Source organism: Poecilia mexicana, unplaced genomic scaffold, assembly GCF_051168715.1.
Source record: "Poecilia mexicana isolate PSO_F unplaced genomic scaffold, ASM5116871v1 scaffold_17, whole genome shotgun sequence".
Classification (NCBI taxonomy): domain Eukaryota; kingdom Metazoa; phylum Chordata; class Actinopteri; order Cyprinodontiformes; family Poeciliidae; genus Poecilia; species Poecilia mexicana.
The window spans coordinates 21,319,952-21,461,028 of NW_028263386.1; the positions used below are offsets into that span (position 1 = coordinate 21,319,952).

General features: G+C 39.9%; 10 protein-coding genes across 13 annotated transcripts in view; 3 read left to right on the plus strand and 7 right to left on the minus strand.

The window, feature by feature from the left end:
* Positions 1 to 705: 705 nt before the first annotated feature.
* LOC106932362 (uncharacterized) lies at positions 706 to 6,945 on the minus strand. Its single transcript, XM_015011025.2, has 7 exons — positions 6,758 to 6,945; positions 5,763 to 5,965; positions 5,588 to 5,680; positions 5,091 to 5,186; positions 4,521 to 4,631; positions 4,316 to 4,445; positions 706 to 4,232 (listed from the first exon to the last, which is right to left on the minus strand). Exons 1-7 carry the CDS (start codon positions 6,768 to 6,770, stop codon positions 2,356 to 2,358), a joined length of 2,523 nt encoding a protein of 840 aa, XP_014866511.1. The 5' UTR covers positions 6,771 to 6,945; the 3' UTR covers positions 706 to 2,355.
* Positions 6,946 to 12,909: 5,964 nt separating this feature from the next.
* On the minus strand, positions 12,910 to 52,735 carry LOC106932363 (sodium channel protein type 2 subunit alpha-like). The gene is made up of 26 exons (XM_088014701.1): positions 46,897 to 52,735; positions 44,398 to 44,516; positions 43,835 to 43,924; positions 42,119 to 42,247; positions 41,470 to 41,561; positions 40,408 to 40,650; positions 39,148 to 39,211; positions 35,854 to 35,995; positions 35,256 to 35,453; positions 34,693 to 34,878; positions 34,234 to 34,605; positions 33,178 to 33,307; positions 32,827 to 33,065; positions 31,669 to 31,842; positions 31,206 to 31,562; positions 27,425 to 27,832; positions 25,166 to 25,283; positions 23,823 to 23,977; positions 23,557 to 23,730; positions 19,143 to 19,265; positions 17,923 to 18,195; positions 17,583 to 17,636; positions 17,358 to 17,499; positions 16,280 to 16,380; positions 15,895 to 16,165; positions 12,910 to 15,097 (listed from the first exon to the last, which is right to left on the minus strand). The coding sequence occupies exons 1-26, from the start codon at positions 47,161 to 47,163 to the stop codon at positions 13,863 to 13,865; spliced, it is 5,856 nt and encodes a 1,951-aa protein (XP_087870827.1). The 5' UTR covers positions 47,164 to 52,735; the 3' UTR covers positions 12,910 to 13,862.
* A 3,495-nt stretch (positions 52,736 to 56,230) lies between these two features.
* On the plus strand, positions 56,231 to 66,052 carry LOC106926950 (WD repeat-containing protein 48). 2 transcript variants are annotated; one of them, XM_015002173.2, is made up of 18 exons: positions 56,231 to 56,337; positions 56,989 to 57,129; positions 57,229 to 57,307; positions 57,399 to 57,611; positions 59,535 to 59,623; positions 59,763 to 59,864; positions 59,980 to 60,204; positions 60,855 to 60,929; positions 61,059 to 61,161; positions 61,241 to 61,338; positions 61,809 to 61,916; positions 62,065 to 62,161; positions 63,042 to 63,137; positions 63,238 to 63,343; positions 63,422 to 63,509; positions 64,121 to 64,197; positions 64,277 to 64,469; positions 64,572 to 66,052. In XM_015002173.2, exons 1-18 carry the CDS (start codon positions 56,290 to 56,292, stop codon positions 64,665 to 64,667), a joined length of 2,034 nt encoding a protein of 677 aa, XP_014857659.1. In that variant the 5' UTR covers positions 56,231 to 56,289; the 3' UTR covers positions 64,668 to 66,052. The 2 variants fall into 2 exon arrangements, with proteins under 2 accessions (XP_014857659.1, XP_014857660.1); XM_015002174.2 differs by having other exon boundaries at positions 57,232 to 57,307.
* An 81-nt stretch (positions 66,053 to 66,133) lies between these two features.
* On the minus strand, positions 66,134 to 74,257 carry gorasp1a (golgi reassembly stacking protein 1a). Its single transcript, XM_015002175.2, has 9 exons — positions 72,996 to 74,257; positions 71,942 to 72,022; positions 71,431 to 71,634; positions 71,220 to 71,306; positions 70,966 to 71,096; positions 70,742 to 70,874; positions 70,026 to 70,134; positions 69,779 to 69,922; positions 66,134 to 69,703 (listed from the first exon to the last, which is right to left on the minus strand). The coding sequence occupies exons 1-9, from the start codon at positions 73,056 to 73,058 to the stop codon at positions 69,273 to 69,275; spliced, it is 1,383 nt and encodes a 460-aa protein (XP_014857661.1). The 5' UTR covers positions 73,059 to 74,257; the 3' UTR covers positions 66,134 to 69,272.
* Positions 74,258 to 74,397: 140 nt separating this feature from the next.
* Positions 74,398 to 84,423, minus strand: LOC106926973 (cysteine/serine-rich nuclear protein 1). The gene is made up of 5 exons (XM_015002208.2): positions 84,296 to 84,423; positions 80,555 to 80,805; positions 78,557 to 78,819; positions 78,171 to 78,473; positions 74,398 to 77,159 (listed from the first exon to the last, which is right to left on the minus strand). The coding sequence occupies exons 2-5, from the start codon at positions 80,775 to 80,777 to the stop codon at positions 76,272 to 76,274; spliced, it is 1,677 nt and encodes a 558-aa protein (XP_014857694.2). The 5' UTR covers positions 80,778 to 80,805; positions 84,296 to 84,423; the 3' UTR covers positions 74,398 to 76,271.
* An 8,108-nt stretch (positions 84,424 to 92,531) lies between these two features.
* On the plus strand, positions 92,532 to 114,107 carry xirp1 (xin actin binding repeat containing 1). Of its 3 annotated transcripts, XM_015002209.2 has the most exons (8): positions 92,532 to 93,050; positions 93,537 to 93,681; positions 93,764 to 93,818; positions 94,518 to 94,808; positions 98,679 to 98,757; positions 104,703 to 104,854; positions 105,006 to 105,050; positions 106,878 to 114,107. In XM_015002209.2, the coding sequence occupies exons 1-8, from the start codon at positions 92,924 to 92,926 to the stop codon at positions 113,745 to 113,747; spliced, it is 7,764 nt and encodes a 2,587-aa protein (XP_014857695.2). In that variant the 5' UTR covers positions 92,532 to 92,923; the 3' UTR covers positions 113,748 to 114,107. The 3 variants fall into 3 exon arrangements, with proteins under 3 accessions (XP_014857695.2, XP_014857696.2, XP_087870732.1); XM_015002210.2 differs by lacking the exon at positions 92,532 to 93,050 and having other exon boundaries at positions 93,557 to 93,681; positions 105,009 to 105,050; XM_088014606.1 differs by lacking the exons at positions 92,532 to 93,050; positions 93,537 to 93,681; positions 93,764 to 93,818; positions 94,518 to 94,808; positions 98,679 to 98,757 and having other exon boundaries at positions 104,708 to 104,854; positions 105,009 to 105,050.
* On the plus strand, positions 114,107 to 119,285 carry LOC148154813 (uncharacterized). The gene is made up of 3 exons (XM_088014830.1): positions 114,107 to 114,115; positions 114,846 to 114,976; positions 115,097 to 119,285. The coding sequence occupies exons 1-3, from the start codon at positions 114,107 to 114,109 to the stop codon at positions 118,929 to 118,931; spliced, it is 3,975 nt and encodes a 1,324-aa protein (XP_087870956.1). The 3' UTR covers positions 118,932 to 119,285.
* Positions 119,286 to 120,060: 775 nt separating this feature from the next.
* Positions 120,061 to 124,177, minus strand: LOC106926954 (solute carrier family 22 member 13-like). The gene is made up of 10 exons (XM_088014686.1): positions 123,653 to 124,177; positions 123,467 to 123,570; positions 123,099 to 123,253; positions 122,822 to 122,990; positions 122,632 to 122,752; positions 121,748 to 121,842; positions 121,358 to 121,572; positions 121,168 to 121,276; positions 120,881 to 121,087; positions 120,061 to 120,794 (listed from the first exon to the last, which is right to left on the minus strand). Exons 1-10 carry the CDS (start codon positions 124,022 to 124,024, stop codon positions 120,746 to 120,748), a joined length of 1,596 nt encoding a protein of 531 aa, XP_087870812.1. The 5' UTR covers positions 124,025 to 124,177; the 3' UTR covers positions 120,061 to 120,745.
* A 2,257-nt stretch (positions 124,178 to 126,434) lies between these two features.
* On the minus strand, positions 126,435 to 135,032 carry LOC106926953 (solute carrier family 22 member 13-like). Its single transcript, XM_015002177.2, has 10 exons — positions 134,635 to 135,032; positions 134,446 to 134,549; positions 133,541 to 133,695; positions 131,490 to 131,658; positions 130,307 to 130,427; positions 129,828 to 129,922; positions 129,519 to 129,733; positions 128,764 to 128,872; positions 127,813 to 128,019; positions 126,435 to 127,063 (listed from the first exon to the last, which is right to left on the minus strand). Exons 1-10 carry the CDS (start codon positions 135,004 to 135,006, stop codon positions 126,994 to 126,996), a joined length of 1,617 nt encoding a protein of 538 aa, XP_014857663.2. The 5' UTR covers positions 135,007 to 135,032; the 3' UTR covers positions 126,435 to 126,993.
* Positions 135,033 to 136,012: 980 nt separating this feature from the next.
* Positions 136,013 to 141,077, minus strand: part of LOC106926952 (solute carrier family 22 member 13-like) — a 5,765-nt gene continuing 700 nt past the window's right edge. Inside the window, exons 1-10 of the mRNA XM_015002176.2 lie at positions 140,202 to 141,077; positions 140,022 to 140,125; positions 139,757 to 139,911; positions 138,734 to 138,902; positions 138,478 to 138,598; positions 137,954 to 138,048; positions 137,665 to 137,879; positions 137,471 to 137,579; positions 137,177 to 137,383; positions 136,013 to 136,316 (exon numbers count right to left, since the gene is read on the minus strand). The exon at positions 140,202 to 141,077 is cut by the window's right edge and continues 700 nt beyond it. Coding sequence (XP_014857662.2) covers positions 136,241 to 136,316; positions 137,177 to 137,383; positions 137,471 to 137,579; positions 137,665 to 137,879; positions 137,954 to 138,048; positions 138,478 to 138,598; positions 138,734 to 138,902; positions 139,757 to 139,911; positions 140,022 to 140,125; positions 140,202 to 140,576 — 1,626 coding nt within the window. The 5' untranslated portion in view covers positions 140,577 to 141,077 and the 3' untranslated portion in view covers positions 136,013 to 136,240. The remainder of the gene's footprint in view (positions 136,317 to 137,176; positions 137,384 to 137,470; positions 137,580 to 137,664; positions 137,880 to 137,953; positions 138,049 to 138,477; positions 138,599 to 138,733; positions 138,903 to 139,756; positions 139,912 to 140,021; positions 140,126 to 140,201) is intronic.

A 141,077-nucleotide genomic window follows, 5' to 3' on the forward strand; every position in this document is an offset into this window, starting at 1 on the left:
CAGGCTCTCGTAGTAAATCTGCAGGATTTCTAGCAGCTGTGGTTCTCTTTATATGCAGTAACATATGCATTATGAAATGTCTCAATAAAGGCTTTCATCATGAGACCGTTATTCCATAAAAATCCAAAGGAATGCACAAAGCCTCTGAGCCAGTTTTTTCCCCCCCCCTTTTCCCTGTTTTCAGCAGTTCCTTGTAGGAATATTTCCCCATTTTTGCATTCCCTGTCTTTTAACTAATCCACAACAGATGATCTCTAAATTTAAATATACCACAAATGCAAAAGAAACCAATATCTTGTAAAGTGTCCCTAACCTTTTCGGTGGACCCTCATCTTCTGACAAGATTTGCAATGCTTCCACGTCAGGGAAAAGGTATGCAGTTTGGGGCAGCCAGCGTCTCCAGTCTGCACATATAAACATCTTGCAGTACTTAGCGCACACCGCCACATTCATCGTCTGCAGATGCACTTCCCTGTGAATCCCGTGGAGATTGGTACTGCCAAAGGGAAGTGACTCAAAATGTTGCCCTCCAGGAGTGATCACAGATGGAACTAAGCACAAGCTTGCACAGAGAATCTAAACTGCAAAACATGAAAGATTATTATTAACACCTACTAGCACAGAGTTGGAAACTGTAAGTAAAACAAACAAAAACAGACAATCACAGGAAATTGGCCAGAATAATTTCCACAAAAGAAAAAAAAACTCATTATAGTTATTTTAATGTGCAGGAAAGTAAACGTAGAGGACATAGGTCAACCAAATGCTTTTTGGCAACATACTGCCATCTACTGATGGCATTCAGTAAGTAAACCTCATACAGTGCCTTGCAAAAGTATTTACACCCCTGCACTCTTGTTCTAGTTTATCAGAAGATATCAAAAACCGGTTTCCTTTTTCAAAAAGTCTGAACATTAGTGGCTCCAAACAAGTTTTATTTAGCTCATCTGAAAGTAAAAAAAAAGTCTGTTTGGATTTTAAAAGTTGCAGGATAAAAAGCACAATACGTAAAAGAAAGTGACGAATGTCACTGGAAAAAAACCCCAAAAAAAACATCTGGAGGTAGCAGCATCCTGCTATGGGAATGTGCTTGCATAGCAAAGGCAAATTGGTCAGTTTATGAGATGCAACCCTAAAATGCCTTAAATCAAAGTATATTGATGTATTAGAATGGTCTAGTCAAAGTTCAAAATCTGTGAAAAGACCTAAACTTTCCAATCTTACAGAGTTTGAGCTACTTTGCAAAAGAATTTGCATCTCCAGATGTGCAAACTTTGTAGAGTTATACCCGACCAGACTACCAGCTGTACTACAGCAAAAGTTTTTGACTCATTTTTGTTGGTAAAACTATAAAAAAAAAAATAAAAGAATCCATTACTATTTCCATTACTGTATGTTGGTCTATTATGTAATAAAACACACTCAGTTTTTAAGTTGTAAACATTTGGGGGTAGGAATACCTCTGGAAGGAGCTGTATCAAGCAGGATACAGTGATTCTCAAGCTTTTATCTTTTCTTGAAAAGTAGAGTGGAAAAGAAAAAACAAGCATAAAACAATTAAACTAATTTAATATGGAAGTCAAAAACAACCAAAGAAATACAAAAAGCTCCACAGCAAACAGATAAAGCATAGTTGTCAAAAGAAAGCTAGCATTTTTACATTATGCCCTCAGTATTAATGATCTAACATAACTACAAATGGACAACTTTCATCTATCTCACAAGCCTTTTCCCCAAAAGGAAAAAAAACAAAAAACACTCCTGCCAATATTACAACTTCGGCACATATACATCAGCCAAAGTATGGTGGCTGGATGGTCCACACACTGCAATGTCTATAAAATAATCTGGCAGTATCACGACAGATGACGACTCATTGGATGCATGCAAAACTATCACTCTGTTGGCTGGTTACCTAGCTACACAGGTTATCGTACAGCCTCATGCTCGTCTGAAAACCTACATTTGGAGTTATTGGGACTCCTATAGTTACAAATAAGAATTGTGCGGTAATACAGATCAGGTTTCTCTTTACAAATCAGACACTGAAGTAGTTTAGAAAAGTATCTCTCCCCTCCCCTCCTTAGTTCTGGCAGAGCTCAGGGAAATGTACAGACAAAAGAAAAAGCTTATAAGATGTGAAGACATTTGTTTGTGCTGGTTGTAATAGTCTGTGCTTACATTTACATGGCAACAAAGACAAAAATGACATTTGCACTTCAATCTCAAAAACCATAAAGTCTCAAACGTTCATTTGTATTGCTGGCTCAGTTAGTCACAAACTTGCGTACCGTTTTTTCCAACAAGTGTAGAAATGTAATGTCAAGTTCAGCATTGTTGGCCTTCACACCGGCCTCAGTTCATGCTTGAGTGACTCTTCAGGTGCCTCCTCAGGTGGTTCAGACACGTGTAGGTCTTGGGGCAGATCTGGCAGTGGTACGGTCTGACTCCCGAGTGGTTCAACATGTGCTGCTTCAATACGCTGCCGTCCGAAAACGCTTTGCCGCACTGTGAGCATACGTACGGCCGCTCCCCCGTGTGCACCCGCATGTGGACCGTCACCTTGTGAGCCATCGTGAAGCCCTTGCCACAAATGCTGCACTTGAAAGGCCTCTCCCCGGTATGAGTGAGTCTGTGTGTGCGCATCGCCCCCATCTGGGAGAAGGCCTTCCCGCAGTCGGGGCACACATGTGGCTTCTCTCCTGTGTGGACCCTGGTGTGACTGCGCAGTCCCCCTGCCGTGGAGAAGCACTGGGAGCAGTGGGTGCACTGGTAGGGTCGCTCTCCCGTGTGTGTGCGCATGTGCTGCTTCAGGTCATAGCGGTTCCTGAAGCCGCGGCCGCACACCAGGCAGCTCTCTGGCCTGTCGTCGTTGTGCCGCAGCTCGTGATTGGCCAGGCACTTCTCGGACAGGAAGCACTTGCCGCATTCCTGGCACTGGTAGGGTTTCTCATGGTCCACCCTCTGGTGGTACTTGAGCTCGCTGATGCCGGGAAAGGTTTCGTCACAGTACCGGCACCTGAAGCGGTGGTTGGGGCTGTAGGGGAGCTGGTGCTCGCTCATCTGATGGTTCCTGAGGAGGTGGGCCATCTTGAAGGTCTTGCCGCAATGGGAGCACTCGTATTTGGTCAACAGCTGCACGCACTGGTGTCGGACGCGTTCGTGCAGGGATCTGAATTGACAGCCGCATTTGGTGCAGATGTGGGCAGCGTTTTTACACTTCCTCTTCCGGTGGCCAGACAGATGCGCTTCAGTCCGGAAGGCTTTCCCGCACTGGGAGCACTTGTAAGGCTTCACTGCTGTGTGAAACCGCTGATGTTCCAGAAACTCAAAGCGGTACTTAAAGCTCCGCCCACACAGCGGGCAATTATGGGTGACCCTTCCCCCGCCGTAGATGGCTTTAACAGACAGCTTCCTGTAGGAAAGAGACACAGACGAAGTCCGGTGACCAGGGACAATTTTGCTATGTTTACCTCCACCCATTAATTTCACCGTTTCCATGTCACCACCTTCTTCATGCCGCTGCTGGTGCTTGGTTAAAGACTTGGACGAGATAAAGCTCTTTCCACACTGTTTGCAGTGATAAGGTTTATCGTGATCCACCTGCTGGTGATATTTCAGGTCACCGATTCCTGAGAAGCCGGCGCCGCAATGGCTGCACTTGAAAAGTCGGTTTTGTACGTGAGTCAGAAGGTGTTCTTTCAGGCCGCTAGACTTTGGAAAGCTCTTTCCACATTGCACGCAGTCGTGGTTGCGCCTTCGTTTTGGGCAGTGGTGTCGGAACTTTTCCAGGGAAGTGGGAAAGCTGTTGCCGCATTTAATGCAAAGGTACGCAGCATTTTTACACTTCCGCAGCCGGTGACCAGCCAGCAGCGTGGCTGTTCGGAACGCCCTCCCGCACTCGGAGCAGTTGTACGGCTGCAGGCCGCTGTGGAGCCTCTGGTGCTCGATGAGGACAGAGTGATGCTTGAAGCATTTGTCACACTCAGGACATTTGTGGACTCCTGTCTGATGCCTCCGGCGAGGAGATGAAGCGCCATCGGCCCTTTTAGGCGATTCAGAAAAGTCTGTGGAAGTGGAAGGGTTTGTGGAAAGTTCTTCATCGAACATGACGATCTGTTGGACGTCTGTGTTTTCTTCATCACAAGCACTTGGGTGGGAAGCGATGGCCACCTCCAGAGATGGAGGGAGAGACAGTGAAGGAATCAGGAGATCTTCTGACTGAAAAGGAGCTGAAAAATGAATAAAAACTTTTAATTTACTATGTACTGATGACATACATAACACCTTATATGTAGAAAACATGAAGTCTCACCAACAGTGGTCTTTGCCAACTTTCCATGGCACTGTTTGCTCTGGAGTAAAAATTTAAGATCATCTCCATTTGAAACGCACTGCATGTATTCTTCTATGACAGCAGGGGCGGCACTGATCCAAGTCGCAGTCTGGAAATAGAAATTATAAGTTTATGGTGCATTTATTTATTTATTTGCTCTGTCAACTTCTAAAGAGTCTTTTACCTGTTTAAAATCTGGTATTGGTAGAAGCTCCTCTAGTCTTGTGAAGAACTCACAAACAAGAGTCTCTAGTGCTGTGTCAAAGTCTGGGCCATATTCCACAGGAAACACATTCTGTTCCAAAGAAAGTAAAGGACATTCCCATTTTAATGTACAGACAATACTGACAGCGCTAATACTGCTTTAACTTTTAAACATTTGTTACATGGCCACAAACTTTAATGCAAGCCATAGGGACATAACGTGATGGACCAACACAAAGTAGTTCATCATTGTACAGCCAAAGAAAACAAGGATATGTAGTTGAAAACAAAATTTATAAATCTGAAAAGTAAGTCAGGCTCATGGATTAAATCCCTATAATTTAATGCTTTGCAGAGGTCTTGTTGTTGCCCTGAATGAAAATAAGTTTAAATCAAAATTTCCCAGGGGTACAAAGAATTTTGATCTAATATATTGGTTGCAATATGACAAAAAGGGGAATGAAATGTCCTGTGAGTGTTTCATACTTATTTCAAATGTTTTAAATCTTGTAACAATTTTAGTTCAACACACAAATCACTGTACTTTTACCTTGAGAAAATGTTCCCTGCCATCAGTGTCTTCAATAAGGCCTTGGACAAGCTTCATGAAGTTGGCTTCTGGTGCTTCAATTACAGGATCATTCGTCTGGAGGACAAAATAGATCATCAGACACATCATAGATCAGCTATAAAAACTAGTAATGCACAAAATATTGGCATTAACATCGGAATCAGACGAAATGTAGTTATTGTTTAACATATGTGTGTTGGTCCGACACATAAACTTAACAACCGATATCTGTTGTCACGTATGTGTTTTGACTAAAATAAAATTTTTCCATCTTGCCAAATTATCCTACGGTTGATTTGTAAGGAAATGGTCAATAATCTTCATTATAATAACAAAAAATATATATCAAGACAATATCTGCATGACTGAAATACTAAGAGGAAGGAATTATACCTTAAAGCTAAATACAAGTTACCATTTGTGCAAAACTAATAGACAAGTCAACTAATAAGAAGAAATTTATGGGCATTCCTTACCTCTTCCAAGCAAGAGGATCGGATTCGGTTAAGATGAGTCTCTACTGCCTTGAGATCTTCAGGATGTTCAGAACGCAGCAGCTCAAGAGTTGTCTAAAGTAAATGCAGTTTGTCAGATGCCTGTTGGAGTATTCGTCGATATATATTGCAAGGTGCAGCCTAACATTTCACTTACCCTTGCTCTGAGGCCCAAGGACAACAGTCTCCCCTCTCGTTTGCTCATGAGTTCAGGGACAGCATCCGTAACCATGGAAACAAATTCCTCCAGTTTGCCATAGTGTTTTATGTTTCGCTGCCGGACAACTTCCCACATCACTGCTGACATCAGACGGAGCGGTGGGACCAGGAGTGCCAGCGAGGACAGGGGGACACTAAATTCTTCAAGGAGAAAAGTAGATTCAAACTTAAAAGCAGGATTCAGATGTATAGTTCACCAAGTTGCATCTTTTAATCCTGAAATGGGTTTGGGTGTCTGCTTGGAAACTTTCACCCAATTCAACAGAGATAGCAGCTTATGCTACAGCTTTAAAAAAAAAAAAGATGGGTCTTTGAAGGAGGTCAGATGGTCATGTGCTGACTGAAGGTTAAAGTGTGAATCAACACTGTTTTTTTTTTTCTATCGCTCAACCCAAATTTAAGCTTTTCTAGAATAGTGACTTTATTCTGAGGTTTCCGTGCAAATTTCCTATCTAATTTAATGCAAACTTTCAAAGGCAATAAACACTCCGATTTTGCATCGACAAAATTGCAGTTTAAACTCGGTGTTCTATAATTGCATATCTGTTTCCCAGCTGTTTCAAGTGCGATTTGCACACCGCTAACTGGTTCATAAAACGTTTGTCAATGCCACTGAAATTAACAAATTATTTCAAAGGGTCGCTGAAGTACTAAAGTTGTGCAGAGCTTCATAAGCGACAAAAAAACATTTAAGTCTGTTAAGCAGTGTGGTGGTTTGTGCCCAGAATGACGCATTAGCTAATGCTAACATGCTAGCTTCAAGGCCGCGAGCGCTCTAATCAAACCGGATCATTGTAGAGCAAAACAATTTTTGTTCCAGAGATTAGTCGAGGCCTGCTAAACCTCGCCTTATCCTGCGATTTAGCTAACTCAGCTATACACAACGGAGACAAAAACAGCTAATATTGCTAAATTGCAAACGGTTATACATACCCATATCATTCATTTTGTATTTATTTCGTTACACCAAAGAGAAAAATCAACACAAGAGATTATCTATCATAGTTGCGGTTAGCGTGCTAGCTACCCGACTACGCAGCGTCAGGCGCCAACTTCTTCCTGAAACACGCAGTTCATCAAAGAGAGCGTTGGCTGGCGGAGTGGCGCTTGTTTTGCTTTATAGGGCAGTCCGGCTGAGAACACTGTCACGGTCAAAATGATAGACACAGCTTTCCGGGACAACCGAAAGAGAACACCGAGCGACATAGGATGAAATGTTTTATTCATGTATGCTAAATGTTTGGAATTGATATAAATGAAAATTGTCATTATTTAAATAGTACAGTGTAGGCATTTTAGAAAATATGATCAGAGTACAATCTTCTAGATAAAATGTTAATAATTTCAAGGTACATTTTGTTGTGGCATATTTCATTTAGGATTTACATGTTAATGAATCCACAAAATATTGCCAAGGGTTTTGCTTTAACTTATTCAGTGCTTAAAATTTAATTTTAAACACAAATTTCAGTAGCGTGAGCAAGCAATTTGTAACAAACAGATATTTTAAAATACACATTATGTATAGTTTCTCACCCACAAAACATGTCATGATCAGTTTTTCTATTTGCTTTGCTTGAAATGTTATTGAATCAAGCTAAAATATACCCTGCAGAAAACAAGCTGTGCATGAACCTATGTTTGTGTTTCGTGGCACAATAATGGCTGTACAGGTTGGACAGTCTTGGCCTTTTCCTCACAGAGGAGTTTTAGATTTAAATAAAAAGATGAACTGTGGTAACTGGTGCAGACCTGCTTTACAACCGCGGCAAAACACATACATTTTGAATATTTCAGAAACAGTGATAGTTGTTTCATTTATTTTTGAAATTTTGACTTTTAGGCCTTTTTGGCTTTTAGGTCACCAGGTTCATGTACATGAACCTGGTGACATCAGAGTTCATTTGGGGACTTGATTTGTAGTTTTTTGTTGCTGTTTTTCTCCTTGTTTTCATGTTTTAATTCTTATTCCTTCTTCAAAGGGTCTTCACTGGCACTATACTTTAAAATGTGCTGCTGTATATGAACAGCTTGCATGGCCTTTCTCTGGGCTGAGAAATCCATAAAAGCTGGCTAAGATTAATGCTAGAACTACAACTTTTGTGTACACTCAAATTGGCTGAAACGGATAAACATTTCCACAGTACACTGAAACCGTTCTCTCGCCTTTGTGACTACACTTGTGGAGGCTTTGCTGCAATACGCACCAACCTGTGTCTTCTGTTGCCTGTGGCGCAACTCAGGAGCTTTCAGTTGTAGCTGAGCTGAATAATTTGCCACACTGCTTGCACTGGTTGGAAAGTTCAAGAGGATGAATCTTCTGAGGGGATCTCAGGTACACTCCGAATGCTAAGATGCAACTCTGTCTGTGCATCTTTTTAAAGCTTTTCCCCACACAAACGGTGAAACCTTTGACCCTTGTGAACACACCGGTATTAAAACTTTTCCCTTACAAACCAGAAGCTGCTGCCACATTTGATGAAACCGTGATTTGCTTTTGTGCAGCGTATCTCAGGACAGATCGGACCTCTGTCCTGAAGGATTTAACAGAAGGAAATCATTGGTAAGAACTCGTCACGTTCCACAAACAGCACACTGTGTGCAACCGTCCGAGAGTGTAAACAAGAACTGGATGATGCAGGCTTTGAGAAAATGATGAAAACAGTCACTGCTCCAATGGAGAGATTAATGTTAGAAGAGGAGAGTTTTGGGGGAAAAAACCCCCACAAAGATCTGCATTTTACAGTTTTGTCGTCTTTTTAATTGGCTACAATTTGCAGGGACTTGTATTTATATCCTTTGAACTTGCGAGCCACAAACTAAGGTAATTTACTGAAACGGCCAGACGGATAAATTAGACTTTTAGACGACGATGTAGGTCTGTTCTCGTTCACGCTTGAATTCTGCCTTCTGTATTTTCCATCTTGCGCAGGAAGCCTGTAAAAATGTCTATTTTTCAGACTGATCTGTAGCTGCAATCTGTGGAGTGTCCACGTGGTGGCAGTGTAGGAACTGAAAATGCTGTGGCTCAGAGAGCACTTATCCTTAACAGAGGATTCGTAGGACAAGTAATTAGATAGTGCATCATCAGGCCATCTGGGCACTGTTAGCCACCATGACTAAGTAAATCCCTGCGCTGCACGCTGATAGACAGGAGAACGACTGTATCTAAAAGGCTCTGTCTTTTTTTTTTTTTCTTCGTCATTAAATTCTCAGGCTTTTATGGGTTCAGCCTCCTAACTTCATCTATTATCTGTTTTATGATTTAATGTTAACCCTTTTTTTAGACACTGAAATTTGTTCTGCAATTGAGAGTAAATTACCTGATCCAAAAAAATTCTCTCAATCTGGAAAAGACCGGAAGGCCATTCCAGACTATTTTGACAAAGGTCATTTACTGGTGAAAAATACACAAGTGATTATTCATGGTATTTTATGAACATATTGCAAACGTATAACCTCAGACTCTACAAACTTTACATAAAGATTTGTATGATAAATATTTGACTGCGCAATTGGGTAATAGCTAGTGACATTTACTCCGTTACTTGAGTAATGTTTTGTCAGTACTTATGTACTATTATTTTTCAAGTATTGCTACTCTTACTTGAGTAAAATTCCTAGATACTCAATCCACTGTGAGTAGCTTCACTGAATAAAAAACAAACATGTTTTAACCAAAAATTCACTAGACACAGACACACACCTGCAGTTTTTGTTAAAGTTTCATAAGTTTTATTTTGAAAGAAAGTGATTTTGAAAAAGAAAAAAAATCCCTGATTTTGTTATTTTGTAATTATGTTATTTATGTGAATTATTTTTCATTTTAGCCCTTAAAATACCAAAATTTGCAAATAACTATATTTTGGTCCATCTGATGATGTAATTGTTAGATATTATGTGAATGATGTTTTGATCAGTTCCTTAGTACTTCAGGAGACTTTTTACTAAATAAAATGGCTACTTTTTTTTACTTATATTTGAGTAAAAATATGTTAACGTAATGCTACTTTTACTTGAGTACAATTTTTGGCTACTCTACCCACATCTATGCTGTTACAAAAGGGCTGATCTGTTTTGAAGGGTTACCAGAAAAGGAAACACAGCATCTGGTTAGAAGAATTGCTCCCATATAAAACCTGTCCAATCTTCTCTATCGATGTCATCCTCTCTGTCAACGTCAATTCTTTTGGTGGAGGCAGTGTGATGCTGTGGGGTAGTGTCTTCCTCACTGCTGCTCAAGCCAAAAATGGATTTTTCTCACAGGATTTAACAGGTTAACACACGGGCTATCCAGAGGTTTCATTCATACTGTCAGGAAACAATGTTACAACAAAAGAAATGACGAACCCAAACTCTAATTTCCTCACTTTTTGGTTTATGAGAGATAAACCGAGACTTGTTATTGTTAAGGTTCACACTCAAATAATTCCTAATAATAAAAAATAAATAAATACTCACAAGCTATCCACTGAACCGTGTCACACATGGCATTTCAAATTAAGCAGCATGAGTAGCAGTTTGCTGAAAGTCATTCATATTGGCCTGCTCAGCATGTACACGGTTGATTTGCAAACTCATTACAGTGACATTGCTGTGTTTCACTGCATGCTGTTCCATTTTGTAATTAGACATAGTGCCTTTCTAATCTTTAAAAAAAAAAAAAAATCCCATACCGACGAAGCTTTAATCTCCTCCACATGTACAAACGCTTAAAAAAAAAAAAAAAAATAAAATCTGATCAATTACCGAGGCACAGTCGGTCAGTTTATGCACGGATCCGAATTAAATTTTGCGTAATCATGAGGACGGCTTGCAAAGAGTACATGTGATTTGTTTATGCATACGATTGCACACGGAGACTGTACGTATAAGTGTGTGTGTGTGAGAGAGAGAGGATGGGAGAAAAAGGCAGTCTCTGTGTTTGTGGGTGTGTAATTAAAACAAGTGATTTTTTTTAACATACAGATTATCCTCCTATCCCAGCTGGTCAGAGTTGGATTTGACCACCCTGACAACCAGAGAGAGGAAATCTCTCCAGGGCTAAATCCAAATTGGCAACCTTGTTGAAATTTTCCTTCTTTTTTTTTAACTAAAAACCTGAGAGCCCTAAAAACTTAAATGTATTTTTTTATTTTAAATCAGCGGATGAAGTCCTAAAGAGAGAAAAAGGAGAATGAAATAAATGCGACGAGGTCACCTAACCAGCTTCTCCTGCAACATTTACTCACAGGCCGCAGATATGAGAAAAGAGTTTTATTACAACCGATTAAAACAATCCATGAATAACTTCTCATAAATGCGATACAAACAATCATCTTCTGAAGGATAAAATATTGCATACAAAAAAAATGAGCCTAGATTTTTAAATTTATTTATTTATTTTACGTCATCTGATTGTACCTAGCTATGGTCATAATGAACCACTGTTTTTTTTTAAATTTTTTATTAGAAACACTTTACAAAAAGAAAAAAAACAAACAAAAAGCTAGAAATTAGCCTTAAACCTCTTCACAAGCTTATAAAAATTAGCTTTCAGTGCATTCACTTCACTCCAAAAATCCACACCCATCTGATCAAATTAAGCAGTCAGAGGAGTGAGCGGGCAACGATCAACATCAGGCACATGAATTAGGGGTTGTCAGCACACGCGACGCTGCCGAACAACAGACACTCGATTTATCGATGTGGTAAATATCACTTAATCCACCCTGTTCTCTGAAGTAAGCATGATGACTACACAGCAAGGTTTGTGCTTTTTTTTCCAGTCCTAAGAAAAAAAAAATCATTTATTTGTATATTTTTGAAGTAAACGATATAACCCAAATATAGAATATTTCTTAGAGTTGAAAACAAAAGGTCAACTGGATATGTCAAATCTGACGTTCTAAAAAAATAATTTCATTTATTGATAAACATCCATCTGTTTAGCCTTAACATAAATTATTAAACTTTGCCAAGGAACAAATATTTGATTTGGTTAAAATGATACCATTAAGTCGACATTTGCCAACTCTAAATATTGGCTGTAATCAGATAATAATACCAGATAATATTTAAAGACTTTTGCCTTTGTACTATATTAAAAACAGCATATTAGAAACAATTTGAACAATCTTCAAGTTACTGTTTGGATTAAAACAATGTGCTTTAAGGTAGATTTGACATTGATGGTGTTGTGTTGTATAGATTAATAAATACTGGCCTTTTTTTTTCATTTCACAGAAATAGCTCTCTTTGGGGTTTTACAGTAAATTTCTTAATCTGGGACCTGAGTCCAAATTTCATTAACAAAACAAGCAAGGTGGTATAACAATAACATTTTTAAAAAAAAATCCTCGAATCCTTACACCACTTCATTCTGTTCCTGCTCCTCTTATAAAACTTTTTTGGACTTTTGATGTCCAGAGTATACATTTGGGTTTTCAAGATGAAGTACAGGCAGCAGCCATAACTTGAAGTCAGATTTGGCCAGGCTGGAGCGACACAACAATCGTCTACAGAGCCGCTCAAAAGTATTCATGCCTCATGAACCGGCCGCAGCCAAATGAAAGTATATTTGATCTGGTTTTATGTGATTGAGCAACAGAAAGTAGCTCAGGAAAATCAGATCTGTCCTTCTTTTCTGACAGGCGAAGCTAAATGATGTTTGAACGCAGGATGGAAACCTGGTAGACGTGAGGAAGACATGAAGCTGTCATCAGATAAGTCAACAAATGTTAAATTTAAGGATCTGAATGAAAAGAAACGTGGAAACCAACATCTCTTTTCTTTCTCTTTACAATTAGATGCTACACTGTGTTATTCTGTTGCAGAAAAGTCAGAGGTGTAGGTTTAACGCTTTAATTTGTTTTTAGAGGGTTTGAATACTCTTGCACTACAGGCACTGTCTCTGTATGTGGAAGCGGCCATTGGTCTAGACTGGTTTGAAAATGTTGGATATTGTCAATAATGGCTACATAATACATGCAGTTTTCATAACCTGGTCTCAGCTCTGTGGAAAAATTGGTACAAACTATGAGCCAAATCATTTTTCTTGTCATTTTCTTTGTAATTATTTTAAAAAAAGTTTAAAGACCTTTGACTTTTCTTTTTTTTTTTTTTTGCACAGTTTCTGTGACCAGATCCTGAATAAAATTAATTCATAAATAAGTAAATTAAACTCGCCATACAAAAATATTTTCAGTAGACTTAAAGGGAGTTCCTAGATAATTTTACAGCTCTTGTCTCTTTTTATGTAAAATCTTCTGCTCAAAACTAGACCTACATTCTATAGATGCACAGAGACGTGAGAAATCTGAGAAAAATGTTCAAAATGCAAATATGAAGTTGATGATTATGCAGTTTCTTTTTTTTTGACAAAGCATTTACGTTTGGTTGATACAGATGTGCTTGAAAGTTTGAACGTTCTACATTTTTGCATTTCACACGAGTCACAGCAACCAAGGAGAAGGCAACCTAACAATGGAGATCTGAACAAAATGGAGAAATGCATCGTAAAGCACTTTGCATCTCCTTCACCAGCATCATCCCTTTACATTGAAAATGCTCCAATATCGCAGATCTACGAGCGCCAAATGAATGGGAAACTTTAGAGGACTATTAATTAAAGAACTTACTTTTTAATACAATCAACAAAATTACCATCCAGTGTTTTGGTTAAAGTGCAGATAAGTTGAGTATAAAACAATGAGACTGCCTGTAACCTACAAGCACCCTTGCATGTAAAAACTGCACATGGAGTGGTTCACTGCTCTGATGTAGTTTGGAATTTAAATGCTGACCTTCATATCACCGTAAGATTGACCAAAAACATCCCTACAACTTTCCCAGAGGCGTTTTGAAAATATTAACTATAGAACCTATTGTCGATGTGAAGGTTACATTTACTCAGGATCGTCTTTCTACTAAAATAGAGGCTGTGAGCTACTGTACTTTTAAAAAATTGCATATATCCTCTGCGTCTTATAAAACCATTAAAAAAAATCAGTTTAACATGAATTATTGCTCAATCGATTCAATCCGTCTCGATGCAGTCTCAAAGAAATGTTTCCTCGTAGTTTTCGGTCGGGTCCCCGACTTCGGGGCCTCGAGATGCGGTTCTGACTGTAGCAGAGGGGCTTACGCCGGCCCCCCGAGTCACGCTGTCGTAAGATGGCGGTGAGGACAGCAGCGAGTCTTTCGCTGTCTGCTCGACTTGTATCGCTACGGGAACGAAGTGCTGTATCATGGACGCTATGAGCCCCTCCGTCTCTGGAGCGTTGTCCACATCCACCGCCGTCTCGTAGTTGATTTGTCTGTAGAGGTAAGACGCCTGCTTCATTTGCCGCCGCACCAGATGCCTCCTGTAGCACCTTTGGATGATGACCGCAGACACCTCCTCCATTTTGCGGCGCAGCGTCGAAGTGATGGGCTCGTGGGAGACCTTAGACGGGTTGGTCATCATGAACTTCTCCTCCATCTGCTGCTTGAGGGTGTCCATGTCACCCGACTCCCCCAGTACGCGTTTTGTGAACGCAAACAGGATGTCCAGGCAGTGGATCTTGTCCCCGCTCACCATGGGAAGGTCCATGGAGATCAGTTGGATCTTGTTGGGCTTCGCGATCCGCAGCGGCTCCGACAGCGCGTCGGCAAACCTCTCCAGCATTGAGAACTCTATGAACTGAGTGGCCTCGGAGTCGAACTTCTCCCAGACCTCGTAGAACATTTCAAAGTCATCCTCGCTCAGAGGTTCTGTGCTCTCCTCGGTGGCAACGCTGAAGTTCTCCAGGATGATGGCTATGTACATGTTCACCACGATGAGAAAAGAGATGATGATGTAGCTCACGAAGAAAGCGATGCCCACCGATGGGTTCCCGCAGTTTCCGCGGGCGTTGGTGCCGGTGTTGACGAAGTTGATGTCGCACTCCTCCGGGGGGCTGGACATGATGGGGCTCAGGAGGTTGTCCCAGCCTGCTGAGGTGCTGATCTGAAAAAGGCAGATGATGCTGTTCCCGAAGGTCTCAAAGTTGAACATGTCATCGATCCCGTCTTGCTTCTTCACGTAGGCAAAGTTCGCCATGCCAAAGATGGCGTAGATGAACATTACGAGAAAAAGCAGGAGGCCGATGTTGAACAGTGCTGGCATGGACATCATTAAGGCAAACAGTAAAGTCCTTATTCCTTTGGCTGCACGGATAAGTCGAAGTACACGTCCTATCCTGGCCAGTCTGATGACTCGGAACAGCGTTGGAGATACAAAGTACTTCTCAATGATGTCAGCGAGGACAATCCCTGAATTGAGAGGAAAACCAAGGGAGAACAGATCTGATAAGTTGTGTGATTTTTTTTCCAACAATGAATTAATAAGAGACATACAAACATCTGATCGGTGATCAACTAGTCAGAAACTAGTAATCGGATCTTTTTTAAACACTTGGGTGTTTACTGATCGAACAGGTTGTACTAACCCAACATTATTTGGTGTGGGCGTTGTTGATAACGAAAAGCTGGCTGCATGTATTACAGTAAAGTCTTTCTTTCTCATACTTTGAAAGGCTCAGCCCTATTTTCCAGAGAACAGACTGGACTATAAAGTATATTTCAAAATTTTACAATTAAGATAAAGATAATAACTCCACATACACAAAGACTGACAGTTAGTAGCCAACAGTGCTAATTATGCTTATCATGATAAAGGTTAAAAAGATGCTAAGATGCTTTGCATCTTAGCATCTTTGTTTTAAAACCTTGCTAAACTGTAGAGCTATGCAATGTCAATCTTTGGGGAAAGATTTAATGTATTTGTGTGATGTATCGTCCTCCTTCATTTTGAGGTTGGGACAGTTTGGACAAAATTAAGGTTTCAGTAACTACAAAAACATTCTTGTTAAGACAGACCTTTTTAATATAACAGAAATTGGAAAAAAATATTTGTCGTTCATCAAAAATAAAGTTGCTATCTGCAGGTCAGAGCCTTATTGAGTTGACCATGGAAAGATATCGCCACACCAAATAACGTCTGTCTACTAAAAGCCTCCGCCCTGTTGAAGTTCCTTTCAATACGATGGGCGTAAGAAGATGATCCTTACCAATAATAGAGAGAATGATGACCACAAAGTCAAAAATGTTCCATGCAACAGTGAAGAAGTAACATCGGAGAGCAAAGAGCTTAATCAGGCATTCGGTTGTGAAGATAACGATGAAGACCAGGTTGATGATGTTGAGGACAGACTCCATCCGCTCCGACTGCTCGTCGGTTTCCACCATCATGGTCACCATGTTGACGATGATGAGCATCATGATCATGATGTCGAAGGCTTGCTTGGACACCAGATCGAAGAAGAAGGCTTGGAGGATGTTCTGGAATTGGAGAACGTAAACGCTCAGTCCATAAAAGCCATAATCTTACATCAGAGGAGCAATTCACAAGTATAAAAAAGGGAGGGGTTGACACTGCGACATGTTCTGTGTTACCGCAGGCCTTGGGATTGGCTTTTGAGGTTTCTTAGATCCCAACTTTTTCATTGCGTTGTAGTACTTCTTTTGTTCCTCAGTCATGAAAATATCCTGTCCACCTAAGTATAAAACCAAAACATCACATTACGAGTACATTCGCCTCATTTTTAAATACAAAACTTTTTTTTATTGATTTATTCATTGTCTGTTAGTAGATATGGAAACTTTTTTCAGGCAGATCCAGAGTTGAGGCAGCTTAGAGTCATGGGAAAGTAGCAGAAGTAACTTGAAGGAACCATTTCCTGTCTTTTCAGTCTCTGACATAGCTGTGGAGGAATCGCGATCAAATTTTTTTCACAACGTTGCCTCGGGTCATGGAGGCTTCCAGGCACAGTGCAGAGCTATCTTAAAGTAGCACCACAGTTTGACTAAGACTTACAACAAAGTCATTGTGTTGTTGAGTTGCTGCTATGCTTTTGATCGTTGCTCTTTTCTTGACCCAGTAGAAGTCAAGCTCTAGCTTTTAAACACATTTAATGAGAGTACAGAAGAGATTTCTCCTTAGAACATCGTTTTCCATTAACTTTTTTTTTTGAGTTTTCCAATTGAAATCATCGTGTGATTTGACCTTGTAACTAATCTGCGTTGGACTCCTTAGTAAGGCCGCACAATATCTCGGTAATAATAATCACAGTACGAGTGTTTCCATTATTAAAATCTGTCACTAGAATAGATTACATCACCCAAGAGGCTAAATGTCACAAAGTGTACAGTAAAAAATTAGCGTAATGATTACCAATAGTGTCGCCATCACCTTATTTTCTAAAATCATGCAGTTCTATTTCTGCATTTTTGTTTTTCACTCATAAATGAGCAAGAACTGGTTTGAAAATGGAGAAGTAATCAGCAATTTACTTCTCTAAGGCAGGTGCTGATGTCTTCCCACCCTGGCATCGTGCTAAAACACACAACTGGTTGCTACTTTGCTTCAACTGTCCAAAGGAAGCAGCTAAAATGTGCTGAGCTTTGTATGTTTCATTTATGGGTCAAAGAAAAACGACTCATCCAAACTCGACAACAGCAGTGCTTTAAATACTTATCTTTCTCTTTTGCTGATTGAAATTGTCAATGATGACCCCGATGAAGAGGTTGAGGGTAAAAAAAGAGCCGAATATGATGAAGACAACAAAGTAGAGGTACATGTAGAGGTTGATTTCTCTGCTCGGTTGCTCCTCCACCTGCAAATGGTTTCGTCAGTGAACTGTTTGCTGGGGAAAAATAAAACAATATTCAGACGCTGAACAGAGTGGCAAACACTTACTCCTCTTGAGTCAACGGCAGCATTCATGATTTCCATCCATCCTTTAAACGTTGCCTAAAAACAGAACACATCACTGTATGATCGGAGCAATTTGTTAATCGTTAAATTGTTCATCATCGAAATGTTTGTCTGAGCTGCATTGCTGACAGGACTATTTGAAACCTATAGATAAATCCGTATAAGTTGATCTAAAGCTACATTAGTAGACACCAAGATGTTTAATGTGTTACCGTGTGAGAAACTGTTTTTAAGTGTAACTCCTGTCAGCAATGAACCTAATTAATAAATTTTAACATGAAGGGAAAAAAAAACAACATTCTGACAGCAGAGAGAAACTCACCACTTGCAGAAGGGAAAGGTAGCCGAGTCCAACATTGTCGAAGTTGACCTTCACCTTTGTCCAGTAGAACTGCGTGTCGTTCATGGCGAGGCAATCAGACTTATTGTTGACCACCGAGACGCTGTGGATAAAGCCCGTTCTGTTCACGCACTTCCCAAACTTGCCAGCGAACAGGTTGACTCCCATGATGCTGAAGATGAGCCAGAAGATGAGACACACGAGAAGCACGTTCATAATGGAGGGAATGGCTCCGATCAGGGCATTCACCACCACCTGTAGGGTAAAGAGGCGAGAAGAGTTAGTACATATTCATCCAAACTATTTCCTCTCTAGCTCCATACTGGAGCTACTATACTTCTGAAAGTAATGTGGAGAACCAACGTGTAGTTTTATCAGAACAGGAATCCAGAGAAACCCCTACAAGTTTATAAATGATGGACTATTTATTCTTCTTAAAACATGGGGAGCCAACATGTAGTTTTATACTTTTACCCCTACTAGTTTATAAGTTGTGGAGTACTTCTTTGTTTTTCTCTTGCTTTCTTTTGTTATCTTGTTTGTATTTCCTCTAATTCACATAAAGCACTTTGAGTTGCCTTGTTGCTGAAAACGTGCTATATAAATAAAATGACCTTTCATCCCAGAGTTACTATTTAAATGCGAGATGTGAAGGTATGTTGTCAAGTCAATTCAACTCAATTGGATCCAGTTCAACTCAACTTAACATTTACGTTTCACGTAATCTAAGGTGAAATTAAATGCTGACTCATATCACGCCAGCATCATCAAGGAGTCAGTGTGAATGCTGATGCTGAGGGCAGGAAGGATCTCTAGTAGCAGTCAGTCTTGCAACAAGTCTGAAGAAGCATCTGACTGAAGCCTGTTGTTGTATGACAGTCTCATGAATGTCATGGCATCACCAATTTTGGCAAACTCTGCTAATCCGCCTCGTTTGCTATCACCACTGCTCTGCAAACCTCTGACTGGCTGACTGTACGGTTAGAAAGCGGAAATATGATCTTTCCCCATGGACCAGATAGTTTGCATTCCTCCTTCTTTCTTCGCTTTTTGCATCTGTGAAGCGTCATAGTTCAGGTTGCATTTCAGCTCTTGAGATTAAACTGAACTTGGTCTGCAGTTGAGGGTAAAAGTCAGTACATTCAACAGCATTTTCTTTGCAAAGGCATCAACAGTGGGAGACATGCACATTAGTCTCTTACCCTCATGCCCTCAAATCTGGACAGTGCTCTGAGAGGCCTCAAGGCCCGCAGGGTTCGCAGTGACTTGATGGCGGAGAAGTCCGAGTATCCCAGTGAATTTGCAACCAGGCTTATCAGAGACACCTAAACACAAACCAAAACCCACAAACCAATTTTACAGACAAAATCATTTTTTTAAAAAGTCAGTATTATGTAAAACCCAATGAAAAGAAGCTGAAAAATCATAAAAACCAAAGGAATATATAACAAAAATCAAAGAAGACTTGCCAAAACGTTTATGGAGCCAAATTTGGTGGTTTTTTTGGTGTTTTTTTGTGTGTGTGTGTGTAGCTTTGGGACATTCCACAGTCAGGAAAACACCTATTAAAAATTTGGTTTAGATTTGGTTCGTCTTTTAGTTGTAGCTAATTTAAACTTCCACTCTATTCTATATCCAGAACAGACAAAACAAAATGGTATTCCTCTGTTGAATGGCCCATGGATGGCAGCTATAAATGAAAATGGCATGACAAAAATGACAGACAGAGGAAGCTCATGTCATGACGAAACACAGACAAGTATGCACACATGGCCATGGGGAGTCCATGCATGCATACTCAGCTATATATGCATATAAATATGGATATATATCAAATAGAGGGAGTTTTATAAAGAACTTCTAAATCTTTGTCAAATTGTTTCCGAATTTGTGTTAAGCTGATCACATCTAGGAATCAAAACCAATTTAAGGCTTAGAGGCACCAATGTCCTGAATTTCTTTATAAAAGTCTATTAAGAGATGTGTTGGGCCAATATATCTAAAGAAGATACTCAATTGTTATTTTCTGGGCAACTTTGGCTCCAAAAGAGTGTAAGTCAAAAAAAAAAAAAAAAAAGAAAACTGAATAATAAAATTATAATAAAGTGGCATAATTACAGTCAGACCAAAAATTAAAGAAATTAAATAAATAAATAAATAAATGTTTTGTTCCACTGTAGTTAAAACAGAGCAGGCGTTAATTCAACCGATAAATTTACACAAATAAAAATTACAGTAATAAAAAAGCACAGTGCCTTGCAATAGTATCCATAACTTTTAAACTTTTCCACATTTTCTTAAATTACAACCACGAACTTCAAGGCTTCAACAGACTAACGCAATGCAACGCATAACAAACTGGTGGAAGGAAAGTGATACTAATACAACATTTTTTGTACTACTAAACATCTGAAATAAAGCATCACATGCGTTTGGATCTCTGATTTGCATCTGAGTCGATACAGTCACAGCGATTGAAACGCCTTTTGCTGCAGCCACATTGCAGGTGTTTGGGGGGATTTGCGTCTTTTCTGATTAAGGATTTGCTCATTCCTCTTTTCAGAATCACTCAAACTCAATCAGATTGGATGTAAAATGTCTGTGAACGTCAATTTTCAGGTCTCAGCAAAGATGATCAATTGGATTTAGGCCTAGACTTTGACTGGGCCTTTCTAAGTTTTACATCACAGAGTGATTGCATGTTTTAAACCTTCCATGTGAAACAGCCTCAGACATGAGGTTGCATGTGGCAAAGTTGAAAGAGTATGAATATTGTTGCAAGGTCCTGTTATGATCAGGCACATTTCATAACTTTATTGTCCTTCACGGCATGAACAAGATCTTCTGTAGATAGTCCTCGGAGCACATGGCGCTGCATTTGTTTTTGATATAAAAGCCAAGCATGTTTTGTTCTCTTCGCATTTCATACCCAATCGATTCGCTTGGAGACAAGACGGAGGCCTTAATATCACAACAAAGCAGCAGATGCAAGTGAAGAAGAAACACACGGGCTGAGTGTGATCCCAGATCCCACACTCACCTTTGACCTGCTAGCTACAACTTACCCTAACAATAGTGCGGTCTGTGGCAATCTGTGTAACAGCAGGTGAAATCAGAAGAGGTCAAGTCAGGCCTGTGGCTGCACGCCTCGACCACTTTGGATGTGTGCACCACAAAGCCACACTGATTTACAGTAAGTGAAACGTAACCCTTTCATGCATAGTGATCACTACAGTGGACAGCCGTCTAAAAGCCATTTTCTTGTGCGTCTTGTGGATTTTTATGTTATAAATGCACACAGTCCACCGAAGTGGACACTAATGCCTCATAAAATACACCATCAACTACTGGCCATCAGCTGCAAATGCAAGAAATTATTTTTGTTAAATCCAATATGGCTGACAGAAAACAAAGCACGCTGACTGACCCGGTCCCTCCTTCTACTGTAGACGACTCTTGTAGGTAAAAAAGAAATTGTGACATCAGATAACCCCTAAAGAACAATACTACTGATGTATTTTTCAAATAATAACTTTGTATTTGGAGAAAATTACAATTTATCACCTACATAAAATAAAATAAAATAAAAATCTTTTTTTACAACAAAATTTTTTTTCCTACCTTCTTTTAATGCCTTAAGAAAATAACAAAAAAATTGGGAAAAAATCCTGACACAAAGGATCATAATTCATGTATGATTGTTCCAGTGTGGGATTTCGGAAACTCCACTTTTCAAAGTCGGGGCCTCAGAAAGTTGGAGGGAAGTTGAGAAAATAAAAAAGCAAAACTAAAAATGTTTTTAAATCACCACTATTTTAGATTTAAAAATTTTAATGTAATGTTTTTCAATCATTATTCTAAATTATAAGTTAAAATAATTTATTGAAATGTGATTTGCAGTGCTAGTCGTTCTGATTGCCTGCCAGTCAAATGTATCGAGCCGCTTTGCTCCTGAAGCTAACTTAGCAAATGAGAAATGGAAAATGTCTGTCAAGAAAAAGATGTAAGTAGCTGTACAGGTCACTGCTGCAAAAACGTCTGTGGAAATTACATCAAATTTGCTGTAATACATATAAAATATTACATATTTTCTTATAATCAATAGAATTGTGGTGAAATTTTATTATCAGGAAAATTTTCCACCACAATTCCTGGTCATGCACAAGAAACCTCATATTAGGAGATATGAGGCAGCATTTAAACAAATGTAATGACCAATATATAGTGAATTAAAGCAAGAAAAACATTCTAAAAGTTGATTTTTCTCCACATATTTTGTAGAATTGTCTGTGGACTTGCAAAAGGCGTCTCCAGCTAGAAGCCAACGCCGTTCGTGGGTACATGGCAAAGAAAAGTTTGGTAAGCTGTGCTCTAGTTAGCTTCTTCAGTAACAGAAAAATAGTTAAAGGGTTGGTAAAGACAGGGGTTGAACATTTTATGGACTTAGACTTGTTAGAAATAAACAGTCAAACCCTTTTTCTGATAATACAGTGCACTGCAAAATTATGCATAACCCATGAACCTTTTAACATTATGTCACATTACAACCACAAGCTTCTGTGTGTCAAGCGGAAGCTAATGGATGGATGGATGGATGGATGCCTGGATGGATGGATGGATGGATGGATGGATGGATGGATGGATGGATGGATGGATGGATGGATGGATGGATGGATGGAGGGATGATATATCGACACAAATAAGGAAGTAAGTCAATGAAACGTTTTCAGATTAAAAAGAAGTGTGCAGTGGTGCATTTGCAGACACCCTGTGAACCAGCTGCCTGTCAGACCGACATAAAATCTAATCTAAACATTCAGCTGTTCAGTGAAAGATCTCCAGTGCATTAATGAACAAACAATATTATTTAGACCAAGGAACACAGCAAACTGTTAAGTTATGAAAAAGTTTGGTTACAAAATAATATCTCAAGTTTCTAAGCAGCCAAGAGGCCAATTTTACCTCTGGAGGAGCTGCAGAGATGCATGACTCAGACATAACTACAAATTTAACTGTTATTGGAAAAGTGGCAAAATAAGAGCCGATCTGATCTGAATCCAGATGGGAATATTTAGAAAGAAAACTGACTCCACAGTGACTAAACTGGAGATACTTTGTTAACCTTAATTCAACCAAAATTTCAGTTTATAGATCTGCAAAGTTGGAAGAAAAATTTCCCCCCAAAAATCTGCAGATGCAACTGCAGTGAAAAGTTGTTCTACAAGCTATTGATGCAGGATGTGAAAACTGAAAGCATTTGGCTGCAATGAGATTTTTTCAGAGTATAAAGGTAAGGTAAGGAAAATATACGTCTGCAACACTTTTCTGATTTTCATATGTAAAAAAAAAAAAAAAAGTGAAAATCATGGACTTGTTTCGTACCATCACATGAAATTTCATAGAAATAAATTCATGTTTGTGATTGTAATGTGACAAAAAGAGTTATGAATACTTATGCAACGCACTGAAATGAAGCACCAACCCGACAGAAAATGCAGCTATATTGAAATGAATCATGACTCAACCTGAAATACCAAAGTGTTTAAAAAAACAAAACAGGAACCTTTCATAAAAAGATTAAATAATCACACTAACGATAGCCAGACATTCACTCACGTCCACAATGAGGAAGTCGAGCCAGCACCAGTAGTTGGTGAAATATTTCTTGAAGCCATATGCTATCCACTTGAGGAACATTTCCAGGACGAAGATGTAGGAAAAGACTTTGTCGGCGTACTCCAACATCACTTTAATGACTTTCCTCCTCTCGATGTAGATGTCTTCAAACGCCTGCCGGAAAAGAGGACAACCGGCCAATCAGATCGCTGGAGCATGAAAACATTTCAAAGCTGGTGCTATCCGCCGATCAGGACAGACTTTACCAGAGCCCCACTGCTGAGCAGGATCATGAAGATGATGAAGGTCTCAAACCAGCTGTGTTCTACGATCTGATAGCAGGTCTTCCTCAGCCTCCACCAGGCTTGGCCCAGGCCGCGGCTGGTGTCGATGTCGCAGCACGGACAGTGCCTCAGACACACTGACGCAACATCGAAGACGCAGGTTAGACAAAAGTGGCTTTGAACAAAAATTTTCATTTGACTGATGCAGTAATTTCAAACATATTCAAACATTCTTGTAGCAAGAGACCACCGTCATCTTTTAGTTCCCCCTCGGGTTTTGTTCAGACTGATAGTTTCCAATTACAACTTGTGGTTGATCTTTTGCTGAACCTGCACAAACACAGCTTAGGCCAAGAGTGTCAAACATAACGTCTGTCTGAATAGGTCAGGGTATCTGCAGGTTTCAGGACGTAATACTGAAGACTTTTAAAGACCTTTTAAATGCCACCTTGAATTAATCTTTAAGACCAAAAAAAATATAGAAATATAAAGTATGGTTTGGGGCTCCTGCAGTATTACAGCATAGCATAAATTATGACATTTCTGAAGTTTGTTTGTGGCTCTGTGCGTCTTAGTGCATCTCTACAGCCATAGGGTCAAGCTTAAATGTATTTTTTGGATCAGACTGCAGGCTAGAAGTGAGGGAAGTGAGCCAGTGGCAAAAACAAACTGGCAATAAATTTGCACTTACCTATAATAGTCGCAAAAAAGCAGGGTATCTAGCTTTTTTGCTAGCTGGTTTACAACAGTATATTAGCAGCTAGATGGCGGTAGCCTCAACTGCCTCAAGTCACAAAACAAAGTGAAGATGTCCTTGAGTGATTCAAACTTTTGTGTGACAGAAAACTACATACAAAGTCCTGCCAAGACAAAATTTAAGACCTGTGATCCACGTATTTATGTCCAACTTACATTTTTATGAATTTAAGACTTTTTAAGGCTTTAATTTTAGATGCATAAATTTAAGACATTCTAAGGACGGGCAGACATCATGCAGATTGTGTATGCAGACTTGCTGCATTGTCTGTATCACAGAAATAGCATTCTTCATCAAGTTGTTTAGCTTTTTTAAGTCCCATTTTTTGATGCTGCTACCCCAACAGGTAATGGCAGAAGAGATGTCCACTATGGACTTACAGAAGATATACAGCAGCTAGCTGCAAACAGTGGAGAACCTCAGCTTCCTAAAGAGCACCGTCTGCTCTGTCCCTTATCTTAGACAGCTTTACTGTTGCATCTCCAGGGCAGGCCGTTCTCCAGGTGAACACCATAATGTTATTTCTAAATATGACAGTTCTTCAGAAAGTTGTACGAAGCTTACTCACAGTATGGGAAGCAATCCTCCGGCTCCATACTGTCATCGTCCAGCTCCGATAGGTCGTCTTCCTCCTCTCCAGGCTTCCTCATGTCCACGGTGCTGCCCTCTGAAAGGCTGATCTTCTCCTGGAGAAGAAGGTTAGCCAAAGTTACCGCACCATTCTATGCAAAACGGTGCGGAAACCGCAGTACCGGGATGCTGTTCAGAGTCAATTTTGATGAGATTTTCCTGTTTAGTAAGGGCAACATATTTCCAATGATTTTTTCAGGAAGGAGGTGCAGACTCAATCCAATAAAAAGGGTACGAAGAAGTTTAATCCAGGAATAATCACAGGACCTAGGGACCAGATTACCAGCATGACAATTTTTTTGGTTTTCTAACGGCGCAGAAACAACAGTGGTGTGACAACATCAAGACAAGCAACAACAATATCTCCAAAACTGAATTACTAGCGTGTAAGACGTGTTTTTTTTTTTTGTTTTTTTTACAACTAACCAATTACCAGCCGTATTCCTGTCAACGGTGCGTGCGTTTGACGCTCTACACAAGCAGAACTCCTTGTTTTGAACTGTGAGCAGCTGCTGATGCTCCGCTAAGCCGATGGAGGTTTGAAGGAGGGCGGTGTGACGTGGAGCGTAGACAGCAGGCTGTTCGGCTCAGCCTGGCCTCGTCTGGCTCTCCTCAGCTGTGGGAGCTTAATCTGTTCTACAAAGCCCGGCTTCACATCTGGCCCACTCCTGTCCGCCCGCCAGACAGACAGACAGAGAGAGAGGCAGGCAGACAGATAACCTCCACCTCAACACACGCCTCGCGCTCCGGATACCGCTTTCCAACACACTTTTAAGCTAGCTGGAAAGCGATGGCGGAATGGGGATGCAGGGCTTAACTTGTTAGATTTTTTTTAAAGGAATAAACAAAAACATATAATTACTGTGGGAATTACAGTTTTCTTAATAACTAAACTGTGGCCTGCGAGTCCATTCCACAAAGATGCAGCTTTTTTTTTTATTTGTGCAGCTAAGCTAACTGCTAAAGCTAGCTGGCTCACAGTGCAGAAAACCACACATTGCCCATGTAGCGACAAAACAATCTACAAACCTTTCTTACAATGTTAGATTTTGTGATGTAAAAGAAAAAAAATTGGTAATGATGAATCATAAAAAAACAAACATTTCCCCTTTAATGTCATTTATCTCCTGTTCAATTCAACTGGAAAACAAATAATTGCGCTACTAATAGTCATAGTTGTACTCAAAGTAGTTACAGTTCCTTGCAAACATATTTTTACAAAAAAAAATGTTAAATTTGTTATGCATTTGTATTCAGCCTCGAGGTTGTTTTTTTAATCCCTGGTGTGTTTCTTGATCTACATGATTCTGTTTGTTCAGTTATTTTTTAAGAAAATTTAAGATCTTCAAAGAGCTAATTGGGTGACAGCTGAGGGCTATTGGTTCTACTTTAAATTTATTTATTGAATAAAATTGTGATAAAGCACAAAGTTTTTGACAAAACATAAAAAGCTAAAAGAGGATGATTGTACACATGTTTGCGTGTGAGTTCACCAACTTTGCTTTACACCGAGTGGTACACAGCTCTGTTAAAATTCCAGAAAATTGTTCCACACCTTTAGAAAAAAATTGCTAAAAACAAACAATTCTTTAAAGTGCCCATCCTTAAACTAAAGCAGCTTTCCAGGATCTCACCAGAACAATTTTGTACAACGAGACCCTTCTGATCCTTTGTAACCCCTCAGCAAACTATTGATTCAGACAAAAGAAGCAAAATGTGGGAAAATTGGGAAAATCCACCAAAGGATATCTGGACTTATTTCAGTTCAGTCACAGTCAGTATAATTTCTGGCAGAAGCGAATGTAAGAAAATGAATTAGGAGAAGCTTCAACTAAGTTTTAGCTTTAAAGCGTGAAGACTAACAATTGTGTGAGGTGACAAAACGCTTGAATGAAATTTTCTTCGGGTGCTTAGAGTTAAGATGAAAGCGGAGAGGATTCGCAGCAGGTTACAGGTTATGTTGGAGTTTGTTTAGCAGTTTGTAAGCGAGTCAGAAGCAACATTGTCGTAACATTGCAGGAGCCTTGTTGTGCAGAATAATGCAACGCAAAACACAAACAAAATCAAACACAAACAATAGATACTGTTTTATAGAATTCAAGCCAATTAGCAAAGGGAATCAGAGTTTTTAAAGTCCTATTTTCTTGAAAAATTATTTTTAGAACAAAATATAAAATGCCAGAGAATCTGAGTTTACCGGCTTGTTGTCCTCATCCTCTGATGACTCTGAATTTTCCTCCTCCAGAAACTCCACATCGGACTCTCCAGGAGCGATGGGAACCACGACGGTCAGGTTGGGGTTGGTCATGTAACTATCCTCTTCAGGCAGGATGTACTTTTCTCCATAGCTTCCGATTATCCCCCCGTTGCTCTCTATGTGATTTCCGACCATCTGCTCAGCCTGACCGGCCTCCTTGGCCTTCTGCTTTTGACTCCTGAAGCCGTGGCTGAAGAGGTCAACGACGCTCCCGCAGAGCCACGACACGCCGGCGTGGATGCGGCCGATGGCGACTTGGATGTTGTTCAGGTCGCCGTCTTCTTCAGGAGCGGACAGGTTGTCGGAGCTGAAGGAGCTGAGCAGCAGGGCAAGAAACAGATTCAGCACCTGGGGATGGAAAAACATGTTATTTTACACAAGGGTTAGACAAATTCTGTTAAGAATACAGATTTTCAATTAAAACCCCATTCAAAAAGCATCGGTGCATCCTGAAGCTTTCCAAATTTGATTACTTTAAATCCGCAAACTTAGAGATATCTTGTGGGATTTTATGTGAAACACGAAGCTACTTACAACATCACTCTGAACAGAACATGACATATGTATGCCTGTTGCAATAAATTATGCAATTAATCAATTAATCGCACGGTAAGCAGAAAAACAGAGGTCCTCAAATCAAGGCTAAAAGCCGCTTGTTTAGAACGGCCTTTGATTAGTAGAAACTGAAATATTGATCAACATATTTGATTTTAATTATGGTATCTGACAGAATGTAATGTTTATTGCTTGTTTTATAGTTGATGCAGGTTTTATCCCAGTGTATCATCAGCCTGGCGGGCCACCAGGCTTTACTTGCGCCAGACTTGCATTTCTTTTTATGTTTTGTAAGTCTTTTTAAAATGTTTTTTTTTAAGACTTTCTAGTTGGTTTTCAGGTGTTAATCTTCCAATATTTTAATAACACATAATTATCAAGTGATATTTTCAAATTTCCTGTCAACTTTAAAACATCTTTAACTCAAAAACACGACAGACTGCTGGATTAGCGCCCAACCACCGGGCTTAGTGATTTTTCTGGGGGAAACCTTGTGATGTCTGCATGATGTTTTTATGGTGTAAAGCGCTTTGATCTGCCTTGCTGCTGAAATGCACTACAGAAATAAACTTAACTTGATCAATTAAAATGAGCTCGATAATTTCCATTCTAATGCTTAGTATTTTTTGAAGGACAGTTTTGTTTATAATCCACTTTATTCACGGTTTCATTTCCATTTTTTTTTATAGTTGTTGGGTTTTATTTTGGATATTTGAAATATCTTCCAGTTCCAGTGACAAGTGTTCCTTATAAAATCAGAGTTTATTGGTTGTGGAGACTTACCATTACGTTATCAATACTTTGCTTGAAAAGCTCTCTCAAAACAACAAATGTTGTCGTTTATCACAATAACTCCCGGGAGAATTTATGGTTCAGGCAGAAGCACATGGTAGTGGCAGCATCATACTGAGGGGAGGCTTTTCTTGAGCAGGGACAGGGAAACTGGCTGTGGTTCATTGAACGATTGAACGGGGAATGAAAACTTGTCAGAAGCTGATAAGTAGAGCAAGAATGGAGTTATTGAGATTAAATCATATTCATATCTTCACTGTGCAATTGTGCTGTAAAAGCACAATGTGAAACAGGCTTTGCACATAAAGGAGTGAGTAAAAGTAATACCGGATGTGTCTCACGTATTTGTCAACATCGCTAAATCCTGCTTGGTAGTTCAGGAGGTTATTCAACAATATATGATCACATATGGAATCAGCTGTTGCATCCCCCTTTAAGTCAAGGCTCAAAGGACACGACATAAAAGTAATCTGTCAGCTGGCTTGGTGTGTGTGGGCTGTATGCGCGCACACACACACACACACACAAGAACAGGAAGTGTGTGTGCGTGTGTGTGACACGCACAGTTGGTAAGGATCATCTTTAGCTGCTGAGCCACGCAGTTATGGGATGATTTGCGATAAACGGCCTCTTCTCGCCCCCCCAAGCACCCTGGATTAACCTTTAGATAGTCTGCTTCCTCACGATTATCATCTACAGAAGGTTTCTGTGCAGTGAAATCCAATAAGAGAACAGTTTTAAGTGGATTTTTGACCTAGCATGGCAGCCGACAGGCACTAATGAGATCTGCACGTAAAACAATGCAACAGAAACCGCTACATGCCGACCGGCCGCTCTCTTGCTTTTCCACCAGCTAGAAGAAGCAGTAGTGCGTCTTAAATACAAGTCTGTCTCTTATATGTGAGGTATTAAGAGTTTAATGTGACTGACTAAGATAAACCCTGACCATTTTTAATAAGAGAGAAAAAAAAGACACATAATCCAAGAGTTTTCCATTCCCTACCCAAAATATTTACAGTTTATCCCATAATTATTCACCCCGCTGGCAGATTTGAAGCAATATTTTAATGTTGCCAACATATTTCTTCTGATTGGAAGGAATATTAGTATTTTGTGGAGGCCCAGAAAGAGTCCTAACTTGAATCTGATAGAGAATCAGTGGCAGGAGTTGAAGATTAGGGTGATGACGAGGAGGCTTTCCAACCTCAAAGATTTGGAATTCATAACCAAAGATAAATAATGAAAATGGAAATGGAAACATCTAAAACTTAGTCAACTCTCAAAAGACAGGTTTAGTTGTAAGGTCACTTATTGCAGGGTATAAAAAATAACATTGGTATTCAAATGTAAATAAAAACATTTCTAGTTAGCACTGGGAGAAGGCGGAAGAGATCGATTTTTTCACATATTGTCTGTCTGACACCAAACTGTCACAATATGGTGACAAGTTCAACAAACATAAAAATCAGTATTTTTTATAAAACGTACCCGCTGCAGATTTAAGTTATATTTGATGTTTAAACTATTAAAACAATCAGACATAAGTGTTTCCAGAGGTAATCTCAAGTATTTACAGATTTGATCTAATTGTGGCTCCTAACCCGCCCAGGTCCACTGTACATGAAAGTACCATGCTTCCATCAAAGTGCTCTAGTATCACCTGAAATTCATAATCTATGGATGAAAGTCATCTTTCGCTTGAGAACAAACTCTAAAAATGTCTGCCATGGATTACTATCGACACGTCTGAGACGTCAGGATTAAAACCAGGAAATGGTGAGTTAAGAATAAATAAATAGACATTTTTATTTGTGTAATTGAATGTAACTAAATTGACTGAGGTGTTCTGCTCTGCTCCTAAATTGAAGAGTACAGTGTAGTTTTATGGTGAAATAAGGATTTAATGAAAAAAAAAAAAAAGATGCGTCTCTTGGCTTCGTTTCTAAACTGACAACATCAGACGTGACGTAGGTGCACAAAATGGTTCACTATGAAAAGTGAACTTTCTTGGGAGTAGGACCCTTGAAACACTGTTTCAAGGAGAATTATCATCTCTCCATGCTGAGTTCTTGATGTATGAGGTTGAAGAAGAGTCAGTGAGTTGAATTTCATTACCAAAATACAGCTGGTCCATTTCTCATGCTACCTTTAGGAGCTAGCAGGACAAAATGGCATTAAACAAAACTTTGTCATTCTTTTTGTTAGCCTCTATCTAAGCTAGTGTGTCAGATCCGTTAACTTTAGCTTTGAGGACATTTCTTAGCATGTCATTTCCTTTAGTTTCAGCTTTGCAACTAGCTAAAACAGAATTATTTACTCTCAACAGGTGTGAGACTATAGGTCAAAGTGAACAAAGTAATTGTTTGTGACTTACCACCAGGTTCCCTATGACCATGACCAACATGAACACCAGGATGCAGAGAGGCTGGCCGGCCACTTCCATGCAGTCCCACATGGTCTCGATCCACTCGCCGCACAACACCCGGAACACGATCAGGAAGGAGTGGAAGAAGTCCTTCATGTGCCAGCGGGGCAGCTGGCAGTCAAAGGCGATCTTACACACGCAGTCCTGGTAGTTCTTGCCAAACAGCTGCATGCCCACCACAGCGAAGATGAAAACAATGATGGCCAGCACCAGCGTCAGGTTCCCCAGGGCGCCCACAGAGTTCCCAATGATCTTGATGAGAGTGTTGAGAGTAGGCCAGGACTTTGCCAGCTTAAACACTCTTAGCTGATGGATAAAGAACAGATAAACATGGGTTTGTTTGTTATTAGCTATCTGAACAATGCAAAGCGGAACAATGCAACACAATCCGAGAGCGGAAGGTTTCTTGTACCAGTCTGAAAGAGCGCAGGACAGACAGTCCCTCCACTGTGGAAAGGCCCAGCTCCATCAGACTGAGGCAGACGATGACGCCGTCGAAGATGTTCCAGCCCTGCTGGAAGTAGTAATATGGGTCCAGGGCAACGAGCTTCAACACCATCTCAGCTGTAAAGATCCCTGTGAAAACCTGGAAAGAATTTGCTCTATATTTTATCAGCATTATAGTTCTTTAAAATACACAGAGGAACATTGTTGGATTAGAAACCCTTTAATCGCATCTACCTCTAAAAATACAACAGTTTCCTCATCAATTACTGCAAAATGTCTACTTTTTAGGCTTTAAGGCCCAATCAATCGTGCAATTTTAAAACGTTGCATACAATGAAAAAAAAGGGTTAAGTTACTGCCCTGAACAAAATAAACAGGAAAGGAACAGTTCAAAATTTCTGAAGTTATGAGGATCAATAACCCAGACCTCCATTTCCTGTGTAAACAAACATTGGCTTGTGTGTGCTTCGTCCAAAAATAAAGACGTTTTAAAGTTTATAAAATAGACAACTGTGACGTTTACAATGCTTGAGTCGTTTTAACAAATGATGGATGTTAGTCCCTCATTGATTATCCTTTGGCTTGTGTTTCTGGGGTTGTCATACAAGTAATAAAATGGTTCTCAAGGTCACTTTTATCTTTATCAGAATATTGCCACAAAATATCCTGATAAAACTCTAATTTTACAGTAAAAAAAAAAATACTGTGAAATTCTGGTAGCCACAAAATACCTACTTTTACCTAAGTAGGGATTAGGTAAAATACTTACTTTACTTTACCATAAAGTAGAGTCTTTTTTTTTTTACAGTGGACATCACCCCTACTTGAGGGGATAATAATAGTGTTATTAACTTTTACTATACAAATACACTAAATCTGCCCACCATTTCCTGATGAAACATTGCTTCTCACCAGGCAAATGTCTCAACAACAGGACCTTTGACCCATCGTCCTAGAAGCTAAAAAAAAACCCATCCTTCTCGTCGATTGTTGAAATACAATATCAGTTTTGAAAACCATTTTCCTCTTCAGCCGGCTCGTATCTGCTAACCTGACAGCACTTGAGGGAAAGTGGGCTGAATGCAGGAAATGTTCCAGCTCCTATCGCTGAAGAGTCTCTTACCAGGTTGCCCACTGACAGCATGGTGTTGAACTCATCAGTCATGGGGTAATGCTCCAGAGCCATGAACAGGGTGTTCAGCACAATGCATATGGTGATCCCCAGGTCCAGGAAGGGATCCATCACCATGAACTTCACACACTCCTTTAACTTCAGCCACCAGGGGCAGCAGTCCCATATCAAATACTTCTTGGCGAAGGCGTACCAGCAAGGGGGGCACTTCTGCCTCGATTCCTCCAGCTCTGCAAGGAGAAACCCAAATCAGGTGGAAAAGTAAAAATAATAATAATAATAATAATAATAATTTTTTCGATTAGTTTCCTGGATATTATTGGAGGAGTGAAATGGACCCACCCTCCATGGCGTCGCTGAAGAAGCTGAAGGAACTGTGAGCTCGTTTCCTGCGCACAGAGCAGCGCTCCGTGACGCTGGGCGAAGGCTGCAGCAGAGGCCTGGGAGCCGGATCCACTCCGCTGCATGGCTTCTGGCAGACAAGGAATAAATAAATGTCCTCCGATATATTGCTTTGGTCGATACTTGTTTTCTTTTAGGGCTCTAGCTAACAATTGATTTCGTAATTGATTTTTCTCCTAATTATCCAACTGAATAATCGGATAAAAAACTGGCACATTTTGCAGATTTTTTTAATTAACCTCTTATGACTTTTTTAATGTGATGTTAAAATACATTAAAAGATGCAAATAAATTATTAAATTTCTTTTTAAATAAAAAAATAAACTTTTTTTTGCTTAAAATGCAATACAATAGGATTCATTTGGTGAATTTGAACCAGGTGAAGCTAAAACTTGAAGAGTTTTGGGTGCAATATATTTATAGATCCAGGTGTTTTTATCTTAATTATAAAATGTATATATATTTTGCAGTTATTCTTCCAAATATGTTGTTTATTCAGAAGATAACCTTTTGTGGAGTCTGTGTACTCCTGCTAACAATTCAGGGTTTCCCCTAGTGTATTGTAAGCCTGGCGGGCCACCAGGCTTTACTTGTGCCCCCCACCAGGCTAAGCATTGCTTATTTATTTAAGTCTTTTTAAAATGTTTGCATTTTTTAAGATTCTATAGTTGGTGTTTCAGGTATTAATCTTCCAATCTTTCAATAATACATAACTATAAAGTGATATTTTCAAATTTCCTGTCAACTTTAAACATTTTTTAACTCAAAAATTCAACAGGTCGCTGGATGAATGACCACCGTAGCGCCCAACCACCGGGCTTAGCAGGTTTTCTGGGGGAAACCTTGCAATTAATCAATTTCTAATCAGCCAAGTTGATGATTAGTCCAATAATCAATTAATCTTCATTCACCGTGATTAAGGCGATTAACCGTTTTAACCTTATTTTCTCCCATTTAATGTGAAACACCTGGGTATTTTGTCTGTTCTGTTCTTACTGTTTCTTCCTTCAACTTCTCCATGCTGTGAGCCGGCACGCAGGTCGGGGTGAGCAGACCCATGGCGGCGATGCCGTTCTGGTCCAGCAAGACGTTGAGTCGTCCATTGATGTTGAGGCTGGGGGTCAACACCTGGGAGCAGTGGCTTCTGACGCTGCCCGTCCTCTTCTTCCAGGGCGTTGCGGTCGAACTGGCGCGACTCCTGAAGACGTCCCCGTGGACGCTGTACTCGTCGTCCGCGAAGTCAGCCTCCGAGTTGTTGCGAGGGCGGAAGGAGCTGAAGATGCTGTTCTGGCTGGCTCTCCTGGTGCTGAGGGGGTGAGAGGAGAGCGTGGCCAGCAGAGGGTGGACTGGCAGAGGGGACAGAGGAGGCTACAGAGAGAGAAAGACAAACGGGAGGAAGTCATTAGCTAATGTAGGGTACAACCTCAACAACTGGGTGAAACTTGTTTGTTGTACCACAATTTCATCCACTGGCTCCAGCCTCTCCTCAGCAGCTTCAGCTGCTGTCTCCTCTGAAAGAGTCCTGTGAGATCTTCTTCTTCTACTGCTGCTGCGGCGAATACTTCCTGCTTTCAGACAGAACGGCGATAACTCCGGCGACACAATGGAGTCTGTCTCCTGTGCTTGTCTTTTGGCTGCCAACTTCAAACAGACAGAAATTATGCGACAGAGTAATTTATAATCGAAAGCTGAAAGCACACACACACACACACACACACACATCTTTGTATATGTACAGCTCTGAAGATTGTACTTCTATGCAAAATGAAGGCTTTGTATTGACTTCTATTCCTTTTAGTAGCTGCATTTATGCCTAATCATTACTAGTTTATTCCTAATCCTAACCTTAACCAAATCTTACTCATACCATCCAAACTTTACCCTTAACCCAAGTACAACACCTCTTCTTATGGGGCTTTGGCTTTGGGCCCCATATGGAACAGTCCTCACAGTACAGTATTGGAAAAATGGTCCTTACATCGTATCACACACACACCCAAGGAGAATCTTGCACCTACTCTTTGCTCTCGTCTGAGATGCTCCATGGCCAGCTGGAACTCCCTTTCTTTCTGCCAGGCCTCAGCGATGGTCGCCTGGTTCTGCTCCTCGTAGGCCATGGCCACCACGGCCAGGATCAGGTTCACCAGGTAGAAGGAGCCGAGGAAGATCACCAGCACAAAGAAAACCATGTAGGTTTTCCCTGCTGAGCGCAGAGTCTGAGGAAAATTCACACAGTAAAGTTATGTACAGAGGATAAGAGATAATCTCTACTTTTACCGACAATAAATGCTGCACAATTTTATTGTTTTTTTTTTTTTTCCCAAATAAAGATTGTGGCATTTGGACCCTATGAGTCAATATGTTGGGGAACCATCTTGTGCCTTTTAGGATATGTCTCTACCAGTTTTGCGAGAATAGTTTGTGACAGTCTTCTTGACAACACATTCAAGCTCAGTGAAATTGGACAATGTATTGTCGAGTACTTTCAGATTTTCAATTTGATTTACCTCCTGATATTGGTGTTCTAAAGCACCAATATCCTTTGATCGAATCCATTCCCAAAAATGACCAGTAAACTTTCGATATGATTTATGTATGAATTAAAATCTGCTGTACCTGGTGAAAGAGCTCCTCCCAATAGTCTTGGGTCATGAGTCGGAAGAGTGCCAGAAAAGCCCAACCGAAGGTATCAAAACTGGTGTAGTCGTAGTTTGGATTTCTTCCCACTTTGAGGCAATCGAATCCATCCGGGCACTTCCTGTGACGGATGTAAAATTAAGAAGAAGAAGACAGATTATTAAATGACATGATTGATACATTAGAAGCAGGCAGGATAGATGCAGTTCTGTTGGCACTCAGGTTAAAAAGACCGCTCATATCTACATGTTTTTATTCATCTTTGATACAGTAAGTGGATGCAGCTCCATTAGCACCATTCCCCCACCCCCTAACTGAATACGGCACTTGAAACCTGTTTCAGGCCGAAGCTCTAAAATAAACCCGAGTTAAAGAGATTACACTCAGCCAGATGGATATCAAATAACAGCTTCAAAAAATGTTTGGCTCCGTGCCTCCATCCCTGATCTTCATTGTTAGCGCAGTGGCGTTACAGCAGATATTTAAGTCCTGCAGCTGAGAACAAGCTGCACTTCCATGTCAATGTGAGAGGGGAATAATTTCATAATGGCTGGCCAACATCTGGGCGGCGTAGCACGGCTGTGAGAACAGCTGCAGGTCTCACCAGGCTGCTAAGCGGAAATTCTGACTAACGTCAAGGGCGGCGATGTCTGTGTGAGGCTGGAAATGTCTTCCTGTACCGGATCCTGTTTATTCCAATAGTCATATTCGATAAATTGGAATATATTTTGGCTGGTGTCAAATGAGTGAATTTTGCAACACTGCAATGGAAACACTTTTTTCAAATCACACAAGTCGTGTCATAATCAGATGTTACTACTGGTGGAAATGACAAAGACGCTACGAAGAAGTGGGTGGATGATGGAGCGGCGGTGGGTTTTTATAATGACGTAGCCCGTCATCGTGCGATTTTAATATAAGCACCGCAATTGTGAAATTGTGTTTTTCTTGTGTGTGCGCGCGCATTCGTAATGCTCACGTTAGGTTAAACGTCCACTCATGCACAAGAAGACGACTTGTGCATGAATGGATGTTACAGGTAACAAATGTTGGTTCACAGTGTCAAATGTTCGCTTGGCACTGCATTGTGTCAGACGAACCAAACTACTGAAAAACCAGTTCACTCCTCCGCCTGTGGTGGCGCTGCTGCAAGAACTGCTAAAGGAGACAAAATAAAAACCTCAGAAGAAGACATGAGGGCATTTTTTTTTTCAGTTTGCATTTCAAAATAACAAAATAAACTCTAATGATCTTTGGTGAGGCTGCTGTACATGTTTTTCAGTTTTTACTCCAGGAGATCAACTCAGAATCTTACAGTTCATATAATTTAATGAATAGCAGAAGAAAATTTGTCGGGTTTCCACGCGAGGCAAAGGGCAAAAGTTAAACATGTCAGTTCAGTCAGTAACAATCCTGACTTCCCAGTGGGCATCGAGATGCAAGAGGTTAAGAACAGGCCTAACCATAATACCAGGACTGATGAACAACGTCCTCAACTCTAAAGGCAAACAATATACAACAAACTTTAGTGACCAGGTTGAAAGTAGAATTTGAATTAGCACAAGTCCTGTGTTTCTGACCGCTCAGCGGTGCCTGCTTCTGCGCATGTGTGTGACAGCGTGTGTCATCATAACGTATCCAGAGCTTTAATTTGGAAATCTACTCAGGGATTACTTGTTGGAATACACTCAAAAGATTAAGCATCCTCTGTGTTTTACGTCCTCCGTCCTGACCTGCTTAGTATCTTGCCTGTCTCCACAGTCCGCCGCACAAAGTTCCACCATAAACGCCGCATAAGTTAAAAGCCTGCCACGTAATTTGCAAACAAACACATAAGCTACCTTGCAGCCCTTTTGACCTATAATCTGTCATCCATGTTGTGATTCTGTGTCATCTCATTTTGAAGCCGTGTAATGGCAAGGAAATACAAAAAAAAACACTACACACAACATCACTTTTGATGATAAGGCAACGGTAAAATCAAAGTGAGATAACAAAACTAGTTGACAAAAAGGTATAAAGTCACCATGACTGGTAAAAAAAAAACCCCAAAACATCCAGCTGTTTAGCTTGAATGTCTAGTTTGAGCTCATTAACCTACTATTTAAAAGGCTTAATGACATCACTTCTACCCCAAGTTCCCTCCTCTCTTTTCACTCTGACTTCAGCAGAAATTACTGGATCAGATTTTCCTCCTCGAGGAGATTAAGTTCCTGTGTTTTTTGGGAGGTTGCCGTCCAAGTGGGATTAAAAACGGCAGGGTGGCTGCTCTCTGATGCAGGATAATTATGCGACTAACTACCTCCACCGTGTCCGTGGCAACACAGCTCTCGCTGCGACGCTCCGCTTGACCGTCTTAATAAAACTTTACTCAAATCAGATATGGCTTTTTTAGCGTACAACCACAATGGACAGAGGGACAAAAAAGAAAGTGAGGAAAGTGGGAGAGAAGAATAGAAGAAAGGAAAATGGATGAAGACTGCAACAACAACACCAAACCTCACCAAATAATTTTTTGTCTAGTTTTTAGTGCAAACATCTTTGTATGCTTGAAATAAGACAAAACTAACTTAGAAGTAACTTTTCAGCAAGATATAGGAGAATGTTTTCAGTCAACATTTGAAAACAGATTAGTTCCCCTGCTAGATTATTTCACTTATAGCAAAACATCGAGTGAACACACGACCAAACCTTCGACTGGGAACGGTCGTCCGCTCAAAAGGAAAATAAATTCTTGATTTGCATTTTGATTAATTAAATTAACTTGGACTACAGGGTAAGAAATAACTGAAATCCACTATGTAACGTAAAAGGCTGTTTTCAGATTTTAATCAGTAGTAGTACTGAATACAGGATCTTCTCTAAACATTAACAAAACATCACTTTAAAGTGCTGTGATAAATTCCAGTGAACCTAATTATATTTATTTGGCTTTCTGGGGGACAAAATCTGTGATGACAGCTCTTCTCCAGCTGTCAACTCAGAGTTTCTTTGTAAAGGCAGCGCTGACGTGATTAAGCAGCTTCTCTCATGGCGCGCCCATCCCTCTGATGAGATCACAGCCCTGTGCATTAAGCCCCACAGTGACTGTAATGTTAGAGCCAACAGGAAATCAACCCCTGCTGTGTTTTCATGCCAACATGAAAACTGCCTCCGAGCTTCCGTGTCCTATTGTACAGAGCGGCATGCAGGGGATCAGAAGCCATTACGGCGGTAAACATTTCAACATTACGTAACAACCCGCAGATTATTAATAAGCGCAGATTCACTTACCCTGCATCGCTTCCATATCCACATATTAAAGCATCCTTCTGCCCTTCAACTTTGTAGAAATTATCTAAGGGAGGAAGAGTGACAGTTCGGTGAAAGCAGAGCAGTGTGCATGTGTGAAGTGCTTGTAGACAGCAGGCAATAGCTGCATTTCCATTAACCATAGAATTGCACAAATTGAAATTACAAAAAAATACATTTGTTTAGTGGAAACATGTCGATTTTGAAGTTTCGCCAAAAAATTTTCTTGAGGTGGTTTTTCGGCCATATCGAAACAGGTGTATTCACAAAACTGCAATGAAAACAATTTTTTCCTTTCACTAATGTGACTTGAAAATAGCTGGATTATCAACAGTCTGTTGTTACTACTGGCAAAAACCACCAAGAAGACAACAGGAAGTAGTAGGAGGATGATGGTTTGTTTTCGGGAGTGGGGGTGAGGGGGGGTTCAGATAATGTGCAGCTGGATCCACCAGAACTCACACAGCAGCGCACAGTTCATAAAACGTTGTGCGTCTTTCCAAAGTGTTGAATCTATAACTTTTCTGTAAAATCGTCAATTGCATTTTCCCCAAAACACCACATACGTGGCCACTTCCAAGGAGACGCCGATGCCTCCCTCTGATGGCCGATATGTTACTATGGAACGCCACAGGTGTCATAAGCGTGTGTTACTTTGACACATATACAACACGCAAACACTGTGTAAAGTATTTGATGTTTACGCGTCAAACACACGTGAACATGTCACACATAGTTAACGTGTAAACAATGTCTGCAGTGCATGTTAGTGGTTTGGCCGAGGATCAGAAACAGCCAATGAGAAGAAACTCGACTCAGACTGCCAGAACGTGATGTTGTGTGGAAGAGACATAAAAAGGCTTAGTTTACACATTTTTGATGTGATGTCAACGTTGTTTATCCACTAATTACGAGTGACATTTTAACGCGTAAACATCAAGTACTTTAACATTGTTTGCCTGTTGTACATGCGTCAAAGTAAAGGGAAATGTTCATACATTTATGACCTCTGTGGTGTTCCATATGACTACATCTCTTGTAACTGTTTACATCCATCGTTGCCAAGATTTTTTAACAGCTTATCATGTGAACAAGCTTATTCGCCTGTGATTTTAATTTCAGTTCTTATTTAATAAAAACAAATGTGAAATTGTGTTTTTTTTTCTTTTGACATTAGCAGATTATCTGAAAGATTTGTGCACATTTGTAATAGAAATGTAGCTACAGTCATTTAACGCTGACCCTCGTTGGTGAGAAAGTCGTCCGGCGAACTCCAGGTCCGGTTGTTGCAGATGAAGGTGGTGTTGGGGGTGTACGATGAGTTGATGCAGTGGTCGAGGTTCCGGACGCACTTTTGTCGCAGGAGACCCATGAAGAGCTGCAGGCCGATGAGGGCGAACACGCTGAGGCAGAAGACGGTCAGGATCATCACGTCGGCCAGCTTCCTCACAGACTGGATCAGAGCGCCCACAATCGTCTTCAGACCTGGACGGAGGAGGAAACACAGCAAAAAAAAGACGAGCAATGCTGATTTTTATATGGTGTGGGACATTTTTTAAAATAGGACTGAGAAGAGATGGGGTGGCGTTTGTAAATTTACACGATAAAAAATCAACAGCAGAATTTTATAGTTTATTTAGCCTGTCATAGTGAAATAAATGTGTTCTTTTTTCAGTCTTATTTTCATGCTATTCATACATTTATACATGCCAGAGATCCAAACTAAGCTTTGACATCTACTCATTTAAAAGCTAAATATTTACTGTTTAGTTATTTTAAATTAAACATTTAGTTGGGAGCTAAATATTTAGTTTTCAATCTAGATATTGAAAACTATCTTAGCTTGTGAACTAAATAAATATTTAGTTCACAAGCTAAATACTTAGTTCCAAACTAAATGTTAAAGTAAGTCTTAAATTTAAACCAAATATTTATCTTCCTAAATATTTAATTAATAAATTAAATATTTAGTTCAGAAACTAAATATTTAACTCCCAACTAAATATTTAACTTACAAGCTAAATATTTATTTCTGTACTAAATATTTAAGACTGAGGTAAATATTTAGTTTCCAAACTAAAAAGTTAGTTTGAAATCTAAACACTTAGCTTTCAAATATTAGTAATATTAGTTTGGAACTCTGACATTTATGAATGTGTGAATAACATGATGAAAATATGACTTTAAAACATGAACACTGTCATTTATTTCTCTATAATTTGTTAAATAAGCCAAAATCTTGCTGCTCATTTTTTACTGTGTAACTTTACATAGGAAGAAGCCGGGAGGTGACGGCTGCCTCACCTGGGATGACTGAGATGGTTTTCAGAGCTCTCAGTACTCTGAAGGTTCTTAACGCAGAGACATTCCCAAGGTCGACAAATTCAGTGACGTAGCTGGAATTTGGTGCAAAGACAGGAGGGGAGGGAAAGTTTAGATCATAAAGGATTATCACAACACAAACTGACGGGTGCAACTTTAAGATGGAGCGCATTATGAGTTTATTATTTCTCTTGTTGCCTCAGTTTGTCTAAGTGTGGCTCAAAAATTATTAAAATTAATTGTTACCAGTTTAGTGATGTAAAGTAAGGGTTTGTCCACTTTTCCCACAGTAAAATTCAAGCACTTTTCAAGCATCTTCAAGGTAACATTTCAAACTTTTGGAAACGATAGAAAAGACAAGGAATAGGACAAGAAGTAAGGTAGTTGGAGCATGATGGTGCGACATGGTTTTAATGATTTATCACGTGAACAAACTTATGTTTCTTTAGTTGAAACACCGCTATTGCAAATTGTGCTTTTTCAACATTGGCGAAATGTCATCACATTTGTAATGGAGATGCAGCTCAGTGAATTAAAAGTGACTTTGTGTTGTTTTCAGACGTCCAGTCTGGATGACTGGTCTCAGGGGGTTTAGCTAAATCACACAGACTGTTTTGAAACGGCTACTCACGCCATGATGATGACGATGAAGTCGAGCCAGTTCCACGGGTCTCTCAGGAAGGTGAACGGCACTAAACAGAACCCTCTCGCGAAAATCTTTATCGCCGACTCGAAAGTGTAGATGCCAGTGAAGGTGTACCTGGGAATCGTTGGAAACGGGACGATGAACACACACACATTTTTATGGGCACTACACTCACATTAACCCCTGCTTTAAAATGAACTACAATAGCTGCGGTGTGGTCTGGTGAGAGACTGACATTATCTGTAGAAATATAACAATGACGAAATGATTTAGCAAGCAAACTGAGAGCAAGATAAGAACAACATGCTGAAAGAGTTTGAAACCAAAAAAAAAGTGACAGCATGGGACATTGTCATCAGCATAAATATGAATTCAGCACTGTAAGCACAACAAGGAGCAGCAGCAATGTATTAATAAAGTGAAAGCATGAAGCCTCTTCCAGCAGCTGTGCATTTAGTTGTAAATCTACTTTAAGCTAGGTAAAGTTTAATGACTTAAAGAATGCTAATTAAATCCGTGCAAGATATACATTTTGTATTGCCTGTTAAAGATTTAATTTTCACTCTACATCTGATATCCACAGCATTTTATTTTATTTTTATAGGAATAGGATATTAGCAACAACCTTCTGGAAAACGATGTACAAATCTGAGACATCAAGCAGTAAAGATGGAGGATGTATTCAACTTTCAGAGATGGGGGGTCAATTACTTGATTGTGCGATAGAATGGCACAAAGTGTCTGGAAAACTCATGATTCTGCCCCTTCAATAGTGGACATATGTGCAAATATTCAGGTTATTGTTTTACACCAGACCAAACCAAAAAGCTCAATCTGAAAAAGTTTCATCTCAACAAAGGGCTTGTGAGCGGTGGGAAAATAAGACCTAGCTAAGGCAGCCTGGGAAAAACAGAAAATCAATAAAAATTCTTAGTAGCTTAGTTCAACTTAAAAAAAAAGTTTAAATGAATAAATGCAGGAGCTTAATGTATTGTAATGGGGGTTTTGTGGTCACCAATAGTTGTCACCTGTGATTTTGTCATCATCCTCTGGTCTGGCAGGGAAGTTTGACAAAAAACTATCAATGTTGGCAATGACCAAAAAGTACAAACTTCACTTCACTTTTTTCAGGAAGTGACAGATGATCAGAAAAAGAACGTTTTACACGTCTCACTTTCAAATCTACTAGTTTTCTCTGTTGCTGACAGAAGTTGAATCAATTAGACATTAAAACTTTTAGCCTCAGGTTTTGCCAAAGATGTGGGTATAAGGAAACTTCTAGCATCTCTTGTTTGTGTATTTTTGTAAGCATTTTATAATATTTGCAGATTATCTATTTTCATCAAATTCCTTGGGAAGAAATCAAACATTTTCTCTCAGAATAAGCTTCATATAATTGTTGAAGCTGCAACAAAAATGTAAAAATCCTCAGATGATGAACGTTTCCACTGAATCTTTCACGTCATGCACAGCAGGAAAGTCCTTGAAACATGTTCAAAGCTCTTCTCATTCCACGGCATGCCGACGTTGTGTTCAGGAGTGCCATAAACACGACATGCACCACATCTGCATATACTCACATTTTTAGTAATTCTGCAGGAGTCTCTGATAAAGCAACAGACCCCGGCAACTCTGCATTAGCAACATTTGGGATGAACAAACAAAAACACGAAAAGCGGAGAGAGATAAAGCTTTACTTACTCCAGGTATTTGGTCCATGTTGGCGGATCAGACATGGCCATGAAGAAGCAGTTGGTCAGGATGGTGAACATTATGAAATAGCTAAACAACGTGGCAATGGTTCAGGAAAATGTGGAGTGGCAGAGAAATACACAATACAGCATTTGTTTTTCTAAAATAAGCTGGTAGTGAACCAGAACACAGAATAATGTAGTCACTGTAGAGTAATAAACTAACGTTGAAACTACGAGGCAACGTTGTTGTTTTTTTCTTGCCACATATACTGTATTTTTGTCTCGTACTCATCAGAAACGTGTCCATTTCACACTTTCTAGCGAAATACAAACCAGTGAGTTTGAATTTGTTGAATACTAGAAACTGGCCTATCTGGCAGATAAAGTTACATATTAACTTTAACTCAGGTGAGACATCAAATCGCAGTGACTATTACCTCGACTGTCTCTATTTTCACCTTCAATCTTAAGACGACACCTTATTCAACAATATCCTAACATCTTCCAAACCTAACCTAAAACGGCAAAGTCAACAAACACGGACACCAACAAGGCATTCAGAAAGGATATGCATGGACTAAGATTTTTATGGCAATCGATCTGATGAAGTGAAATGGACTTAATATGTAAAGTGCAGACGTGGCGCTGAATCTGAAGATGGCTTTCCCCTTGTTAAGTACTATAAAAGTCTGCAAAGAGAAGCAAAAGACAAACACCAGTGTTAACGTGGGGGAAAAAAATCCCATTTTCAAACATTGTAACGTAGCGTATCTCTCGTGCTATGTTGCTGAGAGAGGCTGCACGTCAGCCGGCAGCAGCTGTTCAGCTGTTTCCTTTTTACCGAGAGGGAGCAGCAGCACAGTGTTGACTCAATCTCTCTGTCTGCCATCTGTGCTAACTTCCACCACAGGCAGTCATCGGGGCAAGTTGAGATAATGGAGGCAACTCCAAAGCGGACGGAATGTTTCCCCAACAGATGTGGCATTTATTTAAATATTTCCAGGTCTTTGGATAATCCTCCCATCCAGCAGCGCATCACATGCCAAAACAAAGAGACCCTGAGAATGGCTGCCATGTCCTGTTTTCATCTCTCCATTAATGGGCGGCAGCCTGATCCACCAGCTCAGCAAATCAAAACTTGCTAATCCTATTTCAGAATCCACAGATATCTAAAGAGACGCAGAGAGGCCGTCTTAGTCACGGTGAGCCGCGACGAAGAAATGATTTGAAGGATCGCTAACATTTCCTCTCCAAAGGGAGGTTTCTATTGATTCTTCCATTAGTGGACACTAAGACAGCAACTCCAAATGCATTCCAAAATGAAACTCTTTCTTTAATGAGTTATTATTTATCAACTAATGTGGAATATTTAAAAAGGGGAAAATTATGTCTGGGTTATATTAACAAGTTCATGTTAACTATATTGTTTTTTGTGTGTGTGTGTGTGTCGTTGGATTGTTAATGTGCATCATTTGGATTGACAACATTCCTCTTTTTATTTTGTTTGTTTTCTCCTGGTTTGAGATGTGTGAAAAATCATACAATAAATTCATATTTTATAACAAAATGTGCATCTTGCTCTAAATTTAGAAACAACTACATTACAATAAAATAGAAAAAAAATAAAATAAAATAAAGATATTCCTGTTTAACCCAGAGAATAAATTTGAGGAGACACAGAGGAACATTTTCCTAATCGGTCCTCATGATTGGAAAGATGGAAGAATATTCATATTTGGGTATGGGTCTTCAGTCGTAAAGAAGTGGCTCGCCATATCTAAAGTATTTAAAAAAACAAAACAACTGGAACTGTGACAAATCACGCACTGAGAGCAAAACGGTAAAATAAGTAAGAAAATCCTAAATTCTGTTACGCTGCTGCAGCCAAAGAGTTTCATTGTTTAAAAAAAGTAAATAAATAAATAAACAAAAACAATAAAGAACTCTCTATTTGGTGTCTTGTGATTGGTCAGTGTGACGGGCATCAGGCCAAACATGGCGCTATGACAAATTTCAAGAAGCAGCGATTTACCTGGGAAAACAGAGACTGACGTCTGAAGCGCTTCTTTCTCCATTTTCTTTTTCCCTCTTTTTAAAATCCAGAAATAGTAATTAGTGCTTAACATTGGAGATCAACTGACTTTATAAACCTGCCGGAAATGTTGATTATTGGTTGGTTATTATTAGCAATATGCACCGATGGACCGCTGTTAAACAGTTTTTAAACAGGCATATCTATGGGCAGCACAGCATCGCTGGGCTAAGCCAACTTCTATTTAGCTCTGGGAAGAAGTTAGCAAAACATCTAAAAGATCTGAAACGTATAATGATTCATTTCTGTTATAAGGTTAGTGTAATTCCTAGCTGTACACAAAAGTGGTTCGAATTTAAAGAAATAAACTATGAATTAAGAGAGGATTTGTTTAAAAAAATACTAAAGGTCAAGGCTAACTTTAAAAACAATTGTCCTTCAGTTAGAGTGGAATAATTGTGAGGTGAAAACTGTTTTTCACTCTTACAGAAAATTATTAAAATTATTTGCTAAACAAACAAATACAATAAAGTCTGACAATCCACTCTTGTATTAGTTTGTCTACAAGCAGCTGGAATTTCTTGGGAGATTTTAGAAAAATATGCAGGAAAGATTCTGCTGCTTTGATTTGTCATTTAAGTTTTATATTTATAAGAAAGTGAAAGTAAAATAAGTTTATGCTTCTACCTGCACTATTTTTTGGTCTACACTTTTTGTTCATGGCATTGACAAGAATTTAAATAATGTTTGACAAGAAGATTATAAAACATTATTTAAATATTATAGTGCTAGTTTTGTGTTGTGTTTTTTCTTTTTCAGCATTTTGTGGTTTTTCTTTTTCGACTTGTGTATGGAAATATAAAAAATTACCAAATAAATACATATATACTGACTTAATTGCTATCTGACTACAACTCGATGCTTCCAGCCCATCATCAGAACTGGAGAAGTTGTTTAGCTGAGAGGGAAAATATTCTCAGAAAGAAAGATAAGCGCTGTTGCCTTCACTTTGAGAAAAAAAATCTAAAAGTTTTCACCTTCTGGTTCTTGTAGTAGAAGGGATCGATGTCCTCCAGTGGAACCCCGACGAGCTCTGGAGGGACGTCGCCGAAGATGCGCGGCAGCTGCTTGCCCGGCTCCAGGTCGGCGCGGGGTTTGGCCGCCTCGGCGTTCTTCTGAGCCTCGGTGCAATCCTTGGAGCTCTTGGCCTGCTCCTCCGCCACCCGCCGCTCCAGGGCAGCCAGGGATTCGCGAGTGAACCGCCGCAAGCCGTCAGGACCCGTTGGTAACAGCATGGCTGCCATCTTTTCATCCTGATCGTCCTGTACTAGAATTTACTTATTCTGAGGAAGACAGAGAAAAGGTCAGAAATATTGAAGAGAGATTTTCCAAGATATGCTGAGATAGGAAGAGGATGTGGGTTGCGCGGTGGCCCGGTTGGTAGCACCATTTGCAGCAGAAGGTCATGGGTTTGAATCCCAAATTTTCTCTTTGAATTGTGTGTGTGCATGGTTGTATGTCCTGTGTGTCTCTGGCGACCTGACCAGGGTGTACCCCACCTCTCGCCTAATGACCTCTGCAACTTAGCACAAATCAGTGGGTGTAGACAATGGAAGGTTCAGTAGATGGATAACTTAGAAGATGTCAACCTGCTTTGTTCCCTTTGCTACACTTAAAGGTTGAGCTGTAAGACGGCTTACTGGTCAATCGAACTAACATGGTAAGTATTGTATTTTCCCAGCTGTAGGTCAGACAGGTTTTCATAGTTTTGCTGGTCCTGTGGTTTATAGTCAGGTGCAACTTATATATATGTTTGTTTTTCCTCTTCATGACATTTTTTGACTGTTGTGTTAAATGTTAATCCATATTGACACATTTGAACCAAGGATTAAACATTACCATTTCTCTCATAGCGAGCTGAAAGCAAGACTACGTATAAACAACTGCACATTTTCTCAGTTTTACATCAAGTTATAATGTTGTTCCCTCATCAAAAACATACCTGGAGTATTGCCTGATTCTTTCATGCATGTCTGAGAAATCCTTGAATTTCCCATGGCAACCATTCAGCTGTGTAAAACATCTGGGTGGATCTAGCACCGCCTTCGAGGCGCAGTTCGTCCTAGGAGATGCAGTTTCCAAGCTTCTGCCTCACAGAACAATCCTCCCTCCGCTACTCTGCTCCTTCAGACTAGCCAGCAGCAATTAGCAAACACTGGGTGGAACTGAGCTCATCTGCTGAGCTCATTATAGTAGCTACTTCTCAGTGCAACAATGGTACAAACGTTGTTAAAGGGTTAACAGAGTAATATAGCATTTTCTAACTGTAATTAACATAGTTATTTGATTGCACTGGAAGATACATAGTCCTTCCCCTTTAAAGAACATGCTGTTTCGAAAAAACAAAAAAGAGAAAAAACCTCCTTACAGGCTGGCCTTCATGTTACCACTTCATGCAATTTAAACTGCATGCGTCTCCGCTTCTCTCTGCTGGTGAAAAGCTCAGCAGAAAAACTGACAGTTGAAAAATCAGCTAACTGAACACGACCTGTCACAAGACACAGACGAGGTCTCTCTCACGTTTGTCAATTCCTAAATAAATGTGACTTATCTTCACTTATACATGACACAGTTTTTGAATGATGCGACTTATAATCCGGAGAATGTGGTACTAGCGCAGCCCCAACAAAATCTGCACGTCTTGTTCCTGAAAGTGGAACGTGTGTTTAGTTGTTCTGAGAAACCAGGTTTCTGGCTTTAAGACAGCTTTGATGTTTTACGGTTATGAGGAAAAGCCACAATGTAATCTAAAAAAAAAAACAACAACAACCCAATATGAAAGTGCTTTCCACTACTACAAATTTGCTCCAGAATCTGAGCCACGGACAGTGTGATATTTTAATAACTGGGAAAGCTTTCCAAAGAGAGGATTACATTTCCGTGTTCCCCCGTTTGACACAGAAAAACCCATTGTATCCCTTTCATGTGGCCTAAGCTCCTGGTCTTCCATCTCCTGCTCTCCTGAAATTCATTGATCCCTTCACACGTTCAGCCAGACGCTAGCTATCTGCTCCCCGCTGATCTGCTTAGTTGGCCCAGGTTGATACCAGATCGGCTCATCTCGTGCAGTGACATTGTTGTCTCGCTTGCCGTCGCGACGCGCATTCTCAATGTCACAAAGTCGATAAAACACGTTTGATCTAATGTTTTCTCTGTCCCGGTGGTACGGCGTCATGCAAGAGAAACACATATACAGCATTTTTTATTTATTTATTTATTTTTTGCTTCGTAAAAGTAAAGCGACACAGCAACCAACCAGTGATGATAATCCAATCTGTGCAACGACATACTGTTAAAGTGTGTAATTAATCTACTTTGAAATGCACAGAGAGCAGACCTGCCAGAGTGCACAGCTTACTTGCAGGAGGACGTGTACAGTATTAAATTCAGCAGAGTGGGGAGGAGGAGAAGAGTGTTTTAGTTGAATGAAATTTAATTCCCATAACAGCCAGATGTGATATGGTCATCATCGCTTTGAATAATTAATATAATTAGATTCAAAGTGGAGCAGAGCACACGATAAGAGCAACTGTTTGAGGAAGTTATGAATGCAACTTAGTCGTTTTATTTTGCTCAGGCTGGGCCGGTCACGATCACAAATTTGAAATTGTCCCAGCAGTTCTTGTGATAAACGATAATATTGTCGCTTTCGAGTAAGATATTGATAATGGTATAGTAATAATGCAAATTTGCCCTCTCATAGATAAATAAACTTTAACTTTGTAAAAAAAACAACAAAAAAAAACTCAACTCGGGATATGGGAAGATATTTTACACATCCGATAAAAAACCCCAATCAAAAACAACAAAATAAAGGAGAAAATCAAAAACCTACACACAACCGAAACCATAAATGTTCATGACGTCTCTGTAAACAAAATTGCCCTTCAAAAAAGATGAATCATCAGACGGGAAATTATCATGTTTTTCGGGACAATTACAAAAGATTACTGGAAAGAGATGAACGGTGCGCTACGAGATAGACGGGCCATTATCTACAAGATCAGAGAGCGAGCGTTTGTCGTTTGGCAGATTGAATCAAGAGGCGTCAAAAAGAAACAGACTAATGACTAATTTATTAAGGAAAAAAATATTCTAATAAAAATGGTTACTACAGGACAAACTGGACCTAGATGACTGGATATAACATTTATCATGAAAAATATACACATAATTACAAAACTGAACAATTTTGTTGTTGGTGGCAAATTTGGGTAAATTATGTGAAATTCAGATGATCCAAAAGGAACCAAACTTGACAAAACCACCCTGATAATCTACTCTTTTATAAATGTTACACTTTACCATTATTTAACACTATCTTCTTAGTTTGACTACTTTTATTTATTTATTTGTATTTATCATTATTTATTTTCTCTCTTTTTTTTTTTTACATTTTGCATTATTCTATTTTTCATTCCGATCTTTGAAATCTTTCTCTGGGAAATAAAGAGTTGTGACGATTGTTTCATTTCTAATAATGGACAGGTCTGCTTATCTTTTCTTTTCAAATATTGAAATTAGCATCATGATATCGCGACTATATATTTTTTTGTAAAATTTATTTACTTGGAAATGAGTAAATATAAAATAATGAAAATGAATGGAAATTATCAAGCTCATTTTTATTTATTTATGTAATTCCACTACTGTAACAAGCTTACCCGAGGCAGCAAATAATAAATGCCATGTCATTTTAAAAACTACTGCTGTAATGGTATTTATTTTCCAGTTTCATTTTATCTTAATTTGTGCAAAAGTTTCAAATATAACATACCACCAACAGTTTTAAAGACTATAGGGCTGTTTGATTGATCTTAGTAGCTCCACAGCTAATTCTTGGTGTCTAAAGCCGAAGTTCTTTCCCACAAATGAACATCTGTGAGCTCAAAAAGTAGAAGACGAATCTGTCAGCTTCCACTTCATCTCACCCCATTTCTTGTGTAATATTCAACTTAACTTGACCTGTTTGCATGTCTAATGTTGTTTTTTTTTATTTGTTGATTTTGTTTTGTTATGTTTTTTTCATATCTGATAAAATCCCAGTCCTGTGCCTCATGAAGTCTAAAGATGAGAGGAGAGCCATTTTGTTGAAAGGCAGAGGAACTCTTCTGCTAGAAATCCCTCTGAGAGTTGATGTCTTCTGTCTTTGGCAGAGTACATCTGCCCCCTTCCTCTGCCTCCAGCAGGCTGGGCCAATCGCAGCGCTGCTCTCACGCGGGGCAGGTCGGATGCGCAGCTGTGCGGCGGAGCACTGCTCAGGTACTTCCATAAACAAACAAGATCTCTGCTGCTGCTGTTAACATTAATATTATTTTGTGGTTATATAAAGAACTGGATCTTCCATTTTCCTCCAGTCTCCAGTGTAAACGGTTACCTTTGTAAATGTCTGGAGGTGTTTACGTCGACACCAGATTGCTTTTTCCCAACTCCATAACTTTCTCTTCCGGGCATTCGTTGACTCTGAAGGCGGGATTTTAACAATGGGGCCGGATGTCTGACTGTTAAAGCTGAGAATCAACATGTTTAGATTGATATCAGGGCATTGTTGTGCAGTGGCGTCCCTAAAGGAGGCTGAGGGGGAACCAAGGCCCCCTCTGATCATTTTTCATCAATAATCTCTGCTGCAATTTCTTTCCCTGTTGTACCTTTTCATGCCCCACTTTTTTCTTTCACTCAACTTTCTGTATATTTAACTTATTACAACACTGATATTCTGAGATACTGAATTTATTAATCATTATTATTATTTGTAAGCCATAATCATCAAAATGTGAAGAAAAAACACGGGTTTATAATATTTCTCTGTGTGATCATCACTCCTTCCATCAGATAAACATTTCTCTTTCCACTTTTATCTAGTTTGTTCTTTCTTGGCTTCATTCAATCAAGTAGCAAATGTTTATTTTACTGCGTTGTCAATCTGATTATAGCTATTTGAAGTATGAGATTCTCAGAGATACACAAGATAAAAGAGAATGTATTTGTTTATGTGGAGCCAGAGTCCTGACATACGTTTATTTTGTTGTTTTTGTATTTTGAGAAAAGTATGTTTCTGTTTTCAGAAATATGTTCTGAATATGGAAACAAAGGCCTTCTGGACAACCTAAAACTTACTACTTCCTTGTGTAACCACTATGTAATTATCATAATCCAAACAGCATTTGTGAGAAGAAATGTGGATTTTATTTTGCTTTTTTTTTTTTTTTTTTTTACATCTTAGAGTCATATTTCAAGGTGTTTTTTGGGGAGATTTCATATGAAACAGCTGCATATCTTTTAAGATAAAAGTCTGACAGCTTTGCACGAACATATAGAGACAAAAATGTTTACCTGTTTATCTTGGCAAAAAAAAGGCTAAAGGTTCCTAAATGGATTCAGTTGCAGACTTTGACTATTCCACTGTGGCTCTGGTTTTACGTTTAGGCTAAACTTGTTTTACTTTTATGAAATAAAAGTGAAATCTGTGAAAGGTTCAAAGCTCCAAACAACATTTTGTACCCTCACCGTTCATTCTAATGAAATCTTTTGTTATTTAGTGGTGTTAGAATAAACGAGGTGTGATTACAAACACCTCATTTATCTGGTTTAAATCTTTACAAACAAAAATAATCATTTTTATTTAACTTCACTATAATGTGTAACTTTGTGTTGGTCTGTCCTAATAAAAAAAAAAAACACTAGTTTGTGGGTTGCAGAACCACAAAATGCAATTTATGTAGATTCATGTGTCAGATCTGTAATAATGTTAGTTGGACTCAAGGAAAATATTATTATTTAAGTATTGAGAGACTAGAAATAGGTCTGGATGCTTTAAAAAAGTATTTGCTCCTTTCCTGATTTCTTCTCTTTTTTTTGTTCGTTGTTAAACTAACAAATGCTTGAGATGATCCAGTTTATCTTCAGACATTTTACATTTTAGTTTTGAACTCGTCTTTGCTTTGTACCACGTAGTTTGAACTTTATCTCGCAGCTCTCTTTCGACAATGACTTTCTTTTTGTTTCGGTTTGTAAATCCAGGACTCCCAGTTGTCATGTCAACGGTTTCTCCCTGGTATGGATAAATCTCTGCAGCAGATTTACCCCTGCTTCTCTGATTATTCGCTCCTTTGCCCAGTGTGTCAGCCATGTCTTATTAGGTCTGCACATCCACCTTTCACTCTTTTTCTAGGTCTGCTGTTATGTTGCTCAGTAAGTTGTTCAAACTTTGAAGTACTGTTTCAGAATCAAACCCTCCAGACTTAATTTAGGGGTCTCAATTAGTGGCACTTTCCAGATTTTTATGACAAAATCTTTCACAGCCATGCGTCATTATTCTGTCCACTTCCCAATTATGCGACACTTTGTGATGGTATCATGAGACAATGGTTGAACAATGACAAAACATGAAAAGTTCTTTAGCAATGGACTGCAGTGACACAACTGGGAAAAAAAAGACAACAAAAGTTGCTTCTATGAGCATTTTTCAGGTCTGGTAAAAGTTTATCACTATTGATATCAAAGAGCGGAGACATTTTGTTCTAATCAAGCAGCCTCGATCCAGAAGCCTTATTTATGAATTCAGAAGATGTCGAAGTAAGCCGACAGTGAGTTTTCACTTGGCCATGTTAGGAGCGATTCGACCTCCCACTTTCAGCCGGGTCTGCCCTGGACTGATGACCTACTTCTCTGGCAGAAACCTTTTAATGTAATTGCAGACAGCTTAAGTACACAAGTTTCAGAAGGAATGAGCTGACGAAACAAGACGCTTGTTAAATTAAAAAAATAATAATAATGAAGAAGCAGTTGTCTTAGTCAAGGAAAAAAAAAACATTTTCCCTGACAGTCAAAGAGTAAACAAGATGGATGCAAGGAGCTTTAGTTTGAGACGGTATACAAGATAAACTACTGGATCACTCAACATAGAGCAACTTTAAAATACTAACTAAATATGCCTTGAGCATTACCAGACTTGGTGCATTTAACTTTAGCTTCGACTTGTTTGATTTTATAATTAACTGTATGTGAAAATAAATGTGAATAAAAATAAAGCAAAGCAACAACAACAACAAAGTGTTGGGCATTAAGAGGACGTTTTCCCTGGCCTATGCGTAAATATTAATCTTGACATGGACTAATACTTACATGCGAAACTCCGAGATTTAAAGCATCGTTTTCAGAGTGAAATTCTTCGGGTTTCAGCAGGAAGAACGACCAAACCCTCCGCGTAATATCCATGTCTTCACGTCGATGCTCGCATCTCCTCTCGAACCCAAAACTCCCCCAGTCACCCGAGCGGAGACAGCTGACCCCCCACAGTCCAAAGTTTCGCGCTCAAAAAACACTTGTCCAAGCAAACACCGACATGTCGCTTTGCTGCCAGGGGTGCGATAAACAACTGGACCGGCTCTGGCCCCTTTCACACGGCGCTTCTTCTGCGTTCATCTCAAACGACAAAAGGTCCCAAGAGCCCGCGGAGAGCGCAGAGGACGCTGCGCTGTCTTCAGCAGCAGTGCGCAGCGGCGGCAGCCAGAGGCGCACCTCGATTTGCCCTTGAGCAAAAGAGAGAGCATGAGGGAGGAAGCAGCTGCACAGAAGAGGATTACTGCTCCTGTGGGCGCATCATGCCGCACTAAAACACGGAACAGGGATGTAGGCTAAGAGAGCTGGCAGTATTAGCCCATCAACAAGTTGGGGAGGGGGGATGCTCAAGTTGAATCGCCGGGATGCTCACAAGTCAGAAGTTCACCAGCCAGAGCTGAATTGGTGTTGCTGTTGCATATCAGCCTACTACAACCACAATAGGCCGCTTTCATGTAATCTCATTTAATCCAATCCAATCATTGTATGATGCTTTTCATATAAACTAGTGGGCTTGTTTCACAAAATATGCGTCATATGTTTTTTTGTTTTTGTTGTTGTTGGTTTTTTTTAGCCTGTGCTTGTGTTTTGATTGAAACTGTTTATTATGACCTACTAAATGCTGCATAAAGCTCTGATTTAACATGGAAACAACATACTGGGGAGCTCACATAATTTTGACCGCCCTCTCAAAACTTAATTAGAAGTCAGATTCCCTCACTCTGAATTTTACACCGAATTTCGTTGGGGGACAGCATGCGCGCGCGCGTGCGTGTGTGTGTGTGCGTGCGTGCGTGTGTGTGTTTCAAAGGATGGGAAGTGTTCAAGCTTTGGATTACCCTGTTTTACGCACTTTGGTCCATGTAAAGCTGTAAGGTTATAGGACTCCCCCTAGCGGCCAAAAACAGACTGGTGCGCCCCTGGATAACATCTGGCAGATGTTAAGTGCTGTAAAAGCGCCATTGAGCTTTTACACATTATACAACCACAAACCTCAAGCTGTTAAGCTTGAATTTTATTTGGATTTTATTTTCTTATTGTCTAAATAAATAATTCTGAAAACTGCTGTGTGCATTTTTGTTCAGCCCCTTCATTTACAAAACTATTTGTAAAAGTTTTCAGTTTTTAAGTGTTTCTTTTATCCACTGGATTCACAAATCTGTACTAAAAATGGCCATGTCTTTTGTCTCATCTGCCAAAATAATAATAATAATAATAATAATAATAATAATAATAATAATAATAATAATTAAGACCTCTTTATTTATCCTTCTTTAAAATGTCCTCTGTACTTAAGCATCCCAGAACCTCATTCTGAGAGCTTTTGCTGGTGTGTTTTGCATTCCCAGGACTTCAGGAATCAAGTTTGTTTATAAGATCTAAGATTTTTATAAAATTTTACTTATTTTGTGAGGTTTCGGATTCACCAAAATTGAGAAATGTTTTGAGTGGCTGTCAAAAGCAAAACTTCAGCCAGAGATTTAATGTCATTCTACTTTTTAAGAATTTGTTTTTAAAAAATATTTTATAGCCATATTTTTGCACTCACTTTATGCTGTCAAGGTATATACATATTTTTGTATCTTTTCAATGGGACATTATTTGATGCATGGTCATAACTAAGTTTTCCAGGGACCTATAAGATCAATCTTATAATTACATTTTTTGTGAATTAATATTTAATTTAAAGACTACAAAAGGCTTCTGGACAAAAAATATATATATATATTTTTTCTTCTCTTCCCTCCTTCGCCCCCCTGGTAGATCCGCCCCTGCTCTGATCTGTCCCTTTCTATAAACAGCCTCAGTGTTGTGACTCCACAGTTAATTATTTTTATTCAAGCTCTAAATTAGTTTCCACTTCCTTACCGAACACATTGGTAGGTGAACTACTCATAACCCCCCCCCCCCCCCCGAAAGTTGATAACAGGGTTTAAAGTTCAAACCACATTACCCAGAAAGCCCAGGCGTGTGTGTTTTCTTTCTTTTTCCGGATGTAGCATCACATGAACTGACTGTCAACATGCAAGATGGCCACGCATCACAGGCAAAATGCTGCTGGGCGGAGGAAAGTACAGGTAAATTTTGCGAAGTGCATGTCTGCAGATTGTGCGACAGTGACAACTTTAGGGTTCTCGTCTTAAGGAGGTGTTTTAGAAACGTCCGAGTGTCGGTAAAAAGCGACTCCCAAGAACAGCGCTGCGGCTATGAGTCATGGCTCAAGCCGGCTAACAGAGCTAGCTTAGCTTGCGTGAGCGGTTAGCGTCAGCTGCTAACCTGTACGTCTGAATGCTAACTCTTTCTGCTAAAAGACTTCACAAAATATATGCTTAGAAGGAAAAGTGCGAATCACGACAGAAATATTTGCAAACCAGCACAAACGCTAGATGTATTGTCTAAGCACCGTTTTGATGCTTGCTTTATTTCTGACAGTAGCTAAGGTGCTCCGGCTCCGTCTAATTGCTGGAACTTAGCTCGGTGGTTATGTTGTGTACTCTGCTCGCAATAACGTGAACGCATGTTAGGTTTCAACGACAGCGTATTGCATTATTTTCCTAAAGTGTGAAATATTGAGCTCTTGCATTAACCAGCCTGCCATGTTACAAAGAAAGAAAAAAAATTCAGCGCACACATTGAGCTGCAGCTTTGAAATGGGTGTGATGTTGTGGACTGAACCAGAAAGTTTCCCGGGCAGGAGAAACGAGCACTCTGTCTTGTTTGTGTCACAGGTTTCCTACGTGATTAGAGACGAGGTGGAGAAGTACAATCGCAATGGAGTGAATGCACTCCAGTTAGACCCTGCTCTGAACCGGCTCTTCACCGCAGGGAGAGACTCCATCATCCGGATATGGAGCGTCTACCAACAAAAAGTAGAGTTTTAAATCACATACGAGTCCTGTCAGAGCATAAAATCACTGTTTTGTCGTTAGTCGTGGAGCTGTCCTAATTCCTGCTCTTTGTCATTGTAGCAGGACCCATACATTGCATCTATGGAGCACCACACTGACTGGGTTAATGATATAGTTCTTTGCTGCAATGGAAAAACATGTGAGTTTTAACCCCGTATTCAACCAGCTGTGCTGTCTATAGCTTTCAGTGCTTAATTTCTTCATTCTGACTCACCTTTTCCTCCTTTCAGTGATATCAGCTTCATCAGATACTACCGTGAAAGTATGGAATGCTCATAAAGGATTTTGTATGTCGACGTTACGGACGCACAAGGACTATGTAAAAGCTTTAGCGTACGCTAAGGACAAGGAGTTAGTGGCGTCGGCCGGTCTGGACCGGCAGATCTTCCTTTGGGATGTGAACACACTGACTGCGCTCACCGCTTCCAACAACACAGTCACCAGTGAGTACTGATGTCATTTTGACTGTGAATAATCACGAGTGTGTCAATTGGAACTTCGTAGCGTAACAACATCTGTGTTTTCCTGAACGTTGACCTGCCGATATTGATTTTTCTACACGAAATACAACATAAAAATATATAAAATGTTCAATTTTATTTTTTCTTGCCTCCCTACCATGATGCTTCTCAATTGCAATTGTAGAGGGCAATTTATAGAGTTCACAGTCAAAACTCCAATATTTGAAATGAATGATTAGCGAATGTGCCCTTGAAAAGATAAAACGAAACTTTGTACTTGACAAAGATTAGAACATCTTGAAAAAGTAAATTTTTTTGTCAGTCTGAAGGTGAAACTCGAATATTAAATAGATTCATTACACAGTGACATATGTCAGTCATTTCTTCTAATTCTGATGTCTTACAGATAATAGAAATCAGAGTTTCAGTGTCTCAAATGTCCTTGAATATTGTGGAAAAGTGAAATATTACAAACTTGTGGTGTCACACCTTAATCAGCCAATTAACTCAAAACACCTGCAGAGGTTTCCTGACAGGTGTCACCTGATCAAGAGCGCATAGACAAATCCCACACAAAAGTTGCATCCCTGTGTGAAGCCTCTCCTGAACCAGAGACGACGTCAGAGTCATCTTTGCTCGGGAGCAAAAGAACTGGACTGTTGCAAAATGGTCCGAGGTCCTCTTGTTTTCAAATGAAAGTAAAGTCTAGCACTTTATTTGCACATCAACAAGTCTGGAGGAAGAGAGGAGAGACAGAAAATCCATGTTGCTTTAGTCCATTGTGAAGTTTCCAGTCTGGTGGTTTGTCATATCATCTGCTGGTTCTGGTCCACTGGGTTCTTTCAAGTCTACAGTGGATGCATCCATCTACTGGGAAACTTTAGAGCACTTTATGCTTCCTTCTGCTGCCAAGCTTTATAGAGATGTTGATTTTTTATTTTCCAGCAGCACTTGGCACCTGCCCACACTTCGAAGGAAGCGAAAGCTGCTTCAGTGGCCGTGGCGTTCCTGGGCTGGGTCAGCCAGCAAACTCTCCTGGACTGAACCCCACAGAGAATCGACGGAGTCGAAAAGAACATTAGACATTTCCTGATGACTTGAAGACCTATAGGAAAGCATTCTTCCGTTATGCCTCAGCAGAGCCACTGACTGAGCGCCTCCATGCCGCACCGCATTCAGAAATTCATGCTAAAGGAGCATCGACCAAGTGCATAGTTTTCAAAATTTTAAAATATTCTCTTTTTTAAAAATTAATCTTATGCAATTTTCTCACTTTCCGAGACACATAATTTTGGGTTTTCATGAACTGTAATAAATAATCATCACCATTACAGAAGAAAAAGCTTGAAATATTTCACTTTTTGCCTAATGAATCTATACAATATCTGAATTAAATGACAAAATAACGAATGTCCTCAAGATAGTCAGATCTATTTTTTTATTTGAGATAGAAAATATAAACCCTCTTGTTAACTTTAATATTTTCAAATGGCTGCAAACATTTCCAACCAAAGCAAGGCAACCTGACGTCACTCGGTTCAGCCTTCCTGTTCCCTCTCAAAGTCTTGCTCTCTCTCGCTGTCTTGCAGTTTGAATGATTACAGACCCGACGCGTCGTACAATATGTCGCGTCCTCCTTCATATCTGGTTTCCCCTAAGCACATTGCATACAAAAAATATCTAACTTTGAGTTTAGTTCACTCAGTTACAGCATCAGCACTGAAGAGAATTGTTATCTGTGTGAACCGGCAGTTTTTACTGTGATTCACTCACAGACTGGAAAAAGATGGCATGGATTTCAGGTGCCATTCAGCGGTTGATTTCCTCTTCATCTCTGATGTTGTCGTTTCTGCCGACTCTGGCTGAGATTTCCCCGGAGGCTCACTGCAGTTTCTCTCTCAACAGCTTCGTCGCTGAGTGGGAACAAGGACTCCATCTATAGTCTGGCCATGAACCAGATGGGAACAGTTATAGTCTCCGGATCTACTGAAAAGGTCTGAGCTCGCCACGCGCACTCCATTGAGAAATAAAGAGTTTAGGAATCAAATAAAGCTTTTGTCATTTCCTGTCGTATTCCAAAGTGAATTCCTTTAAAAAATAATGTCAGAATTATTATTTTTTTGTTTGTGTCAGGTTTTGAGAGTGTGGGACCCTCGAACGTGTGCAAAGCTCATGAAGCTAAAAGGTCACACAGACAACGTCAAGTCGTTGCTCCTGAATCGCGACGGCACTCAGGTGTGGCCTCCTGAAAACGACCCAAGACGTCAGTCGCTAGCGGACGCCGATATCTAACCCCAGTTATGTTTTTTTTTTTTTTTTGGGTTGTTTTTTTTTTTTCGGATCGACGCAGTGCCTGTCGGGGAGCTCGGACGGGACCATCCGCTTGTGGTCGCTCGGCCAGCAGAGGTGCATCGCCACGTACAGGGTCCATGAAGAAGGCGTCTGGGCTCTGCAGGTCAACGAGGCCTTCACACACGTGTACTCTGGGGGCAGGGACAAGAAGATTTACTGCACGGACCTGAGAAACCCGGACATCCGTGTGCTCATCTGCGAGGAGAAGGCCCCGGTGCTCAAAGTAAGAAGTCAGAACTTTGATCCGACGAAAAGTTGATGCATCGGATCATCTCGCACAGAAAAAGTGAAACAAAAGTGCTTGTTTTGTTTAAGCCTAGGCGTTAATCAGGGTTGAAACGATTAATCAATTGTTGAAAAAAACGTCAAATAATTTAGTAATCGATTAATAGTTAATGGGAACATACAGATTCAAAAAAGACATCTGGAAAAAAAAAATACTTTACTGTTATTTATAGCAGTAATTTAGCCTAAATTGTATGAAATATATATAAATTTTGTGTTTTAAGATTAAAAAAATATATATTTGCCTGTAAACATTTTACTCACAACTCGTCAAGTGGCAATTTATTTTTAATTTTCAGTCGGTTCAAATCCGCTAAAAGAATCGTTGCTTCATTTTAGGCAATAAAATGCTTATTTTCTTATTAAAAAAAACAAGGAACTGAATTATTTATTTTCATATTTAGCATATTGTTAATTAATTGTTGATAGAATAATCAATTACAAAAATGTGCAGCCCTACTATTCGCAAATGTTTTGTTTTCTTGTCTCTGTTTGCATCTTTTGAAATGATTCCCACATTTTCTCCCCTTGGTGATCCTAAATCAACATCTCAGCCGGTCAACCTTGATGTCTTTCTCTGTTGCTCAGATGGAGCTAGACAGATCTGCTGACCCACCTCCAGCAATCTGGGTTTCCACCACCAAGTCATCTGTGAATAAATGGGTAAGCATGCGTGACAATAACCGGCTGACTGACTACACGTTAACCAGAGCCGGAGCTGCATCCAAGTCAGGAAGAATCTAAATGCTGTTTCTTTATGAGGCTTTGCAGTTCTTTTGTTTGCGTTTGTAGTCACTAAAGGGAATGCACAACTTCAGATCATCAGGGGAGTACGACAACGACTGCACCACCCCTCTGACTCCACTGTGTACTCAGCCAGAACAAGTTATTAAGGGTAAAGTATGACTGACTGGATCAGGGGGAAGCTCTCCAGAGCTCATTTTCATAAAGTGTAATTAACTCCTGTTTCCTAGGAGGTGCCAGTATTATACAGTGCCACATTCTGAATGACAAGAGACACATACTCACCAAAGACACCAACAACAATGTGGCATACTGGGACGTGCTCAAGGTAAATCGACCAACTCCTGCTGTTCATCCAGGTATCTGTTGGCTTTCCTGGAAAACTCCCAGGAGAAGACAATAGGCCTGCCACGATTACAAGTTTTGCTGGACGATAAATTGTCCCACAAATTATGATATCATTGTTTTGAGAATACTTTCAAGTGATATATTGATAATGGCATAATAATGCAAGTTTCCCCTTTCAAAAACAAGTGAAGTAATTTATTATTTGGTCTCTAAGCAAAATTGACATTCAAAAAAAGATGAATCATCATATCTGTGATGGATGCTAAAGAGTTAGCTGGCTAACCAAACCTCCTGCTAGTTCTATAGAGGATACTTTTTATTCATTTCTTGATTTAAAGTGAACCAAAAAAAAAAACACATAATGAACTCTGACTTTAAAATCAAACTACAGACAAAAACATGATTTTTATGCACCTAATGTTTATCTTTTTGTTTGTCGTTTCTTCCAAGGCTTGCAAAGGAGAAGACTTGGGCAAAGTGGAATTTGATGAGGAGATTAAAAAGCGGTTCAAGATGGTGTACGTGCCAAACTGGTTCTCTGTCGATCTGAAAACCGGAGTGAGTTTTTTTTTTTTTTTTGCTTTTATCAGCTTCGACTTGTATTAATTACCTTTCCCAACTCACACAGCTCGTTAATGCATCTAATAATAATAATATGATGTCACTCTTTTTATGAATATTAATTTTTTTTGTTTATTTCCATTAGATGCTCACAATTACTCTGGATGAGAGTGATTGCTTTGCTGCTTGGGTGTCTGCAAAGGATGCTGGATTTTCAAGTTCTGACGGATCTGATCCAAAGTGTAAGTAATCTTTCTTTATATTAAAATACACACAAATCAGTCACAATACTGTGACTACTGTGTGTATGGTTCTGCCTTCATGCTTCAGAATGATTAGTGAAATGCAGGGACTATTTGTTGTTATTAACTTTAGCTCAGTTGTTTTTTTTTTGTTTGTTTGTTTGTTTGTTTTTTCCCATTATTGGATTGACATATTTATTGGACCAAACCGTCACACACAGTGGTGTAGCGGCCGTCGCTAGCTGATTGACAGCTAGTAGCGATCATTCCCGTTAGCGGGAAATGTAAACCAGACAAAATGGCACCCAAAAGAAGTTTAGTGGTCCAGAAAAAGAAACCAGAGGAAAAAAAAAACCCGTTAAAGATTATGCATTTGTTATGCATAAGTGGAGTTGCAGCATCTTTTTAATTTTGTTAGCAAGCTTTAGATAATTGTTATGTAGCTGGCTGGAACCTGTTCATACATAATGTGTTTAGTGTTTGCTTCATGAATATGTCACACGAGTGAATAGTCTGTTGCCATGGGAACAACTGATTAGACCCGTTTCTTCAGATTCTAGCAAGGAGCTTTTATAAACAATAAAAATCTATTTCCTTTTATTGATGTATTGATTGTTGTTTTCCTTTTTATAGTTTAATTCACCTCAACATGTGTAGTTTTAACTGTAGCCTTGTGAAATGTAACGGCTCGTGGCATTTTAGTGGCCCATCTGCAGGGTTAAGCCTCTCTTAACTCTCTTATCAGAGTTCAGTCTCAGAATCGTAGTGCGATAAACTACCATCGATTCGTAAGAAGGTGAATGACTTTAATTTTAGGCAGCGGAGGTCATAACATTTACGACTGATCTGAACCGTAATCCTGCGTCTTCCTCGTTTGCAGTGAACTTGGGTGGCTTGTTGCTCCAAGCTCTGCTGGAGTTCTGGCCCAGAACGCGCATCAACCCCATGGACGAGGAAGAAAACGAGGTGAACCACGGTGAGAGGATAGTTTTCTGTTAGATCCAACAGTCTGAGGATTCTGTGTGTGTTTGCAGCGGTCAGACCGTCTCATCGCTGGTGTGTGTGTGTGTGTTCAGTGAACGGTGAGCAGGAGAACAGGGTGCAGAAAGGAAACGGATATTTCCAGGTCCCACCTCACACGCCCGTCATCTTTGGAGAAGCAGGAGGAAGAACTCTCTTTAGGTTCACACGAGTAAACATTCAGGATCCTGTGTATCGGTGAAGTTGTGGTTCTCTAACTGCTCCGTGTTTCTGCTGCAGGCTGCTATGTAGAGATTCAGGCGGCGAGACTGAATCCATGCTGCTGAATGAGACAGTCCCACAGTGGGTCATTGATATAACTGTAGATGTGAGTATTGACGTGAAAACCTGGAGTTTCTTAAGTATATAGTGGAATAACTTTAATTGGAGCCCCTTTTTAACCAATCAGAACACTGTAGATAATTTCCTTTTGTTTTCAACTTTGGCCACTTCTCGTTTCCCTTCAAGAACTAAAATACAAGTAGACTCTGGGGTTGAAATGATTAATCAGATTAATTGAATTATTGAAATAATTGTCAACTAACTTAGTAAGTCATTAAACAGAGAATGTAAAGTTTTACTTAAACTATATATTCAGAGCAGTAACTAAACCAAAGCTGGACAAAAAAGTTTTGCATTCAAGATAAAAAAAGAAAAACAATTGTAAATATATTCTGCCCAGAACTTCTCAAATGTCCTATCTGTAGCTTCATCTGCTTCAAATTCTGTTAAAAAATCTTATCTTTGCTGTCCAATTATTAATCTGTTAATCCAAAAAACATAACCCTCTATCAGAGGAAACATTCCCTGCATTCTAGAAACCAGATTTGAAACAACGGCACATTTAACGTCAGAATTTTGATGTTCTTGTCACGTTCGCTGATGCTAATTACCCACAGGGACGTTGTGCGCTAACATGTTCTTCCTGTTCTGTTTCAGAAAAATATGCCCAAATTCAACAAAATCCCATTCTACCTCCAGCCCCATTCTTCTTCTGGTGCAAAAACTCTAAAAAAGTAAGCCTCCGGAGGATTCTGTCCGTCTGAGCAGCATTTAAGCCTTTACTCCGTTACGAACCTGCCGTCTGCGTTGCAGGGACCGTCTCTCGGCCAGTGATATGCTCCAGGTGAGGAAGGTGATGGAGCACGTTTACGAGAAGATCATAAACCTGGACAACGAGTCGCAGACCACCAGCTCCTCAGCCAACGACAAACCCGGAGAGCAGGAGAAGGAAGAAGACATGGCGATGCTCGCCGAGGAGAAGATTGAGCTAATGTGTCAAGACCAGGTGCGCTAAAGTTTCTTCCTTCAAAATAACTTTTTTTTTTTTTTTTAAATGCACTTTTTGAAAGAAATGTTTCGTCTCGGTAATCTTTTTTTCTTTATACAGGTTCTAGACCCCAACATGGACCTGCGGACAGTTAAACATTTTATCTGGAAGAGTGGAGGGGACTTGACACTTCACTATAGGCAGAAGTCGACATGAAATTTGTCATTTTTACAAGGAGAACTCTTGTCATTTGCCAATCACCACCCACCTCCACCATGTAGTCCCCACTCGACCCCGTCACGTGCTCCAGAGTCACCGTATCAATGAGAAACCAGTAAACGTCCGAGGACATGATCCATGGTGTATCTATCATAGGGGAAGTGACCAGAACACTCCGGCGCAGCCAACACACTCCTGAGGAAACGGCACCGGTTGTTCCACACTTCAAGGAATGACCGTTTTTTTCCCCCCCCTCACACAATTTCAGCTACCTGTTTTTCCGTTCCTCGGATCTTTGCCTGTCGGGCATCCTGAAGCGACTGACGTTAGTCTGTGTTTGAGTGTGTATGGATGTAGTAGACTGTTGGCTCTAGTACATTCCAGAAACTCTTCCCCGTTTTACACACTCTGCACCCATCCTCTGCCGTCAGGACTTCTCCTGGTTTCTGCGTTAAAACGAATCCTCGTCCGCTACCTTCACTTTGAACTGGCCCACCGACTCAGACGCCTAACTGTTGCAGAACCTCACTCTGTCTCCGTCTTTCGTTTTTAGCTGTGCTGTTCTCCACGAATGAATGTTTTGTTCTTTTTTTTTCTGTAAATATATTTGCAATTTTCTTTTTTGTTTAAATGAGTTTTGGGTTTAGCAGAATTTTTTTTTTTTTTGTACAGTTTCTGTTAAAAAAATACTTTTTTTTTTTCTCAAATTGCCAGAGCACATTGGTCATCATGAAAGTAACTTAACTTGATTTTTAAGAGTTTACCCTGACAAATGTTAGTTTTTTTCCAAGTCACTTTAGGAATTGGAAACAAGTATAAGGTATATATCTTAATAACTCAAGCAGTGATTTTGATGGCAGTGAGGACTGTTCTTTGTGTACATGTCATTTAGATTTACTAAGAGTAACTATAACTTGAAGGGGGATCTCAATAGAAGAGCATTAGGAGCATCCAACCACTGTGGGAAACTCACCAAAGTGAAATAAACGCTAACGGCTACGTCTCTCTTGGAGGTCTCAGAGCAGAGATCTTTTCACTGTAAATCTTCTGGAGTTAATTTTGCCATGACACGTACGTGTGTGTGTGTGTGTGTGTTGTAACGCCATAAAGGAAAACCACATGGAGCAAGCTCTGATTGGCCAAAACAAGAAAACCCGGAGAGAGAAAAAATAAAGATAGGAAATGTACCTCAAATTAGGCCATACTACTGCAATATTCCTTGTAATAATTTGTGAAATATGTATATTTTAGGCATTCAAAGAAATAAATTGGAATGGTCTTCAGAGTGACAGATCTGTAGGGATGACAAATGGATGTTTGTTGGGCTGTAATGTGATCAGCTGATGAGTGTGGAATAAAAACAAGGGACACTTTCTTTTAAATCGATTGTTTAACAATCAGCTCACCCATTTCACATTCATTATGCATTCATTCCTGACTAAAGTATTTAAAAACATCAACTGTTGCATGATGGCACCTACTTTAATGAAAATATTCAGCCCCATAAAGACAACAGAAAAAATAGAAGAGTACTTCAAGAATCTCAGACTTCTACTTACAAAAGCTTTTCTCATCAAAAATACATTAGAAATTTACATTTTTTTGCATAGACGACATAAGTAACAGGTGTCGATGATGCCAAGTAGTAGAGATGCACAGATCAGAGATCTTGTTTTGGTCTGATTTCAGATCGTTTTGTGAAGCGTTGACTTGACAGTACAGATTTGAGGATCATAGTCAACAGGCTTCAATATATCCTTGTTTTGATTGGTCAATTATGGTCTGAGTAGCAGGGTGAAGTCACACAATGCTGTAAAATTACTTGCTTTTAGTTTAAAATAAAGACAAAATCATTGATTTAATCCAGCTTTAGCTTAGATAACGATACCCATCGTAAACAATAATCTGCATTCCCTTACCGATTTTAAATTTCCAAAAGTTCAAACTCTTCCAAATTATGCCGATTCGCTAAGAGGATGGCGGCTCAAAAGAAAAACAAATCGTTAGCCGTCATACCTCCAGCCTTCCCGTTATCTGTGGAAAATGGCTCTCGCTCACTCTCTTGCAGCTTGAATTATTCCCAACTAATGGCAACTACAATTTCAGTTTTAAATACTTACATTCCTGTGCTTCCACTGACTTGAACTTTGAACACCTTATGTTTGTATGATGATGAAGATCACTAAAAGTTATTCATTCAAAACATCCCAGAAAAGTCTGAATCAAGATTGTGTGGCGGACTGCTAAGCACCATAACAGCAGGTTACACAATGAAACAAACATAAATTGTGAAGGAAGAAAATGGCCACTTTCTGCTGTAGCAGCTTAAACAACATACATCTCTCTTCCTTTAAAACAGCTTCTTACAACTCTCTGCTCCCTCTAAGTGTTCATTCTCAGTGTTTTCACACCTGAAAGTCCAGTGGACTTCGATCAACTTGAAACCGAAACAGCAACATTTGTTACATTTTCAAGCTGGAGCGGTTCATTTTCACACTGCACTGTCAAACTAAAGCCTTTGAAAAATCAGTTCCCCTCCTCGCCTGTGGTGGCGCTGCATCAAGAACCACTGAAGGAAACGACACGAAGACCTCTGAAGGAGACATAAGCACAACTTCCTTCTTCATGAAATGTGAACAAAACATTTTAGCGGGTGAAGGATTTATCTTTTGCATGATAAAAGACCATGAGCCAGTTCTTCTGCTCATGATCTTTTGTTTTTGTAAATACAACAATTTACCCAGGATGCCCAGCGCTAGTGGTGGACCTAGCTCAAGGTTATTTACCAAAGACGAGAGTTAAATCCTACAACAGCTAAAGTCAGACGGCATTAAAAATTTGCTCACAAGTCGCACTCGTGTCTTCTTCTGAGGATTTTGTGTTGTTTCCTTTAGTGGTTCTTGATGCAGCGCCACCGCGGGTGAGGAGCAGAACCTGTTTTTCAAATAGTTTGGTTCCTAAAACATACTGTAGTGTTAAAGAACAGCTGAAAATGTAACAAATATTGCAATTTGTGTTCCCAATCGAGCCGAGTCTACCGAACTATCAAGCGTGAAAACAACCTTAAACAGCTCACTGATCCAGAAAAGGCCAAAACTCAAATCTTCCTTGCTTTGTAACCACGACAACCCTAACGAGTGTTGTTTATGCAATCTGCATGTGATATGGTATGGTGTGTTCACCCCAAAAAATATCAGATTTTTGAGTTAATAGTCAGGTTACTGGCTAATTTATCAGTGCATCTCTTTTAAGAAAAACATGGGCAGACAGCTAGCTATACATGAATAAAACTCTCCAAAAGCTATGCAGCTGAAAAACAGCAATTACAATAATTAAAACTAAAGACTTTGCTAAAAACACACCAATCTTATCAGAGCTGGTGTGAAACATTTTCTAAATATTACATCAAACAAAAAATAACACATCTCAAACATTGCTATAATAAAAGCCCTTTAAGTTCCAATCAAAAGGAGACCACGACTAAAAGTGTCCCATGTCCAATGTTTAAAGCTGAGTAATCACTATGTAAACAACGCTCCTTCAAAAACACTAGGAGAGATGGAACAGTGCACCAGGAGGACAACTGTGACCTATTTTACCAGCCAGCAGTCTAGTAGTGTCAGAGAAGTTCGTAGTGTTAGAGACGTGAAGGTGCAGCTGTGCTTTGCAGTAGTCGATGTGTTTGTCTTTGGAACCGTTCAAGTACTCCTCTCTTTAGTGCTCTGGAAGCAGCGTTTTCAAAAACCCGTGTCCACTAATTTCTCACCAAACAAGCAAATAAACCTTTTGCTAAAAATAATTTTAAAAAAATCTGTAACTTAATTTTGTATTTGTACCTTAAGATATCGCCCTTCCGTCATGTTAAAGTCTCAGCTAGTACCTGTAGTGCAACAATCTGGAATAACTTGGTCTGTCTCACTTCCTACATGCGTTGCTGGAAAAGTATTTTTCTGTTTTCAGATAAGCTGAGGAAATACAAAAAGTAGGGCTGGGCAATTTAGCTTGATGACAAAATCAGTTTTTTCATACAGAATCTGATTTTAATCTATTTTTTCCTCATTTTCTTTTCCAAAAAAAAATCTTTAAAAAGGGGCTTTTACGATTTTAATTAGGGCCTGGCTCCAACTATATAGTCATAATATTTCCAGAAAAAAAACAATGTAAAATTATTAAAATGATGACTTATTCATTAAAAACGTATCATCGCACAACTAAATTCTTGTAATTTTATGACTATATTTTTGTAGTTTAAAAAAAAAATCTTAGCGTGGCGCTTATATTCCATCAAAGAGTTTACTTGAAATCAAAGCCCAAATAAGTAGAAGTTAACTGGGCCACCATCTTGTGGCCCAACTTAAAATCAAAATTTTCTAAAAAAAAAAAAAAAATATATATATATATATATATATATATATATATATATATATATATATATATATATATATATATTAACCAACAAATCTGATTTAATGCCCAGCCCTAGTTGATTGCTTTTTCACAGCAATGTAGGGCGTCCTTTATAGAAATGGATAAAAGAAATGTAAATATTGATTGTCTATGCCGCGATGCATTAGCGTTGCCTCTATATGACCAAAGGAAAATTTAATCAAAATGTGTTTTTTCTGGTTCTCCCCCACCACTCTGATGATCTACAGGCTCTGCTGACTCAGACGCCGACGCCTTCACATCGCCTAAGACTTGAAAGTCCGCCTCATTAGCAGCCGCGGTCGCGATTGGGTCTACTGGAGATGGGCACGGAGGCTCTTCAGCGAAATGCTGAAGAGCCTCCACAGGAAGGGACCGCACACCCAGAGGTGGACTCGGGGTGCCTCTGGTTTCCATGACGAAGCTCTGAAGGTCTGCGGACTCGGTGCGCGGAGGAGACGTTTCAGCTGGAGCTACTCCGGAGTCAGACCAAGTGTCAGGAGCGGCAAGAGAAGCGTGGAGCTCCACAGCTGCATAGGAGACCTGCTCCAGTAGTTCACTCTGGTTCTCTGCAGATGATGAGGGCAGAGCACTGTCCTCCAGCTCCTCTGCATGGCAAAAAATCAATCAATCAATTTAAGTTCATTTCCATCGCTGAAAACTCGATTCATCTGGCCACTTACCAACACCAGATATGTCGCCCTCCTTCTCCTCGTGCATCGCCAGAGAAGTGTTGGTCATGTCGATGGACGACGTGGACACGTCCAGCCTGTCCAAAAGATCTGCAGGGTCAGGGCTCATCACTGCCACCTCCGAATCAGATAAACCTGGAGAGAAATATCGCCAAGCAGGCAAGATTTTCAGCAATCTCCAGAGATCATACTTTTTATGTTCATAAATGAGTAAAAAAAAACAGGAATCTGAACCAACCAGAGTCCATCACCGTCTGATCTGGTGGCGGTATCACAGAGTCTAGGAGGGTGATCTGCTCCACATCTAATAAATCTCCACTGGGGGTTGAAGGGGCCATAAGAGGCGCCTGGAAAACAAAGAAAATTCATTACATGGAAGGGCATAAATGCAGCTGTGCTTTGATTTGCTGATATTATCTCAACGGTGGGTGTTGTTTGTGAGCATAAAGTTTGTCCGGCAAGAAAACTTGCAGTTTTACTGTGGTTTTGACTTTTCAAGTTCACTTTGTTTGTGTAAATTGTTGCAATGAACAATAATATTGTCATTTTGAGACCATTTTCAACCCATAACAATAACAATAATAATGGATTATTAATGCAAGTATACCCACTCATTGATTAAAAAAAGACTTTTATTTCTAAAGAACATTTAACACTTTTAATATCCTAAATGAGCAAACAAAACAACAACAATTAAAATGGTCTGTGAAGTATCTAACCACAATTGCATTTCAAAACATAATAATAATAATAATAATAAGCTTATACAGGGAAAACAGGTAAAAGTGGAAGGTAGTGCAAACTAACTACTTTGTACTGGGTGTCAAATGTTGGCGTTTCTCAAAATGCCGGCTTAACTACATGTTGCATTACATTAACAAAACTATTGTAAGATATTATTCCAAACACAAAAGAAGAAGTATCAACTATTCTCGTGTATAGATTCACATTTACCTCTGTGTACCCATGCGTTGGCTCCTGTGGAGAGGATTTCTCTTCTGCCACTGGGATGGAGGGCTTCTCTGTCGACATTTCTGGAGTCGCAGGAATGCGGTGCAGGTAGCCATAACCGATGCCACAACCCAAGCTAAAGACAAACATATTTAAGAGCTTCCTGATTTTGTACCCTCATTAACAGCAAAGGAATGCATGTCTCAAGAAATGTTGCTGCCTCTTACCTGCCCTCTCCTCCCCACGCTCCATTGGGTGTGACCATCACATCTCTGCAGTTGTCTGTTCGTGTGTTGTACACCAGCAGCTTCAAGGGTTTCCCTTCATGGGCTTCGATCAGCGAGAAGAAGTCCTCCGACTGTAAATCATAAGATCATATCAACCTAGCTTTGTTATCCAATTTGCCAAATAACACACCACATGTAAATTAAAAGGTGTAGTGATGCATGCCAATAAAGAGGGAGTCTTAAAGGAGCCTTACGTCTTGTAACACCTGATCTGCCCCGACAATGTAGTCACTGTATGACTGAAGACCTGCCAGTGCCGCTGGTGAACCGGCTTCTACGTCCTAGGAGAAACGGGTCGGATGTGAAGCACAAAAGGGAACTCAAAAATTTAAAAAATGCTTTTAAGCGCATCAAGATTGAAATAACAATCGGAAAATGAGTTTTCAGAGTGAGGAAGTGGCTCACCAGTACGTGCCAGACGTTCTCATTGGCTCCTTGGTAGCTGCAGAAGCGAACACTGGCACCCAGCAGGCCCTGTCCCCCCCACATGTTACTGGGCACCACCTCCAGCTCTCGGACCCCGGTGGTTTTGGTGCTGTACACCTCCATCCTCACAGCTCTCTCCATGTTGGCTTTCAGGAGCTCCTTCAGCTGCTCATTTTCCTCACTCTGGCCCACAGACAAGTGACCAGGAATCAAAACAGAGATTTTTAAACAGCATTCTCACTTTATCTGTTCTTCTATTATGTATTGAGAGAATGGTGGTTATGATATTTTTTTATGGTGTGATCTACCTAAGAAAACACTACAAGGCATGATCTAATAGTCTATTATTCCATAAAAATAATAATTATGACTACAGCTACTAAATATAAAATTTGAGATTTTGCACACATTGATATGCAAAGGCAACTGTGATTCAAAGTATTATGCAGCTGTGGAGTATATAAAGTTGCCATTACTGCGTAAAACTTACAAGTCTTTGGTTGTCTAGAGACAGAATGAAGTCAAAGAAGGGCTGCAGTCCGGCCTTTTCTGCAGGAGAATTAGGCTGAATCTGTCACAACAAAGATAAGGAGGCTCACGTTAATGCTGCTGGTGCGTTCCTGGGCAAAGCATGAGAAAGTTTGTACATTTCAAATGTCATAAGCAACCAACAGTCAAGTGAATCAATGTAATCTGCGACTATGTTACAGCACAGATCGAAAAGAAACGGCCTCGGGATTGTTCAAAGCTGAGCATCTACTAAATCAAAAATCTCTTTTGATTGTGAACTTGTCCTCTGGGTTACTATGATTGAGTTACTGAGTGGAGGTCTGAGAAATCACTTAGAAAGTTTTATTACAACCATTTTTATTTGTTGCAACAGTCACCAGAGTTACATATGAATGATAATGTCAAATTTTACGACTACGCTAGTTTTTTTTTTTTTTTAGTATTGGGTCTGTTTAATGAAAGGAACAAAACTGCTGCCAAGCAGAAACTATTCAAAAATATTTATGTAATAGCAACCGTATGGACTTATAGTTGTTTATGTATATTGGCAGATTGTGTTCTATTTATAGTTATTGGTTTGCTAATTGAATAACCTTTATTAAAGCTTTTTTTTCTGTTTGTTTGTAAATGTCAGTTTAAAAAGACCCACCTCGCTAATGTTTGCTAAATAATTTCAGAAACACAATTAATTAAACGCTATTTATTCTGACCGGCTGAATGAACTAAAGCTCTCTCCAGGAAACATTTATCCTCCTCTCTTGATTTATCGTTGAGCTAGTTATTTAGCTCAACGCACCTGTTGTAAAACGAGACAAACACAGTAATTGCAACCTCTTCGTTACAAAATGACTGTTCTTAGAAATGTTTCTGTCCTGTCATTTTCTCCCCGCGGGGCGACGAGTAAACAATGCCACATCATCGTTCGTGTTTAGAGGCTCTTGAGCCGCAGCTCCTCGGCTAGCTAACTGTTAGCATACAGTGAGGACTCCAGCTAAGCTGCTGCGCTTTTCAAACAGAGACTCAGCCAGCCTTACGCCGTGGACATGGTATCCGTACGTCCCTCCCTCGGGGGCTTCTGAGCTCTGCGATAATCCCATTGCAGAAAAGAATTATTAATTTTATTAGTGTTATTAAAAAAAATAACGACAGAGAATTGCTATGGTTGACACTTCGCAACCATTTTTAGCAGCCCAAAACAATCGAGCGTCGCTGTTATCGAGCGCCAAAACTGATCTACTCTGCGCATGCGTACGTATGCTTGAACACATGGTTTAGTTCAGGGACGCCCAAAGTATGGACCGTGGCCATTAGAACAATTTTATGTGGCCACTAAGTTCAGTCGAATAATGCTTCAAATTTGGCTCTCCAGTGGGCATTTTTGTCATTTTGTAGCATGTCAATTTCAATGACAAATTTAATTCTTCTTTAACGGAAAGTGTTAGTCCCAAAGTAATTTTTAATGGTTGTGTTTTGTTTTAATTTTAATTTCATAGTAAGTATAAATATAAACCTCCAGGAACTTTTTGCTAAAAAAAAAAAAGAAGAAGAAGAGGAAGAAGAAGAAGAAAGAAAAAAACACAGCACATTATTGATTCTGTTACATTTAATTCACATAAGGTTTTTTCTGGACCAAATAAACTGAAAGTTAGGAAAATGCACTTTGTTTCATTAACATATGGTACGTTTAAAATCACAACAAAATTATTTTGCATTTTAAGTTGGAGAAACAATATGTCCACCTTTGTACTTTCAACTGTGGGATTCTGGCTCATGTTGCATAAAAATCGGACATCACTGGTTTAGTGTCACTTTTTCATTGAAAATAATGAGTTTATCTATTATGATTAATTTTCGTGCCAAACAAATTTTTTGGAATTGCGGAAAAAGGTTTTCACTGAACACGTTAAGCATTGCTATGTTGTGGTGAATGGATCATACTATAATTTTTTTTATATAACGACCAGACTTTTGTTAACTCAGCAGAGAGAGAAGTCAAGTTTGTTTGCATGGTGTGTCCAAGTTTCACTCCGTCACAATAACACATTTCAGCAGAAAGGCAGTTCAAAGACAGCTTTTAGCTCAGCAGGGACTAGCACTTAGTGTTTCCTACTGGTCCATGTTGTACTTTGTTCGGTTTTTGGCAGAAGCTCCTTGTTTCTGATTTACAGTGCAGGAAATGTTTGATGTGAACAGTTTTATTCCAGATTTATTAAGACAAACCTCATCTGGTTTCAAAAGATGGTTATGTTGGCAGAGGATTCTGTGACTGTCGATAAGGTCCACTGAGCTGGCGGTACATGCTGTTTTAAGCCACTCATTAATCAAAAGCAATCTGCTGTATCTTTCATTTCTACATCAAACTTTCGATAGCGGTCCACCATTATCGAGCCCTTGGCTTTGAGATTTCAGAAAACAAAATGCAGATGCACTCCATAGTTTAAAAAAGGAAACATTTGTTTTAATGAATCATTGCTCTGTTAACAATAGCACAATATTTATATTTGGCCTTTTTTTTTTTCAAATATATTATTTAAAGATCTCTAAACATTATGCATCACATACAAAATCCATGACTATCCACTGAACAATTACAGAGCTACATAAGTCAACACTACAGCTGAAGCAGATTTTATTAGACACTGCTGTAAACATGGCGTCAATGGTTGCGGCAGAACACTGAAACGGGAGGAATTACAGAGCTTATAGCAGCCGACATATTTACATATCGGGGAAAAAAAGTACATCGGCTGCATTTGTTTTTGGTATTGCTCAAACAGACGGACCAGAAATGCTTCACAGGAACTAAAGCAACAATTAATCTTGGGTCAGCATGAAATTCGCACAGTATAATAACCTTGCGCAAAAACACCACAGTGTCACGGCATTTAAACAACAAAAATGTATGCTAGATGTGTAATATGATGCACTTTCCTTTAAAACGGGAAAGCTTATTTGAGCAAGAAGTAGAAAAAGTAGGGAAACCCTTTATTAAGCCAGCGAGTAAAAAAAGGCATAGTCCACACGTAGCCAGATTTCCGGGGAAATAAATTCATTTCCATACGTTTTGGCATTTCATCTACACAAAAACTCAGTTTTATACTATTAAAAACAAATGTTTATACAAACTCCGACCAAAGTAGAGATTTGACATGGGTCCCACGCATTACAGTCTGCGAAAAAATAATGTGCAAATATATCCACATACTTGATTCCCAACCGACATCGTCTTGTGTTTTAACTAAATACGCTATTTAATAGTGGTTCAAACTATAAATGAACCTCCTGGCGCCATGTTTGATTCCTAACAGGAAATCGCAGATGTAAGCTCAGATATGTTTTAACTTTGCGCTACACTGCCCCCTAAGGGTTTGGCGTGGTTAAAACAACGCTCCGGGTCGGAACTGAGTACGAGTAGGTTCTTGTTGAAAACTTTTCTGAAACCGATCCCGTGTGTACGATATGATTTTTAAACGACGTGGTAGAGATATACGTTTTTATAAAGACATGGCTACGTGTGTACAAGGCCTAAAATTCACTCTTCGCACTTTCATAAGCGTCTCATTGAAAGGGCTAACCGCTAACCGGGCCAGGCGTACTAACCATAAGATGTTTTCTGTACTGTGGAATAAAAATGTCTGCTGTAAAAAAAGAACAAATAAAGCTTTAAATATGGAGTCTATAGGACCATCTGACACACCACTGCTTTCATACACTCAAAGGTAAAGGAAAAGTACTGTTTCTCGACTCGAACTGTTGCCATTACAATACTAGTTATTATTCTGATGTAAACTCTGCCATTTTTACCAGTTAATAATTATGTCACCTTTTTATGAGTTACCACTCATAAAAATAATCACTGATTAAATAAATAAATACGTATCGGCCCAGTAAACAAGTACTCAGAGTATGTTCTGGGAAATAATCAGAGTGATGTGAGAATGATTCCCAAATCCAGCAGAGCACAGTTTATCCTAATCCAGAGAGTTGCTGTTTTAATTAATATGCTACAACACCTAGCTCTTCATTGCATGTGATAATGCATTGCAGTTCATATGCGTACTTTGTGCATGATATTGTTGGTCATGGTATAAATTAAATACATCCCTTTACAATTTTATTTTAAGGAATTAATAAAAATTTTGCTAATTATTCAAGTGTGATTTCTCTTGAAAATAACTTTCAGGCAAAAATAATATTCCATAGGGAAAAATAGGTCTTTGCATTTAGAAATTATTATAAATAGTTGTTTTGTTAAAAAAGCACTAATGTGGGCGTTTTATGAAATTGGCTATGAAAGCGGAGTGTCTGAATCAGCCAATCAGAGACTCTAGGAGCTGGGTGCTCGACTCCTGCGGTGGTAAATTCACCGAGCTAAACAGCTGGAAGTGCTGGAAGCTGTCAGAGTGTCTGTGCTCTTTGAAGGAGCTGTGCAGCGGTCCGGAGGGGTAGTCTCTGTGGAAGAACTCCAGGTCGGAGTCAGAGGAGAGGCTCAGGTCCATGTATCCACTGAAGGAGTAACCCACGGTGGGAGACGGCGTGTTAGGGAAGTCCTCGAAAGAGTCCTCGTTGAAAAAGTCTCTGGATTGATTGGCGTTCTCGTCGAGATAGTTCCTGCTGGCGTCAATGTTGTCTGCAAGCGCAACGGGCAAATGTGGTGTGTCGTCATCGTCTTCTGCGTTTGCAGAGCTGCATCTGTGCCGGTTTTGGGCACACGAGAAGAAGTTCTTATTGCCAGAGTCATGGGTCAAATCTGCATCTCTGTCCGGAAGAGTGTGGGTCCCGCTGAAGAATTGTCCTGTGTCGCATTCGGAGGAGGAGAGGGAGGATTCGGACATGTCGCTGCTGCAGCTGTTCTCCTCAACGACCAGCTGGTCCGGGATGCAGCGGAAAGAAGGAACGGCAGGCATGGCAAAAGGAAGCAGGTCCTCCTCTAGGCCGGACCTGAATGGACACCTGCTCTCCTGCGTGTTCTGCTCTGTGTTGGACTCATTGTGTCCTGAACAGTCTCTGAGCTCCTCGGTCACGACCGCCTGCTCCCCCGAGATGAGTGTTTCACGTCGTAGTCGCCTCTGCAGCTCCAGCCTCATGAGCGTATGGATGTAATGAGTCTGAACACGCCGGGCATCGAACTCGATGCGCCCCTGAACGTTTCCGCAGCTGTCCTTGGTGCAGCCGCAGGGGAAGTTGAAGCGGTCCACCTGTTGGTCAAAGGAAAACAGTCTGTGAATTCATCAAATTCATCATTCGTTAACAAATTTGCCTTGTATGATTTGCACGGTATCTTCTAGTTTCAGGAGGTCAAATTTAAGACTTAAAGACCCTTTTTTAATGTAGTTTGAATTAAATTTAAGACTAAAACTAAATATAGGGAATGGTTGGGAGATTGTGCTCTATTACTAAAACTATCTATTTGGCTTTGTGGAAATGGTAGAGGCACAAAGGATAGTTAGCTGCTGGTAGCCTCGACCGCCTTGAGTCACAGAATGCAATGAAGATGTTGCGTGCGAACCAAATTTTTGCTTGACATAAAAAGTCCCAGGAGAAAAACAACTACATGAAATAGTTCTGCCATGAAAAATGTAAGACTTGTGAATAACATGCTTAAGGCCAAATTGCACTTTTTAAAAATGAATTAAAGGCAGTAATTTTGGACAAAGAAATTTAAGACTTTTTAAGGGTGCGTGGACACCCTGGCTTTAGAGCTCACTGCTGTCCAGCACACTACGGATACAAGTTAGCGACTAACGAGTTAATCTAAAGCTGATTGATCTTATTAATGGACTGACTATTAATTGAGCTGTCATGCAGCTCCACTGAATGAGCGCTGAGGTTATAGCTTAAGGAACTTGTGGAGTGTTTACATTTCAAAACAGAGCCGCAACAACGGCCATTTTGCATTCCACACTGGACTCTGTTTGGACCGTTTCCCTTTTCTGTTCTGGCCCCGCCATCTTTGTTTCTGTATCAACTAGTTTATTTAAGAATGACCAGCAGCGCCCTCTTCCGAATGGTGGCCAAATTACAACACTAAAGAAGGTCAAAGCAGACATTACAAGTTAATCAACTGGAACTTATTTTAATCTAATAAACCATTAATCGACATTTGCATCCCTGTTGTATACATATCTTTTTTTCAGATTTTGTTAATATTTTCCCAAGACTTTGAGGTCCGTAACAAAAACGCGACTTGTTGCAAGTCAGTGTTGTACCTGGCACTTGATGCCCGCCTGACTGCAGGCGCAGGTCTCCGGCTCGCAGAAGCCCCGACAGTCGCAGCCACAGGCCTCCCTGGAGAGCCGCAGAGCATGAAGCTGCCTCTTCTCCTCCTTGTCGATGACCTTTGCCCCCGCCGCCAGGAGGAGAGCCTGTCGCTGTTTGGAAGAGAACGGCTGAAGGTAGCCTCCGTCCTCCAAATCCGACTCACTAACATGAACGTCAGGGTCTCCACCCAGAACTTGATCCGTCGTCAGCTTCTCCGCTTCGATTTGGTCGACGGCTCCGCTTATGATCAGCTGGAATCAAACACAGCAGCGGCTCTAGTTAGGAGAAACGTTGTGAGCGAGACCAGTGCAAAGCTGAGATCAAGAGCACTCACTTGGTGTTTTAGTGCCTCAAATCTCTCTTGAATTAGTTTCTCCCTGTGCCTCTCTCTGCGCCTGCTGCGCTGCTCCACTGCATGCTCGTCAACGGTGTACCTTCGGAGGGCGCTGTGTTTGCGCACCATGCCCAGGGTGGCACCTCCTCTACTGGGTACGCTGGTGAAGCCCTGGCAGCGGGGGAAGCTGAACACCGTCACCTGGTCGAAGCGCACGCTGCTCGGCCTTTTTGAGAGCTTCGGCTTCTTCAGGATGGGCCAAACTGCTCAGGTTTAAAAAGAGAAAAAAACATCACAAACATTAGATAAAGCAGTGAGCATTCTATGCAGAGACATATCTGCAAATAAAAACAAAATATATACCGCAAGTATTACTTATTAAAACCACAAGCCTCACAGATTTCATGTGTGTAATCTAAGTTTTAACACTATCAGCTCTGCTAGCTGAACATTTTCATTGTCTTTTCCATGCTTAATATTGTTTTTCTCATTCTTTCCGTTTTGTTTTTGATTTGGCTGCCTCACCTTTTTATTTATAGTACAGTAATACACTTGGCGTCTGCAATTTCTGGCCAAAACGTTGAAAACCATGTATCATTTTCCACTGCATGGCGAGAAATTTATTAGCACTGTGGTGTTTTGGCAAGAAGATTCTCGGCTTCAGTCCCAGATAAGGTTAGGAGAAAGTTCAAGGATTATGAATAATTTTATATTGCATTGTAAATAAGCTGCCCATCCACAAAATTAGTGGTTCAGCTCAGCCTCAGATACATACAGATAGATGTGTAAAGCTTACAGATAATCACTATGCAAGCACAATTGAAATAAAACAAAAAATCTTCAACGGACTGATGAAGAACAAGTCTGACTTTTGCTGAAACCTTTGTAATTTCCAAAGCGGCCACTAGGGGGTGCTTGGCTTCATTTGGGGTCAACAGTTGAACACAAGTGAAAAGGAAATGCCAAGAAAGGCTTGTGTAAACAAGTAACCGATCAGCTGCAGAAAGCAGATGAACTTCTTCTTCCTTTTATTTGTCTCTGCAAAGTAATCTTTGCAGTCTGCGACAGCGTCCGTCGGGTCAGAGTTTGACCTCAGCAACAACATGAAGCACATCCAAGTCTGAACACCCGGCAGCAATACGTGAAGGAAAGCGAGCCCAGCTGGTTGACTTGGTATCATCTGCTCTGTTTGTCTGAACACATCCAGTCTAAATCTGTTAATCCTTGACTGTGCCGTATTGGCGGTGTTTGTCCTGAGGAAGAGATTACTGTAACCTTTCTGAAAACATCTCCATAACCCCGGTGTTTGTTTCCACGCCAGTGTCCACACTGAGCCTCACTCTTCCCTCATTTTTTTGGGTTTTTGGTGCAGAACTAGCCATGCTTTATTCTTAATATGATGGATTTAGATCTTCTTGTTCTTCTTGTTTATATTCGCTTTTTTTCTGTTTTTATTTCCTTCCTCTCTAAATAGTCGAGTTTGCTTCTTGCTTTTGTGAGGTTTATTTCAGCTCTCCGCAGAGGGAAGGAAGTAATTGGGGCTTTATTTGTTTGGGAGTTTTATTTTTCGCCTTTTTCATTTATCATTTTAATATATTATTTTTGCGACATCATTCGTGTTTAAATATGTCTCCAGTTCGAGATTGAACAGGGTAAATTACGCCGCTGATGAGTGACGGCGAGAGCGGCCTCCTATCTAAACGAAGCCATTTGATGCGATTTGTTTAAAATGATCCTGCTATTCAAATTGATCCCACTACTTCTTATTGCTCAAGCAAATGATCTACGCTCTGCAGGAGCCGGCCCCTCTCTGCGCATCTTATCTGCAACGGGGCTTAAAGGCTGGCCTTTTAAATATATCAGTCAGTCATAACTTCTGCTCCAGGTTGATAAGAGACACTCCTATAAAACGCTGGTGAGGAAACGCGCCGATAAGGAAGGAGGTTTGCATTATTTGAAAGACGAGGGGAGGGGAACAAACGCGAGCGGGAGACTTACTGGGCGATCCAGAGGCTGACGCAGGACTGTGAGGTGTGAAGTCGTGGTTCTCGGAGGAGCTTCCCTCCCCGTCCGACTCCCACTCGGAGGAGGCAGGAGAGGAGAGAGAAGATGGAGAAGCAGAAGAAGAAGAAGAAGAGGAGGAGGAGAAGGAGGAGGAGGGAGGGGAGTAGCAGGGATTTTCCTCTACTTCTGCAAACTTCCTCTTAAGGATGTCTCTCATTGTTTGGCTGTGGCGGTTCCTAAACGTTCTGCAAGAACACAGAAGAAACAAAAACACAGGTTTAAATAACTTAACATTGTGTTGAAATAAATGTGCAGCCTAATAATGGAGGAGGAGGAGGAGGAGGAGGAGGAGGAGGAGGAGGAGGAGGAGGAGGAGGAGGAGGAGGAGGAGGAGGAGGAGGAGGAGGAGGAGGAGGAGGAGGAGGAATTTTTGGATTTCAAATTGAAGTGCTTCAAAGTCCTAGAAATACCAAAGTTAGTATCCTGTAGCAAAACACACTGCTGCCCCTCCCCAACCTGCTATTGCATACTTTCTTCTTGTGCATTAATCCAAAACGTGTTTTATTTATTATAGGATCTGCTATGCTGAAAAGCTTTTAAAGATCAATGCTAATGGTAATTTTTGACACATGTAGCATCTGATAAACCCTTTTAAAATATATAGGTCCCAGCGTTTATAGGACACAAAAAAAATATTCACTTTGTTTTTTTGTTTTTTTTTTTCATGTTGAAATTAAGTTGTATTAACAAAAAATAAAATTTTAAGGATTCAGTTTCAGAAATCCAGTGAGGATTTGGTATTCCTGGTAAGAACTTTACCTAATACGAGCATCTAAATTTAAGGTGGTTTATTTTTATTATTTTTACTTGTGTCTATTTATCAAAGATACAATAACACATTAATTTTATAGAAAATATTATTCCAACTGTAAAATTAATGTCACATAAGAAGAAATAATTGATGCTTTTTTGCTGGAATAAAATCAGTTAGACCATGTTTAAATGTGTATATTTTTTTCTTTATCACTGTATTTTTAGTCAAAGTTATGATACTGTAACAGTCTCATATCAGTGAACAATGACACTAAATATGCTTTGCACTTTTTTTTTTTTTTTTTTGCAAGTGACAATTTCAGGAATGAGAAGCACTTCCTGGTGGAGCCGGTTCCCAGCCACCAGTTTGTTTAGGCTAATTCGATCTTGATAGTGATTTACCTAGAAACCAAACGTGTTTCACAAGCTAACTCGGAAAATCCTCCTCTCAATTACAACTAGCCGAGCACTTAGGAGAAGTAGCAGCGACAGAGCAACTTCACGACTCTTCTTTCGTTTCCGTGCAGAGTAATTAACATTCCAGTGATTCCTTAAGTTTCTTTCTTTTTTTTTTTTTGTGAAGAATACATGGAAACGGAGCGTCCAGCGGTTGCATGCTCAGGGCTGGGCGATCAAGAGGCTGCTATTTTTGGATACGAACATGGAAAACAGATCCAAACAGGAGCGCTTTGAGGGAAACAGATCTTAGCCGAAGAGAGTGCTGAAAGAAAGGGCCGTCAGAGAACAATGAACGATTTCCCACGGTGAAAGTTACTGATTGATGTTGGGCTGAAACGAAACAGACAAACTGATTTCCTAATGTAATGCAGCCTCAATTTAAACTAGTTTGTCTGATTACACAATCACAACAGAGTGAAACCTAAGGTCCAAATTTGATTTCTATTTACAACATTTCTTTTTTTAATAATGGCACGTCATTCTGTTTGCTATCACACTTTTGGAGAAAAACAGCAAACAAAAAACAAATGTACTGCCATCTTACAATCTAATATGAGTAGAGATGCACTAATCAGGCTTTTTTTATTTTAAAAAACAACAACTAGAAAACAAGATTATAACCTTTTATGAATCAAAGCACATGTCTTTATATGTATCTACAATTTAATAAACTAAAATGGTAAAAATGGTGAGAGGTCTTAGTTTTAATGCTTTTAATGAATTGGTAAGTATTCAGTGTTAAACTTGCACACCACCAGGGCCGGATTTAGAAGAATAAGGGCTCGTGGGCTGAAGCCCGTTTTGGTGCCATAATTCCAGAAAAAATAAATAAAAATCTTTTATTCATGCAAATCACAAAGCATTAATAGGTAGGCCTGTACATTTGATTGATTGGTTTAAAATGTCCAGTAAATGTCTTCATGTTGAACTTGAAAATATGATAAACTTAAAATATTTGAGTCAAGTTTAAATTTATAAAAATCCAACACTAAAAAACAAACATCACATGTGAAATAAGCATATGACTTTGTAAAACATATACAGCATACACACTTATTTTTGGGCGCCCCTCTTTCCTCCAAAAATCTTGGTGCCCTGAGTTACTGCCCTTGTAAGCCTTTTCTAAAGTCTGGTTTATCACATCACCAATTCAACTTAATTTCCCTTTGGGATTAATAAATTACATTTGTATTTGAATTCCATTGAAAGACGGTCGACTCTAATCTGTGGCTGCTTGATTGTTTCACCTCTGAACAAATGTACAGCTTGTACAAAGGAGCTAAAATAGATAATTCACTTATTATAAAGGAAAGCATAACATAGCTCAGTATGAATTAACGGCCATTATCTTGCCCTAAGTAGTGCATAACAGGTAGGGCTTTCTGGTGACTTGAATCAGTGAGACTGTGTGTGTGTGTGTGTGTGTGTGTGTGTGCGTGTGTGTGTGTGTGTGTGTGTGTGTGTGTGTGTGTGTATTAACAGAAGACAATGTCCTGGATTCATTGTTAAAAAAAAACAGAGGTGAAACAAGAGACAACTCAGTCAGCTTCTTTGGGAAGAACACTCAAACAGTGAATCTCCCTGCATGACAGTGTTTTTATCTCTCCTGTGAAACAAATGTTTCCACAGATTTAACACAAAAGAAACAGTGGCAGCATTTCCAATTAATACTGCGGCACAGAGTAAGTGTAAGGACAGCCTCCTGTCCCAGTTCCATCCCATTTATTACATATCTGACAGAGCAGAAAGACTCGCTGCACATCTAGGTATCCACTGAGACCGCATCAATAATTTAAAGGTTCAAAGCAGCGGCGGCAGCGCACAGTGCACGTGCGCGTGCACGTGAACCAGAAGACCGACTGTCAATAAATTCATGTTCTGACGACGTTACACTGTTACATTACTGAGAATTACTTCTTCTTCTTTTTTTCCTTTCGCGTTCCCTGCAGGAATGTTGCGCGCATGTCACACTGGGTTTGCACTGAAGCAGCGCAGGGGTCGTTTCCTGTTTGGCATAATAACAGTCATTAGGCAGCTGACCTCCTGACCTTTTCGCCGAGGAACACGCACACACACTCACACACACTCGCACATACTGGGTTCATGTCAGCTACAATGACAACAGTGTTCCCCGCTTTCTGTACGCCACAAACACTGCTGTGCCACAGGCTCCATTTAAAACTGGGCACATTTCCAAAAAGACGGCTCCACAGCACCACAGTCATAAACTTCTTGAAACAAGAGGTGGAAGTTTCTCTAAAGTCCATATGTTTATTTTAATCATAAAAACTGTACAATTGCCAATAATTACCAATTAATTGCCCATAAATCATATTCACTTTAGCTACATAATTATCATTAAAACGATTAGGCAACTATGGGTTGAACAAATTACAAACTGTAACACTGAGGAATACAAGCGCATTACGCTTGTATTCCTATATATTTTTTGTAGTTACTTACCATAAAGTAAAGACGAGCATGCTAGTGAAGAAGCTCTGAGACTGTCACGAAGTTACAGCTCTCGGCTGCCGTCGGGCCAGCTGAGCATTTTGTTCTGTTTATGTGAAGCTGCACAGTAGTACTAGTGTGAATATGAGAGAACTGGCTGGGAGCAGCCAAAGACACAGGCTGTCTCAAGATAGTTCACCGTTCTGAAACCGCCTGGAATCTCGCACCTGCGCACAACTGCCCAGGTCGTTAGCTATGCTAACAGCAACATTACCGCTTTCTGTGAATCACGACTAAACGATAAAATATTGTTAGACCTCAAAAACATTTTGACAGTTTAATCTTAATGTTAGACTTTAGCTAGAGCTAAAGAATACCGAAACCTTTACATTTTTCTAAATTACATTTATCGCAAAGCCAGGTTAAGCGAAGCAGGAAGCGCCGCGCAGAGCCTCCTCTTGTTTGGGACCTGTCCTTCTGTGTGTCTTATCTGTCTGTCCTGACGCAGGCTGTGACACACGCAGAGGCGGTAGACACTCATGACTCTCGGTGCTGCCCACAGATTCCTGTCTGTTGTGTTCACACTGGAGCAGTTTGCACCAGTAATGACGAGCTAGTAAATAAAGAACCTTTAACCCTCCAGCTGGTGACTGGGAAAACAGCCCAGGGTTTTTACTCACCTCTTCTGTTTGCTTGCTCCCTTTAACTTAAAGTGAAAAAGAGGCTCACTGATATTTAGAAGATGTTAATAAATTTGTAGTAACGATTGTGAGTGAAATATAGCAATTTAATTAGATTGAGAACAGCGTTTTATCTGTCCAAAAGGATTTTAACGGGATGGTTACTGATATTCTTGGGTGATACACAAAAGCTAGAAAGTGTTTCGGGATTTTTTAGTTTTTTTGGTAAAATTTCAATGACAGCTCTTCAAAATCATAAGTGAAACATAAAAAGTTTTATATTCGTCATTATAACTTTGAACAATATCATTCATGTTTGCAAGCACCTATCAGACCCAATAAATTAGATTGACTAAAAAGTCAACTTATTTCAAGAACTTTATCCCTAATTGAAACACATTATATGGATTAATTGCACACAGATGGATGCTTGAAAGCTTTTATTTCTGTTATGATGTTATGCTGTTTTTTTACAGCTAAAAAAACATTACATTTCAAATTTAAATTGGTCGGATAACATTTAAAATTGATGTAATCCGACCAATAAAACAAATATTTTAAAAACAGAAATGTGGGCTTAACATAAGTTTAATACCTGTTTAAAGGTTGAAATTTTGTATATCATATTCTAGTTTACTGAATATGACTGTATATGCTGTATGTACCCAAAACCCACTGACTGGATATGCTTTTTTTGCGTCCATATTTAACTTAATATCCCAAGCAATCTGAGTAACACTGTTGAATCGTTTGATGAAAAAGGCAAAGAGCTTGACACAACTTCAACTTCTGTCTTTGTCTCCGTGATAATCCACATGAGACAGGACTCTCATGTCATCTTCAATCGATCGATCTATATTTATGCAGCACTTTATACACCCAAAGTGACCAATGTGCACTAGGTATAAGTTAAACATGGCCAGATAGACGAAAAATAGGAAAATGAAGATCTACTGATAGTTGAGTGGCAAGATGAAAGCCATTGTTAGAAGAAAGCAATAACAGATTTTACTTAAATTTTATCATTTATGGGGCTCAGAAAATACATGAATTGTTGGTAAAGAAGTCCAGTTTGTTTATTATTCCCATAGGGGACATGTCCGAAGCCCCCCAAACCTGTCATGAATCTGGTGATTAAGCACTTGTTTCTGGTGACACACTCTCCCTGGTATTGGTGCTGGTTTTTTGAAACATGATTCCTCTAACGCCGCCGTTCCAAAAACTCCAGGAAGTCTCCTTCGGCGAAGAGGCGCTGCAGATGGAAACACGGATTATGGATGTTGGTGTAAATCCGCAGAATCTTTTTGCTCAAAGAAATCCTATTTTCAGATTTTCGTGTTATGCTTTATAAACAAATGCCAACGTGACTGAAGTTTATTTATGCACATGACAGTGCCAGGGGGAGAAATTTCAGTGCAAACACACACCAAAAAAAAGAGAAAAAAAGAAAAAACTAGTGAGTGGAGAAAATTAAAGGATTAACATTCCAGTGAATCTGCTTTTAAAGATAATCACAGGCTACTCTGCAGAAAGAAAAATGAAGCTGAGCTCTCGAGAAGACAGACACAGAGTGCATCAGATAAACAGATGGGTAGACAGATGAAGGGAAAGACTAAAACACCAAATGAGCCTGTGGTTTGACCTCCACGTCGATACGCCTCACTCCGACAAGTTAAATAAAAAGAAATTGCTCTGGGCACCTAAGTATCTGTTAGTCCAAATACTCTGACCAGAGGATGGACAGACAGCCTGCTGACCTCAGCTCTCCGTGTAAGTGTGTTACGAGAGAGTGACCCACTTTAGATGGGATCACTACAGTGCACTGCACTCGCTTCGCTCCGCTGTCAGCGACCTGCATGAGGAGTAAACACCAGGGAGAGAGACAGAAGGAGGATCAGTACAGTGAAACAGCACAAACAGGTAGCAACACGCGGTGGACTTTTAGCAACACCGCAGCTAATCCACGCCGTGCATCTTGGTGCGACTCACTCGTAGCACATGATCAAAGAGTTCTGTTAGGCTTTGAGGCTATTTATAGGACAATTGCACAGCCTGGACCAAAAATACATCTGTGCAATACAGTTGGAGTTTCCTGTTGCCCAAGCAGCCTGTCACACTGTGACTTGCATGTGTCCTAATGTGTCAGGAAGGGGGGTGAAGTGGGGGTGGATCCTTTTTTTAGCCTGCGCTCTTACAGCGCAAAGAGAACAGAAACGAGTCATGGTGGAAAATTAATGGGTTGCTTCAGACTGAATGGAGTTAGACCAGCAGTGGCATATGTACAGTGACTGTTTTGCTTATCAACTATATTAGCGTAACAACGAAAGTGTCAACTGATCCAGACTCCTGACCAGATTTCTTAACATGTCTGTCAGTGATGTCACTGCTGCTTTTTCGTGGTTGTTCGTACATCCTTTAAAAGTCTTAAATTCATGCATCTAAAATTAAGGACTTAAAATATCATAAATTTATTTTAAAAATGGAATATGGTATTAATTACATTAATCACAGGTTGCAGCAAGGCTATTAACCTTGTATGTGTATTTTTTTTTCCTTTCTCACAAACAGACATCTTCATTGTGTTCTGTGACTGGAGGCAGTCGAGGTTATAAACAGAATAAAAAGAAGAATAAATAAGTAAATAAGTAAGTAAATAAATCTTTATTATATCTATGGTAAAGGCTACTGGGAACTAGCTGCTAATACACCCTGGCTAGCTAGCCTATCTGCGTCTGTCATGGGTAATTGCAAATTTATCAGCAATTGACCGGACAACACTACCCAGACTAGGTTAGGTGCATTCTGGGTAAAAAAAATAAAATAAAATAAAACTTTTAAGCTTGACACTACGAAGGGTTTTGCTGCGCTAGATTGTAAAACGGCAGCATTTTACAATCTAGCGCAATCTGTGCCTTAAATTTCATTCAAGGCACAGTGCAAGTGGCTGCGTCTGTATGATAATTATTTTAAAAAGAAGTTTCATTCAAGTTGCCACTGAAAGTTGCCAACTTTGACTTGCTAAAACTTGCAGATACCCTGTGTTTCTCAACACTGGCACACACAGAGATCTATTCAGTGCCTATTAATCCTATCTGCAACGAGAGCAAACCACAAGTGGGCTTTCAGTCCACATTACGTAACCTTACATTTAACCTACATTCTGGCTGCTGCTCAGGTTGCTGCCTGCCTGCCTGTTGTAGCCCGATTTCCTCAGTCAAGCTGTGCCAGCGATGGCCCACATACAGTCGCGTACTGACAAAGTCTGACAGGGCTTCGGGGCAAGTAAAAGTCTGCCCCAGTTCCGTTCCTGTTTCCTGTGAACGCGACTTCAGGGGTTTACCCTGCTTCCTGGACCACACCACTCGCTCTCAGTTTTCTCTCCAGGAAGCGTCGGGGTTGTTCTGTGATGGAGTCGGGAAAATAAAATTCCCTGTTGCCCCTGATACAACGGAGGGACGGAAAGAAGGAGATTTCTAAAGGCTTCTGATGTCACACTTTAACAGTTGTCACCATGGACACCGAGCAGATATAAACCGAGGGTTTCTATTTTAGAGGGAATGTGATGAATCACCAGCTTGCTTCCATCAGCAGCATTGTGAGCATCAGTACCGTCATCATTTCATCATGGCAACGTGAGTGTAATCCTTTGCATCACAGGAGAACAGATGAATCGATGCAGCCCTTTTCAAAAGTATTCGTGCCCCTTAAACTTTTCCACATTTTCTCCTGTTACCACAAAGTGCTTAACTGCGAAGTGAAAGAAAAATGTTGAATGATTTTCAAATTTATTTTACAATAAAATCTAAACAGCATGGTGTGCTTTTTGCAACTTTCTTTTGGTGTATGCCTCTACCTCTGCACGTCCGAGGCCTGTATTTTTTTATGCTTGGCCCTTCTTCTTTGCAACATAGCTCAAACCCAATCAAACTGGATGGACAACAGGTTTTACGTCTCACATTTTTTGCACTGAAAATTTTTTATCCTCAGCACTTGTAACTCATAAATGCATCACAGCATCAGGATATAGATTTTCAGGATGCAATGCACTTCTGTCATCCTGACAGCCGGATGATATTCGGCAGTGCCGTCAGTGCTGTCTTCTTGTTATAGGTGGACACACTGTTTGTGTACTTGCAGCCATAAATACACCACTGTTTCCAGAGGACAAATGTGACTGTAAACCGACGTTGGTTCCCATCAGCTAGATTTAAAGGTCAGGTCCGAGATCTCTTATTAAAGGGCATGTATTATTCAAAAGTCACATTTTACACATTTTTGTACTTCCATTTGGATCGCAACTTCTTAAAAAAAAAACACCCACTTGGTTTTTGGCAATAAGTTAATGTTTTTTTTGGTGTATGGAAAATGAATTGTTTCAAAAACCTCCTGAATGTCATATCACAGATCAACAAACACTGCATGTTACCTAGCAACCCAAGTAAAGTCCAGTCTATTATCTAGCAGAGCGGAGCTGCAGCTCCTCTGGTTGGCTATTTTAACATTGTATGCGCTGTACAATGGCTGCTGGAAAAGACAAGTGTTTTGCTGTTGTACAGAAACCACTTGCTGCATAATTGTTGGTTCTGGAGGAGTCTCCATTTCTGCTTTTCAAAGATGCAGGTTGTAAATTGCGTATCTGTTTGCTGGCATTTTCACATGCCAGTGTAAATGTTGAGTTGGGGAACGTGGCCAGCAGCTTATTTGGATTTAAAGTGACAAGACGCCCTAAAACAACTCATTCTAAAACAGAGCTCAAAACCAACAGAAATGAACAGAGTGAAACCTCATTATCCATTCATTTTGTGCAAAAAAAAAAAAATGCAATAAATATAGCACATAGATATATCCTAACTTGTCCAGGAAAGCATAACATATCATCACTGAATACAAAAAATGTTACTAGGAAATGCTTTGCAATTCTCCACTCTAAAAAGCCCATTATCATTTTTTTCTGGAAGCCTTTAAACGACACTTGAAAGCAAAAATAATACATGAGAATGTCTCTGTAGTTTCAAAATGTCAACTGATAAAGACGTGGATCAAATTTCCACCTAGTGACAGTTTAAGTGCTGTGACATCTGCCTTTGTTTGGTCTGAAGAGGTGGTGAAACCGAGAGCTTCCTGTGACTCTAATGGCTTGGACTGGATCTGTGCCAAGTGTATCAGCATCTTACTACTTATTCCCCCGTGCAACACGGCTTCACATGTTCACATAAAAGGCATCCATGCTCAGCTGTTGACTGTAGACAGTTAATTGCATGAAGAAAAAACAAAAAGGCACATCTTGGCAGCATGTCCTTGCGGTGTAAAACACCATCCAGGCATCACGACGCTGCAGAAGCGAGAACAGCTGCAGCCCACGTTCCAAAGTAGGTTACACAACTTAAAAACTTTCAACTGAAATGATCTTATCTGGCTGTACGTGAGCAGCTCAAGCTGAAACAACAAAGCAGCAGCATGAATGGGTCTGACACCCCTCCTCCAACAATGAGCCTCTTGTCAACAAGAGAGCTGCGGTGACCTTTCTTATAAACTTTCGAACTCGGACATGAGATGCATTGTGGGGACTAAAGGCTTTGCCATCACACACAAAATTTAAGTTCGTCACTGATTAGAGATGGATTTCTTCCCTCTGCAGTTTAGCTATGCACCTGCACTTCAGAGTAATGGAGTTATTAGCGTGAGCCTGGCTGTCAGTCGTAGTCTAGGAGCTCCTGTTTTCTCTCTGGCTCCCAGCGCAGCGTGCTCTGCTCTCGGTGGCGCTCACATGCGGCTCCATGTGAGCCTCCTGCAGGAACATGCAGCAGCTGGAGGAAGGAGACCTGCTCTGTTGTCAGCTGTTTGAGCCAGAACTGACTGCTCTGTGAAACTGAGAGTGGGTGAGCTCTGGGTGACTCCCCACCTCCCCTCCTCAAATGTTCATTGCCCTTCTTCTTCTCCACTGCAGCTGGGAAAACACATGCAGAACAAACAGACAAGGAGTCTCTCATTTAGCTCAGCAATGGAGTCCCTTGTCAAGTAGTTATGTATTTGCTGGAGGCACCAAAGCGGATCTGGAAAATAGAAACTAAACTTTTATGCTTGGGTATCATTTATAGCCTTAAATCGGCTGTGAAGTGCACATCCATGCACGTGGCATACAGAACAATAATAATTATTTTAAAAAAACCCACGAAAAATAATGCTCTGTCTGTTAACAAACAACAGACAAGCAACATGACTGCCTTTTTCATGGGAGCAGTCATGTTGGTTTGGCGCCATCTCCTGGTCAATGAAGGAAACAACAACCATATGCCCAGTATCTCTTTTATTTATTTATTTTTCTGAATACCACATTTTATTGCTGTCTAGAACACTATTTTACCTTTAGGTTTGTTAAATCAACTATCTAACAAGAAAAAAAAAACCTGAGAGAATATTACAAGTATTTTCATTTTTTGTAGAAGTTTTTCAATTATCCAATAACAACAACAAAAAAAGAAAAATTGCAAAACCCTACATTTGTTCTTATGTGTATATTAAAAAATCATGAGTTGGTTCTTTATCATTTTTATCTACAGTTATTAAGAACCATTGTTGAATGTCCAAAGAGGCATCGCCTCAGTGAACCGAATATTACAATACATTGAAGATGTAAAATCTTATCAAGTAAATTGTTTTAACATTAAATTCATGTCCCATTCAACATGAACATGAAAGATCAATAGTCAGATGTCTTGAGCTTTCTTTGACACCTGAACAAGGAAGGGTGTCTTCTAAAACGTCTCCTGGGTCAAGCACAGGTTGAAAAGATGCTAAAGAACCAAGCACAGAGAATATTTCCGAACAAACAGCCTCACGAAGGCCAAGAAACACAAATGACAGGCCAGGAAAAAAGACACTACAAAATATTATCTCAAGCTTAGAACATCGTTTATAGTCAATCACCTACATCAAAGCCACCATGTAACTCTAGGAGAATCCGAATAGGCCATTTTGAACCATCTGTGTCTGGAAAAAAAGGCTTGATTGACTGAAGTATTAGTTTCTAAAAATGAGCTCTTCTTTCACTGAAGAGTGGCGCAAAGAAAGTCATTGTCAGGGAGTCACGAGAGATTCCATTTGTAATTTTCCACAAGCTATACTGAAGGCAGAAAACATGAGGAAGATGACGCCCTCCTTAAATGAGAGCATTTTTTAACTTTTTAGACTCCATCAATACATTATCCCCACTTAGGCTAGAAGCTAGCCTGGTAAAACGAAGCCCCTTGTACCATGCCTTGTTTCAACTATAGGGTCCGGACCCTCGGATATTCAGAGACGATAGCTTCCTTTTTCCACATCCTCCACTGCCATTGCTAAAACTACAAAAGTGCTACAATCCTAAAACAATGCAGGAAATCAACATCATCGTTCATGACTTCTCCTGTTTGCTGACTGGATCAGTAGCAATGCTACCAGAGGAATCCAAGTCAGAGGTAGAAAGCCCAGATTGAGCTGTAAAGCGAGATAATTGCACAGGAGGGCAGTGGCCAGGACAGCTGGCTGTGATTTTCTTCAACATGGACATAGAAGCTAATCAGAGTTTACCTAAATTCAATTGAGAATCTGAGACAAGACTTAAAAAGTGATGACCCCAGACACTGACATAGTTGGCATTGCAGAAAATTAATAGGCAAAGTTGTAAGTCTGCAGATGTGTAAAACTAGTAAACACGCACCACCAAACGACTAGCAGCTCTAATTGCAGGAAGTATTCAAACGCACACCACACTTTTCAGGTTAGTAATTGCAAAGAACCTTGAAAACCATTGCTTTGTTCTTCCTTTTCACAATTATTAGTCACTTCTACGCTCTATTACACAAAATGTTCTGATGTTTGTGATTGTGGCGACAAAATGTGGATCAGATAAATTCATCAGGTGATGCTGTAATAAAAAAAAAAAAGTAATTTCCGTATGTTCCTGTATCACAAGGTGTGAATGGACTTTGGCCACCAGAAATTGCTGTGTCTTGTGAGAGATGCTCCAAAAGGCACAAACCAGACAGAAGGACAGCGATACGCAAGTGGCTGCCTCGTCTTCTTCTTTCTCATCTTCCTCTCCTCAGGTATGAGCTTTTTGTTTGATTTGTCAGATAATTGTTGTGTCATAAGTGGTATTGTAGCTGCATGCCCCTAGAAATTAATTTATACAGAACTTCTAAGGAGTTATGTAAATGTTTTTTATTTATTTATTTATTTAAAGCAGCATGGAGCTTTATCTTTACTGAACTTACTCACACCAAGTTTTTGGAAAGACTAAATAATTTGCTGTTTGTGCAGCGAGATGCAGGGAGATCCTGCAGCTTGGTTTGCAGTAGAAGTGACCAAGTTTGTAAACATTAATGGAGTCATATGACAGTCAGTCTCAGCCTGTTACAAAGTAACTCCAGTAAAGTTAAACCTCAGCTTTATGATTGATTGCTCAGTGATTTTGGGGGGGATTTTCATTCAAGCAATCAATCAAAATGATATTGATCAGCTTTAAATGTATCAGTGCGTTGTTTGGCATGATCGGTAGTAAAATGTCTGAACTCTTCTTTCCTCATTGGCAGCTGTTGGTAGAGACGCTGCGATGGAGACGTTTAGCCTGAGGAGAACTCAGTCCCTCAAGAGTCTCTCCGGGACTCAGCAACGATCATGGGTCGCATCATCGACAGCAAACTGGAACAGGAAGTCTGTCTCCCAGCTGGTGCAGCAGTAAGTCCACACTCGGCGAAGACATTCATACAATCCAGCAAATGTCAAAAAATTAATTTGCCTATTTCCCCCCACCCAACAGTTACCAAAGCTGTGCAGACCTAAGGAGTCCAGAAAAAGCAGACCAAGTATTTGAGGTAGGGCTCAAACAATTAATCGGATTAATCGATTATTGAAATTATTGTCAACTAATTTAATAAACAATTAATCGAGAATAGATTCTAAGTCTATACTCCAACTAATGGAGTATAGACTTAAAAAAAGCCCATTTGCTAAAAGAACAACACCTTCAAACAGTAATTAAGCCAAAATTTTGAAAAAGATATATACATCTCACGTAAAAGATTAAAAAAAACTTGTCTGTAAGAAACTTCCAGTCAAAACATCTCATAAGGGCCACAGCTTGACTCTGTATTGATTTTCAGTCAAGCAGAAAAGCTTGAACTTTTCACATGTTGTTGTTCAAAGTATTGAGCTGCGGATGCATCTTTTATTACCAAAGATCAAGTGTTCACTAAAGGAATGCTATGTTAAAATAAACATTTTTATGCAGTAAAATGTTTATTTTGTCATTTAATTAATTCATTGAATTATTTGCCATTCTAATGTATTCCTAATATTGAATAAAAAAGCTTAAGTGATTAAGTTGAAAATCACCAGAATGTGCCAATTTATCTGATCCAATTAATCGATTGTCACAATTATCAATAGAATAATCGATTACTAAAATTAGCTGCAGCCCTAATTTGAGGCTAGACTCTCATTATTGCGACAAAAAAAAAAAAAAAAACACACACACACAGAAAAAACACCTGAAAATCATTGCGTGTCTTCAGGAGTCGGTACCCTGTGTGGACAGTCGTTGGAAGAGGCTGGACAGCAGGGACTCTGGGAGCTTCTGGACTAATCTGTCCAGGAGTCGCTCCATGGACTTCCTCCCGCAGAAAGAGACCTCCGGCACGAGAGCTTTGCGGGCGCTGTTCGAGTCCAAGGCCAGCCTGCAGCAGGACTACCACAGCAGCCTCGTGCTGAACTCCCCGTCCACAAGCGTCGCTAAAGCAGCTGGAGACTGTCCTCTGCAGGACTGGAGGAGCTACAACACCTCTCCGAAGGAAAATACAATTCAGGTAAGAGACGAGAACATATGGAACTGGCCAACAAAGTAGTGCCTGCCTATTATGCTCCCTGAAAGAGGTTAGGTTAGGTCAGGCCTATGGGCTATACAAAACATGTTTACTATTTTTTCATTTTCACGAAATCATTCTTGGATAACAAGATTTTAGTCTGCTCAGTTCTGCCTGTTTTATAGTGTCTTATCACTTTAAATCCAAATCAGCTGCTTCTGGCCACGCCCCCCATATCGACGTTTACACTGACACAAAATGGCTGCAAACTCAATTATACAACGGTACATCTTTGAAAAGCTCTATAGAGCCTCCTGCATAACCAACAAGAACGCAGCAAGTTTTTTTTCTAAACAGTAAGTCAATAACAAAACACTTGTCTTTTCAAGCAGCCATTGTACAGCAGTAAAAACCAGGTTACCAAACGGTCTTGCGTTGCTAGGTCGGGGTTGCTAGGTAACAGCGCAGTGCCTATCGAATGTAACTCAACAATCGGGAGGTTTTTGAAACGACTCATTTTCCAGGCACCAAAAACAAACTTTTTGACAAATAACAGCAAAGCCTGCGTAGGTGTGAGCGGCCATCTGCCACGACCGACTCCGTCTTTGACATGACAGAGCAGACACACAGGGTTAAACACAGAAGGACAGCGACAGGTGCATCATCTATAGAAAGAGAACATGAAGTTATGGGCAGCAGTAGGTCAGCGGTCAGTCCCCAGGAAGGTGTCACAGCTCAAAAGAAACACCAGGCAAAAACACAGAAAGAGCATGAAGCTAACATCAGAAATAACAACAAAATTGGAGAGTAGTAGGAGACTGTGGGTCTGCCAACAAAAGAACCAAAAAGGACTCGTTCTTTGATCATGGATGCAATAAGAAACTGTCTTTTTACGAGTTTTTTTTTTCATAAGTTGTATTGCAAAATCCACTTTTAATATCTAGAACATGCTTTTAAAAGTAGCTAACTTCAAACTATGCTACCTAAAAAAAATTCAGAAAAGGCTGACCTCATTCTACAATATTGCGTTTCTTTCTTTTCTAATAGAGCATTCATGTAGTTCTAAAGTGACTTTTAGTGTACTTTTGTTAGCTTTCATAATGACACATTTTATGTAGCACATATTTAGTAAATAGTTTTTTGCAGCTCCAGGCAAGTTTTATTTTGTAGCATCAGGGGCAAAAATGTCTCTTTGGGATTGAAAATGTTGCTGAACCCTAGATTAGGATAGTCTAAGCCAGTGGTTCCCAAACTTTTTCTTCTGCGCCCCCCCCCCAGTGGTTTCCAAACATTTTTCTGCGCCCCCCTATGGATTACTACGGAGCCCCTAAGGGGACATGGAGAAAAAAAAAAAAGGAAAGAAATCCCGACTTATTATCGCGAGATCCCGAGAAACTAAGTCGAGATCTCGAGATCCCGACTTATTATCGCGAGATCCCGACTTATTATCTCGAGATCCCGACTTATTATCTCGAGATCCCGACTTATTATCTCGAGATCCCGAGAAAATAAGTCGGGATCTCGAGATCTCGAGATAATAAGTCGGGATCTTGAGATCTTGACTTAGTTTCTCGGGATCTCGAGATAATAAGTCGGGATCTCGAGATAATAAGTCGGGATCTCGAGATCTTGACTTAGTTTCTCGGGATCTCGAGATAATAAGTCGGGATCTCGCGATAATAAGTCAGGATCTCGCGATAATAAGTCGAGATTTCTTTCCTTTTTTTTTTTCTCCATGTCCCCTTAGGGGCTCCGTAGATTACAAATGGCTGTCTGGTTGAAACCATAGACATAATATAAGGATAGACGCCTCATGCCCCGCTGTCGCCTATTGTCGCTGACGAGATTTAGGGCGGCCATCTTGGAGCGGTATACCACTCTACTCGGTCCTATGTGTTTAACAGGCACAGTGACGGATCAGCGCATTTAATCGATCATAACACGCTTTTTTGTTACTGGAAACCTTATTCAAACAGATATCAAAGCTACATTTATAAACAATTGTATTATTTAAGTATGTTATTTAAGTTATTTAAGTATTTAAATATGCTTAGTGGCTAAAACAATAGAATAGGAATGGAATATTCTGATATTGATGTATAAAGAGCATATTACAAAGCACACAGCCGTTCATAATTTATTTAATAAATTATTTAGTAATATCAATACATATTTAAATAACTATACAACACAAATAAAGATTCATAATGGCACAAATAAATAATTAATACTGAATTATATATATATATATATATATATATATATATATATATATATATATGTTTATATATATATATGTTTATATATGTTTATATATATATATGTTTATATATATATATATATATATATATATATATATATAATTTTTTTTTATAAAATAAAAAAATATATATATATATATATATATATATATATATATATATATATATTTTTTTTTTTTTTTTTTTTTTTTTTGCCGACTTCTAGCTTCAGAGATTCAGCAGTTGAGATTAAGTCCAAAATCTGATGAGATCCATCCTGCTGCAGTGAATTCGTCTCTCTTTATAGATTTCTCCCTCTTCTTCCTCACATCGTGTCTTTATGAAACTTTCAAAACAAAAACGGAAGATTTGGGATGTATCTTACTAGTGAAAGAATTACATATAAATAATAGTCTTTACCACCTGTGTAAACTTTGCTGGTGAATGTTATAACACATAAGTTTTATAATATGTGTTATATTGTTTCATTTCTAATGCTCTTGTGTCATATAATCTAAGTCAATGTTAGAGAATAATTAATATTTTTAGATGTACAGAATCTCAGTTAGTCTTCATAGCGGGGCTGAACCCGTATTACACCGGGTTCAGATACCAGCTAGGCGAGATACCAGCTAATATTAGCTGGTATCTCGCCGGTGGACATAAATACAGTAAAGTAATATTCTAATATATAATATAATCACAATATATACACAATAATATGTCCATCTTACTTGTGAAATGCTGTCTGTGGAGCCCTCACATCAATAATCCATAGATCCGAACAATAATATCCCTCAGAGCTGAGGCATCGTCTATTGTTTTGATTGAGGAAAGTAGGAGTTTATACCGCTCTAAGATGGCCGCCGTATTTCCTGCGCCGGAGCAGCCAATGCGGCGTCTACCCTTATATTATGTCTATGGTTGAAACGACGCGTGTGAGGGGTGGGGGGAGGGCAGAATCGACTTTTTGGGGGGCAAAATGAATGTACGTTAAGCTTAAGGTTCTGTATTGATATTAGCTAGTCATCTTTTAGCTAACATTACCTGCATCCAACAGCTTTACTCAACTCAGTCGATTAGTTTGGAGGGAAAAACTGTGAAAAGTTCTTTACGTTTTGCTGGTTTGCTGCCGTGATTCTAACACAAACCTACGTAGCTCCGCACAGCAGCAGCAGGTCTCCTTCACTGCTGCACAGGTGTAAACCCAGCGCGAGCGTCGTAGCGCTCATGTTGCGTTTAAAGGCGGCTAGGAAAAATTAAACATTAACTGTTGATAAAAGTGACAGAGGACACAAATATGGGAAGTGTGGAAGCCTCTACTGTATCGAATTGACATAGGAATAACAGAGAGTTGGCCATTCTAAGGGCATACAGCGCATACAGTGTTCATGTTTTTTTTTTTTTTTTTTCTTTTTTTTTTTTTTTATCCAGACGGCTTCCCGCGCCACCCCTGCAATGACACGGCGCCCCCCATAGGGGGCGCGCCCCACAGTTTGGGAACCTCTGGTCTAAGCCACTCTAACTATAAGTTTTATAAAAAACAAAAGCTTTAGGCTTAGTCTTAATAGTAGACAGGAAGTGAGATCAGAACATGAATGGCAGATTAACTACACTTCTTGTCCACCTACAGAGAACGACCCAGGTGGACGGTCGAAAGGCTCCGAATGGCCTCCCAGAGAGCTACAGACACACGTCCAGACACACACACGGTGAGCGGAGCCATTTCATATTGTGTGTATCCTCACTGACATCTAAGAAGACTGGCGGGATCCGTGTCTGAACCCCCTGAAAACCATGATCAACATGCATACCTGGGTGTGTCAGTGTGCAACCAGCTGCCCCTTCCTTTAAAATACAGTTAATGTGTCTCTTCTTGGAAATATGGGAGCACAACAGCGCTTTAATATCTAGACTTACTCAGCGTATCAGATAGATCTATGTTTAGATTCCAGCAAATATGTCACAATCCACCTTAGTGAGATTTAAAGTGTCATGGGGTGAATCTTGAAAAAGGTTGTTGAGCGGTGACCCCTGGGCTGTTTTCATAGGGAAGGGGAAAAAGCTAAATAAAGACAAGGATGTTGTGGTGTAGGTACATAGCTATGTGTCCTGCACACAGGCTCAAGATAGGAGTGAGCCCATCGCTGGCAGCTCTGTCCCTCATGCAGACCTTGGCCCTGTAAGCAGTGGAGCTGATACTGCTTAGGCACTCTGACGTCTTCGCCATGCGATGTTGGTAGTATGAGTAAGGTAGTGGGCATTTAAAGGCATGATGTGCTGTCTGAAAAACAAAAACATAAAAACTTTGGGATGTTAAAAATTCTTACCAAAAACAGGAGAAAGGTATCCTTATTCAGGACCTGCTGAAAGTATTCAGGATGTTTATTTTATCTATTTTTATCAATGATCCACTTTTAACATTTTTCACAAGTTCTTTTAACTATTCCTTTTTTCCCCCAGGTTTGTTAGCGTAATGATTTGAATTAGCTACAGACTTACAATGGCCTAGTCAGTCGTTAACAAAAATACAATTCAATTCCATTCAAAAATAATCTATTGATCCAAAAGGGAAAATAAATGTCGCTGTAACTCATATTAATTAAAAAATACTCAAAGAGTTATTGTAGATGGTGATGGAAGCTCTCCTGTAGCAGTCTGTGTTACAGCGAATTTGAAGAAGACTGATTAAAAAACACTGTTTTTCTATAACGTCTTTGAAATTCATATTGCTCTCCATCCCAGCCAACTAAGCTTGATCTATTTTGTAAAGAATAACGTATAAAAATTCTACCTTTAGATCTGGAAGGCTGATAGACTTTCAGCTATAACTGCATCAAAAGCTGATTCTACAAAGAGTCGACTTGGGGTGGCATTGTGTTGATGTGTCACATACAATCCTAATAAAATACGTTAAAACTTTTGAACCTAATGTGATAAAATGTAACAAAACTCATATGAGTATTTGTGCAAGGCCCTGATTATGTCGGACTGTTAGTAGCCTCGACCACTCGGCCAAAATAGAGCCTTCCGTGACTTCCTGTGTGTTATTTTAACATGCTCCCCCCATGCCATGCACCACAAACACACACACACACACACACACACACACACACACACACACACACACACACACACACACACACACACGGTCCCACCCAGCGCCCGTAATAGTGGGTGACAATGTAGCTGTGGGAAAGGGAGGTGGTGGGGTGTCCCAGTCTATCAGTGACCAACAGGGGTGACTGAGTCAGGCCCGTAGCAGCAGCAAGCCCACTGTCCCAAAATAGCCAAAGTTCTAACGCTGGGACAGATAAAAATCAGCTGTCCTCGAGAGGTCAGGGCTAGAAAGGTTCAGTCAGCGGCTCGCAGGAAGAGAGGAGACAGGCTGGGCGACACGTCGCAGGAGCTTGAGCGTTTAGATAGCAGAGACACACGGGGAGGTAACGGCGAACAAGGCTGGACGGTGTTTCTGTAAGTATACGTTCAACTAGACTGGTTGGGGGATGATGATACACAGATGTGAATATGTAGCAAAAGAAATATAAAAGAAAATATCTTACCATTTGTGTTTTTGTTGTTTGGCCCAGGTGATGATGAAATATTTAGTGGGAAGCTGATTTGTCCGATTTCTAATGTATGTTTTGTTGTATTTGACCAGCAAATAAGGATTTATGTCTCTCAGTCTATGAACCATATAAGACATGCAAATGCAGAATTTTGTCTTTAATAAGTTAATGATTATTCTACTCCACCTATTTATCAATACAAAGACTGGCATTAATTCAGATGGGGTCTTTCAGTTTATTATTTAATCCTGATGATACTGATCAACGTTTTGTGGCTAAACTAGAATCTCTGGTTGTTGTAAAACTTTTACCTGATTCTAATCTCTATCTACTGTAGCTATCAGTAGGAGCTGTAGCATAAGAAGATAATTGGACAATGCAGGAAAATATTTTTTCTTTCCTTCCTTTGTTGAACTGTCATGAATTACTTTTTGGAAGAAGCAATGTCATGCTGCTGCGTGAGAGCATTGCCTGTAAAATGGGGTTTCCTATAATTTTAAAAGAAGAAAAACATTTTGTCATTATTGACAGTTTAAGCTATCTTTAACATCGCACAATAGCAATTAGCCCAGCTAGCATGCTTAAAATGCTAGCTGTGTTTGTCGCCTTGAGAATGGAGAATGTAGCTACCGACAATTTCTATTTCCACAAAAACAACGAAACAGGGCAATTCGGCTGTTCAGTATCGAGCCTTCCTGTTTTCTGTTGAAAGTCTTGCTCTCTCACAGCTCGAATAAGCTGTAGACATGTAGAAAGTACAATTTCCCTTTAAATTTACCGCTTCTTCCAAACACATGTTAAGCACCTCGCTATCTTTGAATCCTCATCCCTCAGTAGCAGCTTTCACACTGAAGAGTGTTTCTGTTTTGGCTGCTTTGCAGTACTCATTAATAACCATTCACATCTAAATGTTTTAGGTCGTGGCTTTCTGTTGATGTCCATTTACTGTCCCAACCAGCAGGTTGATGTTATTGACAAGTTTTGGACCAGTTGGTCACAGAGTTGGGTCGTAACTAGTTACATTTAGTCAGCTACATTTACTTGAGTAACTTTTTGGAAAAGTTATAGGAATGTTTTTATTAAGCTGTACTTTTTACTTTTACTTAAGTAATTTTATTATGACGCATCACAATTTTTACTTCAGTAAAATTTCTGGATTCTCTACCCACTATGAGTAAGTTCACTGAATGAAGAACAAACATGTTTTAACCAAAAACTCACCACAGACTCAGACACACATCTGCAGTTTTTGTCAAATTTTTATCCTTTATCTTTATATCGAAAGAAATTCATTTGGAAAAATGTTTCTTTTGCCTCATTTTGTTATTTTTGCAATCATGTCACCTATATGAAACTTTCCACATAACTTTTTATTTTATTCCGTATGATGATGACATTTTTAAATGATCGATGTTTTGAACAGTTAATACATGAGTAGACTTTTTTTTACCAAATAATTTTATAGTCTTACAAATTTTTTTAGTCTTTTACTTATATTTAAGTGAAAATATGTTGAAGCAGTGCTACTCTACTTGGCTACTCTTCCCACCTCTGGTTGGTCAACATTCATGGCCCAATTAGGCTGAAAACTGCAGATTTTGTTCATTATTTGTAGATATTACCTTAAAGTAAGAATAGTAAAACCCAACTTTGCTTATATTGATGGGATCTACACAGTGATATGTTATGTATGTGCTAATTAGAGAGTGAGGAATCCCTTCAACAGGAGCAGGGTTTTTTTTTTCCTTAGTGTTAAGGATTTTACTGCAGTCTGTGAATGTGGCAACAATCCTGAACAGCTGAAGGCGGGTAAGGTGGTGAAGAACAAATAGCTACTGCATTTCACCGCCATTTGCACAGCTGCCAGTGGTCAACACCCACCCATCAATGTGCCACTAATAGCTCCTTTCCATTCCCGGGGAAATGGATGTAAAAATGTGGGAATCACGTAGAACGTGCTCAGATTTCCTAAAGCCATCAGCCTTTTAATCTGTATTGATTTGACACCAAGATGTTTTGTGAACACACCGGCAATGGGTGACCTCAGAGTTTGGTGGACCAGGATTTCAACACGCAAGGCCTTCGGTGACTTCATTCTTTCTGTCCACTCATGTATGAAAACGCTTTAAGTCCAGGCTCGTGAGAGGCGCCAGGTCGCGGGTCCATCCTTTTGTCCTGTGAGGGCTTAATGGGTGACATGCGAGGTGTGTTTCAATCTGGCCATTAGTTACACATGGGTGGTCTGTGCAGCACCCCCAGTTGTTGGACTTTAAACTTACGATGATGTTTGATCTGTTTCATTTAGTTAATATCGTTGTTATAAACACTTAAAGGTAACACTTTGAATCCAGATTTTTGAAGTAAGTTTCTGCTGAGTGTAGTTTATGCTAGTTTTAGGGAGCTTTGTGCTGTTGTCACATTTGCATTCAACAGTTTATTAGACAGAAGCTAATAATTATTTATGCAGGAAGTGAAGATAGGAGGTGGTGCGCATCCAAACATTGTACTGTGAGAAATATATAATGAAACATCTGAAGCAGTTCCAGTTAGAGTACAGATATACCAGAAACTAAAGCAGCATAAAAAGCAATAAAATACACTGGATTACTTTTATATCCAGTGTATCCAGAAATTGTACTCAAGTAAGAGTAGCATTACTTTAACATATCGTTATTCTTGTAAAAATAAAAAGCAGCTGTCCAAGAAATTACTCAAGTATTTGGTAAAAAAAAAAAAAAGGGCTCCTCATGTCCTGAGTAACTGATCAATTTACATTATCAGATGGACCGAAATATAAAGTTATGTGGAAATGTTAAAGTGAAAATAATTTATATAAATAGCATAAGTAAGAAAAAATAAACTCAGACAAAAGGCAAAGTTTTTACCAAATCAATTTCATTCAATATAAAACTTGTGAAATTTACAGGTGTGTGTCTGTGCCTGGCAATGTTTTGGTTAAAACTAGATTCTGGACATCTTCATTCAGGGAAATTAGTCACAGTATCCACAATTTTACTCAAGTAAGAGAAGCAATACTTCATAAAAAATTACTCAAGTAAAAGTAAAAAGTACAATGCCAAAAAAATACTCTTAGAAGTACATTTTATTCCCAAAAAGTTACTTAAATAAATGTAACTAGTTACTACCGAACTCAGATCCATGGTCTGTTAATATAATATATAATTCATCCTCCTTAAATAACCCCAAAAAAGCATATTTGACAGTTTTCTAAAGGTTCATAAATTAGGTTTGCATGGGCCGAGATCTTTCAAGACATTGGAAGTACATTCTGGTCTCTGCCCCCATCAAACCAGTTTTAGCTTCAGGCTCCAGGTCCAACTAAACTGGATTCATGTTAAGCAAAGAAGCCAAGAGAAGTGTCCACTGCAGACAGGATATTACTGCTCATAGCTTTTTGCAGGACTTCTCCTAGAAAAGCTTAAATATCCGTTTATCTCAGTTTGTTATACTTTTTCTTAAAGCGACAGGTTACAAAATTCACTTATTGTGTTTTTAAAAAACTGAAGCTCTCATTGTAAACTTGCAACATCTTCAGGTGCAAAAACACGACTAAAATCATTTCTGGGATTCTTTCGAGGTCGAGCCATTGCATTCCTTGGGTCAGGTGCTAAACGTTTGACGGCAGAGAGCGCACACTGAAAAATGTGCAAACATTCTGGGTCACTCCAGCTGAGCTAGCAGTTGTTTTTTGTCCCTCCTGAGCTCCATAGACAGTCCATGGCATGCAGTCCGGTTAGGGTCTCAGGCAGCAGGAACGCTGCACAGGCATATTTAGGATCAAAGTCTTTAGAAGAAGATTTGCTTATTAAGAAATATTTTCACTAAATGATGCAGAATGCACAAGCTTTTGTGAGTCCATCTGAAGCTGCAGGAGAGATAAGATGGATGCCGTTGTCGCCATGACACCGTGAGGGGAATCCAAAAATAAAACCTGTCATCATGAAACGTCTCACAGACCAGAGACACAGACCGTCGCCTGAGTTTTATCCAACTTTTAAAATGGACATCTAAACATCTAAACACCTTAATTCAAGATGAAAATAAAGTTGATTTTTTTTTCTCTGCAGATGATAAATATAATCCATCACTGAGCAGAGGAGGCACTTCAACAGGACAATCCAGAGATAGGATATCTACTTCCTCCTCAGTCAAAGACAGACTGGCTCTATATCTGTCGAGAACAGCAGCCATTGACTCGGTGGGCGGCTCAGAACAGCCAGTGAGTTCCTGACATGCTTCTCATTCCTCCTCATATAACAAGGGCACTGGCTCCAGGAGAGACTCATTAGAACAACACAATCATTTTTAAAATACACGTTTGGCTCACATTTATTGTGTTTTACTATCCTGAGTTGTTTGTTTGTGTTCAGCAGGAACTCAGAGGAACTCCACGAACGAAGGCTAAAACCAGCAAGGTAGTTTGTCGTTTAATTCGCATCCCTTATTCAGTAGTATGTTTCCTCACTAATGTGTGCTGTGTTTTTTCCTCATGACATGTTAAACAACTTAAGAATAAAAAAATATATATTATTTAATACAAAAGAAAATTAGAAAAGGTTTTTAATCACAAAGCATGTATGGTAGCTTTGTTATTTTGCACAGGAAAGAAATATTATTTAATAAAAACGCAAAGTTAATCTGAAACGTAAAACCTTGAAAAGGACCATTTTCATATTTGGAGATTTTTTTTAAATCAAATTTTACATTCTAACTGTACTTATCTGTCTTTTTGCAAAACCTAAAAGTACAGAAAATACATTTGAATTAAAGGTAAAATTAAACAAGCATGTTAATGAACCAAATATCATAAATAGGTAATTATATAACAGAAGTTTTCAACTGACTTATGTAGTTTTATTAAATAGACATGATACTAAAACAGAAGACAGTAGGTTACCCTTGAAATTTTATGAAAATGAAATTAAAATGAAAAACTGTCATAAATTACATGGAGAGATAAAAAAAGAAAACCTTTTTGTCAAACATTTGCGTTGGATCAGATATGGATTGATTTGAATTTGGTTTCCATATCAGTGAGCTTTCCTTGTTAATCTATTAAATAAAATGTGGGAGAAGCATACATCATTTAGTGCACTGGTGTGAAACTGAAGACCCGGGGCCAAATCTGGCCAGCCATAACTTTTTATGTGGCCCTCTGGACTCCACATTACATCAATAAGTCTGCAAAATTCACACAAGATCAACAAATTTGCATATGTTTTTCTAATTTTACTGCAAATTTTCTCAAAATTGGTCAAAAACATTGGATTGAAGGAACTGCTGCCTCAGCCTTCAAGTTATAGTCTGCAACTGACATGGGGAATAATAAGAAGTCACATTCAACATCACATATTAGCACAATTATCGTAAAAATTCCTTACAAACATTTCTAAATTGGCAAAAAATAAAAATCTGTAATTTTGATTGCAAAAGACCCCACTAAAATAAATCACAAAATGATGGAGGAACAGCTATTTATTGATATTTTAATAGTTTAATTAGTTTTGTCAATATATTCTGGCACAACCGGCCCTTTAAGAACATTTAGATTTGATATGATCCAAAATGAAAATGACTTTGACACCCCTGAGTTATTGCATTTAAGCCAAAAATATTTTATTCCCTCTGCAAATATAGATTTGCCATAATTTTTATCCGACCAAAAAGTTTGATGTCTGACTGGAAATGAAACCGGCATCTATCAAAAGATATCAAAGTAAGAGGTGTCTTAAGAAGAAAAAAGAAAAAACACATGATTTATCTTTGATTGAGAGCTCTATAGTCTTTAAGGTTGGAAGGACTTGATGTCATCACCCTAATCTTTAGCTCACTCCTTGGATTCTAGGTCAGGTTCAGTCAGAAGAAACATGTTGGTAACATGAAGAGATTAGCCGCCAGGCCTATATATTATTTCAGGCTTAACTATACAAAAAAGAAAAGGAAAAAAAACAAAACAAAAAATTTCTATTTTGGTCTCAAAATCTCACATATGGCTTACCTCCTGTAAGTCATATCTAATGATCTGGATGTGTGTAAACTGTGCCTACTAACAACTGTTGAGTCTTTTTTTAACTTTGGTGTGATAGAAGATGGTTTGCTGTGAAAAACTACATATAAACATAATAAAAGGTAAAGTATGGCTTCCATAACTACATATATATTCTCAATATATATATTTGTAATACAGTTTTTGACGATTATAATCCTTATGCTGTTCCTTCTGTCTTTTTATGTATTTCAAGATGGCTGATGCAGAAAGGAAAATCACAGTTTCACAACCATTTCATGAGGAAGATGACTTGCCTCCTCCTCCACCTCCTCCTGTCCCACCCAGACCCTTCGACTATGAAGGGCCAATGACTCTGAGTAGCCTCCCTTTGCCTCCACCTAAAGAAACCTTCTCCACGTTCTACCAGCAACGGCAGAAGAGTGAGCTGAAGAGGCTCTACAAACACATTCACCCCAACCTGCGAGCAAGTCTCGACGACGCTGTCGATGATGAGATAATGCAAGCAGTGCAGGCAGAAAACACTCAGGCACTAGACGCAGCATATCAGGGAGAAGTTCAGTCCATGAGGTGGATCTTTGAGAACTGGACTCTCGACAATATCGGAGATCCTCACGAAACGAAGAAACTCTTGGATACAGAGGAATTAAAAGGCGGAGATGTCAGAAGTACCTCAACAATGTTTGAGCACATTGACGGCACCCAACACATGGCGACAAAAAGACAAATGTCCGTCAGAGGGGATGTGAGAACGTCCACCTGGTTGTTTGAAACCCAACCTTTAGATGCTCTCAGTAAATCCAAAGCTGGCGAAGGTGAACTGGTAGAGGCCCTTCTGAAAGAACCCATTCAGTCTGGCGATGTAAGAGGGACTCGACTTCTTTTTGAGTCCAGACCACTGAGCGACTTGGGCCGATGCAATTCCATTGAAGACCGTAGTGTCCTGAAACTGAAATCTGAGCTTCAGGAGCAGAGAGGCGATGTCAGGAAAACCTTGAAGCTGTTTGAGACAGAACCTTGCTGCGCCATCAGAGACAACAGCGGCAATATCCACGAGATTAAATCCATCTGTAGGGAGGAGATCAATAGTGGCAAACTCAACACTGCCCGGTGGCTTTTTGAAACCCAGCCTTTGGACACGATCAACAAAGGAAGTGATGGAGTGAAAATCATCCGGGGTATATCTCTGGAGGAAGGGCACAGAGAAGGCGTCGACCAGAAAAGGTGGATGTTTGAAACTCAGTCGTTTGACACGATTACAGAAGTTTCAGGAGTAGATACGTTTCGTGGACTAGATGTGGGCAACTCAGGAGAAGCTAATGTTGTCAACAAAAAGAAGCTGTTTGAGATGCAACCCAGGGCAGCCCCAGGAGAAAACTCTCTGGAGAAAGAACCAATCATTGGGGGAGATGTCAAGTCTTCAATGTGGCTGTTTGAAACTCAGCCCATGCAGGCGCTCAGTGACAGCTGCGAAGCGGGGCGTCTGAAGAAAATCAGTCTGTCAGCTGAAGAACAAGGGGAAGTGAAAGGCAAAAAGCTCATGTTTGAAAATGTCAGCTTTCAAAAGAATACTTTGTTTAAAGAACAAGAGATTGAAAAGGGAGATGTGAAGGGGTTCAAGCAACTTTTTGAGACGATTCCCTTAAGTCAAATTGCTCAGCTGGAACAGCAGGTGGCTGAGAGGCAGGAAACCAACAAGGCAGTGACAGAGACCAGCCCTCTATATGCAATAAAAGATAGTTCTGGAAACCTTCATGAAGTCACAACAGTCAGCCGGGAGGAATTCATCAAGGGGAAAGTCAAAAACTACAAGTGGATGTTTGAGACCAAGCCTTTAGATCAGCTGGCAGATGGAAAAGATGTTGAGATTATCAAAGGCATCACCAGACAGGAGGACACTACAGGTGATGTTAAGACAGCAAAGTGGCTTTTTGAAACCCAGACCATTGATGGAATCCACTGCAAATTCAACAAAACAGAACAGAGCTCTTCAGCTGAACAGGAGCCTTGCAAAGGTGATGTCAAGACCTGCAAATGGTTATTTGAGACACAACCGATGGATATGTTGTATGACAAAATGGAAAAAACCAAGGATAAAGACGCTGTCGACACAGATGTCAAGTCTATGACTTGGCTTTTTGAGTCACAACCCTTGGACACCATCAGAGATGGTGAGCTGAACAGCTTGAAGCTGTGCAGCACTAAGAGGGATTCTGTCAAACCAGAGGTTGCTGTTCAGACAGTCAAGCATCTATTCGAAACAGAAACTTTGGATAGGATAAGAAAAGAGTCAGATGCAGAACAAAACTTAAGATGCATCAGCCAGGTCAACTTTCAGTCGGGAGATGTGTCACGTGTCAAGGAACTTTTTGAGTCCCAATCCCTTGATGAAATTGGGTCAGAAATCATGTCAACAGCTGAGGGACAGAAGCAAGGTGAACATGTTGAGAAAGGTTCAGTGCATAAAGCTACATGGATGTTTGAGAACTGTCCTATGAACCAGATTAATAGAGACCAAGATGAGCATGGAGTAAGCACGGAGGCAGTTGGAGTTCTTGAGACTGGAGATGTTCAGAACAAAAGGTTCATCTTCGAAACCTCTTCACTGGACAAAATCCAAAAGGAACCAATCGAGGAGAAGTCGGTGTCAGTGGAAGACCTTATGGGCAATGTTGATGTGAAATCCAGCACCATGATGTTTGAGTCCCTGCCTCTCTATGCCATCAGAGACAAAGAAGGGCAGTTTCATGAAGTGACCACTGTCAAAAAAGAAGAGGTCATGAGTGGCGACGTCAGAGGGGCGAGGTGGATGTTTGAGACGAAACCACTCGACGCCATCAAGGCGGAGAATGAAGTTTACGTGATTCGAGCTGTTACACAAGAAGACGTCAAGAAAGGGGATGTAAAATCAGCCAGATGGAAGTTTGAGACGCAACCTCTGGATTCCCTCACTGAACGAGATGAACCTCCTGTTTTGGTCACCGAAGACTTTGGAGGCAGTAGTGTCCAGCTGAATAAACAAATATTTGAATCTGAGCAGTCGAACAAGAAGTTTGTGAGAATGGTTAGTGTCACCGATGTGCAGCGGGGAGATGTGAGGACCTCCACCTGGCTTTTTGAGAATCAGACCCTCGACAGTCTGAAAGGCGAACCTCAGGAGCAGAGTCCAGTCAAAACAGTCCATAGAGAAGACAGCCAGAAGGGAGACGTGAAGCGCTGCACGTGGATGTTTGAGTCTCAGCCACTGGACAAGATCAAGGAGTCCGAAGATGCCTCAGCACAAGCCACCGAGGAGATACCGAAAGCTGATGTGAAATGCACTACCTGGCTGTTCGAGACCACGCCACTGGATAAAATCACTGCCAACAGTGTGGCTGACACGCTTTCATACTTGTATGAAATCAAATTTGTCCACTCCAGTGGCATAATAATAGAAGAAAACGAAAGGAGGCATGTCAACATGGCAAAATACCTCCTTGAATCCAGCAGAGGTGTGCAAATTCAAAAAGAGGACATTGTTGCTGGCAACATTAGAAACATCATGTTGCAACTTCTGCTCAAACCAACAATCAAACCGCAAGTTACTCTTCTGAGAGAAGTCGAAAAGGGTCAAATCAATACCACTGTGGTGGAGCTGCCGGTCTTTGAGTCAACGGCGACTGCAAACATTGAGCGAGATCGAAGGATACAGAACATTGCTCAGATGATAGATGACTTGCTTGTTCAGGACAAGGATTTCAAAAAGGGAATTATAATGCAAGAGTCTGGAGAGGAAAGAGGAGAAATGTCAGTTTTTTCTCTAATGTGCAATAGTGAGATCAAAACTGAGAGTCATGTCATGGAAAGGGGAGATGTGAAAACTACAATTGGAAATCTCTTGGCTACTGCCAATAATCAGAGAGCTGCAACATTGTGTAGAGTGGATGAAAATGAAAAGGGCAATGTGAATTTATACAAAAGCTGCATTGAAAAAGGAGACCTTGATTACTTGAAGAGTCTTCATACTGAGGAATCTGAATTTGAAGCTACTTGTGGCCTTTTGATGAAGGAGCAAGTTGAAACAGTTCAGGGGGGTGTGCAGGAAGCAAAGAGAAGCCTCTGCCAGCAAAAAGAGCAGGTCGAGAGAACCGTTTGTGATGTTTTGCCAGGAGATGTAAAGAACACCAAGAAGGTTTTCTCATCTGAGCCCTTTGTCAGTGTCGATTGCTGTATTCCGAGAGAAGAAATAATCCCAGGAGATGTGTCGTCAGCAAAGCAACAACTGGCTGCAAAGCAACCTGTGATTGTGGACAAAGAGGAAGTTGTACCTGGAGACATCAAGGCAACAATGGAGTCGTTAGAGCGTGCAAAACAGCAAAGCATGAGTGTGGAGAGGGAGATGATTAAACCTGGGACCATCTATGAAATGGACTTGTCAGCTCATGGTCCTGTGGACGAAGGAAGCCAACCACAGAAAGAAGTGATTGTATCTGGAGATGTGAGAGCAGCTAAAAAGTCCCTGGAAATGGCCAAGCAGCAAAGCATGCAGGTGGAGCGGGAGGTCATTGTTCCTGGAAAAATATACAATTTGGGGGTGTCGGTGCAGGAGGAAAGCTCTTCGACTGTGGCACAATCTACATGTTCGTCTTCCTCAAGATGCCAGCAAATCAAGACTTGTCCACAGGTCAGTGATGCAGAGAGGGATCAGGAAAGCCACATTGCCTTTGAAAATTGTCAACCAAGTGCAGTTGTAGTCAGCAATTGTGCCCAGCAAACAATGCCTTTATTTATAGGTTGTGATTTTAATGGTCAGACAACTGAAGATGAAATAGAAGAAGTCATTAGAGGAGATGTGAAGGCAGCCATTAGGTCTCTGCAGAGTGCAGCAACAGAGCAGAGGCTTGTAGATAAGGAAAATGTTGTGAGAGGAAATGTGCAGCTGGCTTTGGAATCTCTTGAGAAATCTAGTGTAAATGTATCCAAGGGAGACTATAAAGCTGCAATGATATACAGGAATTCAGGCAGGACATGCCTAGGGAAGAGCAAGACTGTTCACAATCAGTGTGTTGTGGTGCCTATTCCTTCTTCTGACACAACATTGTCTCCTTCAATTTCAGTAACCTGTGAAGGACAACCAAGGAACCCAACACAGTTTTCACCCCATAACCAATTAGCAAACGGACCCTCTATATTGCCCAGCTTGGAAAGAGTAACCTCACCTCCACTCATAGACAAGAGCAAGAAACCAAAGAATCAGAAGCCAGCATTACCACCAAAGCCACAGTGGATAACGGTGGAAGCAGCAAACACCTCACCCACATCTCCTCCCAAAGTTACCTGCCAAATTGACGACAACGTGAGTGCAGTGGTTTCTCCAAAACAAAACATGGAGTTTCCTATCCAATCTATAGACACGCCAAGTGAGGAAAGGAATGATGTAAGATTACAGAGAGATGGTGATGAAACACAAGGTTCACATTTGTCAAATAAAGATCAGCCAATGGACTCTAACATTCAGATGGATAACAAAAAGCTCCAAACGCCACTCACGGAGAGGAAATCCAACGTTCATCTGACAATGTCCAACAGTGACAAAATGCAAGTAGAAAGAAACGTGATCCAGAAAATAAATACAGCTGAGGAGATCCAGATGTGCATGAAAAATTATGCAGAAGATGGAAAACAGGAGATGAACATGAGCTTGAGGGCTGCTCTTAAGAACTTTGAAAAAAAGGACAAAGATGATTTGGACAAAAGAATTTTGCCGTCCAAAAAGGTTAAAGTGAGTTATAATAATAATAATAATAGTCAAACTGGCAATAATTTGCCTCAGCATTATGAACATGAGCTTAGCTTTCCCAGACATCAATGCAAGACTGAAGTGGAAACATCACAAACTAATTCGATAGGCGAAATAAATCATTCACAGCAAAATGACCTACCACAAAACAAGCAGGAACTCTGGGACAAGGTTGTTTTACGAGAGAAGAAAGTTCGAGAGACCGAGGAGGAGAGACGGCAAAGACTTTCAGTCCACAAAGATGAGATCATGAAAGAAAATGCGGAGACCGCCATGGAAATCTTTGATAATCTGAGGAAACGAGAAGAACTCAAAGGAATCCTGTCTCAGGTGCAGGAGATCGAAGGAGAGCCGTGCAGCGTAGATGCCACCTCCCTGAAGTCCTTATACAGCAATGTCCCTCCTTGGATGGTCGTGCCAAGAAATCCCAAGAAATGTAAAAAAGAAGAAAAGAAAGTCGCAGAATTACAGGATGATGATCTTGAAAGCATTTCCTCAGTTGAAAGTGCGTTTGAAGATCTGGAGAAAGCTAGTAAGGAGATAATGAAGCTGAAGGAGCAGACATTAGCCAAACTTGTTGACATTGAAGAAACGATCAAAAAGGCACTGTACTCTGTTTCCAATCTGAAATCTGAAGCTGACATTGCAGGTTTGTCGGGACTCTTTGATGAATCTTTGAAATCTGAGCAAAATTTTCAACCCGTAAATAGCATCAAGAAAATAAGCATAGTGTCGAGCAAGACCAAACCAAGTCCTAGAAAAGAGTCACCAGAAGAGACCCAAAATGCAAACAGTAAGCCACTTATCAGACAGTCCTTCTCTCAGTCTTCACCATCATTCATCTCCATTCGCTCTGCAAGGAAGCCTTCTGAGCAACAAAAACCAACCATGTCAACATTTAAACCAGACACAAAGAGTGCTCCGGGTGGCTGCCACGACGCAAAGCAAGATCTGGATTCCTCTGTTCAGGAGTCGCCAAGTAACGGTCCCAGTCAAGAACGCAAAGTCAGCGTGCTTGAAGTAAAGGCTGTTCCAGAGCAAAATACAGGAATAATTGGCACCAAGACCGTCAGCGAAACATATGAGGAGAGCGACAGCTTCGGCAACGTGTTTGTTTCTTCTGTGACTTCAACATTTGTAACCAATCAGCCCGACAGCAAAACGTCGGCTTTGTTTGAAGTAGTTGGAGGTCCTGCCAGGTACGAAGTGACGACATCGCCTTTAATGCAAAGATCCGGGCGTCCGTTCCAAGATAAAGTGTTGAGCAACGCCAGGCAGAATGGAACCGTGTTTGTAACATTCAGTCAACCAAAGCAAAAGAAATAAATAAGTGAATCAGTAAATTCAGGACATTTATTCCATTAGTGTGTGTATGTTGTATTTTCATGAAAGAATTTTGCCAAGTTTATTACAACAAAAATGTTAATTTTTAATAGCTAAACATTTGTTTATAGTTGTTTTAATTTTTTGTACTGTAACCACCTGATAAAGTACCTGTTATGTTTGTCTATTAAAACTAATAATAATTGTACTTTTTGATGTGAAAATCGTCAAATAAATTAAAGTTTGAAAAATGGTAAAAAGACTTTTTATACTCCATGCTAGATTTTGATTAGTTTCCAAACAAACAGTAGAATTCACCATAAAGCAATTATATCAAAAATGTTTATTAAAGTTTTCGCAGGATGGCGTGGGTGTGATTATTCAGCGTATTTTCTGTTAGTCAACATTAGTTGACTATTCAGGCTTTGCTTCCCACTTGTGGACACAGAAGCCAGGACAACAATTCTCAGGAACACTGGTTCTCAAAGGTTTGCAATGGAGGCCTTAGCGCTCAACTAAATAAATAAAATTATTAAATATAAATAAAAATAATTTTAAAAATGAGGAAAAAAATAATAAATGGAAACTAATTAATAAAACAAGATTTTAAATAAAATGGGAAATGAACTGACAGTGACAATGTTAAATTAATATTGTTGAAAATTATAAATATTAATTTTTGTTGGGAAAGCTCTTATTTTTTGGATGCAATAAATAAGAACATTTATTGGTAATTTTGGTAGGATCCATCCTCCATATTAGATGGTTCCAAATACGTACTGGCCATGTCACAGAATGAAAAAGACTAAGATATTTAGGGATGTGATATTTATCCTTTACATTTTAACAGGTATTATGCCGTGTAAGGCAAAAAAAAAACAAAAAAAAAACTTAAATGCTACAAAGGATCCTTAAAAACAAAACTTTAAACGCCAAACTATTTTAATCAGTAACAAACAGGACACATCACAAATCTCAAGATCAGCTCGATAAGAACTGCACAAACTACATTTTTCTAATCAAATAAATCTAGAAAAAAGGCCAAACATAAACATGCAACATAACTTTACTGTAAAAGAAATTATGTTTTCGCCATCACAGTTCCAGTCACCTGCCAAGGAGATGTGTTCTGCCTGCTTGACACCGGTGTACCCGGTGGAAAGAATGGTGGTCAACAAGCTAATCCTGCACCACAACTGTTTCTGCTGTAAGCACTGCAAGAAGAAGCTCAGGTGAGACACATCTTACTATAAACCTGTTAAAAAGAATCCTCTACAAACCTTTATAGCTGGCCGTCACACAAGTAGCAACCAGAGTAAAAAGGACAAAAAAAAAAACAAACATTAAACAATTTTTTGTTTGCATTGCAGCACTCACAACTATTCATCTCTTTATGGAGAATTCTACTGCATCTCCCACTACCAGCAGTTGTTTAAGAGAAAGGGGAACTACGAAGGATTTGGGCATACACAACATAAAGACCGCTGGCTTCACAAAAATAAAGGAACAGATGAGCCCGATGCCAAAACCACGTCCAAAATGACCAAAAACAACATAAAAACATCTGCTGAGCTGCTCAGTGTGACAGCTAGCATAAACGAGCTTGAGCATAAGAGTGTTGCTGATGTAAAGGGGAAGCTGAAGGTAAGATGGCCTCCAGAGAGGAACATTACCAGGGCTAGTCCAACACAGCCGACAAATGCACCAGTGCTGAAAAATAAGGTGCATGATGCTGGCAAACCGGCGACCGTCGGTGAATCACAGCGTTGGAGGAGTGAGAAACCTGACTATAGGAGAGAAATGACAAACACAGCAGGGAATGGACAATCTAAGACAGTAAATCTGATCTCAGCTAAGAAGTCGCTCTCTGAAAAACCAGCATCAGTGAAGGATTCAACAAAAGCAGCCCAAATCTCCATCCCTCCAACAGAGCGTGAAGTTCCTTTGCGGACCTCTGTGAAAAACCAAATAGCAGTTCAGACAAGAGTGGTGACCCTTTCAAAACTGAACAATAGTCCAGTTTCTAACAAGCTGGAAACCTCTCAAAATAAAGTTCGAAAATCTGTCCGATTTGCTCAGAAGGTTAACGTGGCTTTGTGCGACCAGTCTAGCCAGATCGGCTCTGGAGCTGAATCTGAAAACTCCCCAGAGCAATCGAAGCAAAGCCTTACAAGTAGCTCCCAGGATGAAACAGAGACCAATTACATGAAAGTGGATTCTTTAAACAGTGGACTTGAAGAACGTAATGGAACCCCTGAGATGACTCTACGTCAAGACAATGGAGACCCAACAACTGAACCAAACCAGGAGTCCAATGTTGATGTGGAGACCAGGCAAAAAATTCCACAAATGGATGATGCAACTCTGACAGAAGATGTGGAGGAAGTTAAAGACTCACTTGATTGTCAAAGTCACACAGAAATATCCAGTTTGACTGAAGATAAAACACAACAACATGAACCATCTGAGAAACCAGATGTTGCTTCAATGGGTCAGGTCAGCAAATGTGGTTCTGAGGATCTGAATGGTCCACAAAATCCTGCGGGACATGTGATCGAAGAGGAGGCCAGTCTTGTAATGAATGAAAACCAGTTGGCAACAACCAGTTCGAACAGTGAGAAAGAAAACACTGCAGTTCAGAAGAAGGCTCTACCAAGAACAAACTCAAAAACCAAACTAGGATCCTTGTCCAAAGGAAGGAGTCCTTTGACGAAGCTGTTTACATCAACTGGTAATGACAAAGCAACAAGAGCAGAACCAAAGGATGCAAAGAAAACTGATGTGAAACCTGGTGGTGGACTGTTTGGAAGACTGTTTCAATCATCCTCTGACACAACAAAAACACCTGCACAGCCAGAGAAACATACCAAAACCAATACCGCTAATGAGACAGCAGAGATGGAACAACAGACTAAGACAGAAGAGAATCAGGAGAAGGAGAACATTTCTGAAGTTGCACCTTTGGAAACAGAAGCTGCAAATCAGACAAGCTCAGTGCTTTCTGAGGAAACTATCAGCACATCTATAGATTCGGTCAACTTGTCCCAGGAATCCATCAAAGAAACCAATGAGGATCTGCCAACTAGAGAGAAAATTGAAGTAAACCCAGCTGATCATGAATCAGACTTAAATATCACTGTAGCTACAGATCAGTCTGTAAGTGACCCAGAAAAACAACCTGAAATCCTCCTGACTGACATGAATTTACTGAACCCAGACCCAGAAGAATCAGTCATTCAATCGACACCTGAAGGAAGGAGTGATGAGCTTTTAACTCATCCTGTTGTTGGTGATAACTTCAGAGAAGTTGCACCTTTGGAAACAGAAGCTGAAAATCGGACAAGCGCAGTGCTTTCTGAGGAAACTATCCGCACATCTATAGATTCGGTCAACTTGTCCCAGGAATCCATCAAAGAAACCAATGAGGATCTGCCAACTAGAGAGAAAATTGAAGTAAACCCAGCTGATCATGAATCAGACTTAAATATCACTGTAGCTACAGATCAGTCTGTAAGTGATCCAGAAAAACAACCTGAAATCCTCCTGACTGACATGAATTTACTGAACCCAGACCCAGAAGAATCAGTCATTCAATCGACACCTGAAGGAAGGAGTGATGAGCTTTTAACTCATCCTGTTGTTGGTGATAACTTCAGAGAAGTTGCACCTTTGGAAACAGAAGCTGAAAATCGGACAAGCGCAGTGCTTTCTGAGGAAACTATCCGCACATCTATAGATTCGGTCAACTTGTCCCAGGAATCCATCAAAGAAACCAATGAGGATCTGCCAACTAGAGAGAAAATTGAAGTAAACCCAGCTGATCATGAATCAGACTTAAATATCACTGTAGCTACAGATCAGTCTGTAAGTGACCCAGAAAAACAACCTGAAATCCTCCTGACTGACATGAATTTACTGAACCCAGACACAGAAGAATCAGTCATTCAATCGACACCTGAAGGAAGGAATGGTGAGCTTTTAACTCATCCTGTTGTTGGTGATAACTTCAGAGAAGTTGCACCTTTGGAAACAGAAGCTGGAAATCAGACAAGCGCAGTGCTTTCTGAGGAAACTATCAGCACATCTATAGATTCAGTCAACTTGTCCCAGGAATCCATCAAAGAAACCAATGAGGATCTGCCAACTAGACAGAAAATTGAAGAAAACCCAGCTGATCAAGAGTCAGACTTAAATATCACTGTAGCTACAGATCAGTCTGTAAGTGATCCAGAGAAACAACCTGAAATCCTCCTGACTGACATGAATTTACTGAACCCAGACCCAGAAGAATCAGTCATTCAATCAACACCTGAAGGAAGGAGTGATGAGCTTTTAACTCATCCTGTTGTTGGTGATAACTTCGGAGAAGTTGTGAGTTCAACCCATGTGGGTGAAGAATCCATACAGATAAGTACCCACGAATTTCCTCCAAATTCAGACAAACTGCTTGACGCACCTGATGAAACGGGAGGAAACCTGATCAGTGAAACACTTTTCAGCTCCAGTGCTGAAAACTCACAAGATCAGACCAACTTCTTTGATTTATCTGAGAGCTTCAGCCTTGCAGGTTCCTCCTCTCTGAATGCCTCAGCTGAGACTTCTGCAGCTCTTCCTCATGATTTCAGCTTGATAGACACTCAGCCACTGTCAGGTGAAACAGAGGCTTCCCTCGTAATGACAGATCCACCACCTGACCCCGACTCAGCATCTGTAAAGCAAGAAGACAACGAGGACCCTTTCAGTGGAGTCAACCAAACAAATGACCAGATTGCTGACTTCGACATATTCGGCTCAAGCAACGATCTCTTCTCTCAGCCTTTACTTTTTGATGCGCCCCACACAAATGGAGCAGAAGTTTCCACAAATCAATTTTCTGCCTTTCCTGATGACATCTTTGGAGTTAGCCATACCTCAGACAGCACAGTTCTGTTTCCAGTGCAGCCAAACAACTTCAACGTTTCTAACTCATTGAACGATTTGCTCGGACCTGACGCATCGTCTACTGTGGCTCCTCCCACTCAAATAGATCTTTTTGCTGGAGACATTTTTGGCACAGGTGAACAGTTACTCCCCATAGCTGAACCAAGCAATACTGATGTGTTTGGAGATAGTTTGTTGGTCTCTGAAGGTAACAACACTGAGCAGAAATCAGAAAGCAGCAGCTGGATGGACGATTTGCTTGGTTAATGTCGGGCTTTTGTTTTAACTTCTGTTTACATATCCGACTCTGGCAAACCAGTGGATACACATTATAAAGAAATCAACTGTGTCTTAACCAAATTATATATTTTTACCAAATTCAATCAGGTTAGAATTTTTTTGTTTGATAAATACTCTTTCAATAAAGAACAATTTATGTACATAGTATATTATGGATAACGTCAAATGATTTGCAGGAAGATTTTTTTTTGTTAATAGACACGAATATAAGAAAGATTTAAGAGAAGATATATGAAAATGTATCTTGTAAATGAATAGTCCTTTCTCTGAATGTATTCATCAGTGATTTGTGGAATAAACTTTCAAATGTATGGACTACGACATGATTGAGTCATTTTCTATGTTTAATGTAAACAGGATATATTTACCTTTTTTTGGGTAGGAAATATGTATTTATGTCCAGGTAAAATAAAGATAAAACAAAAAAGAAAATCTAATCTGCGTGATAAAGGCAGCCCATATTCCCATGGACTGCAATAACAGGCTCTATCTTGCTGAAAAGCTGCGGCCCCCCGATGGCCATTCGTGGAAATGCAGGACTGATGGGGGATTTCCTCCCCACCCCCACCAAGAATTTTTTTCGGCATAAGTGTACGGAAGAGGATTAGGGCCACTGAAAAAAGAAAAAAAAATCTGACTTTTTTTCTCAGAATTCTGAGATTAAAGTCAGAACTGTTTTATTTTATTTTTTTCCAGTGGCTCTAATCCTCTTCCGTACAAGTGGCCTCTACATTTCAGTAATCCAACATGAAGGGAGCAGAGAGAGGAAAGATGTGGCAAAAGAACTGAGGATGGGAGTCGAAGCCTATAGCCTCTGCATGCAGGGCACCCACTCTAACCACTGCATCACGCAATGCCATGGACTTACATTCATCAGTGAATCTGATGAAAGGTCACTTTCACATATATATATTGACTGGACACAGTGATTTTTTCTCAGGTTGGCCCCTCAGATACGATGGTGACCCAGCGGCTGATGGTTCTAGTTGTCAAGAGATGATGCAGGATGGCAGAGGGTGCTCTAATTAAGTGATCCTCAGGTTCACTTGTCTCATATGTTGTGGATGTGAGGCTTAGAAACACAAACAAGATTCACTTTCAGTCTAAACCATATTTATTTTTCTCTTGTTCAGTTTGCATCAGGCTAATAAATGTGAAGTGCGAGTGTTACAATCAATGAAGTCTGCATTTTACACACATCTGAGCTTATTTGCTGATTTTGACAATGAAAAAGAATTTAGCAATAAGATAAAAATCTTAATTATGAAGGAAATATATGGAATTTTTTTAAAATCTGTGACTCCTCAAAGTAAGTCCAATATACAGTATTCCACATGAATAGAGTTATATAATTCTTGCAGCTCATTCTGGGCAGTTTTTCCTTGCAATGTGTTGGAGTAATAGAAAGATGGTAAATATATGCAGCACTGTTCCAGTCATACTGACCACTGAGAACTTTACATATTTATACACCAATAAACAGATGAGTAGGTAACTTGGCCGGAGGCAAAAGCTGGAATCAAACCTTCAACCTGCTGATTGAAAAACAACTGAGACTGCATAGCTTAGAGGTAAAACAACAGGAAAGTTGTGTGCTTCCCGGGCGTTGTGGATTTGAGCCACAAAGAACTCAGCTCTTGTTCTTGCAACCTCAGGTAAAAGAACAAATCTCTGTTCTTGCAGAATAAATATTTGCCTCTCTCAACGGAGCTAAGGTTCGGTAAACGATAACCATGGGTATTGCCAGTAATGTATGTTGAAACAGGTAGACAGGCAAAGGTTCAGAGCTTAGTCGACTCAGAAGGTAAATGGGATTCTGATGGTGTGATTCTGAAAGACAGAAAGTAAAAAAAAAGTGAAAGATGACGCATGATGAGTAGCTTCTCCAGAGATCTGTATCGACCACACTTGTCTACCTGTTTTTCTCAGCCTCTTCAGCCGTCTCAGGAAGCTCAGTTTTCTTGGTCTCTGGGAGCAGGAAGCCAAGGACTCCGCCGATGATTGTCAGGCTGCTTGAAATGACGATGGGAATGACCCAGTGGTACACGGCCAGCATGTTCAGCAGCGGAGCCAGTAACACTCCTGCTCTTGCTGCTATCGAGCCCAGAGCGGTGGCAGTTTGTCTGAAACGTATTAGATGACTTGACTGCTAATGCTGTCCAAACACTGGTGACTTTACACTGACAGCAAGAAGAGCTCCTACCGAACTGATGTTGGACTCAACTCCTGGATGTAGACACATGCTACAGAACCAGCCCAGACCAGGAAGAAGCGAGCGGCCACAGCCAAAGACGTAACAGCGACTGCATGTTCTACGAAAGGGGATAAAAGAAAGAATGACAAATAGACCAACATTACATGTTGTGTAACACCAATCCATACCAAAGGTTTACCTTGGGGAACAGCAACAATGAGCAAGGATGAAAGTCCTCCTATTGCCAGGGTAAATATGAATAACGCTTTTCTCCCAAAAATCTCCAACAGCCACATGGAGAGTAGATTAGCAGGTATTTCAAAAGCACCAAAGAGGAACTGGGTCAAAAAGATGCTAAAGCCGAGGCTTCCCATGTCTAAGTACAGGCAGTAGATGCAAAGGTTCAGTGAAAACCTGAAAACAGGCAGAGGTCAGGTAGTCAGAGTCAGAAACAACTAATTTAACATTTCAGGTTGACAGCTGGTCAGTTATTCTGGAATAAACCAAACTCAGCTCATCTGGTTTAGCGCAGTAAAGATATCGATTTGTTCTTGTGATGTCCAGTTTTTGTTTTGCATTACTCACTTACCAAGCCAGTACCACAGTAAGGAAATATCTGGTGAGTAGTGGGGACCTGAAAATGATCTTCATGCCACCGTTGTTTGGGATTGTGTTCACGGTAGCCTGTGATAGAAATTCTGGTTAAGAGTGGATTTAATCCTAGATGAATACAGTTAAAACAATTTGATAAATTATGACTGCGCAGACAAAGCATTAAGACAAAATTATTACCTAAAAACATCCAACTAATCATTTGATAAAGGAGACATTTTGAAGATTTTAAGGCAAAGAAATGTTTACAGACTGGAATTTCAATGAAATACTTTGTAAGCTGAATTATTTCTGAATCAAAGCAGAATAGACAAAGTCTTAGCATTAGCCTAGTATTACAGCTAGCTACTGTAATGCTAGGATAGCACTACAGTAAGCTACTGCTACCTATAGCCTAGCATTACAAGCTAGTAGCTAGCTAGGCATTAGCACTACAGATAGTAAAAGTAGTGCTAGGCTAATGCTACTGATAAAAACTTTATCAGTAGCAGGAAGATACAAGTTTACAGAGGACTGTAGCTGTGTGTATCTGATATATCTTTGGAAACAAATAATACAACTCATTTCAGGAAACTTTCTGAACCTATCTAAGACCATGATGAAGCAGCACATCATGTGCTGTAGAAAGTTGGCTGGGGACTAAATATCTATTTCTGTTGAACAAAAAGATAAGAAAGGCTACAACTATAAGTGCTACACAATCACAAGACTAGATCATGTAAGATTATTAAAATATCTGGTATAAGGTATCAGGCTGGCCTCTGTATTGCAAATCCAGATGAGTTTTTGAGAACAAAACAGTCCCAGTCGGTGTATCTCCACTGAAAACTGATACTTTAACAGTAAGTTGGCATCCTGAACCTTTTCCAGCAGAGAGTGAGGGACCGGCTGTTTGTTAATGGCTGCTGCTTTGGCAATGAGCTGCTTTGCCTCCTCTGTCCGTCCCTTGTTAAACAGCCACCTGGCTGACTCTGGGATGAACCTGGTCAGGAAAAATGAAATGTAACTTAAAAGGTAATTGGAAACAGCTGACTTTTAAATCCTAACACACCATATGTAGACAATAACCACTGCAAGAGGCGCTGCACCGATCAGTTGAGCCACTCTCCACTTTCTGATGCCGTAGATGGTACCAGCCAAGACGCACTGACCGACCGAGCCGAAGAGCTGCGTCACACATGCCCCCCATGACCTTTTGGACACGCCGATCCATTCGGTGGCTGCAGCAAGGAAAAAGCACAATGCCAGAAGCAACAGACACGCGTTTTGCATTTATAAACTCTTAAACAGCATGCACAATTAAAACAAGACAAATGAAATATACATACACAGTATAATACAGTTGACTCGATATCCACCAGCTCCAACTCCCATGAAGAAAATGGACGCTAAATATAAGTAAATGCTGGGGCACAGAGCTGTTGTCAAGGTGAACACAAACAATATCACTGCTGGAATTTGAGTTGCTCGTTTACGACCGAACCTGCAAGAGTAAGGAGAGACGATGCAATGAAAGCCAGACAGGAGAAAATGTGTTGCCCAACGAAACACAGCAAAGTTTGCGTTTGCAACTTTTCACCGGGTGAAAAATGTCAAGGTGTTTCGACATTTCTTTTGCAAGGCACTCTAGATTTGAGGGCTAGAAACCTGACATTGTAAAAAGTGGAGATGAGTCTGCTTTGTTATTCCCACTTACGATTCAGCAAAAGGTCCAAAAATGAGAGAACCCAGAAGGATTCCGGCCAGAAATACAGTTTGTATCACTCCCACCATGTTGGACTGGCCACACACCAGATCAAACTGCAAACATTTACATCATGCATGTTTCAGTGGATCTTGATTGACTGAATGACAAGTTAAGAGTTTGTACTCTAACACTTACATCGGTAACTATGGTGGATTCATACAGCATGCTGCCATAAACCCATCCGTCCCTGCAGCCTGTTGTTTCATTGAGTCCATTCTCCCTGATATCCTGGATGTCCCAGTCCACAGGGACGAACATCCGACACCGGCTGAAGCTCCCATCCTCCTCCCGGGGCACCGTGAGGTTCAGCTGCTCCTCTATGGTCAGGTTAGCAGCTCTGAGGATCCAGTCCGTGTTGCAGTGTCGCTCCGGGTCGGACTGGATGAAAAGAAACCCGGACATCAGAAAACCCTGGCAGAAGTTTGGAAACGCGAGTGCAGTCAGAGTGAGCTGCTGGAACAAGCCAAACTCTCCGATGTTCCTGAGGATCTCTCCAAAGTCTGCCATGTTGATGTCACTTCTCTGTGTGAAGACCAAACAACAGATTTAGGCGACGTTAACGTTTAACTACTTATCTCACCTCGAAGCAAGACAGCGGCACGTTTGATTTTACATTTAAAACAAACTAGAACCCAATTACTTTGCAGAGGAATCTTTAGGAACGCATCGCTTATCAGAAGGCATGTCGGTATTCTAAGGATTTTGCTCACAGTACATCCATATAGCTGGATGTCTCTGTAATTAAAAGTAATTTGGTCTGAAGTTCATCCAGGACAGTTTTATGTTGCTTTGTCAGATGTTCTGCACTCTAAGGTTTGCAGTAAAACAATGACCTTTGAATTTTCTTAGAGCTCTCTACAGTTTATGGACAACACTCTAGATAAGCATATTTGCATACATAGCATATGGATTATATGGAGTCCACAGTATAGCTGAGTCATAAAGTGTCGCATGAAGTCCAAAGAACTTCATTTTATATATATACATATATATATAATATTTTTTCCCAGCTGTTTTGTAGAAAAATGCTACAACCACCAATTATATATTTTTTCTGCTTTTGCTTTTTTCACACTTTAATGTTTGAGTCTTTGTTTCATCAAGCTAACTCCAAAGTCAGTTTTTAAACAACATAAACTAAATTAAGGGTTTTTTATGGTCTTGTCCAAGACTGAACCCTGGGGAAAAAAAGATCAAGAAGAGTTAAATTTAATTGATGTAAAACTCTTTGCAGTTATCACAAATCCTAGTTGGCAGCTTTTCCTACCAAAGTTAGCACAACCAGTTTTGTTGCTTCATTATTTGAAACACATTTTTCAATTTACTCATGTAAATTTTGTTCTATGAAACAATATGTTTGATCATCTGAAACATTTAAGTCTGACAAACGAACAAATCTGTAAGGGGGCCAATATTTATTCAGACTTTTCGTAAATACAAAAAGTATTTAGAATGGTTTAATGGTTATTAAAGTAAAAAATGTTCACCTCCACATATCTGCACCACGCAAAGCCTTTACTGTGCACAACTGGCTACTTTAATTAGTGCAGGTAACGGAATAAAAGCGAAAACCAATAAATTACCTTATAAAAGATCTCCAGGGGCTTTAAAGGCTAAACGGGCCACGTGAGTGTCAGTGTGTCAGTGTAAACAGAACGGATTAAAAGGCCACAACTCAAGTCAACATCAATGACGCAAACAAGTTAAAATGTAATCAGGGAAACAAAATGGTTTGGTTTACGTTAAATGTCAGTCCCACATGGTTTAAAACAAGCTGTCAGCAAACCAAGTGCAAGTGTGTGTAAGTGAGTGTGTAAGGTTTTGAAAAGGAACTCTGAATCTGAAAATGTAGTTTTATCTCAGCATAGTGAAATATAAAAAATACTTTATATTTTATAAATAGTTTATATACATGTAATTACATAAGACAATGTGAGAATGTATATTTACTCTTTTACAGTATATTAAATATTAAGGGTATGATGTACTTGCAGTATCTGGCCAGTAGGTGATGTCAGATTGTAATACTTTCCTTAAAATAGACAGCAGGTGGGTGTACTTTATCTTTATCTTAACAAGTAATATGTCACATCAGTGGTGATTACTTTAGTTTCTGAAAGCTATTTGTCATAAAAAAGGAAACAGGTTTTTATCTCTGCTCCTAAAAATATAGATACTGACTGGTGGTAGGTAAACAAAACTAAGTGTTTATAGCTGTAGCTTGAAAATTGTGAATGTAGATGAGAGACAACGTATGATGGAGAGGAACAGGGAGGACAGTAGAAATCTGGGCTGTTGCCTGGCAACACCGACTGGGACAGTCCTCTTTAAGAGACAGTTTGGGTCAAATGGTGATTCTAAATTGTCTCGGATTCTCAATCTAAAATACGATCTGACCCAAACTAGATGAATCTGCACTGCACAGAGAAGATTTAAAATTCAGTTTTTGACTTTTTTGTGTGTGTTTTTGTAAGAACGTGCTTTTTTTTTAGACATTGTACCACCTTATCAACCTAAAATCCAGAATACATGGACTATAACACTTGGAAGGGAATTTTTCTTCACAGATTATAAAGTTGTGATTTGTGAAACGTTCATTTTAATTGCAAAAAATAAGAAAAAGAATCTCAGTTTTCTTCTCGGGTGCTGCTTCATCTTGTAAACCCTGTGGATAGTTTTGAAGGCAGTGTGCTCTTGGGAACTTTACTTTTAGAGAAATTTGAATTTCTTTTAGTATGAAGGTAGAAAAAGAAGCTGCAAAACATTCAACAGACTTTTCTTGTACTCTGTTAGAAGGCAGATGCCTCAACAATATGCATACACTGATGTTTTAATATGTAATGTTGATAATTTTTAGACTAGAAAACTCAATTCATCCCGAAAATGTATAGCTTTTAAAAACAGTCAGACCTCAATAAAGAGTCAATAATATTTTTATTGAAAACTGTGCAGTTAATGTGAGAGATAACAAAAAATAAAACACTCTATATAATAATGAAGCTGCACAAGCTGTAAGACATAAAGATTTTCAACATTTTCATATAACAGCAAACAGTATAATGAGACACGAAGGATTCTGTTAAAAGGGTTTTCTGTTCATGTTGACACAAATGTGACAAAAAGCTCAGCCATTAGTCCTGATTTCATACCTCTTTTTTCTGTAGCTGTAAATTTGTATTTTTCCCCCCACACAAAAAATATAAGCGCATGAGTTAAAACAAAACAAAACAAAAAAAAACAGATTGATTATTCCATATTTGTAAAAGTGGATTAGGTTGTAACCTAAATACCACTTAGAAAGGAGTACAAAGAGAGGAGCTAGAAACAAGGTTCTTTTAACTATTGAGCATTATTATCAATAAACAATGTTTGACAATTACAGGAGATAAAATAAAAATCCACCGATTAGCCGTAGCTACACACTGGAGTTCCAATAGAGGCCAGATTAGTGCACTAAAAAAATTAAACAAAACAGACTACAACTTGGTTGATTTGATTTGTAAATCTTCATTTGAGTCTTGTTGGTGATTTGTCTTGTTCTTCGTCCTGTGGTGAGAAAAGAGAAGATCTTCAAAACCAACAGCATTTGAACAAAACACAAAAGATCGTCAACAAAGAGGTAAATACAACCAAAACAAACACGCATGTCTGGCGCAAGCGGGAGAAATTGGTTGTGGTCTTTTACGAAAAACAAAGAAATCCTACAACCACATTTTTGCGAATAACGAAATTGTGCTCAGTGTCTTCTTCAGAGGTTTTTGTGTTGTTTACTTCAGTAATTTTTGGTGCAGCGCCACCAGAGGCAAGAGGTTTGGATCGTTTGACACAGTGCAGTGTGAAAGTGAACTGCACCAGCTGAAAATGAAACAAAATGTAACAAATGTTGCAATTTTGTTCTCCAGTCAAACCAAGGTTTGACTATAAAGTGTTAAATCAGCCTAAATAACTGAGATCTGCCTCTTGGTGTTTTGTCCCCCTCAGGATCTTTTAAGAAATGCAAATTTACTGTTTAATCTGAATATCAGTCATGCCATGGTCAAACACAGAAAGTCTTTTTGAGTTTGCCGTCAGGGCTCTGAATGGTGTGACGTCACATAAAAACCAGATTTATGAGCAGATTTTGACATTTTAAGTTCAGTGGTCCTGAACTGAGGAGAGCATCAATCAGACATACAAAAAGCAAAAATTCTCATAAAAAGGATTAACCAAAAAAGGCAAACATTTGTGTAGTTTTTGTGGATTGGTCCTGCCGGATGATGATCTCAGACAGTGTTGTCCAAATCCAGCTTTCTTACCAGTTGCCTTCAGCTTGACGGGTCGAGTCGGGGAGTTCTGTTCTTCTGGTCTCGGGAAGCAGGAAGCAGAGGGCTCCGCTGAGGATGGTGAGGCTGCTGTAGACCACGATAGGGATGGACCAGTGGTACACGGCCAGCATGTTGAGCAGCGGGGAAAGCAATCCTCCGACTCGACTCATGATGGAGCCCAAACCCGAGGCAGTTTGCCTAAAGCAAGGACAAGTCGTTCCTCAGAGGTTTATTCAACAAAGAGTTTCTGTCTGCTTAATGTACTGCTTTAAAAAAAATGTTAAATTACTACAGCAGACACAAAATTAGTACAGAACGCTACCACTAGAGCGCCCACGAAAAGTATTCACCGTTTTGGATGTTTTACCCTTTTTGTTGCTTTTTGCAAATCAATCATCAACAAAATATTGCTTTTTAAAAATAGAAATGAACAAAAAAAGCTAATAACTCCTACAAAATAATGACAATTACATACAAATATGAAACATAACATAAGTATCATAAATATTCACTGCTTTTAAAGTAACTGACCTAATTCAACAAAGGTCCAGTCAATTTGTGATAGCTGAAGAAACATGTGTCTGGAAGGTCCATTCACTGGTTTATCAGTAGTTTTTATTTTACGTTTCATACTTTTATTCGACTGTCATCGTTTTGTAAAAATCAGTTTTAACTTTAAAGTTTTTTTTTTTTTTTTTTGGAAATTCCTTTGTTAAAAGAGCCACATTTTGTTGATCCTGACTGATTTGTAGAAGCAATAAAAAGGGTCAAACATCCAGAGGGGTGAATACTTTCTATAGTACATCCTGAGTGAGAGTCTGCGGTGTAACACGGAACAACAAGGTGTCACATTTCACAATTAAAATGACTTGATCAAAACAAGACCAGATTGGAGAACAGGATCGTTCTTGAAGGGAAATACGTTAACGGGAGTCAGCTTACCGAAAAGACGTCGGGAACAACTCCTGAACATACAAGTTGCATATAGATCCGGCCCAGTTGGTCAAAAAACGTCCACCAATGGCTAATGCAGTGACAGCAATGGCACTACCTGGAAAAGACAAAAAAAAATAGAAACTTAGAAATATATTATAGAGGCTATAACATCATGAATACAAAGCATTGACATTCACATCCTTTTTTAAAAATGGTTTGTATACTGATGAGTGTATTAAACATCTTTTTTAAGAGTAAAAATCACAAATTATTTCAGGACTTCCAAGTCAGGAAGTGTCTTGTGACACTGATGATATGTTCAAATCATTATTAGGAGTTTATTTGAAATATAATAACTAATCCTACACACGGACAAAAGGTAAATAATGAGTTTTGTTCCATAGTTTCTGCCAAATTACCAAACTTTGTTTAATAAGCCTACAATCACAGACGCAATGCAAATAAACTGCATTTATTCTCCTCTAGTCCAAAGCATATAGGAACTGATCTCTTTAAATTTTTACATACATATATGACTGCGATGCTTTTTTAAATGACAACTTGCTGCAATGCAATGTTGCTTCAGCCACCACAAGGTGGGAGCAACGCACCAAGCTGTGTGCTGAGAAAACGAACAGAGAAGAAGAAACTGGTGGGGTTGTATAAGCAAACATTTCTGAAATAATTCAAGTTTTGGTTAGGAAAATGCAACCATGCAACGTTAAATCGAGTCAGTATGAAGTCAGTTAATGAGGCTTTACTTTGAGGTACGGCGAGGATCAAGAGACACAGAAATCCTCCGATCACAAGAGTGGTGATTAGTGACACTTTTCTCCCCACCGCCTCCAGCAGCCAAATGCAAATGATGTGAGCCGGTACTTCAGAGAGCCCAAACAAGGCCTGAGTCAGGAAGATGTCCAAGCCAAAGTTTCCCACATTCAGCGAAAGGCAGAAGTAGGTAACATTCAGGGAGAACCTGCAGAAAACCAAAACATTAAGTTGTCATATTTCTAATTTTTTTCTTTAGATATCACAACTCCACGGGAAATGTGTTACGCAGTGTAACTTACCATGCCAAGATGATGGTGAGGAAATACTTCCTCAGCACAGGAGATTTAATAAGACATATTATGCCTCCCCTTTGCACATTTTCTTTGATAGTAATCTGTAATCAACACAACCTCATGTCAACAGTTGCTGTTATTATAACTAATCAACTAATATGACAACGTTTCATCTGTTCTAATTCGCTGAGTTGGTAAAAACAAGACCTTCATTGCAAAAGTAGCAATATTCTACATTTAATCAGATTGTGTCAACAAACTTCATCGTGTTTTGATTAAGATTTTTATCTGATCGCATCGTTTCCCCTCCACTTCTGCGTAACTGAGAAGTGGAGGGAAAACGTTTGTCACAAGGCACTGAATTGTCCTACAATGTTTTTGTTTTTCTTTACGATTACTGTATGAAACCCGTTTGACTTTTATTAAATTACATTTATCATTGTCTGTTTGGAGACAGACGGAGACAGAAAGGCAAACAGTCGCACCTTTTCCAGGAGAGAGTCTGAAACTGTGCGTTTGTTAATGGCCGCCACTTTGATGATCAGCTCTTTAGCCTCGTCTGTCCGTCCCTTGTCCAACAACCATCTGGCTGACTCTGGAATAAACCTGTGAAAAATTAGATGGATACTTTCATTAGTCTCCTTTATTGTTCATCTGTCTCATATGTCAATATCGTATGAAAGAGGCTTAAACACCAGCTTCACGGTTTTACACATCAGATACTGTCGAACGCGTATTTTGGTCTCCAAAGTTGGTGCACTCTGACAGAACTTTGAAAGGTTTTATGTTTAGAACTACATCAAATGTGTTTCAGATATGGCAACATGTGTTGAAAGACTGCGTGTAACAGCAGCTTTACAAGCTAAACATGCATCAATCAGTTGCTCAGATACGGTAATCAGACAACTTTCCCTTGGCGGGTCTGACCTGTGATCAGTATGTCGAAAGCTGAAAATGTTCATTTCTTTTTTCATGCTCCAACAGTTTTTCTATTCTTAAACACACCATCCAATAGCATGTACACTGGCTTACAGCATTCGCGGATTTTGCTCTGCGACGCAACTCCAAATTATTCGCAGAAAATCTGCCTGATCAGAGTTTTGAATAAAGAATATCTGAAATATTCTAAAGAAAATTCGCCTCAAATTAAAATACACAGAAACAATGCAACTTGACATGCTATTGGCTGGTGTTTGCAAAGCAGCCAATTCAGGAGCACCGTTTATTTTCTTGGCACTGATTGGCTGAACCACCAAAAGGAGAGATAATGTAGATGCTAGCTGCTGCCATTGTGCTAAGACAGTTTCCACTGTGTGCATTGATGCATATTAAGGTATAATTGCTGTCTGAACTATTATTTATTTGTAGTTTTGGTTTCAAGTATGTGCAGATCTTAGCTATGTGTGAGTGGCTGTTGTCCCTAACAAACACAAACACCAGGAATCCACTGTACTATCCATACACAAGGATAATCTTGTAAATCAATTGTTTTCTGTTGGTTTGAAAATAAATCAGAGAACATGTAGCACATTTCCCTCTCTTTCAAGAGCGGTAATAATTAGAAAAAATGTGAATTGCTGGTCAGACCTTAAGCAGAAAATGCAGAATTACGCATCAACCCAGAAAACCCTGTTGCAACGTTAAAGAACAAAAACTTTTTCCACAGACCATATGTAACAAGTGATCACGGCAAACGGAGCAGCCATGACCATTTGAGCCAGTCTCCAGTCTCTGATGAAGTAAATCAAGCCGCCGAGGATGGCCTGTCCAACAGCACTACATAGCTGAGTGATGCAGGCGCCCCAGGACCGTCTGGACACGCCGATCCATTCAGTGCCTGAAGGCACAAAACATGTAAACACTTTGATTGTGGAAAAGAACACTTGAAAGGAGAATAATGTCACAGGGAAGATACTCTTGGCATAGCCTAGCAGTGGTTACAATAAATTACAAGTTGATAATATCTGTTTTCCCATGGGCTTTATGAGGCATCAGTGGTATGCACTTTTCTACCAGCACCTAGCAGCACGGCTCTACTCAGTTCAGGTGGTTTTCCATTACAACTGAATAACAGCTCTATGAGGTGGGGTCGTCATATAATTGGGCGGCCAAAGAGTCCAAAAAGTAGTGCTACATGATCGGTACGCAACACAAACACAACAATGGAGGACATGGAAGCCATGCTGGAAGCAGTCTGCAGCTCCTTGTCAAACTCAGCTGCTGATGTGAGTTTTTACAAATTATTGTGCGGGATTGGCTCTTGTAAATGGTAAATTGGTGATGGTTACACAGTAGCTACAGTACCACCAGCTGGCAAGGGGGGTGAAGTGTCTTGCCTAAGGACACAACAATGGAGGCAGACGGAGTGGGGCTCGATCCAGCAACCCACCAACTGCGGGACAAACTCCCACCACCATTGTCACCATCATCCACAAACAGGGAGTTGTGAGGAAACCAGTGAGTCCATCCACTCTGTACCCTTTCAGTGATCATTTGTTTCCTTCACTTGGACCCCCAGTGAAGAAAGTTCTAAAAAAGCCACTGGCACCATGTAACCTTTACTGGTGGAAAACCCTTATGAACAAGTAGAGCCGAATAGAGGGGAGAGGAACCTCGCTGAGTAGGTACTGAAAGGGACTGAAGGTCAGAAGACACTGAGGATGCATAGTTCAATTAGGTTTATTAGCACATGAGGGACAAACGTGACCACTTCATTCAACTTCTAAAAAAGAACCCTACCAAACTACTGCCTTATGTATCAATAAGGCATTCTCTAAGGGCGATCTTCCCTCATAGTCATGACCAATTGTTGGATGCTCTAGAACAGTGGTTCCCAAACTTTTTCTTCTGTGCCCCCCCAGTGGTTTCCAAACATTTTCTGCGCCCTCCCTATGGATTACAAATGGCTGTCTGGTTGAAACGAAGCATGTGACGAGGTGGGGGGGGGAGGCAAATGAATGTACGTAGCTGAAAATAGACACCAACATCGGTAGCCTACAAGGTACTTGTTAAGCTTAAGGTTCTGTATTGATATTAGCTAGTCATCTTTTAGCTAACATTACCCGCATCCAACAGCTTTACTCAACTCAGTCGGTTAGTTTGGAGGGAAAAACTGTGAAAGTTCTTTGCGTTTTGCTGGTTTGCTGCCATGATTCTAACACAAACCTACGTAGCTCCGCACAGCAGCAGCAGGTCTCCTTCACAGGTGGAAACCCAGCGTGAGCATCGTAGCGCTCATGTTGCGTTTAAAGGCGGCTCGGAAAAACAGGTTACAGCATGTTAACAACGGATTAAACAGTTTTAACTGCTGATAAAAGTGACAGAGGACACAAATATGGAAAGTGTGGAAGCCTCTGTATCAAATTGACATAGGAATAACAGAGAGTTGGCCATTCTAAGGTAAAAACCCAGCGCATACAGTGTTCATGTTTTGTTTATTTTTCATCCAGACGGCTTCCCGCGCCCCCCCTAGGGGCCGCGCCCCACAGTTTGGGAACCTCTGCTCTAGAAGCTAGGATCTATTAGCTCCTCTTGGGATGCCACGATAGAGCCCTCTAGTGTCCATTTAGGAAATGACAGATGCTTGTCGCTTGAATTATTTCCAAATTTCTCATCACTGGTATGTATGTCTACCACATTACATCCTGGACAGTTGAATTCCTTATTATTTTTCTCAGAGTCTGTTTAGGAGAAAAAAAAAATTATAAAATAAACTTTACTTAGGATGACGCCGTTCAATCGATAGCCTCCATATCCAATTCCCGCCACGAACTGGGAGGCCAAATATAAAGGGTAGGTCGGACATAACCCAGTTGTTACAGAGAAGACGAGCATCAGAACTACTGGGATCTGAGCCGCTCGTTTACGGCCAAACCTGAAACACACAGTATTAAAATGTAGATGGAAGCACGCACGTGCAGGGGGGGGGGATATACAATCTCCCAATTGTGAGATTGTATATCTCACAATTTTATTTATCATTGTTTATAAAACTCTGAAAGCTGAGTGGCTTTGTTAATATTCTGTCCTAAAATGCGGTTAGATGTGCCCCCCTTTTTTTTTTTTTTTGAGTACCTACCCCTTTAGTGGTCTCTGCACGGCCCTGGATGGAAGTGTGTAAATACAACACCGAAGAAATATCTCTTAAAAAAGTGTTTGGTTCATGAAATGTTCACGTCTTTTCTGGTCGACATTACTTTTTGAAAACGTGAGCTCGAGCCAAAAGAGACTTCCTTCCGCCGTTCGGGTTGAACCAAACACGTGGAAGCTGGTAGCAGCAGCCACAGAGTCAAAAGTTTAACATTTTCCAACTTTGTCACGTCGCTGGTCCTTGTTTGCACTTTTATGTGTACGAGCTCCAGCCAGCATGCCTAGGTGGGACCCATGTGGGGGAAAGGAGGACTGATATATGGGTCCCATATGGGTTTGTCCGCGGGTTCCACGATGGCCCCACATGGGTTTGCCCATGTAGGGCCACAGCCTACATGGGCGCTACATGGGCCCTAAATGGATAAACCCATGTGGGCCATCACCATATAGGGCCCATGTAGGGTCCATGTGGGCTCTGAATCTCTACCTCGAGGTCAACATTTCATTCACTAAATTTCCCCGTGTGTTGACTTACGATTCAGCGAAAGGTCCAAGTAACAGACATCCAGCGAGGATGCCAGCCATCAGCACTGTCTGCGCAATGCTCAACAAATGAGCCTGTTCACAAACTAGATCAAACTGGGCAAAAAAGAAAAACCCAAAACAAAACAAATCAATTAGAGATATATTGGAACTTACTGAGTGAAAGAGATTTATCACTTACATCAGTAACTATGGTGGATTCATACAGCATGCTGCCATAAACCCATCCGTCCCTGCAGCCTGTTGTCTCATTGAGTCCATACGTCCTGATATCCTGGATGTCCCAGTCCACAGGGACGAACATCCGACACCGGCTGAAGCTCCCATCCTCCTCCCGGGGCACCGTGAGGTTCAGCTGCTCCTCTGTGGTCAGGTTAGCAGCTCTGAGGATCCAGTCCGTGTTGCAGTGCCGCTCCGGGTCGGACTGGGTGAAAATTACGCTCGCAAAGTGGAAAGGCGAGATGAGATTTGGGAAGCAAAGAGCAAAGAGGATGGTTTTCTGAAACAATCCAAACTCTCCTATGTCACGCAGGATTTCCCCAAAATCAGCCATGGTCAGGGCGCAGACTTGCACTTCGGTGATGCTGCAAGGGAATGACCTTTAAACAAAGAGCCCATTAATGTTTAAACCCATGCAAGCATGATTCAGGAAAGATGAGATGGCGCTTTCACTTAGAAGCAGCATTCCTGATACATTTTATTTTATTCTATTTTAACCAGATTTGTATCAACCTGGCGTCTCTCACTGGATGCCATCCTAAAATCATTTTTGGTTTTACAGAGCTGGGTTTTCTGAACAAAACATTAAGCAATCTGGGAAACATACTGACCAAAACAGCGAGTAAAAGTCTGAGCTTTTCCGAGCACAAATACTTTGCTTGAATGCAGACAAAACAACCGATTATCTCCAGGTTATAAAACATGTTCTATTTTTTTTTACTGCGCAAATCAAATCATGACGTAGTCATGACTACAGGTCTCAGTAGTCTTACCTGACACCTGTTAAATAACATTTTGGTCTTTAGATACTTTATTTATAGCTTGAAGGTTCATAAAGCTGTCAGCAATAAAATAAAATAATAAAAAAAGATATTTCATTTTCATAGGTGCAGAGACGCAGATCCTCCTTATTTAGCCACTCCTGCTTTCTTTAAGGAAGCAGGACTTTAATCTGTCTGAGAGTTGACTCAAATTATTCTTTAAATATGTAACGTTTTAAAGCGGTCAAGACTCCAGCAATATAATGTCGACTGTTTTACTGCCAGACACACATGTCATCCATCTGGGTCGTTACGTAACCAGTCAATAAGTTACTAGTTAGTTGTAGATTAAAAAATGGTTGAAAATGTGCATGTGCATAAACATGTCAAGATCAGGTTATACACAGTCTGTGAGAAGCATTTCAGAGTTACCATGAAGGACAGATTTATGTTTCAATCTAATATCAAAACTAATAAAATCACCCTCCCTGTATACTGAAAAAATAGATCATTTGCCTCTGATCCCAAAATCCTAACAGAGAACACAATTTAGGAGACAGTACAAACATTTAAAAAATGTTAGTTTTAATCTTCTTGATTTATTGAACTTAATGCTTCCAAATGATTCTGCATGGAGAACAGATTGCTCGCCCGTTACACAAAACATGTCCGTTCAGCAGGCGGCAGAACAAGCGTTTTCCAAGACTTTTCTGACATCATCTCACAGTTGGTAGGTCTGAGGCTCAAACTTAGGATCCAAAAAAAGCAACAACAAAAAAAAAATCAAAAAAAGGTTTTCTGTTTCCGTTAGAGTTTGGTTGATTTTCTGGTGTGGATTTCAGCCACAAAGATGTCACTTCCAGTCTTCTCGTTGGTCAAATCCCTGTAGGACAAAAGGACAACATTGTGTCTATACAGTGAAATTGATAAATCTTGTAAAGATTTTGTTTGTAAGACTTTTGTCTACTTTCAATATATCATGGAGTAGCTATCAAAAGCTTCAAGGGCTTTAGAGGGTTTTGTGAAAAGAGAAGCAAAGATAAATTGTTTCAGAATATGTGTTAGTATATGTTTGCACACCCTAGACTAATTTAGTTGCACCTTCACATTTTTTTGTTTAGCTGGAGTCTATAAACACCAACAGTTGGTCACAACGTATTCATAACGCTGTATATGTTTTTGTTTGGTCCTTTCTCCTGACTGATACCTTTGTGCAGCGAGGTCTTCTCGATCGACCTCTATGGAAGTCGTGTCTTTAGCCGAAGGCAGCAAATGTGACAATGTTTGGAGATTTTTATTTAAGTTCCCGAAATTGATGGCAGATGTAAACTCTGAAAGACTTAATGCCAAAAATGAATCAAAAGGTGCAGTAAAAAAAAAAAAAAAAAAAAAGTATAAGTTGCTGTGTTATGCAACTTATACAGTAAGCTTGGCTAGTGTTGTTGTTGAGAGACTTCAGAAGGGGTATGTACACTTTTGAGAGAACATATATTTCAGTTTTTGTTCCAATGTATCCCCAAATTCTCCAAAATGGTAAGTTGTTTTAGCGTTTGTATTCAGGACTTTATATACTTAATGTTTCTTCAGCTCACCAGCTGTATCTCGTGTTGCAATTAGCGAGCTAGCCAGGAGTTACATGGGCTGCCCCAAAACTTAAAAATACTAGGGTGCCTCAGCTCTCATGGATTACACACACACTTCTTCCTGTAGCTCCAGTGAGAGTACCACAGGATATGAGCTCACCCATTGCTCTTGCCATCAGTGGTTGAATCTGGAAGATCTTTCCTGCTGGTCTCAGGAAGCAGGAAGACCAGCGCTCCGCTTAGCACAGCCAGGCTGCTAAAGACTATGATGGGAATAGAGCGGTGGTACACAGCCAGCATGTTGAGTAACGGCGACAGCAACCCTGCAACTCGAAAGGCAATGGAGCCCAAAGACACTGCAGTTTGCCTAACAGAACAGAGCATATTTCAGTTGCAAAAATATACGATTATCATGTGTAGTTTATTTATTTTTTTACTTTTTCATGTGACACACCTGATAGAAGTAGGAAACAGTTCTTGAATGTAAACCAGACACACTGAGCCGGCCCAGTTCAAGAAGAACTTCCCTATGGTAACCAGGGTTGTCACGGCTACAGCGCTGTCTGAAATTCAGGTGAAGCAGAAGTATTTCTAACTGTGAGAATACTCCACGATTATTCTTGCGGCGTTAGATTTAGCAACGTTTACCTTGAGGACAAGCCAGGGTTAGAAGGCAAACAACCCCCGCTATGAGGAGAGTCGATAACAGAGATTTTTTCCGTCCCAAAAACTCTAAAAACCAGATGCAGAGGAGATGTGCCGGCACCTCGGAAATCCCGAACAGAAACTGGACCAGGAAGATGTCCAGACCAAACTTGCCCACGTTCAGAACGAGGCAGAAGTAGCCCAGGTTCAACGAAAACCTCAACATGTGAGACATGAATTATTTCATAAGTTATCATGGAAATGTAAAGCGAATCAACGGTGCCTCACTTACCAGGCAAAGGATATGATGAAGAAATGTTTTATCAGCACCGCTGAGGTAAAAATAGTTTTGATTCCTCCACTTTCCACTTTTTTCTCCTCGCTTACCTGTCAAGCAAATATAAATTTACTAAAATCTGAATGTCAAAAAAATAGTTTAGCTAAATGGGATTTCCCATTTACAGAATCCTTCTATTTATTTTTTCTTATGCTTCTCTGTCAAACCTAAACATTTCATTTGATCAAACATAGATAACCTGTCGAACTACATAATGATTTTACATATTAAGCTAAAGAACTGACCTTTATTAACCACATTGTTTTTGTTCGATTTAAATAGCCACATTTTCACTTAAATCCAGGTTGGTTTAGACAACTTTTGTCCCTGAATAAAATCCTAATTTCAGAACTGATTTTTGTATTTACTCAGGATTAACACCGTCATGATGACTTGGCTGTTTTCACACTTTCGGTTGCAGAAGTTAATTTTTCTTTGACTCCAGAAGTCAAATTGGTTGAATATTATCTCTGGTAAACCTTGTCAAGCAGGTTCTCCGGGATTTCCTTTTTATTGATCGCCGCAGCTTTTCGGATCAGCTCCTTGGCTTCCTCTGGTCTTCTCTGCCCCAGGAGCCACCGGGCCGATTCGGGAATCCACCTTAAAAAAGAAAAACAAAAACTGTTGAGCAGATCCAAACCGGTTCAGACCTGATGATCCGATGTGTAAACGCCATCATGTTGGTAGTTCATTTAAAATAAACAACAACAAAAAAAGGTTACAGCTAACACCTACCATATGTAGAGGAACACCACCGCCTCTGCCCCTGCCACCACGTACTGCACTTTCCTCCAGTCACGGATGAAGTAGACCAGGCCGGCCAACGCACACTGTCCGAAACTCCCAAACACCTGGCTCACACAGGAGGCAAGGGACCTTTTGGTGATCCCAATCCATTCTGTAGCTGCACAAACACACACGGGTCAATCGCTGACATCACTGCAGAGCACAGCCACACGAAAACATCCTACTAACATTTTTTTCTTTAACATGCACATATCGATTGCAAGCTTTTTTTCTATTTGTCTTTGGAAAATAAGGTCATTTATTTTCACTTGAACAACAGAAAAGTAGACTTGAGACGCTGTTTGAATCTGTTAGTGTACTCGTACTTTTCTGCGATTTCATTTGAACCAAACTAGATTTATCAGGACAAAACCTGTCTCAAAATGCCGAGTAACTATTTTCTCATCACATGCATCTGGTTTGATACGACTGAGTGTAACTCCAGATGTTTTTAAGTGGATATAAATACAGATAGAGTCCTTATTTAACAGGACTATACGATTTACAAGAGGTTTGAAGTGGGTTTTATTCCATTTCAGCGATTTGGTTTAACTTTCTCTATTGTTAAAATTAATACTAAATATCCATAAATCCAAAAATTAGACATGTGTGAGCATGTCTGATACTGATACTTTTTATTAGTTTGACATATTATCAAATGTCTGACCGTTGTGATTTTTGCTTTGAATTATTTTTGCTAAACCTAGAGTAGAAATTAGGCAAAGTTTATAGGTACCTACAAAATACCTTATTAATATCTTAACATGAATTTTTCATAAATAAAGTCCAAAATTTATTTTTTGAGGTAGAGTTGAAAGACAATGCAAAAGGTTTTAATGAAACTGGAGTATCAATCTTAACATGCTAGTAATAATCCGATACCGATACAGACTTAGTTTTGATATTATCGATATGTTTGGATCAGTCCGCCCACTTCTACCAAAAAATGTTCGAAAGACACACAAGACGTACCCAGCACTATAGAGTTCATCCTGTATCCTCCCAGCGCCGCTCCAACAATAAACTGGGACACAATGTAAACGTGAACATTTGGAGACACACCGGCAACCACGAGAAATATCAAAAGGAGGACAACTGGGAGCTGAGTAGTTCTCTTGCGGCCATACCTGAACACACAGATAAAGGCTTTACATCTTTTTTTTTTTTTTTTGTAACAAGTCAGTAAGGCAATCATTTAATTTAACTTCTTGTTTTGTTTGTTTTTTTAAGGACTTACGAGTCAGCAACTGGTCCGAAGATGAACGAGCCTGCGAGCATACCCGTCATGAAGATGGTCTGGGTGACTTCCGCCATGTTAGACTTCTCACAGACGAGATCAAACTGCAAAAACGACGCTGAAATGATTAGAAGGCAGTCGCTGGAAAAGGCATGAATAACATCATCTCTCTTCACTTACATCAGTAACTATGGTGGATTCATACAGCATGTTACCAGCATAAACCCATCCGTCCCTGCAGCCTGTTGTCTCATTGAGTCCATACTCCCTGATATCCTGGATGTTCCGGTCCTCAGGGACGAACATCCGACACCGGCTGAAGCTCCCATCCTCCTCCCGGGGCACCGTGAGGTTCAGCTGCTCCTCTATGGTCAGATTAGCAGCTCTGAGGATCCAGTCCGTGTTGCAGTGTCGCTCCGGGTCGGACTGGATGAAAAGGAAGCTGCAGAAGAAAACTGGGAGCAAAAAATGTGGCGAGGCCAACGCCAGGAGAAGAAGCCTTTGGAAGAAGCCAAAGTCCCCGACGGTCTCGAGAATTTCCCCAAAGTCCACCATCTTTGCGCAGACGAAGAAGCCGCTAAGGCCGTCTTTATGGAGGCATACATGAAAAATCAATATTTAAACTTTGACTCTAATCAGTCACCGAGTGTGAGGGGGAAACCAACCTTCAGCACAAAGTTAGTGTGGCAATGGTTGACATGTTAAAATAAGCGAAGGAAGCTAATGTGTAGCTGCAAGAGGAGGAGTTTGGTTTGTTTGTCTCATACTGTCAGGACATAGTGACAGAAAAACACATTTTTGTAAAAGTTTTCATTTTTACATATTTGTTAAAACTTTCACTATGTCGTGACAGTATGAGACAGATAATTTGCAAAAAAAAAAAAAAAATGAAGCTCCCTCACCCCATCCCAGTGCTACTATTACACTGAAGAAATGCATTGCTCCCTTCCAAAGCAGCCAATCAGAGCCAGGAGGAGGGTCTTAGTGCTGTCAATCAACCTTGTGTGCAGTACTAAATGTGCTAGTCGTGGCAGAGAAACAAGTTATTTCAGGGAA

Bases quoted from the DNA above. Each gene is read 5' to 3' on its own strand.
- LOC106932362 (XM_015011025.2), bottom strand. The intron at 5,187-5,587 runs GTAAGGAATGCC...TTTGTCCTCCAG, and splicing joins GATCCTCTTGCTTGGAAGAG to ACGAATGATCCTGTAATTGA. The intron at 4,233-4,315 runs GTGAGACTTCAT...TTCATTTTTCAG, and splicing joins GTTGGCAAAGACCACTGTTG to CTCCTTTTCAGTCAGAAGAT.
- LOC106932363 (XM_088014701.1), bottom strand. From the start codon at position 47,163: ATGGCAGCCATGCTGTTACCAACGGGTCCTGACGGCTTGCGGCGGTTC. The intron at 34,606-34,692 runs GTACAACAAACA...CTCTCTCTGTAG, and splicing joins AGCCAGTGGATGAAATTGTG to CCTCCTCTGTCCCCTCTGCC. The intron at 16,381-17,357 runs GTATTTAAAGCA...TTTTATACTTAG, and splicing joins TCAGCAAAAGAGAAAGATAA to GTGGACAGGATATTTTCATG.
- LOC106926950 (XM_015002173.2), top strand. From the start codon at position 56,290: ATGGCCACGCATCACAGGCAAAATGCTGCTGGGCGGAGGAAAGTACAG. The intron at 63,138-63,237 runs GTGAGAGGATAG...GTGTGTGTTCAG, and splicing joins AGAAAACGAGGTGAACCACG to TGAACGGTGAGCAGGAGAAC. The intron at 63,510-64,120 runs GTGAGTATTGAC...GTTCTGTTTCAG, and splicing joins TCATTGATATAACTGTAGAT to AAAAATATGCCCAAATTCAA.
- gorasp1a (XM_015002175.2), bottom strand. From the start codon at position 73,058: ATGGGATTATCGCAGAGCTCAGAAGCCCCCGAGGGAGGGACGTACGGA. The intron at 70,135-70,741 runs GTAAATGTGAAT...TTTGTTTTCCAG, and splicing joins CAACGCATGGGTACACAGAG to GCGCCTCTTATGGCCCCTTC. The intron at 69,923-70,025 runs GTTGGTTCAGAT...ATTTCTCTCCAG, and splicing joins TCAGACGGTGATGGACTCTG to GTTTATCTGATTCGGAGGTG.
- LOC106926973 (XM_015002208.2), bottom strand. From the start codon at position 80,777: ATGAGAGACATCCTTAAGAGGAAGTTTGCAGAAGTAGAGGAAAATCCC. The intron at 78,820-80,554 runs GTAAGTCTCCCG...AAACCTGAGCAG, and splicing joins GTCAGCCTCTGGATCGCCCA to TTTGGCCCATCCTGAAGAAG. The intron at 78,474-78,556 runs GTGAGTGCTCTT...GTTTGATTCCAG, and splicing joins TTGAGGCACTAAAACACCAA to CTGATCATAAGCGGAGCCGT.
- xirp1 (XM_015002209.2), top strand. From the start codon at position 92,924: ATGGACTTTGGCCACCAGAAATTGCTGTGTCTTGTGAGAGATGCTCCA. The intron at 98,758-104,702 runs GTGAGCGGAGCC...TTTTCTCTGCAG, and splicing joins CACGTCCAGACACACACACG to ATGATAAATATAATCCATCA. The intron at 104,855-105,005 runs GTGAGTTCCTGA...GTTTGTGTTCAG, and splicing joins TGGGCGGCTCAGAACAGCCA to CAGGAACTCAGAGGAACTCC.
- LOC148154813 (XM_088014830.1), top strand. The intron at 114,977-115,096 runs GTGAGACACATC...ACATTAAACAAT, and splicing joins CACTGCAAGAAGAAGCTCAG to TTTTTGTTTGCATTGCAGCA.
- LOC106926954 (XM_088014686.1), bottom strand. From the start codon at position 124,024: ATGGCAGACTTTGGAGAGATCCTCAGGAACATCGGAGAGTTTGGCTTG. The intron at 123,254-123,466 runs GTAAGTGGGAAT...TTACTCTTGCAG, and splicing joins TTTGGACCTTTTGCTGAATC to GTTCGGTCGTAAACGAGCAA. The intron at 122,753-122,821 runs GTGTGTTAGGAT...TTTCCTGACCAG, and splicing joins GTGGTTATTGTCTACATATG to GTTCATCCCAGAGTCAGCCA.
- LOC106926953 (XM_015002177.2), bottom strand. From the start codon at position 135,006: ATGGCTGATTTTGGGGAAATCCTGCGTGACATAGGAGAGTTTGGATTG. The intron at 128,873-129,518 runs GTAAAGCCTCAT...TGTCTTTTCCAG, and splicing joins GATCCTCGCCGTACCTCAAA to GTAGTGCCATTGCTGTCACT. The intron at 128,020-128,763 runs GTAAGCTGACTC...TCCTTGCTTTAG, and splicing joins TTGTTCCCGACGTCTTTTCG to GCAAACTGCCTCGGGTTTGG.